The following is a 144,179-nucleotide window of genomic DNA, read 5'->3' as shown; positions in this document are numbered from 1 at the left end:
TCGTACTTGCGCGGTCAGACTTCATTTTTCCGATTCGTACGGTAAATCGTCCGGGGATGTGTCGGACACAATTTCCGACCCGCGGATGTGTGGGGGACTTTTCCAGATGTGATTCGTATGGAGTTATTCCCATGCGAATCGTACTTGGCAGTTTGTACGGTACTTGTGCGACTCGTACGGAAAAAAACACGGATGCGAGTCGTACGGAATTGTTTTTTCCCGGATCGGAATCGGCACCTTTATCTGTAATTTTGTGAGTTCATTGTGTAATGCAATTCTCCATCTGAGAAAATGCAAAATAATTCATGTGATTATCTGACACAGCTAACAAAGTATTATGATTTAATAACGGAAGTGCTTGTTTATCAGGCCCCCAGCCAAATAGTACATAACCTTTGCTATTCACCCGATGGCTGGCAAAATAGCACTTAATTTATGCTATATAGCCAGGAACTGGCTAAATACCAGAAACCTCACTGTTTATCCAGCCGCAGACCAAATAGCAGAGATCATGTACTATTTGACAGGCTGCTAGACAACTACTGTGATGGAGGACATGATGAAAACAAGCATTTGAAATGCAATAGATCTCGCATTTGGGAGAGTTAGAGCTATTGGAGTTGTAAATAACAATGGGCCATATGTATGAAATGCCCATTTGCGATTCTCAAATGGCGTTTTTTTGCGAATCGCTATTTGAAAATCGCAAAACCCATGTATGTAGTATTTGCAATACATTTTGCGAATCCTACATATTCCTTAATTGCGAATCGCAAATTGCGATTTGCAATTAAGGAATACCTCCCCATTCATTCCTATGGGCCTAGAGGCCCATAGGGATGAATGGGAAGACATTCTCAATTTGCGATTCCCAATTAGAGAATCGCAAATTGGGAATGCAATTTCAAGGGTGCCAGGGTGTCAAAAGGACACCCTGTTGCACCCCTGAAATGAGCATGGGTGCAGATGTGGCGCACATACATGCCCTGAGGGCATGTATGTGAGTCACATGGCACTTTGAAAAATGCATAAAAGTGAATTTTTCAAAGAAATCGCAAATTACCACCGACTCCGTGCTTTTTACATTGCATTTAAGGAATCGCAATTTGCGATACCTTAAATGCAATCGCAAAATAGGGAATTGCAAAATTTGCGATTCATTATTTTGCATGGGGTGGTTTGTGTCATACATATGACACTGCTGTTTTGCGATCGCAAATGCCGAAATTCTGCGAATTTCGGCATTTGCGATCGCAAAATTGCCTTCATACATATGGCCCAATGTCTTTACTCATGTGTTTTGTTTTGGAGTGTATTGGATCAGAGGAGCAGAAAGATTGTGTGAGAAAGAGAGTAAGAAGGGGAGAGCAGGCCACAGAAGTATGAAGAGGGAGGACCGGTGTACGCAGAAGACACCCTAAGAAGAGGAGGAGAGCGTGGGTTTGAGGGAAAAAAACCTTGAAAAGGGATGGGAAGGAAACTGTGCTGAGTATGTAAATAACACAATGGTCCAGCACACTAGTTTCAAGTGAGGTTTACAAAAGTAGATGATCTGGTATGACCAACAGTACCCCGAAACTGCTCCCAGGATGCTTGTTTCTGGTCCAGGGAAGACTTGACTTGGCAGTTCAGGCAGGACTGTTCCCATGAGGAACAGGGTCCAGACTGATTTGCATATGGCTGGGTCTAAACTGGGGTGGCGAAGTGAGCTAAAGAACGATGATGGATTCAACCCCGATCTGTGACTGGGAGTGAGTGTCTGAAAAGTTTCAGCGCTCCGTCCATCGCCTCCTTGTGTTTGCTATGTGCACTAGAAGCACAGGCATTGGCACTGGCAGGTTCACTGGTACCCCTGAAATGTGCATTTGTAGCTCTGGGCTGTGCACATAGTGTAAGGTGCTAGTTTGGCACTGGAGAATTCAGCATTCAGAGTAGGAAGGATGTCCTCCTGTCACGCTCTCTGTGGCCCACCATGCCACATTTACTATACTGCATTTAGAGTTGCTATTTCTGTTCCACTGCAAGGCAGTCTCTAGGGTGGTGTGACCGGTGGCACTCCACTGGGTGCTGACTTCGGGCGGGGCACTGCATATTTTGGTTCTAAAAGCACCTGCAGCTATGTTCCTCACCTCCAGCAATTTTCCAGCAACAATAAAAAAATTCAAGATGACTCCAGTGATTATTGTTCTTCCTAGCGAGAGATGGAGTTTTGTCTAGTGGAGGTTTTGACTCATCGTAAGGTAGTGCAGAGGGCTAACATGCCTACTGCTAAGAATGAGTACCAACCGGATCACAAAGTGATGTAAATAGGTCAGTGGATTACTGCTTTTGCAGAGAGAGCCTTTTGTTACTTACAGTTTAAAAGGTAAAATCCTAATGTAGAGCTGTGAGCAATTAATGGTCATCAAAGAGCTGCATGCAAACTGCAAGGCTTAGGTTAGAGCATTTTGATTTTTCCCAAGTCTTTCATTATCCTAATGTTGCAAAAAGGATTCATTTTGGTAGAAACCAGTTGTTTTTATTAAATTCTGTGTTTATGCTTCTCCGGATTGAGCACTCTTAAACTATAATGCCTACCTCAGAGGATGACACCTTGTAGCCCTCTAATTTATGTATTGTTTCCTATACACTGATTTACACATGTATGCATGATTGATTGTCTCTGTGTAATGTGTGTGAAGTAAATTGCTCTGACATCCTCAACTGGTATGAGTGGCATTATAAAATTCATTAAATACATCTGAGAGAGAGTAATTATGGAGAGGTGAGAGGCACTCTTAAAGGGTGGTAGTGAGGGAATCCGTGGCAGAGGTGATCATTGGCAGGCGCCAACAAGCATTGTTGCTCTGGGTGCCACAAGCGCTAAACCTGGCCCTGTTCCACTGCATCTGGTTATTGCTAAATACACAGATGGTAAAGTACTATCCTCTTCCTGGCTGCTTTATTTTTTATGGGCAGTTTTTAGGTCTCGTCTGAGCCAGCACGCATGCGCTGCGAGGCTTATTGTAAGGACTTACTTCTAAGCTTGTGCATGTGGTTTTTTTTTTGCTTACACGCTATTGGCCTTTGCGTGCATCTTTCTAAGAAAGACAGCACGCAATTGGGCAAAGGCGGGTGCTGTCCCACCTTTGCATCCGCCTACGGCCTAGGGCTTGCGACAGCGAGCATCAGCGCTATCTGTTTCCAATTATCGCGCCCGCGTCTCGCATTCGCGTTAATTGGAGACAGATGGCGCTAGCGCTGGCCCTGGCTTTCCCCCCCACCCCCCAGCAGTCGCTTCACTTTTGTGGCTGCTTGTTTTGCTTGTAAGAACGCCAGCCTGCACAAGGGCTCAAGGGAGGGTGCGCTCGGCTGAGGGCGCACAAGTAAGAAAACTTCACTTCAGACTCAAAGACTTTTGGGCGAGATTTCAGATATTACAGTGCCCGAATGAAAGAATCAGGGCATTCATTTCTAAAGACTGCTTTTGTATTGGTAAAGTTATGTGGCAATGGGCTGCTTGGGCATGAGTCACAGTGCGGGATGTGCTTGTGCTCGTGGGAACGACGGCGTAGGTGTGTGCCCCCCAGGGCAATCGGGGATGTGCCACAATTTCGTCTTCTTTTATAACGGTACTATAATATATATAATATCACGTACAAAAAATGTGGGAACTTCGGAAACAGTTTACCTGATCCGAGTGTTTCTCCTGAATTAGTCTCTGCACGGGGAGCTCGAGGGTTATGTCGTACTTTAATATTCGGGACCGCGTAGGGGACAGGGCCCTACCCCTGTCTATCTTGGTATTAGCAAACCGCAAATGGTTAATGCGGTATGTACGAGTGCTTTATATATCGTTCTAGCTATGAATGCACTGTGTACACGCTATTCTGCTTCACTACGCGGGTTCCATTTTGGAAGCAGTGGCCATCTTGTCATTGCCCTCACATAGGCTATAATGGAGTAAATACGGGCCTCACAGTACATGGGCTTCTCCTCTGACTTCTCTGTGACCTGGGCAGCTGGCTCTGCTGCCCCGGGTCAAACTGGTCTCACGAGCTCCCCTTCCTCCGTCCACCTGTGATTAGCATCAGGGCTTGACCCGTCATAAAACCCTTTTCATTCTACACAATCCTCCGGCTAATCTCTTTCACACCTGCTTGTTCCTGCTTTATGACTTGTTTCCCAAAACAGGAGATGCTCATGTTTATTGGGGGGCCTATTGATATCAAATGTGGGATCTGAACCTTACTGTGTAAATCATTGTGGGCTGGCCGAACTGGAATGTGGGATGGTCATCATGACTCTGCCTTTTCTTTGTAATGTACACTTGTATATTGCCGTATCATAAAACCTAGGAATGTATGCTTGAGGCAGGGAAAACTGTATTTAAGATGAAGTCCGCTCCTATGATTTTCAGCAGTCTCCTGAGAACATACACGCTGTTGTACTTCTAGGATACCTCTAATTGGTCTGCAGCCAATAAATGAATCTTTGACTTCACCCAGAAGACTCTGTGTTTCTGTAGGTCTGGAACAGGGTGAACCCAGAAGTCATAGGGTGTGTGCCCCTGCACCGCTGGGACTAAAATACCCAGTACTTCAGTTTGGCGCCCAACTCGGGACGATTTCAGCGGTACCAGTCCAAGCCAGAGGTTCGTGAGGAGCTTCGTGTGGAAATTCTGGAGGAAGGCCGCCACTTCATCGACCCCTGCATGTCGACGTGGTCCGAAAGTCTTTTCTGCGAGGTTCTCCGCATCCCGACGGCTACGAAGGACTGCTGCCCTGATTAATCGACCTGTTTTGGACCCTTGACGAGTTTGAGAGAGCGAAACAATCAAGAGAGTCTTCTGGTGACGTCATCGATCGGTAATATTCAGTTAAGTATAAGTGGAGCGTCTCCCATTTGTTTTGGTATCCCTCGGGATCGTTTGATTTGGTAATTTGGAGTTTGCAAACGCCAAAGCCAGAGGACTCGTGTATTCACGAGACTATCGTAATCGATAATCCTTTGACGTTTGGATCTAGACTAGTGAGCGAAGATGCCTGGTTCTGGAATATTTGGTAGATTATTCTGTTTGGGTTGTGGAAAAGATTTCCAGCTAGAGGAATCATGTCCGGTTCCTCCGGTTGGAACTCCAACTTATGAGCTCTATGTCAAACATGGCGTAGGCCCCATTGCATATAACGAAGTGTGGATCCACTACACTAGGAAAGACGGTGTTTTAAAATGGCCCCAAAATGGTAGTTTCGATACCGATATTTTAGATAATTTGGAAATTAAATTGTTTAAGAAGAAAGCCCGGCCGGCGATGTTTGACTCTTTCCGCTTATGGCGAAAGGAAGCCAAACAAAAGGAAATTAAGTTAGCGAAAAAGAATAAAAGAGAGAGAGGTATGACAGTAATGCAAGCAGCTGTACAATTTAAAGACAATTAGGAGGAACAGATGAATGAGCAATTGCACAGACAGCGTAAGTTAGGGATTGACAAATGTTACCCAGCTTTACCACATTCTAAGCAGAATGAGTTAGAAGAAAAGGAGAAAGATCCCCTGATGTCGCATTTGTTGAGTTCGCCACCCCCGTATGCTCAAAATGCCATGGCACCTCCCCAGCTTGTGAATATGCCACCTCCAGTGAATATACTGCAAGCCTTGCCGCTACCGCCAGCTGCTGCGCAGCCGGCTCTTATCCATATAGCGCAGCCCTCTCAAGGGCCGCCAGCTGTGTTCCCGACTGCCCCCGCGCTTCCTGCGATTTTGCCTAATTCAGCAGCTGCCTCTTCTGACACTCTTCCTTGCACCACTCCAGTACCTGTTTCTACATCCTCTTTTCTTCCCTCTGTTTTTCCCCCTGTTTTCGCCTCAGCTTCTCCTTCAGCGCGACAGCGCTTAGCTAATGTGGTTACTACATTAATGTCGCCTCTCTTTGAGTCATCTGGTGCGACTCCTGGTTTACAGCGTAAGCAATTGCGTAGCCAATTGCCTAACCCTGATGAGAAAAGGGTAATAGACAGCATGGCGCGTAGATGGATTGTTTTCCCTTCATTGTATGATGTGGAATCAGTTGTCAACGTTTTCCATCAGTGGGATGCCCCAAAACAGAGATATGTGTTTGAGAAAATGTGCGAAATTCTCTGTGAAGAATTGGAAGATAGTGGTAAAAATCCGAGCCCGCAGGAATTGTGTAGAGTGAGGTTTGATTTTGGAACTGGTATAATTGTGGACCGCGAAGTAGATAAAGCAGTTGCGGTTGTATTGTCCTTCAGGAATGATGATTGTCAACAGTCATTGTTTGAACAAGATGTCCTTGCGGGGAAAAAGGTAAAAGCGCGACAATACCCCATGAGAGAAGTTCCCCCGGTATGGAAGGAAGCAGTTGCAGCTGATGCCAATGCCGGTATCGCCGCTGCGCCAGCGCATTTCCAGCGTGTTTGGGTGCATGTTCCATGGAAACGCTCTGAGGTATTAGCACTTAAGCAGTCCTTACCTGATCCCCGTAAAAACCCAGCAGGTTATTACAAAGAGTTGTCACAGACGGCAGGGTCATGCGTTATGAATCTGGCCGACATAGACATGTTGTTTGGTAATGTTGTTCCACAGCCTCTATGGGGATCAATTCGTAATGCAGATCACGATGCAGAACTAGGGGATACATGGGCTAACATCGTTGCTGCTGATGCTAGACAAACTGGTGGCGCGAAACCAGAACCTTTAATAGCTGAACTGCCTGGTAGGATCATCACGTATATGAAGACAATAATGCCCGCGATGCGCGTAAATTGTGACAAGTTATCTGCATGCAAGCAGAAGAAAGATGAGACAGTGTCAGACTTCTTTACTAGGTTTGAAGAAACATTTATTGACCACAGTGGGCAGGATATGAGTACTGAGGGTGGCCAACGGTTATTTGTGGATAAGTTTGTGCAGAATTTACTTCCTGACCTGTGTAAAAAGTTGAAAGATTCAGAGAGTTCTTGGGCTGTTTCTTCTTCAGCGCAAATACTGGCTACTGCACAGTATTATGAAAATAGAGATAAAGACGAGAAAGATAGAACAGAGAAGAAAACGAAGGAATTAAAGACAAAAGTCCTTTTACAGCAGGCTTACCCACCACGAGGAGGTCAGAACAATTATAGGCAACCCCAAGGTGTCTACCACCAACCCCAACAGTTTCAGAACAATCAGCAAATGAACGGGTATTATCAACCACGTGTCCCTGTAGGTCCCAACCAATGTTCATACTGCAAAGAGGAAGGTCATTATAAATATAGTTGCCCTAAATTAATGCAGCGGAACGGTAATGCGTATGGCGCAAGAGGTAGGGGTGGTCAGCAAGCTCCTAGAGGCAGAGGGTGTGGAAGTGTTCCCCAGAACGCGCGTCCTCTTCCGCCCCAAAGCGCCATTAATAGCTTTGATCAGCAAGCTAACGCGACTAGTAATACGGCCCAGTATTATAATAATGATTATTATGCAGAGGAGGGCGATGCAGAAATTAATGATTATTAGGACAGCCATAGACAGAGAGAGGGAGTTGTTTCAGTGCCAGTGGATCAGAGTGGACCGTATGTTGAGGTGACTACAGCAAATGTAACGGAGCCTTTTCTGCTAGACACTGGTGCTGCAAAGAGTTCAATCATGCATTCAAAACTCCCTGGCGCACCTTTGTCTGGCGATATAAATGTTTCAGTAGGTTTTTCTGGCGCCCCAGTTAGGAACCCGATTTCTAGTCCCATGTCACTTTCTGTTGGACCTTGCGAGCTGAAAGCACCCCTGATTCTGACAACAGGTTGTGGTGAGAATTTACTGGGATTAGATTTGTTGAAAAGATTGCACGCTACACTGTATTGTTCTCCTTCAGGAGTACAACTTACATTAGGCAAGAAAGTGATTTCCCCAATGTACTTGTCTAAAAACACAATGCCGCCTGAATTGTCATCCCTTCCGGATGCCCTTTGGGCTACTGGTCCCAATGATGTGGGCCTCTTGGAGATACCACCATACGTGGTGACTTTAAAGGCTAATGTCAGACTGCCACGTATTCCCCAGTACAAGATCTCTAATGAAGGCCAGAAAGCATTGTTAGACATTGTCAGCGACTTGATTAATAAAGGTGTGATTGAGGAGACAAGAGGCAACGTTTGCAATAGTCCGATTTTACCTGTCTTAAAACGAACGGACCCTTCACAGCCACCTGTTTACAGATTTGTGATCGATCTTAGAGAGGTTAATAAGATTGTTGTGCCACAGTTTCCAGTTGTCCCTGATATAACTGCCTTGTTAACGATGATTCCAGCCTCTGCTGCATGGTTTTCAGTGATCGATTTAAAGAATGCTTTCTTTAGCATCCCAATTGCAGAAGAGAGCAGAGATATTTTTGGCTTTAGTCTGGGAGGCCGAAGCTTCCGCTTCAAACGCGCTCCCCAGGGCTACTGTGAGAGTCCATCAATATACAGTCAAGCTTTGAAAGCGCAGCTTGATGCACTTGTTTTACCTAGTGGCGCTATCCTGATTCAGTACGTGGACGATTTACTAATTGCTGCGGATACTGAAAAGATTTGTAAAGAAGCCACATTATCATTGTTGCGCCATTTATCTGCTTTCCATCACAAAGTGTCTCTCTCTAAGCTGCAATATTGTCGACAAGAAGTGACCTATTTAGGTCATCTCTTATCGAAGGAGGGAAGGAAACTGACCCCAGAAAGAATTCAAGCCATTGCACAGTTGAGTGTGCCGAAAACACAGAGAGAAGTGCGTGCTTTCTTGGGCATCACTTCATACTGTAGGCATTGGATCCCTAGTTTTTCTTTGTTGGCAAAACCTTTAGTAGCCTTAACATGCAAAGACACACCGAATCCTATCCCATGGTCTGAAGAGTGCCAGAAAAGTTTTGTGGAATTGCGTAATGCATTGTGTTCGGCTCCTGTGTTGGGTACCCCTGACTACAGTAAGCCTTTTACATTGTATGTTCACGAGAAAGATGGATGTGCGTTGTCAGTGTTAACACAGCCTTTTGGCGACAGACCGCGCCCATGCGCATATTTTTCATCAACCTTGGACCCTGTAGCGAGGGCATTGCCAAGCTGTCTGAGAGCGACAGCTGCTGCAGCAATGTCTATCCGACAATCTGCTGGTTTGGTAATGGACAATACATTGATTGTTATGGTTCCACACGCAGTAGACACATTATTAAATAGGACCAAGACACAACACTTGACTAGTGCGCGATTATCAGGCTATGAGCTTACACTGTTAGCAAATCACATACACATAAAGAGATGTAATACGCTGAATCCAGCTACATTATTACCAGTTCCAGCAGACTCAGATGAGATTGAGCAACATGACTGTCTGTTCAGAACAGAAGAAGAGACGAAAGGGAGAGTAGATCTAAAAGATACTCCCCTGACTGAGTGTGATGGTACTTTATGGGTGGATGGTTCGTGTTTCAAACTCCCTAATGGTGACACGACTGCTGCATATGCTATCACGAGTTTACACACGGTCGTGGAAACTGCACGAGTGCCACATAATTCGGCCCAAGCAGCAGAATTAATCGCCCTCACGAGAGCATGTGTGTTATCTGAAGGAATGAGAGTAAATATATACACAGATAGCCAGTACGCCTTTGGCGTGGCTCATAATTTTGGGCGTTTGTGGAAAGAGCGTGGGTTCCTGACTTCGCATGGAGCTAAAATTCAGAATGGCAAGTTGGTGAATGATCTCCTTGAGTCACTGACCCTACCGTTGCAAGTTGGGATCATGAAATGCAGTGCGCACAGGAAAGTCACAGATGATGTTGGACGTGGGAATGCGTTTGCTGATGAGACCGCGAAGGAAACAGCACAGAATGTGAAGACTAGAATGTATGTTGCAGACCCCGCAAGATGGGTTGACGATGTTGGGATGTGTGAGAACACAATAGAGAGCGTGAAGTCGCTTCAAGCTGAAGCCACAGAGAAAGAGTTAAGCAAGTGGAGAGAAAGTATGGGTAAGTTGGATGAGAATGGTTGTTGGATTGATCTGACAGAACATAGGCGATGGTTGTTGCCTGACGCATATGTGCTCCCAGTGGTTACTATGGCACATGGAATGGCACACATCAGTACGAAAGGAATTTGTAAGTTGTTGGCTCCAGTATGGCAGAATGCTGGGATTCCCAAGTGTGCAGAGAATGTGGTCAAGAATTGCATGGTATGCTTGAAGTATAACCCTGGTAGAGGAACCCCAACTCCAGCTGGTCACTTTGCACCCCCATCATGTCCATTCGAAGTTTTGCAGCTGGACTTTATTCACATGGAAAGATGCAACAACCTGAAATATGTACTGGTGGTTGTTTGTGCTTTCTCAAAATGGATAGAGGCTTATCCTCTGAAAGATAACACTGCCCTATCCACAGCCAAAGCCCTTGTAAAGGAATTTTTCCCTAGGTTTGGGATGCCAAGAATGGTGTGGTGTGATAATGGAAGTGAGTTTTGTGGGTAAAGTGATGAAGAATGTATGTGAAGGGCTAGGGATAAAGCAGAAGTTCCATGCTGCAAATCACCCCCAATCAGCTGGACTAGTAGAGCGCTACAATGGAGCCTTAAAGCTCAAGCTGGCCAAAATCAAGGCGAGCACCGGTCTTAAATGGCCTGACGAGCGTCCACCAGAATGACCATACACTCACGAGTGGGACTTAGCCCTTACGAGGTCGTCTTTGGCCGCCCAGCCAACGTATGGGGTGTACCGAGGCCTACGAAGTTTAGTGAGATTGAGCATCCAGTACTACTCGATTACTTGTATGATTTGACTGTTAAACTGCGTGTTTTGCACCAACAGGTACATGATACTCTTCCCCAAGCTTCTGAACCTCCCGGACACCCTATCAACCCTGGCTCGTGGGTCCTGGTCCGAAATTTCCAGCGTAAGAGCAACGACGAGCCTCGCTGGATCGGCCCTCACCTTGTACTTCTGTCGACAAGGTCAGCGGTGCGAGTAAAAGGGAAGAAGCACTGGATCCATGGTACCCACTGCAAAGTAGTCCCCTTGCCATATGACCAGTGGGTCCAGGAGGGTATCGCCGACTCTGAGACAGACACTGTGCCTCGTTTTGTACCATTCAGTGACGCACGCCTAAAAGACACAGTTTCAAACCAAGAGAGTGACAATATTCTGCAAGAAGCTGTGCCACCATCAAATCGACTGGACACCACTGAGCCTGAACTTTTGTTTCAAGACCAAACAGCACCTGGCCGTCTCCGCTATAATTTGAGACCAAGACCCATGGACAAATAAAGATTTCCTTACTATTTCCTTTTTGACATTTTTTGCTCTCCCATCTGAAGGACTTTCTTGATTTTTGTTTTTCGAACCACCATCCGGGTTCTGCCGCAGGGTCGCGGTGCCAAGACTTTGGGGTACAGGCCGAAGACGCTAGGTCAACGGTTCTGGTTGGTCTAGGGCGTTTTCCTGGACTGACAGGCGTACTCCTTAGCAGAAGAAACTCATCCGCCGCGAGCGGCCCGATTAGAGGATGGAGTTTTTTAAGATGGAGAGACCCGTTGAGGAAATGAACTTCAAAGCAAGGATGTGTAGAATTGTAAAAACTAAATGTTTTGTATTTTTGTGCCTTTTTACACTGTGTAGTATAATGATGTTTATTGTAGGATTTGTGTTCTTCTCCGCTCAAAAGCCCATTGCACCCACTGAACAGCCTATACCTCTTTCTACTGCCTCCTCTCACTCTTTTCACCCTTTGCCTGAGCACGAACAGACCAGACGATCAGAGTTTGTAAATAACTCGTTTATCCAGCTCTTGCACCAGCACCAACTGGTAGTGAATACGACTAATTGCTGGGTGTGCGGGTTAATGCCACATACCATTAACAAGGGTATTCCTTATTTGGTGCTGCCGTATAGTTACAATGGATCGTCATGGGCATTCCAAACCATGTTTCTCTATGCTCTAGATACGTACTCCCCTCGCCAACCGCGTTCCATTAGACCTATCACCAATAATAAGGCTTTGATGAAAGGAGTTGCTGATATGAGTAGGGATATTGATGCATACTCATCCATTCCCAAAGAAGAGCTGAGACCTTATGTAGGATGGAACGCGACGGGGTATAGTATTAGTCTGGGTGAAAGACACCGAAAAATCTCATCTCCAATCTGGGTCGTACCCCACATGGGTCGGTTCTGCTTACAGGGTAATGGTCAGAATCCTAGAGCTCAGCTGGGAAGAAGTGACTGTACTGAAACGTACACCTTCCCGTCACAGTTTTCCCCTGCATTTTTGGCTGCCAAGGGCACATATTTCATCTGTAATGACCGAGCATATACATGGCTGCCCCCTGATTTCTCGGGCACATGTTATATTGCGAACTTGCTACCGCCTACATTTACTGCTGCCTCTGACTATCACAAGACCAGAGTTGTTAGAGGTGTGATTAGTAAGGAGGATACTGCCGGTCAGGAAGCGGGAGACTTCTTGGGTTTCCTGCCGTTTTGGGGACCTATGGTGAATAGTAGGAACCTGAGACAACTGACACGTGTGGTTGAATCCACTATAAATGTAACGGCTGGTGCCCTTGGTAATCTGACGGCTGAGCTCCAAGCGGATCGCCTTATGACTTTGCAGAACCGCATGGTTCTAGACGTTATTCTCGCAGACCGCGGTGGGGTATGTAAGGTTATTCAATCCAGTTGCTGCATTTTCATACCAGATAACGCTCCAACAGTATATCAAGCCATCTCCAAACTCCATAAAATATCTGAATCCATACACGTGGATAAGGGAGACTGGTCACTGGTGGGGTGGTTCTGGGAATTGATATCTGCCTGGGGTTGGAAAGTTCTGATGGTCATTGGAATGATCTTAGCCATTCTTTTCCTGTTCTGTCTGTGTATACAGTGTGCTCCTACGATATGTGGCCTCTGTGCTACCTTATGTGTAAGGAAACCTGTATCGAGGGACGAGCTAAGTAATAGGATGATGCTACAGCAACATCTCCATGACTTCGTGAACATCGACCTAGACTCGGATTAAGATGAGTATAGTGATTGCCTATGTAAGGGCAAAAGGAGGGTCTGTCGTACTTTAATATTCGGGACCGCGTAGGGGACAGGGCCCTACCCCTGTCTATCTTGGTATTAGCAAACCGCAAATGGTTAATGCGGTATGTACGAGTGCTTTATATATCGTTCTAGCTATGAATGCACTGTGTACACGCTATTCTGCTTCACTACGCGGGTTCCATTTTGGAAGCAGTGGCCATCTTGTCATTGCCCTCACATAGGCTATAATGGAGTAAATACGGGCCTCACAGTACATGGGCTTCTCCTCTGACTTCTCTGTGACCTGGGCAGCTGGCTCTGCTGCCCCGGGTCAAACTGGTCTCACGAGCTCCCCTTCCTCCGTCCACCTGTGATTAGCATCAGGGCTTGACCCGTCATAAAACCCTTTTCATTCTACACAATCCTCCGGCTAATCTCTTTCACACCTGCTTGTTCCTGCTTTATGACTTGTTTCCCAAAACAGGAGATGCTCATGTTTATTGGGGGGCCTATTGATATCAAATGTGGGATCTGAACCTTACTGTGTAAATCATTGTGGGCTGGCCGAACTGGAATGTGGGATGGTCATCATGACTCTGCCTTTTCTTTGTAATGTACACTTGTATATTGCCGTATCATAAAACCTAGGAATGTATGCTTGAGGCAGGGAAAACTGTATTTAAGATGAAGTCCGCTCCTATGATTTTCAGCAGTCTCCTGAGAACATACACGCTGTTGTACTTCTAGGATACCTGTAATTGGTCTGCAGCCAATAAATGAATCTTTGACTTCACCCAGAAGACTCTGTGTTTCTGTAGGTCTGGAACAGGGTGAACCCAGAAGTCATAGGGTGTGTGCCCCTGCACCGCTGGGACTAAAATACCCAGTACTTCAGTTACTGCTTAGATTTGTCTCTTTATCCGTCTTCGGCCAGTGCAGGATTTCTTGCCTTTGATTAGTTGCAGGCAATGCTGTTTAGGACACGGAGGTTATCTTGCACACAGTGTTGTGCACACACAGCAGCCCTGGCGTTAAGTACCTCAGCAGGTGCTGGCATAAAAGAAACCGCTCATTTCAGGCGACCACACGCTAGACTCTTTTATAATGGATTTACATGCTAATTTAGAACTGAAGAAGTTCGAACCCACCGGATGACCTGCCTTTAAACAATGTCCTTTGAAAATGTTGCACGTTTACAAACATGACCCCACCGGGCTCTCCTCCCAACTTGAACTGTGATTTGCTCATTTCGGTGGTTGATTGTTCTTTTTAAAGGGATTCATTGATGTCTGTTAGTTTAGTGCTTAGCTTCTCTCCTGTGGGTGTCAGGAGCAGGCAAATTCTGCAGTTACACCCAGGGTTTGCATTCCTAAACCCTCAGACTTCCTTGGCAACCCCTTCTCCTGGAGACGTTATCAGAAGACTATCGGGGAATACTCGTACCACATTCCACCTTCAACCAGGGCTGCCTCAAAACCAATAGGTACAAAAGGGGGTGGTGATGGATGGAGCATCAGAACCAATCAAACACTCACACCCAGTCAACAGATCTGGGTTTGATCCATCACCGTTCTTTAGCCCACTCTGCCACCCCAGTTCAAAACCAATAGGGGCGTAAGGAATGTCCCTGTGGTGCAGGGGGGAACCATTCAGTGGCTCTCATTCAGCCATGGTCAATGTGTATATGTAGGCTATGAGAGACTCGACCCCTGATTACATTCTGCAGGAGTGGGGGCATTATTTTGTGTTACACGACTGAACACCACTAGTGTAAAAGTGCAGTCACACACCTCACAGCTGAATGCATTCTCAAATATATACATAAACACATCCCGAATTAACGATGGGACTGTTCAAAATAAAAATACAGAAGATGTGATGGAGTCAGTAATGGTTTTATTCTAAGTTAAAAAGACAAAGCTAGTCAGAATTGTCATATACCTATCATTTGCTAAGATTCATTAAATGAATTTGTCAGCTCTGTTAGGTGCCAGAATTTTTCCAAATAGCATTAGAAATAGACTTAAAAATATAACGTTCTCAGTTTATTGACCTATGAAAAACAGTGTTTTTTGCAGAGTTGACTACTGTCTATACCGGCATCATATGGAGGCGGCGTAGTATAGATTGGTGCTGCCTTTCCTCTGCTCAGCATTCGGCTCTCGCTGTTTTCGTGTGGAGGACTTGGAACTGGGTCAAGGTTGTTACCTTAAACATTGAAACCGAATTTATCATTCTCGTTGGATGCTCTGACCCGGAACAAGGAATAGTTCAGGGGTTACTTGTTTGTGGCCTTCGAGGGCATAATAGAGTTAAGCATTCGGATTTCAGGGAATCAGTCGTGATGCTGGTTGTTGATCAGTAGAGGGAGCCAGAGAGCCACAATCACCAGAACGCCAGAACGCCGAGCAAGCAAGCCGCAGAGATACGAGCCACCGGCTCACGGTCTCACGGATATACGGGCACGCGAACTACCATAAAACGCTTGGGTCCCCGCTTGGATACCTGCTGAAAACCCAGCTGAAACCCTCGCTACAAGCGTCCAGCCGCAGTCGTACATCCGTGGTGCGGCGTATTGGGCAGGCAGCGCGTGGAGCGCGAGGAGCAAAGAGGAGCAAAGCGGAGGCGGATTGGAGTAAAGAGGAGTAAAGAGGAGCACGGTCACAGACTCGGTCCCAGGCAGCCCGAGCCCACGAGGCTCCCCGTGTCCAGAGGTTCCGCCTGCAGCCCTGTGCCGCATCAGACACCAAGGAGGGAGGCAAGAAGCGGTGAGGAGGGTGTCCGGGGTTGTGAGTGGGAACGGGAGCGGGGACAGGTACGGGTCGGACTTGGGGGGGCAGGCGGTTAGCCCTAAGCCTGAGCCCCTGAAACCAAGAGGTCCCTGAAGCCATACACTACCTGAACAGGACGCAGAAGGAGCAGTCTGGTCTGGTCTGAACCGGATTGGGAGGAGGCATTGGTAGTGGTGGGGGGAGGATGAAAGTGCGGGGGTGAGGTGTGGTGAGGCGAAGTAGAGGTGGAGCAGTGCAGTGCTTGCAGTACCTCTGACTGGAGAGCTAAGAATACCCTGCAGTGGGGGGAACAGTAGTAACAGTGAAAAACAGCACAGGGGCTAAGACTGACATCGGAATTAGACCATTCTCCAATTCGGAGTAAAGAATTGGGGACATGCGGTCAGGAAAAGTTCGTCAAGCCCCCATCTATAAAAATAAGAAAAGAGCGACAACACAGGATCATATAAAAACGGTTAACAAATCAGGAAATAAGAGTAATAAGAGTAAGCTAAAAGAGGATTTAAACCCACAAGAAAATATTTTGATCCCCATTACAGCTACAGCTACTGAGCCATTTAAACTCAGTTGGAAAAATCTAAAGCACAAATATCAGTTTTTAAAAGACCCGATGGTGGCAATTTACGCAAACTCAGAAGAGGCACTTAGCCTACAAACACCCATAAAACCGACACACTTGATTACATCAAAAAGAGCCGGTGATAAATGTCCAGAAGCAACGTTAAGCCAACCAGAAAAGTGTCAACAAAAAGAAGGAAGGATGCCAGAAGAAAGGGATGAAAGGCCGGTTCAAGAAAAATCAGCCTTAAAGAAATGGCTTCTAAAAGCGACAGCCCAAATACACGTTCTGGCACCCAACCAACCAACTACTCAACGTACAGCCTCTCATGAAAAAAGTAAGGAAGAAAAAACTGCTCAAAGGTATATGTTAGGGAACAAAGCGAAAGCGGAGATCAAGTCACACACCGAGGAACAATCCAAAAGATAAACTGGTCAAGATCTTTTTCAATAACAGAGGAAGACGACCTCATAAAGATGCTAGAATTCAAACCCCAACAAGCTGAGGAAACAGGGGCAATATACCAAGGAATACATAGGGATACAGTCCCGACGGAAAAAAAGGAAAGGGGAGTTGAAAGGGGAGCAGTATCAACCCCCATCAAACACACCCCCAGCCCCACTCTTTGGAAAGAAGTAAACATGGGACGAAGTGGCTCACCACATGGAGTCAAAAAAACACAGTCACCAATCACTATTTCATCAGTAAGTGGGTTCGATTCCATATCAGGGATCTTAATTCCACCAACAAATAAAAAAACAATCACTTGGAGCAATCAGTTACTAAAAAGTCTACAGCAAGCAATCACTGTATTAAATTTTCAATCGGACAAATTGGATGTGCAGGTAGACTTAATGAACCTGATCGCAACTCATATTGCCGGAATCAATAACAAGTTGGATAAAATTTCAGACCAAATAACAAATGGAACAATCAAAGACCAACAAAACAAGTACAAAGTATTGGACCAAAGCTGCGGGTGCGGCAAAATAATAGATAAATTGACATGCTTACCAGAAATTTTGACTGAGATTCTATGCGTCGCACAAGCAAGAAAGCAAATAGAAGAAAAATCGTGCTTAGTAAATACAGGTAAAATTACAATGATTGAAAGAAGTATGAGGCAAAGTATAGAATCTGCAGAAAACTCCACGGAGGACGATGCAAATATAACAAAAGAGCAGGGAAATAGGTACCGTGAAAAAAATACGGCTGCCGCCCCAAGCGTGTTGGAAAATCAAACTAAAAGACAATGCAAACAAGCTCGAAAAGCCAGGAAGAACGTCAATTCAAAAATTAAGCAGGGGAAAAAACAAAATGATGCTATTTTTGCACAAAATACTAACAATAGTGCACAAGAGCAAGCAGTCACAAGTCAAATAACACAGGAAAACACCGAAGAATAAATCATATTAGATAATTTGAGGGACTGCAATATTTCCATTAGTATCTGCCGATAGGAAAGTAATAAAAAGAGGGAATACCGTTGAAAAAGTAAAAATAAAAACGAGCATAGAGGAGGAGACGGAAAACGTGATAAGAAGGGTCAATAACAAACAAACAACTAAAACACAGGCAATAGAAGACATGCCTCAAAAAGGGGCACCTGAAGTAAAAAACGATGATGGCATAAAAACCAAGCACCAGGAATTAATAAACAAACGGATAACAAATGAAGTTAAAATAAACCTGCAAAAAAGGGAAAAAAGTCCTGGACTGTACATAGAAAGAGCCTCAAGTACAGACATCCAGCTATCTATTACCATGGATAAAAATTTCCGAACGTGCAAAACATTAGCAGAGAAAAAACAAATAGAGAAGACCAGGACAGATAAAATGATCAGAACAAATGAAGATAACAGAAGCCAAAGCGATGAGGAAGATAAAATGCAGAAATCAAGCTCAAAAGGACTGCCCACCATTGAGCTCATGACCAACGCAAAGGCGGGGGAAAGGACAAGGGAAAAAAGGGAACAAAATGGAAATCAAGAACTCCACCCAAACCCAGTAGAGACAGGCTGTAAATTAATTTTCAAGCCGGAATATCAAACAAAGAGAAAAAATGTTAACACGGAGACGGATCTGGAATTAAGTAGAACAACCTGGGCGTCGATAGAGACAACGGAACGGATCTTCTCCACTAGGGAGATCTTCGAAACATGGGGAATAATAATATCATATTTATTTATTTATTTATTTATTTATTTTTACAATTTATTAAGCGCAGCGTTTGCCCGTGGGCGTCTTGGCACTATAACTTTCAGTAATAATCAAAAGAAGGAAAATATGACAGATGCAAAACGCATGATTATTGGTTAAACAACCAAGTTTTTAGTGATTTTCTAAACTGAAGAAGGGATTGACTTAATTTGATATGTGGTGGTAGCAGATTCCACATTCTAGCTGCTGATACCACAAAACGTCTATCTCCCCAAGAAACCGTTTTAGTGCGAGGGACAGAGATTTGTAAACTAGTCGCGGATCTTAAAGATCTGATGGGTTGATATAAAGTTAGTTGATCTTGAAAAACTTGTGGGCCTTGCTTGTTTAGTGCTCTAAAAGTGAGACATAAGGTCTTGAATTTGATCCTATTCTTGACAGTAAGCCAATGATAATCCCTGATGGTTTGACTAATGGAAGCAAACTTGGGGGTTTTGGAAAGCAATCTTGCCGCCGCATTCTGGATTGACTGCATTTTCGCCATCACCCAGGTTTGAGCATTTGCAAAAAGGCCATTACAATAGTCTAGAGACGAGAGAACTAAAGTACTCACCACTGTTTTAGCAGCATTGTCAGGTAGGAACGGGATGACCTTTTTGATAATCCTTAATTTCTGAAATGCAGTTGAGGCCATCCGATTTGCATGAGAGGCGAAATTAAGTTTATCATCAAAGACAATACCTAGGTTCCTAACTTTAGATACCGGAGTCAGCAGCGTTCCCATGGATGGAGGCCACCAGACGGATGACCACTCTGGGAACAGTTTCCCAAAGATGATCACCTCGGTCTTCTCAGAGTTTTATTTTAGGCAATTCTCTGCCATCCAATCTCTAACTGCCAACATACCATCCTGGAACCTTGCCGCTACCTCCTCCCCATCGTTCTTGATGGCAAGCACAAGCTGGGTATCATCCGCATAAGAGGTCAAGCTCATCTGGTGTTGTTTAATAGCCCTAGCTAAGTCCGACACATAGATATTAAAAAGTTTCGGACTTAGAGATGAGCCCTGTGGAACCCCACAAGGTAACGTCAGATTTGCAGATTTAAAAGAGCCTAGCGTCACTACCTGTGTTCTGCCAGATAGGAAGGAGGAAATCAAATTCTTGGCTTTTTCTTGAATGCCTAGATTTCCGACACGGTCAATCAAAATAGAATGATTGACCGTGTCGAAGGCCGCCGAGAGGTCCAGCAGTATTAATACTGCTGTCCCACCTTGATCTTTGATGACTCTAATGTCATCTGCGGCTTTAATTAAGGCCGTCTCCGTGCCATGGAACTTGCGGAAACCAAATTGAGTGTTGTCCAGCAATTTATGTTGTTCAATGTATTCTGCCAGCTGGTAGTTAATAGCCTTCTCCAAGACTTTTGCGAGGAAAGGTAGCCCAGCAATTGGTCTGTAATTTTTAAGCTCCTCTTTATCCAGCAAAGGTTTCTTAAGAAGAGGTTTAATTGTCGTGTTTTGTAGGCTGTCTGGATAGATCTCTGTTCTAAATACAGTGTTACAGACTAAGGTAACAGTCTCTATAATTGTTTCCAGGACTGGGAGAAGAATTTTTGGGGGACAAGGATCCAATGCCGATCCCGATTTTATTTGCTGTATGATGGTCCTCATGTATGCAGTATCTATATCTTTGAATTGGTCCAAGGAACAGTTCAACCGACCATGATTAAAAAAATTAATATCTACCTTATCCTTGGAAGCAAACTCTGCATAGATATCATTTACTTTAGTAAAAAAAGAATTTAGCTAAAGAGTCGCAAAAGCTCTGCGAGGATGGGGGGACTAGATCGACTACTTTACCTGCTAACTGCTGTACTACTTCAAACAATTGTTTGCTCGAGTTCTTAGCATTCTCTATTTATTGAGCATAAAACTTTTTTTTTCGCCTCGTTAATCATTTTTTTATAACAGTGTAAAATGTCTTTGTATTTCCTTCTGCTCTCGTTGTCATAGGATCTACGCCAGCAACGTTCCTGAATTCTACATTGCTGCTTTTTTATTCTTAATTCCTCATTAAACCATGGGGCAGAAGGTGTCGTTCTATTTTTTGATATAGATTTTATAGCTACAAGGGTATCAATCGCATTTCTAATCCAGAAGGTGTACTGATTGGCAGCAGTATTAGCTTCTTGGGAAATCTTAGGGCGAGAAATTTCTAGGTGCTCTTTAAAAGCGACATAATCTAGATCCTTCCAAATTTTAAAACACTCTTGATTTCTGGGCATGTGCTTCCTACAAAGTACAGGATTAACGATAATCCTGGCCAAAATGGCATGATGGTCGGACCATGTAAGTGGCAGAATATCATAAACTCTTAGCCCATTGATATTAGAAAAAATAGCATCCAGAATGTGGCCAGCCTCATGTGTAGATGTGGTGATCTCCCGAGAGAGGCCAAAAACTTCCAGGTTTGACAGTAGTGTTTGCGTTTCTATTTCGTCAGTTTTGTCTAAATGGAAATTCCAATCCCCTAGTATCGTACAGGAATCTTCAACAGCTAAGGTTTCCAACAATGAACTAAAATTAGACAGAAAATCATTGCGGGGGCCCAGTGGCCGGTATAGAAGTATGCCTTTAAGATTAAATGTAGGTGTGAGCAAGATATTAAAATGTAGAGCTTCACAGAACAAGGAGGGAATGGGATTGGTTCTTATGGGAAACTCAGACCGGGATATTATGGCTACGCCACCACCTTTCTTTCCCCGCCTGTCCATTCTCTGGATGGAGTAATCCGGTGGGACTGCAATCACTAAATCCGGGTCAGAAGTATCGTCCAACCATGTTTCTGTTATAAATAAAATATCTATACTATTGTCCTGGATTAGGTCCGCTATTTCCTGTCTATGTCTACCAGCTGATCGTGCATTAATTAATGCCACAACAATATTTTTAGTTTCTTTTCCCGCCCCTCCATGTCTTAAATTATTTCTAAATGGTGGGAGGCACTTACATTCTGGACATCTAATGATAGCATCTCCAATCACCAACTCGGGATCGTAGAGGGGACACCCGTTAGTATGTCCGGTTCTGAGCTGGTGCAAGGAGTCTGAAGAATAAGTGATCTGGGTCCCTTGCGAGCTTGAACCAGGGGGTCTGGCTCACGGCCCGAACCCGGCGCGGACGGGCGCAGACGGGCTTGCCTTAGGCGCGCCTTCGGCGCACTGACGGCGCGACCGCTGCGCCCGCCCGCTGCGCGGTCGAGAAGGCATGGATATTTATACTGTGCAGAGGAGGGCGGGGAGCGTCCTAGAGCTGGACCGCAACCAGTTTAATCCCAGTAAGGTGGCGGCTAGCGCCCTTTGACCCCACGGCGTCAGCACCAATCTGCTGAGGCGGGAATGAAGGATCGAGTGCAGGAGCCTTGTCGCAACTCGTATCACGCACCTGAGTATCTGGTCGTTTTTAAAAAAAGGCAAGTTAAAATATATACAATTTTTAAAATAGCTACACCACCAAATTCACTGTTTTCATTCAAATCGACAAGAGGAAAAGCTAGAACCCCCGGCTTCCGCCTCAGGGGAAAGATTACGAAAGTTTGCACGCTAAGAGGTACACGCCCCTTAAGTATCCTAAGAGGGCGGGGAGCGTCCTAGAGCTGGACCGCAACCAGTTTAATCCCAGTAAGGTGGCGGCTAGAGCCCTTTGACCCCACGGCGTCAGCACCAATCTGCTGAGGCGGGAATGAAGGATCGAGTGCAGGAGCCTTGTCGCAACTCGTATCACGCACCTGTGTATCTGGTCGTTTTTAAAAAAAGGCAAGTTAAAATATATACAATTTTTAAAATAGCTACACCACCAAATTCACTGTTTTCATTCAAATCGACAAGAGGAAAAGCTAGAACCCCCGGCTTCCGCCTCAGGGGAAATATTACGAAAGTTTGCACGCTAAGAGGTACACGCCCCTTAAGTATCCTGAGAGGGCGGAGAGCGTCCTAGAGCTGGACCGCAACCAGTTTAATCCCAGTAAGGTGGCGGCTAGCGCCCTTTGACCCCACGGCGTCAGCACCAATCTGCTGAGGCGGGAATGAAGGATCGAGTGCAGGAGCCTTGTCGCAACTCGTATCACGCACCTGAGTATCTGGTCGTTTTTTAAAAAAGGCAAGTTAAAATATATACAATTTTTAAAATAGCTACACCAACAAATTCACTGTTTTCATTCAAATCGACAAGAGGAAAAGCTAGAACCCCCGGCTTCCGCCTCAGGGGAAATATTACGAAAGTTTCTAGGCAACATTAGAGTAGGTGTTTTTTCCTGAAGAAAAATTATATATCGTGGATTGTTTTCATTCGGGATGGTACCCACATCTTCAATCTGATCTCTGAACTGGTTCACTCCAAAAGCCCCTTGGATCACTCAAAGCAGACAGAACCACAACCTTCAGTCTTGTTCCCCCATACATATCCACCGAAAATAAAATATCCATACCCGCTTATAAACGACTAGGTCTCCGGGCAGCATAAAACAAAGGGAAAGTCTTCCACGGTACTAAAAGGAGCTAGAAGTACGTCACCAAATCAAGAGACATGCAGGGGAGTCGGCGTGCAAATTATTTCGGACAGACAAACAGCCATCCAGTCAGAGGGAAATCATGACTGGTCCTGGTTACCCCATAACTTGAATTTACATCGAACCTGATGATAACCTCACAGTAAGGGGGGATCAAAACAATAAGGCAGAAAATCAAAGTGAGAAAAAAACCATGATCTGTTCTTGGAATGTTCATGGTTTTAAAGAAATGCAACAAGACCAAGAAACCATCACCTATTTAAGTAATTTCAAAGTAATACTGCTTCAAGAAACATGGAACACTTCACCAAAGCACTTGGCAGGCTACGAAGAATTCGACATAATGGCGGAAAAAATCTCCAAGTATGGGCATCCAAGAGGGGGGTTGTCCATATATATTGCAACAGAAAATTATTGGAAAACGGAGGAAATGGATTCTGGAGAAAACTGGATCCAAATAATAAAAGTGGAAGAAACTCTTCCTGTACAAGGAGAAGGAGTGGGGGATAAGTTAATATTCCTTAATATTTATATTCATCCTGCAAAGAACAAAAAAGAGAAAAAATTGTCAACTCTAATAAACTTAATAAAAACATTACAAGTCACACATCAATATCACGAGATGATAATATCAGGGGACTTTAATTATAATCTGACAGGAGGAAAGACGAATAAGAATAAGGAAATAAATCAAAATATACGAAACAAGCTGGAAAAACTAGGCATGGTCATCCTAAACGGTTACACGAAGGGAGACCAACTGGCTGGTATCACCTTTTCCTGTGGAAAAAAACAATCAATCATTGATTATACGATAATCAGTAAAGAGCTTTCGCCCCGGGTAGACAACTTCTGCATCACAACACGTCCTGAGAGCGATCATTTCCCTCAGGAGACAGTCCTAGACCTAAGCATCAAGCAAAAGGAGTGTGCAGCATCATTAGTAGTATGGCCTGAAATATACAACTTACGGAAGCTTAAATGGAGAGGAGACATCATGGAAGAGATAATGGATATGGTGAATGAACACATAAAGAATGATGAGGAGTCAGAAGTTCAATCGTTAAGTAACTGGGAGGAACTATGTGAATTACTCCTGGACAAATTTCCAGCAAAAACAGTAAGTAAGGGAAATCACGGGTTTATCAATGATCCATGGTACACAACACAGATGAGAAACAAAAAAAGAAACATCGCCAAAGAGGTAAGACACAACGCGCAAGCAATTAAAATGGGAAAAAAAATAGACAGTGGAAAGATCCAAAAATTGAGAAAAGAATACAAGGCGGAATGCAGAGTGGAAAAAAGAAAATACAGAGACAGAGAAAAGTTATGGGAAGATCTGCTGTGGGTAAGCAAACTACCAAATAGTAAAGAATTCTGGGGTATAATCAACAAATTAATGAAAGGATACGGAAAGCAAAATACCATCGGAATAAGCGAAAACACCTGGCTAGAATACATAGATCAATTGTATAACCCCAAATTTGGATTAGAAAAGGTAGATGCAGTAAGATCACCGAACATAAAGGAAAAAGAACCTTACACCGAGGTAACCAGCACTAATATTGAAATTGGAAAAAATCTGTGTAGCTGGGAAGTGGATGAACAAACTCTGACAACTGTTAAACGCATAAAAACACTGATAAAAAACTTGAAAGCGGAAGGAGCAGCAGGCCCGAATGGGCTACCAAATGCTCTGTTCAAACGAGACCCGGAAGTTTGGGCAAAATATCTAACACCTCTTTTCAACCACGTGTTTTGTGACAACAAGATCCCACAATCCTGGAGTGGTAACCTGTTCCACCCAATTTACAAGAGTGGCATTAGAACAGAACCCGGGAATTACAGGTTGATCGAGGCCAAACTCCATGCTTCATGCATCCTGGAACATTTACAAGAGTGGTCAGAGGAAAACAACATTATTCCAAAATTCCAAACAGGCTTCAGACGGGGAATGGGCACCATTACAAATCTAACAGCCTTGACAATTCTTACGGAAAAAGCTAAAAGGAAAAAGGGAGTATTAGTGGCCTGCTATATAGACCTGAAAGCAGCTTTCGATAGAGTGCCGCGGGATCGCTTGCGGAAGAAACTCAGACCGGGATATTATGGCTACGCCACCACCTTTCTTTCCCCGCCTGTCCATTCTCTGGATGGAGTAATCCGGTGGGACTGCAATCACTAAATCCGGGTCAGAAGTATCGTCCAACCATGTTTCTGTGATAAATAAAATATCTATACTATTGTCCTGGATTAGGTCCGCTATTTCCTGTCTATGTCTACCAGCTGATCGTGCATTAATTAATGCCACAACAATATTTTTAGTTTCTTTTCCCGCCCCTCCATGTCTTAAATTATTTCTAAATGGTGGGAGGCACTTACATTCTGGACATCTAATGATAGCATCTCCAATCACCAACTCGGGATCGTAGAGGGAACACCCGTTAGTATGTCCGGTTCTGAGCTGGTGCAAGGAGTCTGAAGAATAAGTGATCTGGGTCCCTTGCGAGCTTGAACCAGGGGGTCTGGCTCACGGCCCGAACCCGGCGCGGACGGGCGCAGACGGGCTTGCCTTAGGCGCGCCTTCGGCGCGCTGACGGCGCGCCCGCTGCGCCCGCCCGCTGCGCGGACGGGAAGGCATGGATATTTATACTGTGCAGAGGAGGGCGGGGAGCGTCCTAGAGCTGGACCGCAACCAGTTTAATCCCAGTAAGGTGGCGGCTAGCGCCCTTTGACCCCACGGCGTCAGCACCAATCTGCTGAGGCGGGAATGAAGGATCGAGTGCAGGAGCCTTGTCGCAACTCGTATCACGCACCTGAGTATCTGGTCGTTTTTAAAAAAAGGCAAGTTAAAATATATACAATTTTTAAAATCGCTACACCACCAAATTCACTGTTTTCATTCAAATCGACAAGAGGAAAAGCTAGAACCCTCGGCTTCCGCCTCAGGGGAAAGATTACGAAAGTTTGCACGCTAAGAGGTACACGCCCCTTAAGTATCCTAAGAGGGCGGGGAGCGTCCTAGAGCTGGACCGCAACCAGTTTAATCCCAGTAAGGTGGCGGCTAGAGCCCTTTGACCCCACGGCGTCAGCACCAATCTGCTGAGGCGGGAATGAAGGATCGAGTGCAGGAGCCTTGTCGCAACTCGTATCACGCACCTGTGTATCTGGTCGTTTTTAAAAAAAGGCAAGTTAAAATATATACAATTTTTAAAATAGCTACACCACCAAATTCACTGTTTTCATTCAAATCGACAAGAGGAAAAGCTAGAACCCCCGGCTTCCGCCTCAGGGGAAATATTACGAAAGTTTGCACGCTAAGAGGTACACGCCCCTTAAGTATCCTGAGAGGGCGGAGAGCGTCCTAGAGCTGGACCGCAACCAGTTTAATCCCAGTAAGGTGGCGGCTAGCGCCCTTTGACCCCACGGCATCAGCACCAATCTGCTGAGGCGGGAATGAAGGATCGAGTGCAGGAGCCTTGTCGCAACTCGTATCACGCACCTGAGTATCTGGTCGTTTTTTTAAAAAGGCAAGTTAAAATATATACAATTTTTAAAATAGCTACACCAACAAATTCACTGTTTTCATTCAAATCGTCAAGAGGAAAAGCTAGAACCCCCGGCTTCCGCCTCAGGGGAAATATTACGAAAGTTTCTAGGCAACATTAGAGTAGGTGTTTTTTCCTGAAGAAAAATTATATATCGTGGATTGTTTTCATTCGGGATGGTACCCACATCTTCAATCTGATCTCTGAACTGGTTCACTCCAAAAGCCCCTTGGATCACTCAAAGCAGACAGAACCACAACCTTCAGTCTTGTTCCCCCATACATATCCACCGAAAATAAAATATCCATACCCGCTAATAAACGACTAGGTCTCCGGGCAGCATAAAACAAAGGGAAAGTCTTCCACGGTACTAAAAGGAGCTAGAAGTACGTCACCAAATCAAGAGACATGCAGGGGAGTCGGCGTGCAAATTATTTCGGACAGACAAACAGCCATCCAGTCAGAGGGAAATCATGACTGGTCCTGGTTACCCCATAACTTGAATTTACATCGAACCTGATGATAACCTCACAGTAAGGGGGGATCAAAACAATAAGGCAGAAAATCAAAGTGAGAAAAAAACCATGATCTGTTCTTGGAATGTTCATGGTTTTAAAGAAATGCAACAAGACCAAGAAACCATCACCTATTTAAGTAATTTCAAAGTAATACTGCTTCAAGAAACATGGAACACTTCACCAAAGCACTTGGCAGGCTACGAAGAATTCGACATAATGGCGGAAAAAATCTCCAAGTATGGGCATCCAAGAGGGGGGTTGTCCATATATATTGCAACAGAAAATGATTGGAAAACGGAGGAAATGGATTCCGGAGAAAACTGGATCCAAATAATAAAAGTGGAAGAAAATCTTCCTGTACAAGGAGAAGGAGTGGGGGATAAGTTAATATTCCTTAATATTTATATTCATCCTGCAAAGAACAAAAAAGAGAAAAAATTGTCAACTCTAATAAACTTAATAAAAACATTACAAGTCACACATCAATATCACGAGATGATAATATCAGGGGACTTTAATTATAATCTGACAGGAGGAAAGACGAATAAGAATAAGGAAATAAATCAAAATATACGAAACAAGCTGGAAAAACTAGGCATGGTCATCCTAAACGGTTACACGAAGGGAGACCAACCGGCTGGTATCACCTTTTCCTGTGGAAAAAAACAATCAATCATTGATTATACGATAATCAGTAAAGAGCTTTCGCCCCGGGTAGACAACTTCTGCATCACAACACGTCCTGAGAGCGATCATTTCCCTCAGGAGACAGTCCTAGACCTAAGCATCAAGCAAAAGGAGTGTGCAGCATCATTAGTAGTATGGCCTGAAATATACAACTTACGGAAGCTTAAATGGAGAGGAGACATCATGGAAGAGATAATGGATATGGTGAATGAACACATAAAGAATGATGAGGAGTCAGAAGTTCAATCGTTAAGTAACTGGGAGGAACTATGTGAATTACTCCTGGACAAATTTCCAGCAAAAACAGTAAGTAAGGGAAATCACGGGTTTATCAATGATCCATGGTACACAACACAGATGAGAAACAAAAAAAGAAACATCGCCAAAGAGGTAAGAAAAAACGCGCAAGCAATTAAAATGGGAAAAAAAATAGACAGTGGAAAGATCCAAAAATTGAGAAAAGAATACAAGGCGGAATGCAGAGTGGAAAAAAGAAAATACAGAGACAGAGAAAAGTTATGGGAAGATCTGCTGTGGGTAAGCAAACTACCAAATAGTAAAGAATTCTGGGGTATAATCAACAAATTAATGAAAGGATACGGAAAGCAAAATACCATCGGAATAAGCGAAAACACCTGGCTAGAATACATAGATCAATTGTATAACCCCAAATTTGGATTAGAAAAGGTAGATGCAGTAAGATCACCGAACATAAAGGAAAAAGAACCTTACACCGAGGTAACCAGCACTAATATTGAAATTGGGAAAAATCAGTGTAGCTGGGAAGTGGATGAACAAACTCTGACAACTGTTAAACGCATAAAAACACTGATAAAAAACTTGAAAGCGGAAGGAGCAGCAGGCCCGAATGGGCTACCAAATGCTCTGTTCAAACGAGACCCGGAAGTTTGGGCAAAATATCTAACACCTCTTTTCAACCACGTGTTTTGTGACAACAAGATCCCACAATCCTGGAGTGGTAACCTGTTCCACCCAATTTACAAGAGTGGCATTAGAACAGAACCCGGGAATTACAGGTTGATCGCCCTGCTCGACGTAGAGGCCAAACTCCATGCTTCATGCATCCTGGAACATTTACAAGAGTGGTCAGAGGAAAACAACATTATTCCAAAATTCCAAACAGGCTTCAGACGGGGAATGGGCACCATTACAAATCTAACAGCCTTGACAATTCTTACGGAAAAAGCTAAAAGGAAAAAGGGAGTATTAGTGGCCTGCTATATAGACCTGAAAGCAGCTTTCGATAGAGTGCCGCGGGATCGCTTGTGGAAGAAATTGAAAGCATGGGGACTGCCACAGACATTGATAAACGCAATACAATTACTATACAGCTAGCCATGGGCTACTGTAAAACTAGGGGATGGACAAAGAGTTTCTTCAAAAATAAAATAATAAACGGATTAAAACAGGGCTGCGTCCTTTCGCCAGGTTTATTCAATCTATACCTAGCAGATTTGAACAGTCACCTAGAACAAATAAATGGACACCCACCAAATCTGGCAAATGAGCCGGTTCAATACTTACAGTATGCAGATGACATCGTCCTGGTAAGTCAAACTCCGATAGGGCTACAAAGGTCAATAAACAAACTCATAGACTACATGGACGCCCAAGGTTTAGAATTGAACAAATCAAAAACCAAGGTGGTAAGATTAGCAGGACCAAGACAAGGAAACTACAAATGGTATGCAAAGAACTCTCAAATAGAGGAAATAAGAGTTTATAAATACTTGGGCATCAAAATGGCAAGAAATTTGTCAATGGTGGAGCAGAAAAAGGAGATTACAGTAAAAGCACAATCCCTAATATTTGCCTACAAACAACTATGCAAGAACCTGGAAAGCCCTTCATATGGGCATCTTTTAAAAATTATGGCAGCCCAATTGCTACCGACCTTGTCCTACGGTCTGGAAACCTGGTATGGCCAAGAAAGCAACATCTTAAATAAATTACAAACCAAGGCTTATAAAACGGTATTCAATCTCTTTAAAGGTTCCTCGCCAGCACAAATTCGTTTGGAATTCGGACTACAGAACCAAGCATTCCAAAGGAAGGCAACCATGGTAAATCTATGCTGGAAATTCAGAGCAGCAGAATTGGGAACTTTGAACAACTTATGCTGGTTGGAAATAAAACAACAACTTGAGCAAAAAATCCCAAACTCATGGGGGGGACCAATTGAGGATAGCCCTAGAAGAATTAGAGCTCAATGGGCTTTGCAACAGCAAGCTGGGAAAGGCCACATTTAAAAAAGCTTGCAATAACTAAGCAAAAACATTATCTTTTGTGGAGGACAAAAGGGGATTGTTAAAATGCCGCCACGCATGGGTCATAATAAATTCGTATACACAGCTAAGACCACAACCGTACCTAGCAGCTCACTTCCAATTGTCCCTAAAAAGGAGGTTCATGGCATACTGATTTGGAGATCATTGTTCACTGGACTTGGCGCCCTCCTGGAAAAATAAAGACCAAACAAAGGCATGTCGCTTATGTGGTTATCACACTGAATCCCTGTGACATTTACTGTGTGTCTGTGAAACAGTAAAATCAGAAAGAAGGAAGGAGCTGAGAACAGTTTATAATGACTTAAATATCCGTACCTGCAGACAGGCGGCGACAAGTTGGATGGGCGCCACATCAAACATTTTAATATGCAGGGGGATAAAATTTATGATAGCGGTAGAAAGCTTACTCACAAAAGTAGGCAAAGATTGAATGCTGGGTACCACAAAGAAATTAAGTAGGACTTTATGAACTGTAAATGTTCTTTTTTTTCTTTTTTATAAGAAATGTGTTTTATATGCTTTATGGTTTGTGAAAACCAAATAAAGTTACTTTTGACTGACTGACTGATAACGTGAAATTGGGATTCTATTTCCATCCCACCTAAACGGTGATGCCTTTTGTATCTCAGGATCTCTATCCAGGCCCTAACCACCCTGAAGAGAATAACATCGTTTGATGACTTTGAATGTTGGTAACAAGTTTGCGATTGTCCTTAAATAAATTCTTACATAGAACACAACAGAGCTGCATGGCTGGAAATACTTGGTATTTTTCTATCTTTAAGTGGCTTATTATCTCTAAGTTTCTATGGACAGTTGCTTCACAACACATTTGAAATTAAGAATCCTAACCAACTCTGGGGGCGGAGCTAGCCTTGGAGCGCGATGGCCGCTTGTTAAGCGAGCTCCTCGCACACGCCCGACTATCCTTAAACCAATCCTTCCAACACTGACCAAAAGAGCCTGAAACTGATGGAGAAAAAGAGGTGAAGTGAGAGAGCCCATAGAAGAGCTGTGTCCGGCCCCGAAAGGTGTTGAAATAACCCGTAACGGCAGACGAGCGGCCACGTCCCTTGAGCAGAAAACGAAAGTGAAGCCGCGGGCCGCAGCAAGGAGACGAGCCAAGACGTACGGCGCATAGCGCAGCCCGGGGAGGAAAAGAGACCCGCTGCGACCTTGACTCCGGGGCCGCGACCAGCAGAAACGCTGGCGGAATTGTGCGCTGGTGCTGCCTTCGCCCACATTACTTCAGGAGAGTGGCAGGACATCTGTGGAGGCCCCGCTGTGAGCTGGAGACCCGTAAGTGGCGATGCGAGCGGGTTTCACTCGGGCAGTGTTCAGGGGCCCGATCTTTAATAACGCTGTGCGCCCTCGCGGGCAGGATGACACCGGGAGGTGCACCAGCGGCTGCCCGCGGTTACCTGCGAAAAGGATGGAACCCAGTGGGTGGCCCTGCTGCAGAAACATAGCGGGCCGCAGGACAAAGGGCACAGGCCTAACTTTACTGCGCACTTTATTTCTGGCTATTGCCACCTCGGAGCTGCTTAACCAAGGACATTGACTGCATGGAGGCGCAAACGGAACCTACAGGAACGCGTGGCCCTTGGGGTGCGAGATATATCACAGCCACAAAGCTCCACAGTGCCACAGTCAACTGAGATAACAGGGAGGACGCTCTGAACTACCCTCGCTCCACACATCTGCGCTGCAACACACGTGGGACAGCACCCCCCCTCCCGCACCCGTCTGTTGATCGCCGGACTATAAGGGGTGGCACAAGTACGAGGCCAGGACCACACAAACACAGTTTATGGCAGATTAATAATTGGGTGGAGCTGTGATACACGCTTGCAGCGGCAAATAGGTACATGAACAGGACACAGTCCCTGGCACCTCAGGAAAATAGGCAGAAGAACAAGGACTAGTGGAATCCTGTAAACGCCCTCTTGTGGATTGCGTTTCCCGTGTCAATAGCGGAGCCTGAAGATCCATTACATAATATCACTCAGGTTAACATATACAAACTGGATCTGCTCGTCATATAAGGCAGAGTTCAACGCTGCGCCACAGACCGGATTGAGGGTCCCAAATTAAGACGCCTTTCCTTTGGAGTCGCAGTTGTCAACATACACGTGGATTAGATTACGTATTCATTGCATAATGGGTAAAACGGACTGCACCCAACCAAAAATCACCTTCGAACAAGCAAAGAAACATCAGGATCAAGGTACAGATGTACAACCGGCGGCGCAATCGACAACGGGAGCAACAGGCGGGGTGACGAATGATGACATCCAAACCATGTTTACCACAATTCAAACGGCCCTGTCGAATATTGATGGGAAGATTGATTCCTTGACGTATAGAGTTGATAGGATGTCAGTGCGGATTGATAAACACACGGCAAGACTGGACATGGTGGAGCGGAGAATATCTGAAGCTGAAGACAGCCAAGTACAGATGGGCGCGAAACAGATGAGGATGGAGAAGCAATTGGCGGTCAGAACGGCAAAGTCAGAAGACTTGGAAGCTAGGTCCCGAAGGAGCACCGTCCGCTTAATGGGAGTTTCAGAGACGACAAACACGGGCCCAATGGAACATTACGTGGAGCAGCTGCTCATCTCCCTGCTGGGTCGGGAGACGTTTTCAGAGGTATTTATTGTGTAGAGAGCCCACAGATCGTTGGAGCCAAAACCCCCTACTGGCTCCAGACCGAGACCGATTATCATCAAGTTACTAAATTACAGAGACAGAGATGCAGCGCTCCGAAAGGCCAGAGAACTCGGCAAGTTATCACACGAAGGTATGGATATATCCATCTATCCAGACTTCACGTTATCAGTACAGGATGCGTGGAAAAAATTCACCGCGGCAAAACAGAAACTGAGAGACTTCTATATCCCATATGCCATGCTATACCCGGCCAGAATAAAACTCACAGTTGATGGCAAAACTCAGATCTTCGCTGAACCATCGGAAGTAATGAAGTTCGTACAACAGAAGGGTCAGCTGGGAGCGTGGAGGAGGTCACCGAGAGGAGCACATGGGGAGCAGTCTACTACGTGTGATGTGGAGTGAACCCTATTTAACGGACACATGTTGGCTCCAACTGTAAATTGTCTGAGCGCTGTGTGGGACCCATCCCATCGGACAAGGATTGGACAATGTTTGAACATAGGTGACCTACGGACTAATGGACCAGATAAGTTGATTGTAAACATTTATAACTCTTGACCTTTTAAGTTTCTATGCCTTTCATTGTTTCAATGCAGACAGAACTCATTGAACTCCGCTGGAGAGGGCTGTCTCGCAGCCTTGCTTAGAACTGTTGTAAAGTGTTGGAACTTGTAGTATGCATGTTTAGGGCGGATACCCATGTGGTCTAAGCCACAAGAAACGGGTGGGCAACTCTGACCCCCACGTGTGCACCACACAAACTGTTATGTTGTTTTTCTTTCTCGTTTGGGAAATGATAATTGTTAATGTTGGGTATGGCTCCACTAGGAAAGGGACGGTGGAGTGGGTGGGAGTGGGGAAGGCAGGTAAACAGAAAAATCTGACCAGGGGCGATGTAGCAGACAGGCACATGGGAGTAATTTTCACCTATCATAGACACTTACACCAGACTGATGGCGGAGAATCGGCAGATGGCTGATACTTTAAATCAGCACAGACCACTGACACTCCTAACGTGGAATGTTAGGGGACTGCACGAACCCAGGGAAAATTTGCAAGGTACTAGCATACCTGGACAGGCACAAAATAGATGTAGCCTGCTTACAAGAGACACACCTGACGGAATTAAGAGAGAAACAAATAGACCAGGTGGACTACATACAGAATGGCATCGTCCTATTCCTCCTATGCGAGGGGGGTACTTATATGGATAAAATGTAATACACCCTTCACGCTCATTAAATCTATTTAGGATGACCAAGGGCGCTATGTTATAGTACAAGGCTGCTTTGGGGGCACGGTGTTAACAATTGTAAATGTTTATGGTCCGAATACTGATGACCCCTCCTTTTATGCACAAATCTGGACGCAATTACGCGAATTCCAACCCAGCGCTATTCTCTGGGGAAGAGACTTCAACACCTGTCTAGACCCCATATTAGATCGGTCAACTGGGATAGATAGATATGGTAAACACTCTGCCAGAGTCTTAAGGGACGGGATGGGAGATTGGGACATGGTGGATGTATGGAGACACAGAAACCCAGACCGTAAAGAAGGTACGTGCTTCTCCTCAACATATCTCACGTGGTCCAGGCTCGATTATTGGCTGATATCTCGAGACGCATGTACGTGGACAACGGCCATTGAACACGTATCTAAATCTCTTTCAGACCATGCCCCGGTTTTCATCACACTGCAAATCCCAACACATACCCCAAGACAATTCACGTGGAGGTTGAGGCAAACGGCACTACAGGACCAGGTATTTAGGGAAGAGCTACGTCAAGTTATAATAGACTTTTTCGAGCATAACTCAGAATCAGTACAGAGCACAAGAACACTTTGTGAAGCCTTTAAAGTCACCATAAGGGGACACTGTATTAGTAAACACGCAGGGATCTTAAAGGATATACAGGGACAATTAGTAAAAACAGAAGCTGAAATTGCCAGACTGGAACGAGAATTTGAAAACACACATGATACAACACTATTGGCCAATATCAGAACACAGATTGATACATACAATGAATTTGCAGAGGACGAGATAAAATACATCTCACGCAAGTACACCTCCAGAAACTATGGGGAGGGGGGGAGACCTGGCAGAGCGTTGTCATACAAAATTAGGCCCGCCCACACCCGTGACAAAATAATAGAAGCCATTAACTCCCTACCTAACAATAAAGCACCGGGGCTGGATGGCCTTTCGGGCGAATTTTATAAAGAATACCGTGATCTACTGATCCCACATTTTGCCGAAATGCTTGAAGAAGCTTATGAGGAAGGCACACTCCCGACCTCACTAAGTGAGGCGCTCCTGATAGCACTTCCGAAACCGGGTAAGGATCCCACTGAGTGCGAATCATACAGACCCCTATCCCTGATAAACATAGACGCTAAGATCTTAGCGAAAATAATAGCGAACAGAATACAACCTCTTCTCTGCAATCTGGTGTTGCCAGACCAGGCAGGCTTTATGCCAACACGGTCAACCACCCACAACATTCATTCATACCATTTTTGCGCTATACCATCACTTAGACCCGAACACGCCAGCCGCTGCGGCCCTTTTAGATGCTGCCAAGGCATTTGACCCAATAGAATGGGATTTTATGTTCGCCACCCTTCGAAAGATTTGGGTCCCCAGAGCCATTTCTAAAATGGATATCGCTATTGTACGCGGCGCCTACGGCACGGGTCAGAATAAATGGCTACACATCCAATCCCATAGAGATAAAGCATGGCACCAGACAAGGCTGCCCGCTCTCACCAATGCTCTTTGAGCTAATCCTAGAACCACGGGCCTGCAAGATTAGACAGAAACACTCAGACTCGGCCCTGCAATTCGGTCTCCGCCCCATTGGAATAGCGCTGTATGCCGACGACATGGTCCTCTATAATACGTACCCAGACAGGAATCTAAACCCGCTTATTAGGGAATACGTTAGATACGAGCGGTATGCTGGCCTCCATATAAACTAATCAGATGTGATACCCTTAACTGCGGAAACAGGGGAACCCCAATTGGAATATCCTTTAAAATGGCAGACAGAGCCAGTTAAATACTTAGGGGTCTGGATCCATCGTGACCCAGAATTGGTTATTAGAGAGAACTTTGGAAAGGCGCTGGTGAGATTAGAGGAACAGGTAGATGGATAAATGGATAAAAATGCCTCTCTCAATGACGGATAGGATAGCCTTACAGAAAATGATTGTATTACCCAGGTTTCTGTATCTGTTCTGGAATGTACCAATATGGTTGAACGCAGTCTTTTTTGTAAGATTGCATTCTGCTATGCAAAAGCTCACATGGGCAGGCAAACAGGCCAGAACGAGCTGGAAGGTCTTAACCCAACCACATCATTTAGGAGGCTTTGAGGCACCGGATTTCCACCTATATTACCTCTGCGCACAAGCACAGCACGCACACTACTGGACAAAACCCCATGCATATATACCACACATTGCGGTGGAAAAGGATAGCGTCGATCTTCTCCCACTGACTGTGCTCATAGCCGACCCGATAAGGTACACACCAAGGCACAAGATTCACACAGCTCTATGCACCTCAAGGGCGTGACATGCGTTGGCACACAGGGCACCTACGTTACCGGTGTACGCAAGAGCATTGCCCATGGCGAGACACCCTAGACTTACCGTGACGCAAGAAAAGAAAATTAACACCCTACTGACGGAGATAGGACTGACCTCTATGGGGCAACTATACCCCCATAATACATTAATTAAATGGACAGACCCCTCATTTTGTGCTCATCAACTCCCCTGAAGGAATTTGCATACCTACGATTACATACGGCTGCCAGATCTTCATACACCACATTTCCGGATGAACCTACACAATTGAACACATTACAAATATTGTTAACCGCTACCAACCCGAAAAATCTGGTGACACTCTTATATAACGCAGCCCAAGAGGAACAGGCTGAGAAACCTACCGCAGCATTGGGTAGATGGGAAGTGACACTAGGAGATACAATTAATGAACAAGACTGGCACTATAGCTGCACACAACTTACACTTCTTACGTCGAATTGCAACTTGCGTATCATTCATTTCAAATTCCTCCATCAACTATATTATACGCCGGCCAAACTACACAGGCTAGGCCTGAGAGAGACCGACAACTGCCAGAGGTGCAGCGCACTGGGCGCTGACTTTTTACACACCTCATGGCCATGCCCACAACTGCAGACATATTGGGAGGAAGTCACTGCCACACTATCAGAAATGCTGTCAGAGCAGATCCCTAATACTCCCTTGGTATGCATTTTAGGTACTAGGAAACTTAAACATGCTAGACGCAGGAAATTCTTGGCGGTAGCATTGCTGCTTGCAAAAAGGCGTATTGCGATGAAGTGGTGGAAGCAAAAGACCCCCCAGACTTAAGGATTTGATCACAGACATGACCTATTGTAAGACGATGCTAGAGACTTATGCAGAGGGTATTCCACAAGCCTTGCGGCCCAGAGACTTCTGGGACCCGTTTGTTCAATCCTTACAGGCAGCACCGGAACCCGAACCAGGATTTGACCCAAGACGATACTATGCCTGGGATACCACACAGGGAACAGATGCTACGGAACACAGTGAATGCCGGATTGTTGGGCAGTGTAGAGACACATGTAAAGTGAGATAACATCTGCTGATGCAAGAATTACAAACGTAGTAACTGATATGTATATGGTATAGATTGTGACTCCAAATGTTATGTAATACTGAACAGTGAAGATTGACATGTATTGTGGGATATGTGACTACTGGTTGGTTGAAAAATAAAATATAGAAAGAAAAAAAAATGAATCCTAACCAACTCTTGCGTCTTTTGTAGTGAGCAATTCCATGCAGTTGCAGAGGAAAACCTGTTTTAAAGGCCATGGGGCGGGAATGGTCTGCTCTCACATTCCCAGTTTGCCAGCAAAGCATAATTAGAATGATTGGTTTAGAAAGAAAAGATGTGGTCTCGCTTTTGGGACCTTATAAGTATTTAGTTATGCAGGACAATATCCTTAGTGCAACAACATCAACCGTTGCATGGCTAATCACTTATAAGGTCTCAAAGGAGAGACCTATTGGCTATGCCAATGCTTGTTACATCACGCGAACTCTAGCCAAAGGTATTGGAGTGGTTTACATGAGCCCCTCTTACATTACACAAAAGCACATTCAGTTTTTGGTAGTCACTGGAAGATTAAGCAGGGGGGCTGAAGGCAGAGCGGGTGAGATGGTTTTGTGGGATAATGCATCTCCTCCAGAGATCTCCGTTCAAATTGCTGTTCCAATTACAGTCATTTACTGGAATGTACTGTGTATGACCTGTAAAGTCACAGGCCAGGGACCTGAGTAGGGTAGAGACTGCTCAGCAAATAAGGCGCCTGCTGCCAAGATCAAGATGTAAACTGCAGGCCAGAAATGTGAACCCTAATAAAATAGTGTTCAGTAGATGAAAGGGTTTGCTGCAGAGATATACAAATAGACACATTATAAAATGAATTCCAAATAAGTAGCTTCGCGGGTAAAAACACCTTCAGCAATGATCCATGGACAACATCATTTGAGTGAGCAGGATCAGATTCCCTCGCATTCTCGGGTGGATTGATATGTTTTAACCTTGTTGAGAGCTTCCATCAGTTGCAAAAGCCTCGGTTCTTGTGGCAGATAAATAAGTCAGAAAGCGGGAAAGAAAACAAGCATTGGCATAGCCAATAGGTCTCGCCTTTGGGACCTTATACGTTTTTAGCCATGCAGCACATTATCCCCAATCACATGCCCACCCACTCCAACATTACATTGCACACTGGGACCAGTAGGACCAATCTTATAAGAAGGAAAGTGAACACACAAGGCCTACTCTTGTTGTTTACAAATAACAGAACTAGAAGAAGAGCATCATCAGACATGGGTCCACTTAACATCAAAGCAGTCTTCAGAAAGAAAAAAACGGTATAAAACTGTCAACAACCAAAGACGCTATTTGCCCTGTTGGTGCTAGGCTTGTTCCCTTACAATGGTTCCCATCGGAAAAGCAAGTCAACGTTGATGTTCTTTGACTATCCAAAGGTGTTCCATCAGAAGAGGTCTACAGAAATTGTCACCTGCTTCCAACTGGCCACAAAAGCCAAATTAAGGTACTTGTCCCTGACCCATCAACATAAGGTGCCAAGGAAAACAAGAAAAGATATTTACAGGCAGACACTGTCAAGCTCTGGGGCAAGGAAGCCAAACAATATGAGAGATCAACTAAACTGGGAAAGACTGACAAATGAGCTGCACATTGAATTTTAAACAGAAAGGTGTGCCTCTTCTCAACAGTGCTGAAAGGATGAAATGTGTGTTTCTAACCCTTTACAGCAGGGCTAATAAAGTTTATATTCGCCATTCTCATCACATATTTGCAAGAGAATTAAAAAGCCTCGTCCTAGAAGGAAGCTATGTAAACTCTTTTAAGGCATTTTAAACCTGTGCTTGCAAGGCACTTTTTCGCCGTTGTTTGATGCTGGCGCGCATCTTGTTTCTAGATGTGACAGGCATGAAGGTGTCCAATCAGAGAGGAGCAGGGTCATTCTGCAGGTCATCAAAGACTTCCTGCTGGAAAAGAAGCTATTGGACAGAAACAATGGCTCGTATGGCTTGATAACCAAATATGTAATATACAAAGCCCAATGGCAATAACAACAAAGGGTTAACGTGACGTCAGAAAGGAAAGTTGACCACACACATTAGAAACTTGGTAAAAAACTTTGTTCTTTATGTTTACAATGAAAAAGTCTTTGCTAAAAACAATCTCACAATATACATTCCAAACAAAATGACAGTTTCTTTAGACAATTCTGAAAAGTGTCCCAGTGAAAGACAGTGAATAAACCTAAACAACAAAATTTTAACAAAAAAGTGCAACATAAAAGGTTTCAATTATTCATTGTATGGGCGACCAAAAGAAGGGAATTAGTGAGATGAAGTTCATCAACACTTATTTATCATAAGTGTTGGATAGTGGTTCGCCTCTTAAATCTCGTCAACGACGTTTCGAGCCTATTTGCAATAGAGGGTCTCTTCAGGACAATTTGATATAGGGACACCTAGGAATTAAATGAAAATACCGTCAATGTGCGATATTATTTAGAGAAGATATTATATTAAATTGATGTGGTAGGGCCTTTCTACCCGAACGATAATAGCAATGACCCACACGTCAAAAGAGTGTCACCATGCTAGGAGTGAAGCAAAATAACTCACAGAGTACCCGGCCGGGTGCTGTAGATGTAAATTCTATGCACATGGGTTAGGCAGGCGCGCGCCACTGTTACCTGGAGGGGACACTCACTTATGGGTGCCGCCCATGGCAACAGCATGGGGATTATGGTTGTGATCAGAATGAGCCCGGTAGCTGTGGTTCTTTCCCCTAATGCGCGGCCAGCGGTCTATCTCGAAACCCATTGAAGCTGGGCCACGAGGAAATATGTCTCAAAGGAAGGGGCCCCTAGTCCTGCCTAATCCATGGGTAGCTGCAGCTTAGCAAGGGCAATGCGCCGACGTCCTGAGCCCCAGATAAGGGTGCCGAGTAGGGTGCCCAGCTCCCTGAAGAAGGAGCGCGGGGGAACCACTGGGATGTTTGCGAAATAGTATAGTAATCTCAAAACTAATATCATCTTGGCAACTGCAATTTTGCCGATGACAGCCAGGGGGAGATTTTTCCAGAAGTGCACGGAGGATCGGATACCAGCCATAGCCGGACGATAATTCCCCTCATACAGTTCCTGCGGCATGTGGTATAAGCAGATGGCCAGGTACCTCACTGCTTGTGGGCTCCATGATATATATCTACAAGGGGGGAGATCGCTGGCGAGAGGGTAGACTGTTGACTTGGACCAGTTCACTCTGAGTCCTGCCACTGCCTCGAATTCTCACAGCGTGTGAAATATGGGGGTCAGATCTGACGCGACATCGCAGACGTAGATGAGCACGTCTTCAGCGTACAGCAAGACGGCGTGAGCAGTGGCTTTGGGCAGACGCCATGTGGGGACCGGCGGCCTGGGTGGACGCCACGCGAGAGTGATCGTATGGGCGTCATGATCTGAGATAACCCTGCCCAGGTAGTCAGTCTCCTGAATAGTGGGCAGAATGGAAGGGGAGCAGAGAAAGCAGTCTAATCGGACCTTCAGGTCTTGCGGGATTGAGTAGAATGAGTATAGCCGTGTATGAGGGTGTTTAGAGCGCCAGGCATCCGTCAGGGACCAGTGAGCCACTCACGCTGCGAAGCGTTTAGCTTGCCCTGCAATTGGAGAGGCCGGGTGGGGGATATGATTGGTCTAGAGACGTGTTTACACAATTGTAATCTCCTCCCAGGATCCATGGTGCTTGGGTATGTGAGCTTAGCGGGAGGGAGAGCGTGTCCCAGAATTTGCACTAATCTGTATTAGGTGCGTAGATGCTCCCTAAAACTACCGGTTGGCCATCCAGTAGGCCTTGCATAAGGACATAACGTCCTCCGGGATCAATTGTCCGAGGCAATTCTTGGAAGGGGATCCCTGGACGCACCCAGATATGGGTCCCCCGAGCATAGGCCGAATATGTGGTAGCGCAAATAATGCTATGCCATCCTTGCGCAGTGTTGCCAATTCCCCTGTGGTGAGGTGGGTCTCTTGTAACAGCGTGATCTGCGCATGCTGGTGCTTTATGTAGGAGTATATTGAGTATCGCTTGCATGCTGTGTGCATACCTCACACATTAAGCGTGATGATAGTGATGGTACCTGCGTGTGCCATTAGGAATTTGGGAATGTTGAGGAGAGGGGTGCAATGGAGCCCAGCCCCAAGGAGTGACCTGTCTTACCCCTCCCAAGTGCCTACGTTGGCCCGGTATAGCTACAGCCCGCTGATGGTGCAGACATGTTGACACAGTGTAATGTGGTATGGAAACACGGGGAGGATTAACGGGGTAGGGGAACAGCCCCAATGCTGGGGACCTATCGCTACAGGCGATACATCCAAACTGACTCTCATATAAGAAGAGAGCGTGAACATAATGTGGGGGTCCCCATTATAAATAATGGGGTAGCCCAATAATCATCACCGGACCTGGGTATAATGCGGGAATAAAGGATGGTCCATGTCTATCTTCAACTTGAACTCAATTCAAATATACGGAGTATGTGTTGTGACTAAGCTACGACACTGGTATTAAATCCCAAATAGAAACCACTACGATATTGTAATATGTTATGAATACATGAACCATATTATAGAGAACACAATTACAGAAGCGCCAAAGAAACAATTATCATTTGTAATGCATTTATTTCTTAATTAAACTCAAAACATAATTTTATGCATTTAGTGATAGGTTGCATGGGAGAAAAGAAAAGAGGGATTTAGGACGTGCATGTGTGGGGTAGTGAAGGAGAGAATCATGGATTCAGAAGTAGACAGTTCGAATTATTTGTAACAATCAACTGGTAAGGAAGACTAGTGTCAAGAGACCTGTCCGTAATACAAACATATGTTTAAAAAAATGTTTTTAATTCAGTCATGCAAACATGCATATTCATGAAAAGGTTGAACGGGGTAACAGGTACAGGTCTAAGGTGGAGAGCGTCGACGTTTTGACTCGACTAACGCAAGGAGGGAAAGTGGGGACCTCAGCTGCGAGTCTTCATCAGGACGGGGTAGCGCAACCTGGGGGTAGAGAATGGGAAATTAATCCGGCGCTAGGAAACAGAATTAAATTAATTATAAAGGCGTAGTGGAGAAACTAACCAAATCCTGGTGCCAGTCTGGCATCACAGGTCAGACAAGGAACCTAGGAAAACCGCAGTGCGCAGTCATACGGTCATGAAAAGAAACAAGGGGAACGGCCTAAATCGCCAGTCACCTAGGAGCCAGAGCTGGGCTTCCACACCCTTTGAGTGGATGTATACAGTGACATTCAGGTCGTGGGCCCCAAGAATAGCCCTTGTGTGATTCAATCACAAATCCTGCGAAGTAAAACATACGGGCAGGCGAAAAGAATCTCAGTAATAAACAAATTATTACAACATCACTAGAGAGGCATGTAACGGTGCCACTGTATAGCACCATAAACTTAAAACAAAATCGGTGACCCCTTCAGTGGACATGAGATACTGTGAGTAAGATGATCATGCTGAAAGATTATGCCAATAGAAATAATTCCGTTAAGTCTGGGAGCCGCAATGAGAAGTGAAACTTGCTCTAGTAATTCAAAACCACCCAACTGTAACAAATATCCAGGGCGAGAGGTCTAGACTAATTAGCAACCTATGTCGACCCACTGAAATCGTGTGTCTGGGCAAGGGGACTGAGGTTTACCTTGGTTGAAATAATCCGGGCACTCAGGACGTGTGTCTAAATCGAGCAACGGGCAGAGACTGAATGCGAGCACGGCTGCCGGTTTAAGACCGCTTCAGAAAGCGGAAACCGTGATGTGCACGTCAGCCGAACGCAGTGAGACGTGCGTTCAAACGAAGCCCGACAACAGTGAGTGGGGCGCTCATCCGGTGTAGAAAACTACGGGCAGAGGTTAAGGAATGTCTGATGACGTCTCAGAGAGCCATTAATCTCTGTGTGGGCTACTAAAACCGACGCGCATGTTCCGTGGAATTGCTGAGTAACCCTGGGGCTGGGTATAATTTAGCAGATCTCGTGAAAGATATATCATAACACACTAGAGTCCGAACCAAGAAGGAGGGGGGGGTGTTAATTTTCAATATAAACATGTGACAAGTACTATATACAGTGAAACATACAAAACCTATCTATATACATGCTAAGTAATATGCGTTGTCGTACTTTAATATTCGGGACCGCGTAGGGAACAGGGCCCTACCTCTGTCTATCTTGGTATTAGCGAACCGCAAATGGTAAATGCGGCACGTACGAGTGCTTTATATATCGTTCTAGCTATGAATGCACTGCGTACACGTTATTTTGCTTCGCTACGCGGGTTCCATTTTGGAAGCAGTGGCCATCTTGTCATTGCCCTCACATAGGCTATAATGGAGCAAATACGGGCCTCACAGTACATGGGCTTCCTTTCTGACTTCTCTGTGACCTGGGCAGCTGGCTCTGCTGCCCCGGGTCAAACTGGTCTCACGAGCTCCCCTTCCTCTCTCCACCTGTGATTCGTATCAGGGCTTGGCCCGTCATAAAACCATTTTCATCCTACACAAGCCCCTGGCTAATCTCTTTCGCACCTGGCTGTTCCTGCTTTATGACTTGCTTCCCAAAACAGGAGATGCTCATGTTTATTGGGGGGATCTGTAAATCTAATGTGGGATCTGAACCTTGTTGTGTAAATCATCGTGGGCTGGCCGAACTGGAATGTGGGATGGTCATCATGACTCTGCCTTTTCTTTGTAACATATCCTTGTATATTGCCGTTTCATAAAACTCAGGAATGTATGCTTGGGGCCAGAAAAGGCCTATTTAAGATGTAGCCTGTTCCTATGATTTTCAGCAGTCTCCTGAGAACATACACGCTGGTGTACTTCTAGGATACCTGTAATTGGTCTGCAGCCAATAAACGATTCTTTGACTTCACCCAGAAGACTCTGTGTTTCTGTAGGTCCGGAACAGGGTGAAACCCAGAAGTCATAGGGTGTGTGCCCCTGCACCGCTGGGACTGAAATACCCAGTACTTCAGTTTGGCGCCCAACTCGGGACGATTTCAGCGGTACCAGTCCAAGCCAGAGGTTCGTGAGGAGCTTCGTGTGGAAATTCCGGAGGAAGGCCGCCACTTCATCGACCCCTGCATGTCGACGTGGTCCGAAAGTCTTTTCTGCGAGGTTCTCCGCGTCCCGACGGCTACGAAGGACTGCTGCCCTGATTAATCGACCTGTTTTGGACCCTTGACGAGTTTGAGAGAGCGAAACAATCGAGAGAGTCTTCTGGTGACGTCATCGATCAGCAATATTCAGTTAAGTATAAGTGGAGCGTCTCCCATTTGTTTTGGTATCCTTCGGGATCGTTTGGTTTGATTTGGTAATTTGGTGATTTGGTGTTTGCAAACCCCAAAGCCAGAGGACTCGTGTATTCACGAGAATATCGTAATCGATAATCCTCTGACGTTTGGATCTAGACTAGTGAGCGAAGATGCCTGGTTCTGGACTATTTGGTAGATTATTCTGTTTGGGTTGTAGAAAAGGTTTCCAGCTGGAAGAATCATGTCCGGTTCCTCCGGTTGGAACTCCAACTTATGAGCTCTATGTAAAACATGGCGTAGGCCCAATTGCATATAATGAAGTGTGGATCCACTACACCAGGAAAGACGGTGTTTTAAAATGGCCCCAAAATGGTAGTTTTGATACCGATATTTTAGATAATTTGGAAATTAAATTGTTTAAGAAGAAAGCCCGGCCGGCGATGTTTGACTCTTTCCGCTTATGGCGAAAGGAAGCCAAACAGAAGGAAATTAAGCTAGCGAAGAAGAATAAAAGAGAGATGTTAAATGGTAGCGGCAGTTTCAGTCGATAACCTTCCAAGTATTTGCCCGGCGATAATCGCCTCTCATACCACTCGATAATTTACCAATAAAAGAGGCAGGCGCCGGAGACTGGAAGGCAGGAAACAAGGTTTTATTCCGTCGGAGCAGAACACATCAGATCAGACAGCAAGGTATCGTCACGAGGTGCTCTAACCGCATCTCTGAGACCTGGTCTCTTATACACTGGTTTATTGCTTTATTACACATAGTACATTCTTGAGATTCTTTTGAAGTACGGGGGAATATCCCCTGGAGCCCCGGTTCAGATCCGATCCCACACATAGATACAGTAGAAGTTCCCACCCTTCCCGCGGTGGGAGATGGCTATCGCGCAGCAGGGAATTCCGCTAATTCCCGGGGTGTGTGCAACTGGCCGGGTCTCAGGGGGTAGGGGCTTTGATCTACTGTAATCCCTTTGATGTGGGGTGTTTCCCTTACAGTAGGGGCAGTAAACTGCATCCGCAGGGCTAGGTGATGGCCTGGGACCAGTTCAGACAATGGGGCGCAGAGGAAGGGGGTTATCAAAGGAGAGGCATGACCATGTATGGGTTGTCGGTTGGAAGTGGTTCCGTAGCAGGGTCGCGCAGAAGGAGAGGGCTTATGGCCTGTATGAGAGAGCGGGGGTGGCCAGCGCGCGGGGGATGCTCGCAGCGCCAAGGGGACCGCGCTGACGATTGACAATGAGTGGGGAGAGAGTGGGGTGCCTAAAATGGCGGCCGTGCATTCGCTGTGCGTGACGCTGGGGAGAGGCAAGATGGCGCAGGTAATGTTCAGTTTGCAAGCTAAATTTCCACAGTCCTCCCTTTTAACATATCTCGCCAGCTTGCCTGGCCAATATTCACCTTTGTTAGCTTTTCAGTTATAGTATCGTCAATGTTCGTCATACATTTCTTAAAGATACAGAGTCTTTAGGGCAGGCAGGAGTAATCTGACACATTTGTACATTGTCTCATACAGTTTGATAAAGTAGGCGAGGAGGAAGTACATTCAGAGTTGCAGTATAGTCGTGTACATGGCTGGTGTTGTATGAGTGTTACCATAAAAAGTTACATTTTCTTAACTTCCCAGTGAACAGTCGGAAGTGACTGATGCAACATCATGAAAACTCAAATAGGAAGATAGTTAATAAAAAGGTGGTTGGGAGAGGATTTTCAACTTAACATAGGTTCTTCTTTCCAGTGTCCTATTATAAAGAGCCATCACTGGTAAGCTCTTGTTGTTGTTCTTCTTTCGTTGGCACTGTTGAGCACCGGCGGTGGAGCTAAGGTCCAGCTCAAATCTGATGTCTCACGTGGCAGGGTGTGACCACTCACTGTTCTCTGATCACAGTCCTGTTCCTTAACACAGTTCACCACAGGAACTTTTGAGACAGGGTGCCGGCCCTTTGTTCCTCGGTAGTAGGTCAAAGTCATAGTCCAAATGAAAGAGGAAGAGAGAGTGGGGTGGCATGGGATCGGATCAGAAATGCGGACCAAGGAGAGCAGAATCTTATCAGCACTGAGCCCATCAATCGGGCCCGATGGGCTGAGACTTCAGGCACGCTGGTCAGTGAGCAGGGGCCTCGATGTAGCCCTTCGCGCTCATCGTTCTGAATGGTGTCTCGTCTCATACCCTTGTTGCTTCGTCGCTTTCCACTTGGTCGATGTCATAGATGCTTTATGATCCGTAGCCAGACTGTGCGTCACGTCCGACCCCTTTCTTCCGATGGCTGCAGGTTATCCTTGAATAGGTTATAAGAAACGAAAGTCTTAGAGATCTTGGCAGGGAAGACATTTACGTACTTCATTCTCTCTCCCAACCACTGAGTTGTTGCGGAAATGTTCTTATCTGCTACTACATGATTGGTGCCTATTAGCTCTGATGTTAATGTGTGTGTTACTAATCTATTAATTACTGCGGTGGTGCAGGGTTCTGTGGGTGTCCCTGCCCATCGTCTGGCCTTCTAGGTGTCGGTTTCTGCGCCTTATAATACAAGGTTTGGTAATACCCGTAAGTGTGAGGTGCTACTGTCATGTGTTCATGAGTATCCTTTCCATACAGTAGGTGACCCTTTATCGGTTTAAGACAGGGCCATCAGCTGTTTCGTTCGGGATACTCTGAGACGGCTAGTATAGGGCTGGAGTTATCTCTGGGAGAACAGGGTGCTTTAGACATCCTATTTCGGGCTAACTGGTCAGGGGTAATTCTGAGTGGTGGAGATGGTATCCTTTAAGAACAAAAAACCACTGACATATAGTCCCCGTGTTGAGGGTCAGATTGGGAGACATCAGTCGTCTTACCCGTCCTTTCCTTCTCAGCTGATTAGGCTTAACGTTCGCAGAGAGGAGAGGTAGTAACGTGGTAAAGTATGGTCGTTTTTGTTTCTGTCAATTTGTTCGAACACCACCGTGTTCAGGCCAATTATACACTTACCAAAGAGGTGTATGTCGTTAATTTATTTAAGAAGAAAAAGAGTGCAAGAGAGAGTCTTTTGCGAGGGAGGGGGAGGGAGAGAGAGAGAGAGAGAGAGAGAGAGAGAGAGAGAGAGAGAGAGAGAGAGAGAGAGAGACGTGTGCATCAAGTAGGCTATTTTGGCATACATACGACACAAAACGAGAGAGAGAGAGAGAGAGAGATGGGTAAGATAATAGGCCACTTGGTGCACACACAACATGGAGTAGCATGGGTCTGTTCCATGTAAGAAAACACAAGCGGGGAAAATACATAAATTCGGTGATCACGTACACACAAATGTTGGATAGGGTGTGACAGTACATGCATCAAGACGGGGACTCAGGGCTGCGTTGAGCACGGGGACCTTCTCCTTTCCTGTCCTCCATTCCTATGCAATGCTGCGTACCTTTAGTATTTGGTAGTTTATCTTATGGGTTGTCTGACCCTTTATTCTCCTCCCTTTGATCGGTGGACGAGTACTTCAATCATACAATGACGCTTTCTTCAAGTGACCCAAACATGAAATGCATACACATTCATATCGTATAGTCGTAGTACACACGCACAATCACGTCATACAGTTTTCCATGTTCCCAAAGATGATCTGTAATTTTTCGCACTATTTCGCAACATTTGTCTATGTTTTCCCTGATATTGAACTTGGTGCGGTCCATGTCCACTCCACTCTTCAGTCGGAACTTCGTCGTGACCTATAGAGGGGAAATAAGAGGGGAGGGAAGGTGCAGTATTCAAAATACCCCAGCGCGCGCAGACACGAAAGGTTCTACCTACCATGTACCAGGCTAGCCGCAGGGGTGGGTAATACCACGGACCTATTATTCTTTAGTTCGATGCAAAGATGCTCTAGTTCATTCATCTCCTAAATTCGTGTTCCCTGGTCGTGCATGTAGTTCTCAATTGGTCGTGTATTATGGTGCAGGATACCATACCTTTGCGTGCGACATATACCTTAAGTCATAGCTCATTATTGATTTGACAATTCTCGGAAAAAGGGCAGGCGTGATTGGTACAAATTTCGTTAAACAAAAAGATTTTTAGGCAAATTGTGTCTGTATTATCTGTATGCCTTCGCTTAGGAGTAACAATCATTTATTGAAAAGAAAAACCTTCAACAACCTAGATGATTAGTCATGACACTGATTTCGTAATTCCTTTTTAAGAAGCCCTTTATTTAAAACAATGTTAGTATGGAAAGACGGGCCTACGGCCGCCATAGACCGGCCACGGTGTGAGAGGCGTCGAGCAACATGAGCAACACTGGATTAACATGAAAAAAATCGGTTCCCCCCCCCCCCCCCTCTCCCCCACCGCCATGTGTGGAAGCATCGCATACATGTATATATATCTCTTTTTAACACGAAGGTCACGTGACTGGAACGCCACAAGGAGTTGTAGGCCACTCCTACATCAGCGCCATCTTAGGGCGGGGTCGGGCTAGTGCACAGTCTAAGTCTTTCCATGAATTAGCAGTTGAACCAGAATCCCTTTCGGTAGTTCGAGAACTTTCGTTAGCGTCAACTTTGCGTCACTGCAACCTTGTAGCAATGCCACGGTTTGTTCTTAGGGCGGGGCAGCAGGCGGGTTCTTCCGCCGACGCTTTACTGTCTCACTGTATCAAGCGGAGGCAAGGTGGCTGCCGCCCGGGGGCAAAAAAGGGCAATGGTGGTGGTTTTGTCCTTACCGGAAGTCCGCAGGAGTCGAACGTCAAATGACTCCAACCAATTCTGCAAGGCTGAGGGGAGCGTTCTGTCAAGGGTGGGGCCCATGCCCTAGCAAACAAGCTTTCGAGTCCAGAATTGTCTCACGGTGGGCCAGGCCTGGAACCGGAGGGGTCGACCGCCGGAGTTCAAGGGCAGCAGTAGCAGCAGCTCTTCGGTACAGTCACCGGAGAGGAGCCAGCAGCAGTAACAGCAGCAGTTCGGGTGGTGCTGCCACCGGAGTGGCATCAGTTGCAGCGACAACAGCAGTCCGGAGGACATCATCATCGGAGTGGGCCCCTACTTACTTGGCTGCGGGGGCCCACTCCCCGCGTCGGGTGCTAGCGGCAGTCCTGGTGAACCCTGTCCTTGGGTGGTTGCCTGGCGGCCGCGTGCAGGGGTGCCGGCTCAGCCGAACGGCGAATGAAGTGGCAGGGCGCAACCCAGCTGGCCGACGTGTGAAAGGTGTGGTTTGGGGTGCCCTCATCTGCTGGCGAGCCTCCACCTGGGGAGGTGGGGGAGGTCCGTCCGCGTCGCCTCCCCCCGCCAGGGCACCCTCCGTTATTGAAGGAAGAAGTGACTGGGAAGACCCGCACAGCGTGCCAGGGTGAAATTCAGCAGGCCGATGAAAAAGATGGCTAGGTGCAGCTTAGCTGGCCGGTGAGTGAAAGACGGTTGGGGTGCCTGGCAAGCCTCCACCTGGGGAGGTGGGGGAGGTCCGTCCGCGTCGCCTCCCCCCGCCAGGGCACCAGCCCTCCGGCGCTTCGTATAGCCTCCGGCCTATTCGCACAATCGGCCGCCACTGATGTCAAGGGACTCCTGCATGGCTTTTATAGCCCAAAATCAACTAAAAAGGACCGCCCAAAACAGGCCAATGTTGCAACTTCGAGGAAGGAGAGGCGAGGACGGTGTCACGTGGACGAAAATGTTTTTGGGATGCAGGTCGCAGCAGACTGTCATGTAAATAGTTGTTTAAAACATGTTCTAACCTGTTCATTTTTGCCGGAATGTTGTTATACTTATAATTTATTAAAAATGTTTGACCATACTATCTTGCTGGAGTGTTGTACGTATCAGCGATCTGGTTAGCGTATTCGGCGTTGCTCGATTGCACGTGATCCTAATCAAGTGTGGTGGCGTTGATGGTGGGTATCAACAAACTTCCGGTTGTGTCTATTGGGGTCCCTATTTTTGTTCAGTTCCAAAAGGACCGGGCACTGGGATTTCCAGTGTCCGAACCCTCTACAGAACGCACATTGGTTCCCATCTAAGTCTCTCCGTCCGTTGTAGGGTGTAGGTGTATGGTCTCTAGGGGGTAGCTTTCTAGGGGCGGTTGGTTGGTAGTTCTCCTTCGGGGGTTCCCTTCCTATTGTCACCCCTTGCAATTGTGCTATCATCACCCTCTCCTTTAATTCCTTTTTCTTCTTCTCTGACGCCCTATCGTTCTCGTTTTTCTGGTTTTCGTAGTATTGGGCCATCTGGAGAATTGCTGCGGGTTTGGAGGCTGCCCAACTACTCTCGCTGGTCTGTAGTTTCTGGGAAACTTCTGGCGACAGACCCTTTACATAATTCTGGACAAAGAGGTGGTGTCCGGTTGCGGTGGTCATGTCTTGGCCACTGTAGTCGGAAAACACAGTCTCGAATCGGGAGAAGTATTCAGACACGTCTTCCTGGGGTTTCTGGCGGCAAGCCGTCACTATCGACCAGTCTACCTTTCTTTCAGGGATTAGAGTCTTCAGCTTTTGTACAATCTTATCTGGGAGCTCTAGGATGGCTTTCGGGGGTTTCTGTCCTGGTTCTCGCTGTTTATCTATGGTATCGAGTTGTACCCAGGTATATCCGAACGGCTCAGCGTGGTCAACTTTCCGGATTTGTTTCCACACATCAGCCGGCAGACATAGCCCAAAGAACAAGTCGATATCTGCTAGCGTCATTATCGTTGAGCCTAAGGCTGTACCTAATTCAGTGTAGAAGGCAGTCGGGTTCTTTCTCAAGTCGGGTAGGGTCTTTCTAAAGGTCAAAATATCTTGCCGGTCCCACGGCTGGTAGACCCAGTTATATACAACCCTTCCCTTCGCATCTTGGTGGTTGATGTCGTCGTGTGTTCCCTGACCCCGTGGGGGGACCCAGTAGGGGGCAGCTTCTTTAATGGGCATCATGGCATCGGCCCTTCCTCCCTGGGGTTTAGTTGCTATGGGGGTTTCTGTTTTGGTTGTTTGTCCATGTTCTTTAAGGTGTCGGTAGACCTCGAGTGTACGAGTGAAGAGGTTCGCTACATCGCCCTCTCTTTCTTCTCCGATGTCTACCTTTCTATATAGGGCCGCTAAGCCTTCGGGACCTTTATCGTGGTACCTATCCTCATATGCATTCAGGGCGTGATAACAGAGCCGTACGACAAAGTGTCGTCTGCGGTTGTCGGCATACGATTTATACACATCCGTTATATACTCCTCACTTTCTTTTCGCTCCACCAGCGTCCCTACTATCTTGTCAATTCCTGCTCGTTCATCTTTAGTTAATCGATTCATTCTGGTGGAATCGTTCTTCCTCATCTCATGGTCATCTAGCGTTATAGCCGACGTTGGGTTCAGTACAAGAGGCTCAGCCGGCGCGGAGGCCGTGAGGGCCGAGGCCCCTGTACTGCTTTCGTTCGTGTTCGGGGGTTGTGGGTGTTGCACTACTGGTTGGGAGGGTGCATACGGAGGGGGCATGTAAATGGTCGGGGGACCTAACAGTAATTCGTCATTCGTTTGCTGTTTGGAGGACAACACAGGGTAGAGCAAAGAAGGGGTCCTAACAGCGTACTGGTCTGAGGTTTCGGGCTCCTGTCTTAGTTTAGTTTCCCTTCTCTCCTTTATGTCTTCTTCTAACTTTTTAGCGGCAAGGTGAGCTGCCTTTCGTAATTCCTTTTCTGCTTTTACTTCTTCCCTCTTTTTCCGTTGCGTCGCTTCTTTGCGCCACATGCCAATACTGTCAAGCATAGTAGGCGTTGTCTTATTGCTACGCAGAGCTACTTCTAGCGCTTCTATCTTGCGGTCGTCGAAGGATCCCATCAGTGGCCACTGACTTTCGGGCTCCTTCTTGGTATATTTATGCCACAGCTTGCTATAAGCCACGGCGACTAGTCCATATTTAGTGAACATGTCCTTATTAGGGGTGCCTTCCAGTGGAGCCGGGTGGTTCACCTCTAATAAGCGGTCCGGGCAGAACCAACTACCAATCAGTGGGGAGAAGATAGGCATGACGGGTTTCAACGGGGACAAAAGTCAGCACTACCTATCTTTTCACTGCTTGCAAAGACTAGACAGAATATCTCTATTCCTCGTTATTTGTAAGCAGAGAATACCTCCAAAGAACCAATATCGAACAACTAGTGTTCGGACAATCAATCAATCAATCAATGGGGAGATAAAGATAGGCACGACGGGTTTCAATGGGGACAAAAGTCTGCGTTACCTACCCTTCACTATTTGCAAAGACTAGACAGAATATTCCTATTCTACGTTATTTGCAAACAGAGAATATCTCAAAAAGCACTATTCTTCAAAACAATCAATGTTCGGACAATCAATCAATGGGGAGATAAAGATAGGCACGACGGGTTTCAATGGGGACAAAAGTCTGCGTTACCTACCCTTCACTATCTGCAAAGGGAGAGAGAGAGAGTATTTCTACTCCTCCCCGTTTGTAGACAGCGAATATCTCAAAAAGAACAATCAATGAGCAATACTAGTATTCAAACAATCAATCAATTATTTCGCACTTTTGTCGTGTTTCACGACCTTACCCGGACCGCATGGACAGTTTCTCGTCTTCCGCCTCCAGCGCCCGATCGTCCTCTATTCTCCGTATTTGCCGCGGCACTCCTGATGGTTCCCAGTCAGGACCGTAGATCACTCGAGAGAGGTCTGCTCGGAACCAGTGAAGTTCGGATGATCGGCTGCCAGACGAGGGTCTATTGGGCAGGAGCTCTCCCGATCGTTGCAGTCGTTCACTCTGTCGTCGGGACCTCTCCCACTGGATCCACGTGTCGCTGATGGGCCCCACGTTTGGGACGCCAATTGTTAAATGGTAGCGGCAGTTTCAGTCGATAACCTTCCAAGTATTTGCCCGGCGATAATCGCCTCTCATACCACTCGATAATTTACCAATAAAAGAGGCAGGCGCCGGAGACTGGAAGGCAGGAAACAAGGTTTTATTCCGTCGGAGCAGAACACATCAGATCAGACAGCAAGGTATCGTCACGAGGTGCTCTAACCGCATCTCTGAGACCTGGTCTCTTATACACTGGTTTATTGCTTTATTACACATAGTACATTCTTGAGATTCTTTTGAAGTACGGGGGAATATCCCCTGGAGCCCCGGTTCAGATCCGATCCCACACATAGATACAGTAGAAGTTCCCACCCTTCCCGCGGTGGGAGATGGCTATCGCGCAGCAGGGAATTCCGCTAATTCCCGGGGTGTGTGCAACTGGCCGGGTCTCAGGGGGTAGGGGCTTTGATCTACTGTAATCCCTTTGATGTGGGGTGTTTCCCTTACAGTAGGGGCAGTAAACTGCATCCGCAGGGCTAGGTGATGGCCTGGGACCAGTTCAGACAATGGGGCGCAGAGGAAGGGGGTTATCAAAGGAGAGGCATGACCATGTATGGGTTGTCGGTTGGAAGTGGTTCCGTAGCAGGGTCGCGCAGAAGGAGAGGGCTTATGGCCTGTATGAGAGAGCGGGGGTGGCCAGCGCGCGGGGGATGCTCGCAGCGCCAAGGGGACCGCGCTGACGATTGACAATGAGTGGGGAGAGAGTGGGGTGCCTAAAATGGCGGCCGTGCATTCGCTGTGCGTGACGCTGGGGAGAGGCAAGATGGCGCAGGTAATGTTCAGTTTGCAAGCTAAATTTCCACAGAGAGAGGTATGTCAGTAATGCAAGCAGCTGTACAATTTAAAGACAATGAGGAGGAGCAGATGAGCGAGCAAATGCACAGGCAGCGTAAGTTAGGGATTGACAAATGTTACCCAGCTTTACCACATTCTAAGCAGAATGAGTTAGAAGAAAAGGAAAAAGATCCCCTGATGTCACATTTGTTGAGTTCACCACCTCCGTATGCTCAAAATGCCACAGCACCTCCCCAGCTTGTGAATATGCCACCTCCAGTTGATATAATACAAGCCATGCCGTTACCGCCAGCTGCTGTGCAGCCGGCTCCTATCCATGTAACGCAACCCTCTCAAGGGCTGCCAGTTGTGCTTCCAACTGCCCCCGCACTTCCTGCGACTTTGCCTAATCCAGCAGCTGCCTCCCCTAACACTCTTCCTTGCACCACTCCAGTACCCGTTTCTACATCCTCTTTTCTTCCCTCTGTTTTTCCCCCTGTTTCCGCTTCAGCTTCTCCTTCAGCGCGACAGCGTTTAGCTAATGTGGTTACTACGTTAATGTCGCCTCTCTTTGAGTCATCTGGTGCGACTCCTGGTTTACGGCGTAAGCAATTGCGTAGTCAGTTGCCTAACCCTGATGAGAAAAGGGTAATAGATAGCATGGCGCGTAGATGGATTGTTTTCCCTTCATTGTATGATGTGGAATCAGTTGTCAATGTCTTCCATCAGTGGGATGCCCCAAAACAGAGATATGTGTTTGAGAAAATGTGCGAATTTCTCTGTGAGGAATTGGAGGATAGTGGTAAAAATCCGAGCCCGCAGGAATTGTGTAGAGTGAGGTTTGATTTCGGAACTGGTGTAATTGTGGACCGCGATATAGATAAAGCAATTGCGGTCGTATTTTCCTTTAGGAATGATGATTGTCATCAGTCATTGTTTGAGCAAGATGTCCTTGCGGGGAAAAAGGTAAAAGCGCGACAATATCCCATGAGAGAAGTTCCCCCGGTATGGAAGGAAGCAGTTGCAGCTGTCGGCAATAACCCCGCTGTGCCAGCGCATTTCCAACGTGTTTGGGTGCATGTTCCATGGAAGCGCTCTGAGGTGTTAGCACTTAAACAGACATTGCCTGATCCCCGTAAAAACCCAGCAGGTTATTATAAAGAGTTGTCACAGACGGCAGGGTCATGCGTTATGAACCTGGCCGATATAGACATGTTGTTTGGTAATGTTGTTCCACAGCCTCTATGGGGGTCAATTCGTAATGCAGATCACGATGCAGAACTAGGGGATACATGGGCTAACATTATTGCTGCTGATGCAAGACAAACTGGTGGCGCGAAACCTGAGCCTTTAGTAGCTGAATTGCCTGGTAGAATAATCACGTATATGAAGACACTAATGCCTGCGATGCGCGTAAATTGGGACAAGTTATCTGCATGTAAGCAGAAGAAAGATGAGACAGTGTCAGACTTCTTTACTAGGTTTGAGGAAACGTTTATTGACCACAGTGGGCAGGATATGAGTACTGAGGGTGGCCAACGGCTGTTTGTGGATAAGTTTGTGCAGAATTTACTTCCTGACCTGTGTAAAAAGTTGAAAGACTCAGAGAGTTCTTGGGCTGTTTCTTCTTCAGCGCAAATACTGGCTACTGCACAGTATTATGAAAACAGAGACAAAGACGAGAAAGATAGGACAGAAAAGAAAACGAAGGAATTAAAGACAAAGGTCCTTTTACAGCAGGCCTATCCACCACGTGGAGGTCAGAATAATTATAGGCAACCCCAAGGTGTTTATCACCAACCCCAACAGTTTCAGACTAATCAGCAAATGAATGGGTATTATCAACCACGTGTCCCTGTAGGTCCCAACCAATGTTCATACTGCAAAGAGGAAGGTCATTTTAAATATAGTTGCCCTAAATTAATGCAACGGAACGGTAATGCGTATGGCGCCAGAGGTAGAGGTGGTCAGCAAGCTCCTAGAGGCAGAGGGCGTGGAAGTGTTCCCCAAAACGCGCGTCCTCTTCCGCCCCAAAGCGCCATTAATAGTTTTGATCAGCAAGCTAACGCGACTAGTAATACGGCCCAGTATTACAATAATGATTATTATGTGGAGGATGGCGATGCAGAAAATAATGATTACTAGGACAGCCATAGACAGAGAGAGGGAGTTGTTTCAGTGCCAGTGGATCAGAGTGGACCGTATGTTGATGTGACTACAGCAAATGTAACGGAGCCTTTCCTGCTAGACACTGGTGCTGCAAAGAGTTCAATAATGCATTCCAAACTCCCTGGCGCACCTTTGTCTGGCGATATAAATGTTTCAGTAGGTTTTTCTGGCGCCCCAGTTAGGAACCCGATTTCTAGTCCCATGTCACTTTCTGTTGGACCTTGCGAACTGAAAGCACCCCTGATCCTAACAACAGGTTGTGGTGAGAATTTGCTGGGATTAGATTTGTTGAAAAGATTGCACGCTACACTGTATTGTTCTCCTTCAGGAGTACAACTTACATTAGGCAAAAAAGTGATTTCCCCTATGTACTTGTCTAAAAATACAATGCCACCTGAATTGTCATCCCTTCCGGATGCCCTTTGGGCTACTGGTCCCAATGATGTGGGCCTCTTGGAGATACCGCCATACGTGGTGACTTTAAAGGCTAATGTCAGACTGCCACGTATTCCCCAGTACAAAATCTCTAATGAAGGCCAAAAAGCATTGTTAGACATTGTCAGCGACTTGATTAATAAGGGTGTGATTGAAGAGACAAGAGGCAACATTTGCAATAGTCCGATTTTACCTGTCTTAAAACGAACGGACCCTTCACAGCCACCTGTTTACAGATTTGTGATTGATCTTAGAGAGGTTAATAAGATTGTTGTGCCACAGTTTCCGGTTGTCCCTGATATAACTGCCTTGTTAACGATGATTCCAGCTTCTGCTGCATGGTTCTCAGTGATAGATTTAAAGAATGCTTTCTTTAGCATCCCAATTGCAGAAGAGAGCAGAGACATTTTTGGTTTTAGTCTGGGAGGCCGAAGCTTCCGCTTCAAACGCGCTCCCCAGGGCTACTGCGAGAGTCCATCCATATACAGTCAAGCTTTGAAAGCGCAGCTTGATGCACTTGTTTTACCTAATGGAGCTATCCTGATTCAGTACGTGGATGATTTACTAATCGCCGCGGATACTGAGAAGATCTGTAAAGAAGCCACATTGTCATTGTTGCGCCATTTATCCGCTTACCATCACAAAGTGTCTCTCTCTAAGCTGCAATATTGTCGACAAGAAGTGACCTACTTAGGTCATCTCTTATCGAAGGAGGGAAGGAGACTGACCCCAGAAAGAATTCAAGCCATCGCACAGTTGAGTGTGCCAAGAACACAGAGAGAAGTGCGTGCTTTCTTGGGCATTACTTCATACTGTAGGCATTGGATCCCAAGTTTTTCTTTGTTGGCAAAACCTTTATTAGCATTAACATGCAAAGACACACCGAATCCTATCCCATGGTCTGAAGAGTGCCAGAAACGTTTTGTGGAATTGCGCAATGCGTTGTGTTCAGCACCTGTGTTGGGCACTCCTGACTATAGCAAGCCTTTTACATTGTATGTTCACGAGAAAGATGGATGTGCGTTGTCAGTGTTAACACAGCCTTTTGGCGATAGACCGCGCCCATGCGCATATTTTTCATCCACCTTGGACCCTGTAGCGAGGGCATTGCCAAGCTGTCTGAGAGCGACAGCTGCTGCAGCAATGTCTATCCGACAATCTGCTGGTCTGGTAATGGACAACACATTGATCGTTATGGTTCCACATGCTGTAGACACATTATTAAATAGGACCAAGACACAACACTTGACTAGTGCGCGATTATCAGGGTATGAACTCACACTGTTAGCGAATCATATACACATAAAAAGATGCAATACGCTGAATCCAGCCACGTTATTGCCGATTCCAGCAGACTCAGATGAGATTGAGCAGCATGACTGCCTGTTCAGAACGGAAGAAGAAACGAAAGGGAGAGTGGATCTGAAAGATACTCCCCTGACTGAGTGTGATGGTACTTTATGGGTGGATGGTTCATGCTTCAAACTCCCTAATGGTGACACGACTGCTGCATATGCTATCACGACTTTACACACGGTCGTGGAAACTGCACGAGTGCCACATAATTCGGCCCAAGCAGCAGAATTAATTGCCCTCACGAGAGCATGCGTGTTGTCTGAAGGAATGAGAGTGAATATATACACAGATAGCCAGGACGCCTTTGGCGTGGCTCATAATTTCGGGCGACTGTGGAAAGAGCGTGGGTTCCTGACGTCACATGGAGCTAAAATCCAGAATGGCAAGTTGGTGAATGATCTCCTTGAGTCACTGACCCTACCGTTGCAAGTTGCGATCATGAAATGCAGTGCGCACAGGAAAGTCACAGATGATGTTGGACGTGGGAATGCGTTTGCTGATGAGACCGCGAAAGAGACAGCACAGAATGTGAAGACTAGAATGTATGTTGCAGGCCCCGCAAGGTGGGTTAATGATGTGGGAATGTGCGAGAACACAATAGAGAGTGTGAAGTCGCTTCAGGCTGAAGCTACAGAAGAAGAGTTAAGCAAGTGGAGAGAGAGTATGGGTAAGTTGGATGAGAATGGTTGTTGGATTGATCTGACAGAACATAAGCGATGGTTGTTGCCTGATGCATATGTGCTTCCAGTGGTTACTATGGCACATGGAATGGCACATATCAGTACGAAAGGTATCTGTAAGTTGTTGGCCCCAGTATGGCAGAATGCTGGGATTCCCAAGTGTGCAGAGAATGTGGTCAAGAATTGTATGGTATGCTTGAAGTACAACCCTGGTAGGGGAACCCCAACTCCGGCCGGTCACTTTGCACCCCCATCATGTCCATTCGAAGTTTTGCAGCTGGACTTTATTCACATGGACAGATGCAACAACCTAAAATATGTACTGGTGGTTGTTTGTGCTTTCTCCAAATGGGTAGAGGCTTATCCTCTGAAAGATAACACTGCCCTATCCACAGCCAAAGCCCTTGTGAAGGAATTTTTCCCCAGGTTTGGAATGCCGAGAATGGTATGGTGTGATAATGGAAGTGAGTTTGTGGGTAAAGTGATGAAGAATGTATGTGAAGGTTTAGGCATAAGGCAGAAATTCCACGCTGCAAATCACCCCCAATCAGCTGGACTAGTTGAACGCTACAATGGAGCCTTAAAGCTCAAGCTGGCCAAAATCCAGGCGAGCACCGGTCTTAAATGGCCTGACGCTCTGCCTTTAGCACTCCTGTCCACCAGAATGACGATACACTCACGAGTGGGACTTAGTCCTTATGAAGTAGTCTTTGGCCGCCCGGCCAACGTATGGGGTGTGCCAAGGCCTACGAAGTTCAGTGAAATAGAGCATCCAGTACTGCTCGATTACCTGTATGATTTGACTGTTAAACTGCGTGTTTTGCACCAACAGGTACATGATACTCTTCCCCAAGCTTCTGAACCTCCTGGACACCCTATCAACCCTGGCTCGTGGGTCCTGGTCCGGAATTTCCAGCGTAAGGGCAACGACGAACCTCGCTGGATCGGCCCTCATCTTGTGCTTCTGTCAACGAGATCAGCGGTGCGAGTAAAAGGGAGGAAGCACTGGATTCATGGTGCCCACTGCAAAATAGTCCCTTTGCCTCTGCCATATGACCAGTGGGTCAAAGAGGGTATCGCCGACACTGAGACAGACACTGTGCTTCGTTTTGTACCATTCAGTGACGCACGCCTAAAAGACACAGCTTCAGTCCAAGAGAGTGACAATATTCTGCAGGAAGCTGTGCCGCCATCGAATCGACTGGACACCACTGAGCCTGAACTTTTGTTTCAAGACCAAACGGCACCTGGCCGTCTCCGTTATAATTTGAGACCAAGGCCCATGGACAAATAAAGATTTTTCCTTACTCTTTCCTTTTTGACATTTTTTTGCTCTCCCATCTGAAGGACTTTCTTGATTTTTGTTTTTCGAACCACCATCCGGGTTCTGCCGCAGGGTCGCGGTGCCAAGACTTTGGGGTACAGGCCGAAGACGTTAGGTCAACGGTTCTGGTTGGTCTAGGGCGTTTCCCCGGACTGACAGGCGTACTCCTTAGCAGAAGAAACTCATCCGCCGCGAGCGGCCCGAGTAGAGGATGGAGTTGTTTAAGATGGAGAGACCGATTGAGGAAATGAACTTTCAAACAAGGATGTGTAGAATTGTGAAAAGTAAATGTTTTGTCTTTTTGTGCCTTTTTGCACTGTGTAGTATAATGATGTTTATTGTAGGATGTGTGTTTTTCTCTGCTCAAAAGCCCATTGCACCCACTGAACAGCCTATACCCCTTTCTACTGCCTCCTCTCACTCTTTTCACCCTTTGCCTGAACACGAACAGACCAGACGATCAGAGTTCGTAAATAACTCGTTCATCCAGCTCTTGCACCAGCACCAACTAGTAGTGAACACGACCAATTGCTGGGTGTGTGGGTTAATGCCACATACCATTAACAAGGGTATTCCCTACCTGGTGCTGCCATATAGTTACAATGGATCGTCATGGGCATTCCAGACCATGTTTCTCTATGCTCTAGATACGTACTCCCCTCGCCAACCGCGTTCCATCAGACCTGGTACAAATAATAAAGCCTTAGTGAGAGGAATTGCCGATATGAGTAGGGATATTGATGCATACTCATCCATTCCCAAAGAAGAGCTGAGACCTTATGTAGGATGGAACGCGACGGGGTATAGTATTAGTCTGGGTGAAAGACAGCGAAAAATCTCATCTCCAATCTGGGTCGTACCCCACATGGGTCGGTTCTGCTTACAGGGTAATGGTCAGAATCCTAGAGCTCAACTGGGAAGAAGTGACTGTACTGAAACGTACACTTTTCCGTCACAGTTTTCCCCTGCGTTTTTGACTGCCAAGGGTACATATTTCATCTGTAATGATCGAGCATATACATGGTTGCCCCCTGATTTCTCGGGCACATGTTATATTGCGAATCTGCTACCGCCTACATTTACTGCTGCCTCCGACTATCACAAGACCAGAGTTGTGAGAGGCGTGATTAGTAAGGAGGACACTGCCGGTCAGGAAGCAGGAGATTTCTTCTTGGGTTTCCTGCCGTTTTGGGGACCTATGGTCAATAGTAGGAACCTGAGACAGCTGACTCGTGTGGTTGAATCCACCATCAATGTAACGGCTGGTGCCCTTGGTAATCTGACAGCTGAGCTCCAAGCGGATCGCCTTATGACTTTGCAGAACCGCATGGTCCTAGACGTTATTCTTGCAGACCGCGGTGGGGTATGCAGGGTTATCCAATCCAGTTGCTGCATTTTCATACCAGATAATGCTCCAACAGTGTATCAAGCCATCTCCAAACTCCATAAAATATCTGAATCCATACACGTGGATAAGGGAGATTGGTCACTGGTGGGGTGGTTCTGGGAATTGATATCTGCCTGGGGTTGGAAAGTTCTAATGGTCATTGGAATGATCTTAGCCATTCTTTTCCTGTTCTGTCTATGCATACAGTGTGCTCCTGCGATATGTGGCCTCTGTGCTACCTTATGTGTAAGGAAACCTGTATCGAGGGACGAGCTAAGTAATAGGATGATGCTACAGCAACATCTCCATGACTTTGTGAACATTGACCTAGACTCGGATTAAGATGAGTATAGTGATTGCCTATGTAAGGGCAAAAGGAGGGTCTGTCGTACTTTAATATTCGGGACCGCGTAGGGAACAGGGCCCTACCTCTGTCTATCTTGGTATTAGCGAACCGCAAATGGTAAATGCGGCACGTACGAGTGCTTTATATATCGTTCTAGCTATGAATGCACTGCGTACACGTTATTTTGCTTCGCTACGCGGGTTCCATTTTGGAAGCAGTGGCCATCTTGTCATTGCCCTCACATAGGCTATAATGGAGCAAATACGGGCCTCACAGTACATGGGCTTCCTTTCTGACTTCTCTGTGACCTGGGCAGCTGGCTCTGCTGCCCCGGGTCAAACTGGTCTCACGAGCTCCCCTTCCTCTCTCCACCTGTGATTCGTATCAGGGCTTGGCCCGTCATAAAACCCTTTTCATCCTACACAAGCCCCTGGCTAATCTCTTTCGCACCTGGCTGTTCCTGCTTTCTGACTTGCTTCCCAAAACAGGAGATGCTCATGTTTATTGGGGGGATCTGTAAATCTAATGTGGGATCTGAACCTTGTTGTGTAAATCATCGTGGGCTGGCCGAACTGGAATGTGGGATGGTCATCATGACTCTGCCTTTTCTTTGTAACATATCCTTGTATATTGCCGTTTCATAAAACTCAGGAATGTATGCTTGGGGCCAGAAAAGGCCTATTTAAGATGTAGCCTGTTCCTATGATTTTCAGCAGTCTCCTGAGAACATACACGCTGGTGTACTTCTAGGATACCTGTAATTGGTCTGCAGCCAATAAACGATTCTTTGACTTCACCCAGAAGACTCTGTGTTTCTGTAGGTCCGGAACAGGGTGAAACCCAGAAGTCATAGGGTGTGTGCCCCTGCACCGCTGGGACTGAAATACCCAGTACTTCAGCGTGAAAAGTTCTATGTACAAGATTAAAATGTCCAAGTGCCTGCCTATTTACATTCTAGGTTACATAAGTATTCAGCATGCCTCGGTAAGTGGCCATGGAGGACACAGAAGGTCAGACTATCTAATCATATAACAGTGACTAATTAGTGCCTTACGTCTCAGCTGATAAGTAGGGTGGCTGCTTGTCGGGCTATCTCCTCATACTCGTTTAGCCCTCTAAGTATCGTGTCAAATGTATGTATCTATTTACATTCACGGTAGTTAAGCATGTATGAGAGACTACCCCCTCTGGGGTTATTGTGGACTTTTTCAATGACCCACCATTTTAGACTTTCAGCAGTATGTCCAAATGTAGAGAAGTGTTCCACTAGAGGGGCACCCTGTACCCCGCATCTTATTCTGCTGCAGTGTTGTAGGATCCTGCATTTTATTTTCTGTGTAGTTTGGCCAATGTATAGAAATTCACAGGGGCACTGGATAGTGTATATCACCCCTGAAGAGTTACAATTAGTGTGTTCTTTTATAGTATAGGCATAGTCAATCAATCAATCAATCAAATTCTTTATTTCGGCCAACTAGGCCATAAAAGATACAAAGAACAGTATCAACATAATGCATCCACATTAGTGTAAAAACCATTAGTAAAATACATAAAACCAATATAAAAAAAAATTCAGATTGCAGAGAAGCGTTAAAATTAATTGCCACAATAGTCAGTCTTTAAGATATTTAGACCTTATCTGCCACATAGCCGTTAAAAATTTAGCAACTGCAAAGACTATGTTGGGAGAAGTGCTTGTTTTCAGTATTCTGAGCGAATACAAATAGCTCCTTGAGCCCAAGTTTCTACATAAAGGAACTAACCAGTATTTCCTAGGTCTATTGTATGCAGGGCAGAAAAACAGGATATGGGATTCTTCCTCATCGTAAATACAACAACCTGGACAAATTGTGTCAGCCCTTTTTGTCCACTTATGGGTAAAAGTTTTGATAGGCAGGGTCCCTAGCCTCCATTGGATGAACAATTTTCTAGCTATAATAGGGAAAATAATGTCCATGAACCCTTCAAACTGATATGAATCCTTGAAATCCAAAAATCGATCAGTCAGAGTGCCTTTGTTGGGTGCAGAGACCAGGGAAGCAAAACATTTCTCTCTATATATACCCACAAGACGTTTGCGTGAAACCCCGCGGCAGCCTTGTTCAGGGAAATCCCATAATTCGGGGAGACCCAGTCGGTAAAGTTCTTTCTTTATAGAGGCCAGCCACGGGATTTTATCGCGGAGATTTAAATTCATAACATAAGCGAGCTCTTGCCTATAGTGTGCGAGCTCGGCGGTGGACCAGAGCCTATGCCAGAATCTCAGTGGCATTAGTTCCAAGTCTTCTCTTATAGAGGGCAGACCCATATCTAATCTGAGAGGGAAAAGAGGTGTGCCACACGGAAGGGCCAAAAGGCACCTTAAGAAATTATTTTCTACTTTAACAATTCCTGCACCTGCTTTGTACCCCCAAAGTTCTCCTCCGTAAGATGCAGCAGCTTTTGCTTGTGTTTTGTACATCTCAACTGCCGGACTAATAGGTTTATAGGTAGAGGAATTTGCCACTTTCAAAATTCCCCCCGACAGTTGAGAGAGCCTGAGCCGGCTTCTGACAACCTGAGGTTCCCAAGATAAGTTCTCATGAAGAGTCACCCCAAGATACTGAAAGGTATTCACCCTCTCCAATCTTTCTGAGCTCAGAGAAGGACTAGGTCTGGTTTTGGGTGATGGATTAAATATCATGAACTTGGTCTTCCCTGTATTGATTTCTAAACCATGTTGCTTACAGAAAAGGCCAAATCCGTCTAGAATCCGTTGGATCCCCATCGGCGATTTGGACAGCAGGAGGGTATCATCCGCAAACATAATAGCGGGTACCCTCCTGCTTGCCAAACATGGGGCATCATTATCGTTAATGGTGTCAAGATGTGCTATGACATTGTTAACATAGAGGCAGAACAGGGTTGGCGCAAGGACACAACCCTGCCTGACCCCTCTAAGAACCGGGAATTTTGATGACAGTGTTCCCGACCTCCCATACCTGACCTGTGCGTAATTATTCTCATGAAGCCTGATTATGGCATTTAGCAAGTGGATCGGAACGCCTAACTCCTTTAACGTCTCCCATAATTTCTTCCTGGGGACCAGGTCAAAGGCTGACCTCAGGTCCACGAACACCATGTACAGCCTTCCCCTCTCGATAGTCACAGTTTTCCAATAAAGGAGAACGAGACGGAAGATCTGGTCCATGGTGGACGTGTTTTTCCTGAAGCCAGCCTGAAGGGGACTAAGGATTTTGTTTTCCTCCATCCACTCCGAGAGGTGGTTCAGGAGATGGCGAGAGTAAATTTTTGGGGGGACATCTATGAGACTTATTGGCCTGTAATTGGCTGGGAGAAGAGGAGAGCCCTTTTTAAAGATAGGAACTATCTCGGCCCCCAGCCAAGTACGGGGAATCTCCATCCCACCCAGAATAGAATTAAAAAGAATGAGAAAATAAGGGCCCCATATATCTGGACGGAGACGAAAAAGATCGCCAGGCAACCTATCGAGACCTGGTGCCTTCCCCCTCGCCAAACCCTCAATTGCACTGACCACCTCAACAAGAGTGAATTCCAAATCAGATACTGGATCATGGACAGTAGTAGAGGCCACGTCCCCATCACTAGCATATTGAGATGGTTCTTGGTGGAGTTGGCCGAAGTGGGCCTCCCATACAGATGCTGCAATGTTTGGCTCCATTGCAGCTTTAGGTTCTGCCGAACCAGTGTTTACCAAGGACCAGAATTTTCTCGGGTCCTTCATTTCAAGTGCTGATGTGAGGTCCTGCCATCTGTTCCAGTCCCATTCCGATCGTGCCAATGCCATGGCTTCCCTATACCTTCGTCTGAGCTCAGGAAGTTTGGCCTTATCTGAACCTGTTTTAACCGTATTTATTAGTTCAGTCTTAATCTTTTTGCAGGATGAATTATACCAGGTTGCGGTACGTGTTTTATTTTTCCTCAGTGGTGCCAGTGGATAAAAAACCTCACCCAGTGCACCCACTAAATCTTCATGAATTAAAGCCAGCTTCTCATTAAAATGTAAGTTTTTTGGCTGCATAATTAGCGTATCCAATTCTTGTAATTTAGGAAGTGCTAGCTTATAAATATTACTTATGGACTCCTCTGAGCTCACCAATTTCCCCCACTTAACCCTGCGTCTATTTGAGCTAAGTACCAGGTTCCCAGCATCATGTCTGGACTCAACAGGGAATGATCGAGCAGCAGCCACAGGATGCACCATATCCATTATAAGTGCATTGTGGTCACTGTCCGATCTAGCTATTACTCTAAAGTCCAGGATCTTTGGCCATAGACTAATATCTACAAAAATATAGTCCAGCCTAGATTCGTGATTCTTCCTATTAAAGGTGCATGCAGAGGGAGTATCAGAAGTAGTTCGTCCATTACATGCCCTTAAAGAGAAGTTTAATGTTAGGGACATAATTTGCACAGCCAAAGAGGACCAGGATTTAACTTGAGGAGATTGACATGGGGGGACACCCCAAAGGTCATCTTCCGCCGTAAGTGCACTTCCTTGAGGCCTTCCAGAGGCTCAAAGTGGCAATTAAAATCACCACCCATCACTATCTTGTAATCATTGGGGAGACGACCCAAAAAGCATGCAAGATCATCTAGTAGTGGGGATTCCATAGTGATACTAATAGGGCGGGAATACACATTAAGAACTGCTAAGTTTGGACCATTAGGCCACTTGAGTAGGACACACTGTATGTCCAGCGAGAGAGTCGATAGACTCTCCGCATTGCACCCAATGTGACTAGCTACCCAAATCGCCAATCCTCCAGATGGCCTCCCTCTACCCGAGGAAATTGCATTTATTTCAAACACTGCGTAACCCGCTCTAGACAAAGGTTCCCTAGCCCAAGTCTCTTGGAAGAGGCAGATATCACTATTGCTTATTAAGGAGTCCCAGTCACACGTGTCTATTTTATTAGTAATGCCTGCAACATTCCAAGAAAGAACCTTTAGAACATCATCGGGCACTTCTAAACCGTGTCCACCAGTTTCCTCCGGTATAACATCTATCATTGGAGCTAGTGGCACATGAAACGATGTTTCAAGAATCGATGGAACAATAGTGCCAGCTTTAGGAGTGGGTGAGGCGATCAAACTTAGATTGTTATCGATAAGACCCTGTATGCTCTTAGGTGAATAGAGTACTTGACCCTGGGAGTTAAGTATCGGATTCTCCCATCGTGATACACTAGATTCTCGAGAGGCGGTGTCTTTTTTGCCATTTGCGGGCCCCTGTACCTGATAGAGTCAATCTACCTGATCAAGAGAACTATATCTATTGGAATGTATATAGTTGGCATAGTTGGTGAAAACATTGCAACTGGGCCTGAGTCTGAGTCTAGGTCCATTAGCAACAGGACCAACCCGGGACCAACCGTCATCATTGTTTATATTTGGATTACTAATGTTAGGATAAAAGTATGACAGATGGACCACTTCAATGGATGTCATTCCTGTGTTCCCAGACCAATTACAAATGTAAGGCACAATGTTGGGGCTCCTAAAATTTACAATTATACAATCCCCAGCAATATTCTTGTCAGTATAGCCAATCCATGGAACCCTTCTTACCAGAAGGATTTCACCGTCAAGACTAGATGGTAATGGCCTGTGGGTATTTAACCAACTGGTAACCTTATTGTGTAGGGAATCATAAGATTCCACCAGATTTCCACGTAGCATGGGAACCCCCTTCAAGACAACAGAGTATACAGCTGCCTCGGGGGGGAGATTTACCACTTTACGCCAGTTTTGAGGGCTGACTTGCCTAGCTGGGGGGTGAGTTGCATCATTTGTTACTTTCTCCTGGGCAGATATATGTGCCGGCCCAGCCAAACTCGGCCTACTAGTGATTACTATCAAAGGTTGTTGTTGGCTGCACGATGTTACAGGAGCAGATTTTAGCAGGGGAACTGTATTAATATTATCTGTTTCAGTAGCTAAGGGTAATGGAGAAAACAAGGTGACAGGGATTGTGGCCAAATTGGAGGAACCGGCAGAATTCCCAGCTGCTCCATGCATGCCCACTCTTTGACCTGATGCTAAACCCAAAAGTCCCTTGCGTAGATCCATTAGACAAATTTCCATGTTAGCCAGACGATCTTCCAGGGGAATAAGTAATTCCCTCAGTAGGGTACGGAGGGCTGGAAGACTAACCTCCTCCCCCCCTACTGAATTATGCTGACTAGGAAAAGTTTTACCCGGAGTTTGATGGTGCAGTACACTAGTTCTACGTGATGAATTTAACCCTTTACTAGCTGGTTCCTTTTGGGTTCCCCTGGGCCTGGAATTAGGTTTGGGAGCTTTGAGTTTTTTGCCCCCCATCGAGTAAGCCCTTTTTTGATTTTTCGAGATGGCTCCCTCCTTCTCACCCCGAAGGGGTTGCTTCAACTCCCCATTAATACATACATTCTGGTTAGGAGCAGCCCCTTCGGCAATAGTCTGAGGTATAGGGGCCTTACAGGACGGAAGAGGCAACAAGCTAAGCTCTACATTTCCTAAGTTATCACAGTCAGTGGAAGAAGTAACAGAACAGTTAGTTACAGGTAGGACCGATATACCAACCATGCCATTTTCCCCCCCTGATACTAGAGGTGTACAATCTAAAGACTTTACGGGAGTTGTAGCATGGGCAATAAGACCCAGTGAAGATCTCCTCACCCAGTCAATTTCTTGAGAAATACGCCTTTCGAGAATGGAGATCTCATCGACAAGAAGGGAGCCAGCTTTGGCAAAGTACGTATCCAGAGTGCCTGTAGTCCTCCCGGTCGCCAAGGCACTCTTACTCCTTGTTTCTCTAGTTGACATGATTTCACACAGCTCCGGATATAACAAGGACAACAGGCAGTCCAAGAGGGCCCAGGCCCTTGCTCGCCCTTGCTCGAATGGCCTCAAACGGCCCGCTCTTTGCCCGGTCTTCGCCCCGTGCTGCAACCCGCGCGCATCCCGCTAGCGCGTAGGGAGGGAGTGAGTTGAAATAGGGAATTGGAGAAGAGGAGGAGCTGGTGGGAAGAGGCCCCAGGTGCAGCGGTGATTGCCGAGCTGAGCACTCTGGCCCTCGCAGTCCCGCCAGCAAAGAGAGCGCATACACCAAAGTCCCGCAATGCAGGCTAGGTCCCAATGTCCTTAGACAGGGGGATTAGGGTAGCAGATTTCTCCCAGCAACAGAATCCTTGTGGCAGCAGCGACGAACGGCACCCGCGAAGCGGGGGGCGTGATTTTTGAAGGTGAGTGATGCGGGTTGTAGGAGGAGCTGGCGGGAAGAGGCCCCAGGTGCAGCGGTGATTGCTGCGCTGAGCACTCTGGCCCTCGCAGTCCCGCCAGCAAAGAGAGCGCATACACCAAAGTCCCGCAATGCAGGCTAGGTCCCAATGTCCTTAGGCAGGGGGATTAGGGTAGCAGATTTCTCCCAGCAACAGAATCCTTGTGGCAACAGCGACGAACGGCTCCCGCGAAGCGGGGGCCGTGAGTTTTGAAGGTGAGTGATGCGGGTTGTAGGAGGAGCTGGCGGGAAGAGGCCCCAGGTGCAGCGGTGATTGCCGTGCTGAGCACTCTGGCCCTCGCAGTCCCGCCAGCAAAGAGAGCGCATACACCAAAGTCCCACAATGCAGGCTAGGTCCCAATGTCCTTAGGCAGGGGGATTAGGGTAGCAGATTTCTCCCAGCAACAGAATCCTTGTGGCAACAGCGACGAACGGCTCCCGCGAAGCGGGGGCTGTGAGTTTTGAAGGTGAGTGATGCAGGTTGTAGGAGGAGCTGGCGGGAAGAGGCCCCAGGTGCAGCGGTGATTGCCGCGCTGAGCACTCTGGCCCTCGCAGTCCCGCCAGCAAAGAGAGCGCATACACCAAAGTCCCGCAATGCAGGCTAGGTCCCAATGTCCTTAGGCAGGGGGATTAGGGTAGCAGATTTCTCCCAGCAACAGAATCCTTGTGGCAACAGCGACGAACGGCTCCCGCGAAGCGGGGGCCGTGAGTTTTGAAGGTGAGTGATGCGGGTTGTAGGAGGAGCTGGCGGGAAGAGGCCCCAGGTGCAGCGGTGATTGCCGCGCTGAGCACTCTGGCCCTCGCAGTCCCGCCAGCAAAGAGAGCACATACACCAAAGTCCCGCAATGCAGGCTAGGTCCCAATGTCCTTAGGCAGGGGGATTAGGGTAGCAGATTTCTCCCAGCAACAGAATCCTTGTGGCAACAGCGACGAACGGCTCCCGCGAAGCGGGGGCCGTGAGTTTTGAAGGTGAGTGATGCGGGTTGCAGGAGGAGCTGGCGGGAAGAGGCCCCAGGTGCAGCGGTGATTGCCCGGTGCAGCGGTGATTTGTTTGTTGCAACGCTTTTCGCCCTAAGTGGGATGGGTATTCCCAGACGTGGGACCCGTGCTCACTACGCCACTGGAGTCAAGCTATCCTGGCTGATGACGGCTGATAGCCAGAAACCGGTCCTAGGATGCTTGATTCCGGTCCAGGGAAGACATGGCTTGGCAGTTCGGGCTGGACTGTTCCCATGAGGCACAGGGTCAAGACTGATTTGCATATGGCCATGTCTGAACTGGGGTGGCGTAGTGGGCAAAAGAACGATGGATTTAACCCAGATCTCTTGACTGGGGGAGAATGTCTGCATTGTCGGCATTCCGTCCATCATTTGTTTGTTGTAACGCTTTTCGCCCTAAGTGGGATGGGTATTCCCAGACGTGGGACCCGTGCTCACTACGCCACTGGAGTCAAGCTATCCTGGCTGATGACGGCTGATAGCCAGAAACCGGTCCTAGGATGCTTGATTCCGGTCCAGGGAAGACATGGCTTGGCAGTTCGGGCTGGACTGTTCCCATGAGGCACAGGGTCAAGACTGATTTGCATATGGCCATGTCTGAACTGGGGTGGCGTAGTGGGCAAAAGAACGATGGATTTAACCCAGATCTCTTGACTGGGGGAGAATGTCTGCATTGTCGGCATTCCGTCCATCATTTGTTTGTTGTAACGCTTTTCGCCCTAAGTGGGATGGGTATTCCCAGACGTGGGACCCGTGCTCACTACGCCACTGGAGTCAAGCTATCCTGGCTGATGACGGCTGATAGCCAGAAACCGGTCCTAGGATGCTTGATTCCGGTCCAGGGAAGACATGGCTTGGCAGTTCGGGCTGGACTGTTCCCACGAGGCACAGGGTCAAGACTGATTTGCATATGGCCATGTCTGAACTGGGGTGGCGTAGTGGGCAAAAGAACGATGGATTTAACCCAGATCTCTTGACTGGGGGAGAATGTCTGCATTGTCGGCATTCCGTCCATCATTTGTTTGTTGTAACGCTTTTCGCCCTAAGTGGGATGGGTATTCCCAGACGTGGGACCCGTGCTCACTACGCCACTGGAGTCAAGCTATCCTGGCTGATGACGGCTGATAGCCAGAAACCGGTCCTAGGATGCTTGATTCCGGTCCAGGGAAGACATGGCTTGGCAGTTCGGGCTGGACTGTTCCCATGAGGCACAGGGTCAAGACTGATTTGCATATGGCCATGTCTGAACTGGGGTGGCGTAGTGGGCAAAAGAACGATGGATTTAACCCAGATCTCTTGACTGGGGGAGAATGTCTGCATTGTCGGCATTCCGTCCATCATTTGTTTGTTGTAACGCTTTTCGCCCTAAGTGGGATGGGTATTCCCAGACGTGGGACCCGTGCTCACTACGCCACTGGAGTCAAGCTATCCTGGCTGATGACGGCTGATAGCCAGAAACCGGTCCTAGGATGCTTGATTCCGGTCCAGGGAAGACATGGCTTGGCAGTTCGGGCTGGACTGTTCCCATGAGGCACAGGGTCAAGACTGATTTGCATATGGCCATGTCTGAACTGGGGTGGCGTAGTGGGCAAAAGAACGATGGATTTAACCCAGATCTCTTGACTGGGGGAGAATGTCTGCATTGTCGGCATTCCGTCCATCATTTGTTTGTTGTAACGCTTTTCGCGCTGAGCACTCTGGCCCTCGCAGTCCCGCCAGCAAAGAGAGCGCATACACCAAAGTCCCGCAATGCAGGCTAGGTCCCAATGTCCTTAGGCAGGGGGATTAGGGTAGCAGATTTCTCCCAGCAACAGAATCCTTGTGGCAACAGCGACGAACGGCCTAGTCATTATGTTGAAAATCTTTGATTTCCTTGGTAAGGGGGCACGCTTTACAATTCCCACATTTGAATTGTCCTTTAATAGGGGAGATATTCCATAGTGGAGATTGTACAGTAGCTTTTTTAGATGGAAGTAGCGATTTGACTAGGGCATTCCTTAGGCTTTTGCCCTTGCGGAAAGCATGCATGGGAGGTTCCTGTATGTTCAGATCATCTGCAACCAAGTGCCAATGTTTATTAATCGTTCTCCTGATGTCATTGCTTTTGGTGCAAAAGGTTGTGACGCATGTCAGTCTCTCTGGTGTAATGGAAACTATGTTCTTGGGTTCTAAAAGATACTCCCTTTGATTATACCATGCTCTTTTATGAGCTTTTTTGAGTAGCCTGCTGGGGTAGCCCCTCTCTATGAGCCGGTTCAACAGATTCAAAAAAATAGTCCTCCCTCTTAGTACAATTGCGTCTAATCCTTAGGAACTGTCCATAGGGCAAATTGTCCCTGAGACTGCGCGGGTGGTGGCTTGAATATCTCAGTAGTGTATTCCGTTCACTAGCTTTCCTGTACAATGTGGTGTAAAGTTTACCATGTTCTGCTTTGATGGTAATATCTAAAAAATGTATTTTCTCTGTGTTGTGTTCCAGAGAGAATTGTATGTCAGTAGATCTGATGTTAAGCCAAAGATAAAATGTTTTGAGTTGTGTCTCAGACCCTCTCCAGATCATGAGCACGTCATCAATATATCTGCGCCAGAGTTTAATGTTCTCCACGTGTGGATTGGTAGGGCTAAGTATAAAGGTTTGCTCGTATGAATCCATGTAGATGTTAGCTAAGTTAGGAGCAAAGCTTGCACCTATCTCTACACCTTTTGTCTGATAATAGTGTTAGCCCTGGAATACAAAAAAGATTTTGGTCATTGCTATTTCCAGGAGTGTCAGGATAAACTCGGTAGGAACTTGGGTAGGTCTGGGCCTTTTGTCTAGGACTGTCCTGATGACATCAAGGGCTGCCAACTGGGGGATACTCGTATATAACGAGGTTATATCCATAGTCAAATGGAAGTTCATCCACCAAATTAATAGTTTCTGTAGTGTCCCTGAGATAAGTGGTTGTATTGATAGCAATGGGTTTCAGAAAATGGTCAATAAATTTACACAAAGGTTCCAAAAGTGACCCACAGCCTGAAATGATGGGTCTTCCCGGGGGTTTTTCCATGCGTTTGTGAATTTTAGGGAGAGTGTATATGGTGGGCATGCGCGGTTGTTTGTTGTTCAAATAGTCATGTTCATGTTTGCTTAGATAACCCTCATTGAGGCCCTTGGTGGTAGCGTCTTGTATGAGTTTGGCAATCTTGTGGCTGGGGTCGGATGGAAGTTTGGAAGTTTAGTGTAGTTTTCACTGACACCCAACTGGTTGAGGATTTCCTGTTTGTAGTCTGAGGTGTTCATGAATATGCATGTTTGCATGACGGAATTAAAAACATTTTTTTAATCATATGTTTGTATTATGGACAGGTCTCTTGACACTGGTCTTCCTTACCAGTTGATTGTTACAAATAATTTGAACTGTCTACTTCTGAATCCATGATTCTCTCCTTCACTACCCCACACATGCACGTCCTAAATCCCTCTTTTCTTTTCTTCCATGCTAAATACATAAAATTATGTTTTGAGTTTAATTAAGAAATAAATGCATTACAAATGATAATTGTTTCTTTGGCGCTTCTGTAATTGTGTTCTCTATAATATGGTACATGTATTCATAACATATTACAATATCGTAGTGGTCTCTATTTGGGATTTAATACCAGTGTTGTGGCTTAGTCACAACACATACTCAGTATATTTGAATTGAGTTCAAGTTGAAGATAGACACGTGCTGCAGCATGGAATTTCTCAAATCCTCCCTTCTTCACAGACCGAATATCTCACTAACACATTCACTCTATGCATTCACTGGTGGGGCCCATAACACCAACACTCACACTTCATTGGTCTGCTCTTACGGGAGAGATGAGTGTTCCAATTGCTGACATGAAAGGAATACCTTATAACCTAAAGGAAAATAACTTATGTTCACTAACACCCTTATTGCTAAACATCTTAAACTTAAACATCAAGATACTCCTTCCACGTAGTAGACATATCAAACTAGTTGTTTTTGATGTTAGGTGATTTAATCCACCTAAACATTCTAAATTCTTAATCTGTTCCTTTCAATAAATGACCCAACACATTTGCTTGTTAATCAATAATATTGTTTATCTAATTAATGTAAGAATTTAGTAAATCATTATTCAAACCACAGAACACCATATTTACCTAATCTGGCTATTAGTCTTCCTCTAAGTCAATCAAGTCGTCATGCAGCACGCTACAGTCCCAAAGATTGGGTCGAGACCATAAGCGTGTACGCATCAATCAATGCCCATCAGTTTGATAGTCCTCAGTTCATCAGGAAATTGGGTAGCAATTTAGTCTGTCAAAGATTCAGGGAAACAGCTGTCCTGCAGTGTCACCGTCCTCTCCGTCAGCATAACGTCAGGCAAACGGAAAGAGTCGCAACGCAACTCCTACAACTCACTATTCTACCATTTTTATAATGATATTAATGTCAAAATGTAACAAAAGTCAGTTTTAGGCACTTCTGATTGGTTGGTTAAGATCGTCCGTTTCGGTTTCCCAAGGTCTATGATGTCACACCGTCAGACATGATCCATCCAGTTTGTCAAAATTGTCCATTGTTAAAGCTCTTGGCAAAAGTCCAGTCGCGACCTTACTTGGGTACAGGCTGTGTAGGTCATCTTGAGGCCACTTGTTCAGGAGCCTGGACATGTGCACATGGTCTGAAACCTCGTGGAATGGTAGCTGTCTCGTCATGTTCATTGGTCGGCCATTTTGTCATAGGCCCAATCGGTCAACTTAAGCGAAACAAACACAAAAAGTAATTAAAACATGGAAATAACTAATAAAATGTTTAACCCTCACTAATTCCAATATGTGTATGTAATTATCTAGCACAATTGCGACATTTAAAGCGTTTATATTCACCCAATGATGTCATCTGGTGCCACTTACAATTACGTCACAAAAGCAACATGAATCATGCAATATTCTATTTTTCTAGCATTAGTATGCGTACGTATATTAGTTTACAAATTATTTTAGCCATACAAATGCAAATCCCACGTGTAATTCATACATTAGTAAGGTTGGTTAAATACTACTCAAAACACATTAATATTATTCTATTTAATAGATTATTCTAATTAGAATGAACATGCAGAAATGGGGGATATACAATATTTTGTACTACCCGCTCCATCAATCCCCCCTTTGGTGATTATATCACCACACCAGAAACATTTTGCATTGCTTTTATGGAGTTTCAAAGTGATTTCTTATTTTTATTCATAATTCTGTTTCCCCTGTCTCTTCTCTTTTCGCTGTCTTAAACATATTCTCCTTAACTTCCTCTAATTCTATTTCTTCAAATTCTCTCTCTTGTTTCTTACCTTTTCTCCTTAAATTTTCTCTTTTTAACTTTTTCTGACTTTTATTCTTTTTACAACAGATACACCCTAATCTTATTATTAATACTATGAAAATCACACAGGTTAATGGAAATAGGATTTTACCTAAAAAGGTACTACCTAAGTTTACTAAGAAACTTTTAATAGCAGATATTTTCTTTCCAATCTTTTCCCAAACACCTTCAACCTCCAGTGGTGCAATTTCGTCACGCAGTTCAGTTATATTTTTAATATAAATTTTCAAATCTATACTTTCGTCTAGAATGTAAGTACAACAATGTTGAACTTTCAGCATTCCACAGACTCCACCCTCTTTTGCCAATAATATATCAAGGGCAAGTCGATTTTGCATTACCATGGCACGCATGGCAACCATTTCAGTATTTACCAATAAAAATCCTCCAGCGGTGCTTGTTGACAAGCGATCCACTACTGTTGTCTTCTAATTTTGTTTGCATTCAGAGATATTCCCACTGCTGGTATCAATGCTCCAAAGATGTCACCCACAATTTCTGACCAAGATTCTCTCTTACTACGTACTAAATAATTACCTAAACTATGTACACCATCTTCTCCTCTATCCATATGAAAAACCTTTGGGAAAACCAGGCCTACATAACATATGCCATACCAATGGTCTGGCAAACGATAATATGCCCTGTTCCCGCAAATAAAATATAATACAGGAAAAACTAGATCTTTTCCAGCTTTAAATCCCCATCCTCCCATGATTCGGTATGTATCATGGCACTCACTATTACCTACAAAATAATTATCATATACAGTTTGATTCCTTCTAATACACAATTTCCCTTTCTGAGGCCAATCTAAAGCCATAGTTGGACTAGCTTCACCTTTCAAGTGTTTTTCCATTTCTACATCCCAAACTGTCTTCTCCACTTTTCCTTCAGATGCCTTTCTTTGCATTTTCAGTCTCCTTTCTTCAACCATATCTAAAAATGTCTTTTCCTCTTTCTTTAAACTGCAAGTCAAATTGTTCTTAAATATATATTCTAATGTTAGTTCTTGAGTTTCTAAGAAAAATTCACCTAATACCTTTGCAGGTTTTACCTTGTTTAGCTTGTTAATTGATGGTACTTGTGAAAATATGTTATCTACATCTGAAAAATAATACTCTAATTTCCCTGTTTGGTAAAATAAACTAGCTATTACATTACATGTTATGCCATAAGTTACTGGAAGGTGGTGATAAGTCACTCCCTCCGATACAGAGGCAGGTAACTGCATACAAACGTAGCAGTCCCTTACATCCATTGTCTTTACATATTCATACAATAATTTTGAAAACACATTGTTAGAAAAATCGGTTATGAACCTGTCTTTATGTAAATAGTTTTTATCTATTCTAGTCGGAACTACCTTTTGAATCTTTTCTATATTAGTTTTGTTTTCACTATGTCCTTCTATTGTATCTACAGTAAACTTAAATGAGATCAGGAGAGCAAGTATGCTCCACAGAAGCATTAGTAATCCTGTACAACAACAACACATTTTACACCATCTTCTCAAAAATATACATCTACCCTTTCTAGAATCTGTGTTTGCCATCTTTGTTAAAATGGACAGTGTCTTTTGACTTAGCCTCTTCCACTTCACAACTAGTTTGTCTAACCCAAGGCTCTAAGCACCTACTTGGGTCTACCAGTTTTTTATCTTTTCCTGTATTTTATTGTCTTTCCATTAGCAGCTTCCTTGTCTCATTCAGTTTGGCATCTGATCATCTTTCACCTTTCCCTCGTGATCCGAATACAGAATGTCCTGAACATCCATTTCTTCTCCAATATCGGACAAGATAACTCAGGATTTCCGATTCTTCGTCCTCTTCAACCACTTCTGGCACAATCACCTCTGGATTTCCTTGGCTATCCGCCTCTTCTTTTACTTCAGGCAGGGCCACATACGTTTATTCTGGTGATTTATACTTCTGGTTAGGTTTCCTCGTTCTTTTGCTTTCTTTATTTACAACTATTTCTTCGTCTTTTGGTTTCTCTTGACTCGTTACTTCATTCACTTATTCAGCTCTTGGTGAATTTACTCGTGTCAGTCGATATCTCAGTCTTTTTATTTTATTCGGCCAAACGTCGTCTTTTGCTGCTCTTTTCAATTTACTTCCTTTATCATTCTTTTCAGTTCTCCAACCTCTCTTTCTTAGAACTCGACCTTCAGGTACTCCATCTTCGCTTTCCTCTGACTCTGTTTTAACCTGCTTTTTACTCTCAACAGCTTCTTTTTCCACCACTTCTTTTGTTTTCCCTACTTCTGTCCCTCCTGGTATCTCCGGCACACAATCTTCCTGCTGACTACTTGTCCCTACTTCTGACTGGATGTTGGATTTCCCTACACCTCCTCGGGGGTCTTCCGCAGTAATCTTTCCCTCTCTCTCTGTATCTGGCACCTGTCCATCTAAATGTGTTATTTCAGGTGGAATCTCTCTCAATCTTTCATCTGGAACTTCTCTTTCAGTAATTTCTTTTATTGTCTCTTCACTGTCTTTTTCTTTGTCCTTTCCTTGTCTTTTCCTAGAACATTGAGTTCCTTGTTCAGTCTCTGAGTCTGAGCTGGTATCAGAAATCTGTAATCTTCTTCTCAAGAAAATACTTCTGGGGACAAATGTTAGACTTGGTTCTGATTCCCCCCATTCAGGGTTTTCTTTTGTTTTTGGCTCTCCATCATCCGATTCAGTACTGGATTCTGATTCATCAAAATACTCCTTTTCTGTGCTATCCACTGGATTTGGAATTCTCAATGTATAACTTGCATGAATCTAGTTTTTCAGTCCAGCACACTTCACAGCTGTTGTTGTGGTCAAGATGACTTGTCGTGGTTTTCCCCACCTTGGAACCAAACAGTTACTTCTTCTGTGTACTTTTATTCTCACCCAGTCCCGTGGGCTCAGATCATGGGCTTGCTTCTTTTCAAGAGTGGTGGCATCCGCTCCAACCTGATGAAACACAGAATGAACTGCGTCAGCCAGGCTTTTACAGTATTCCAACACCATGTCATCAGTTATAGTCATCAGCTTGTTGACTGGTATGAACACATGTCGCATCGCCCATCCCATGATAATTTCCGGGGGCTAAACCCTGTAGTTCTGTCTGGAATTGATCTAATAGTCATGAGTACCAGAGGCAAGACATCAGGCCATTTCATGCCTGTGGCTAAACACATTTTCCCTATCCTGTTTTTGATAGTACCATTCATCTGTTCCACCACACATGAAGCTTCTGGGTGGTAGGCACAATGTAGTTTTTGTCGTACATTCAATGCTTCACAAATCAATTTTATGATCTCATTATGGAAATGTCCTCTTCGGTCTGATTCAATTGATACTGGGAATCCGAATCTAGGGATAAATTCCCTCAAAAGTAATTTTGCCACTGTCATTCCATCATTTCTTCTTGTTGGGAATGCCTCTACCCATCTAGAAAACAGGCAGACCATAACTAGAACATACCTCAACCTGTTACAGGGAGTCATCTCAATGAAATCCACTTGCATTCTGGTAAAAGGCCCTCCTTCTCGACCTATTGTTCCTAGGCTCACTACTGTCTTTCTTCCAGGATTGTATTGCTGACATATTAGGCATCTCTGACAAAGACTTTCTGCTACAAGTCTGAATTTTGCATTGTACCAGGTCTGCTTAAATGACCTGATCATGGCATCTCTCCCTATGTGTCCCTGACCATGATACATCCATGCCATGGCAGACAACATGCTATCAGGCATAACTGGTCTTCCATCCCGATAGACCCACAAATGATCCTTCTCTCTTGGTGCACATCCTGCTTTTACCCACTGCTTCATTTCCTCATCTCCTGCTTCTTCCTGTAATTGTCTCACTTCTTCCCAGGTACTCACAATGTTATTAAACATCAAAGAATAAGAAATCACCTCCTTCTCCTTGGCCCTGTTAATGGAATTCTGATTACGTGCACAGTATTGAGCCATGTCGTTGGCATATTTATTGCCAGTGGCAATGTAATCACCACTTTGACTGTGGGCAGCCCACTTCACAACAGCCAATTGCCTAGGCAGCTGTATCGCCTCAAGCAATTTTCCAACCACTTCAGCATTCTTAATGGGAGTTCCACTCGATGTCAAAAATCCCCTCTGCAGCCATATTTGACCGAAGTCATGTACAATTCTGAAGCCATACTGGCTGTCAGTTATCACAGTCACTCTCATACTTTTCCCAATCTTGCATGCTCTAGTCAAAGCAACAAGTTCAGCTACTTGGGCCGATTTTACTCCTTTCAGGTAGGATGCTTCCATCACTGCTGCAACCGTGCATACCGCATATGCTGCACTCAACACTCCATCATCTGTTCTCAAACAAGACCCATCAACAAACATGACGTAATCACTTTCTGGTAAAGGTACATCTTTTATGTCAGGTCGTGGTTTTGTACAGAAATCGAGTACATCCAGACAGTCGTGATCTGCTTAATCTCTGACCTCTACATTCTCAGCATCAGGCAGCAATGTTGAAGGATTCACATTCAAGCATTTCACAAGACTCACATTCGTTGCACCTAATATGACTTTCTCATACTTAGTCAGCCGACTATGTGTCATATACTGAGTGTGACTCCTTGTCAAAAGGATTGCCACATCATGAGGTACAAACACTTTCACAGGATATCCCATTACAATTCCTCCACTCTGTTCCAAACTCCGAGAGGTAGCAGCCACTGCTTTCAAACAGCCAGGTAGGGCAACAGCTACTGGGTCCAGCATCGATTAAAAATATGCAATTGGTCTCCTCAGTTTTCCATGCTTCTGTATTAGAACAGAGAGTGCACATCCATTCCTCTCACTGCAATACAACTCAAACTCTTTCTCATAGTCAGGCATACCTAATGCAGGTGCTTCACACAACCCATCTCTCAATCGTTTAAAAGCGGCCATTTCTCCTTTGTTCAAATCAATAGGATCTCTCACATCACTTCTTGTCAATCGTACCAAAGGTTTTGCAATCAACGAAAAATTGCTGATCCACTGACGACAGTATCCAACCATTCCAAGAAACATTCTCATTTCTCTTTGGGTCATGAGTGCTCTCATTCCTTTTATGATCCTGATTCTGTCTATTGTTATCTTTCTCAGTCCTTTTTCAATATTGTGGCCTAAATATTGTACTTCTTTCTTGCAAAATTGTAATTTTGATGGTGACACTTTAAGTCCTCCATCTGCCAAATAATTCAGCAAGGCTATAGTGTCTATCTCACAAGCTTCACGGGTTTTCAACGCCACAAGAAGGTCGTCGATATATTGAACTAACACTGAATTTTCTGGCATTTCTAGACTTTCCAAAGACTTCTTTAATAGCTGATTAAATATTGAGGGGCTTGCTGTATACCCCTGTGGAATTCGGCACCAAGCCAAAATACGTTCGCCAAAACGAAACGCAAATATTTGCTGGCTGTCATGGTGCAATGGGATGGAAAAGAAAGCATGGCATAGATCAATCACTGTATACCATTCTGCATCATGCGGAATCTGATGCAAAATCACAGATGGATTTGGTACAATAGGACAGCAAGATACAACAATTTTGTTTATCTTTCTCAGATCTTGTACTATCCTGAACTTTCCATTAGGCTTTTTCAGTCCCATAATCTGTGAATTACATGGACTACTCATTATTTCTCTCAGAATGCCTTGTTTTATCATTTTCTCAATCACAGGAGTAACTCCTTCAATTATTTCAGGTGTTAATTTATATTGAGGGACATTTGGATAACATACTCCTTCTTTTACAGTTATCTTTACTGGATCTACATTCCTCATCAATCCTACATCTTCTCCTGTGAAGTCCCAAACTTCTGCTTTTACTGATTGTTTCAATTCTTTTGGTAGTGTGCCAGGGTTGAATACAGCATAGATTTCAGTAACCTCTTTTTCCCTGTTTACCATTGTCATTTTATATAACACATCTTCATCAGGGGTCTCAAAGGCTATCCCATCAGGGGTACAGAATATAGTGCAATTCATCTTACACAGCAAATCTCTACTGTAGTGGAGGCAGCGTTTTAGATACATACATTGCTATGTTAGCATAAGCGCCTTAGATGTTAGAAACGCCATCTTGCCACTTTTGCTGCTTTTGCGCACGACACTGCAGGTACATGTTATTATTTGAAGACTGCCTGCTTGCCTTTTCTTCACATGGGAACTGTCTGTTGTTCACATCCCTAGACTTGCACTGCGACCTTGGTCTGAACATTGTGTGCAGAGACAGTCTGAGCTACCAAACAATGTATGTTTTTGAGTTCAGGTTGATCGGCACTCTCAAGCCATAACACACACACAGCGGTACAAAAGGGGGTGGTGATGGACGGAGCATCAGAACCAATCAAACACTCACACCCAGTCAACAGATCTGGGTTTGATCCATCACCATTCTTTAGCCCACTCTGCCACCCCAGTTCAGACATGGCCATATGCAAATCAGTCTGACCCTGTGCCTCATGGGAACAGTCCAGCCCGAACTGCCAAGCCATGTCTTCCCTGGACCGGAAACAAGCTTCCAAGGACCGGTTTCTGGCATTTCAGCCGTCTTCAGCCAGGCTTGCTTGAATCCAGTGGCAAAGTGAGCAAGGGACTCACGTCTGAGCATACCCTGCCAACTTATGGCGAACAAAGCGGTACAACAGGGGGTGGTGATGGACGGAGCATCAGAACCAATCAAACACTCACACCCAGTCAACAGATCTGGGTTTGATCCATCACCATTCTTTAGCCCACTCTGCCACCCCAGTTCAGACATGGCCATATGCAAATCAGTCTGACCCTGTGCCTCATGGGAACAGTCCAGCCCGAACTGCCAAGCCATGTCTTCCCTGGACCGGAAACAAGCTTCCAAGGACCGGTTTCTGGCATTTCAGCCGTCTTCAGCCAGGCTTGCTTGAATCCAGTGGCAAAGTGAGCAAGGGACTCACGTCTGAGCATACCCTGCCAACTTATGGCGAACAAAGCGGTACAAAAGGGGGTGGTGATGGACGGAGCATCAGAACCAATCAAACACTCACACCCAGTCAACAGATCTGGGTTTGATCCATCACCATTCTTTAGCCCACTCTGCCACCCCAGTTCAGACATGGCCATATGCAAATCAGTCTGACCCTGTGCCTCATGGGAACAGTCCAGCCCGAACTGCCAACGCTTTTCGCCCTAAGTGGGATGGGTATTCCCAGACGTGGGACCCGTGCTCACTACGCCACTGGAGTCAAGCTATCCTGGCTGATGACGGCTGATAGCCAGAAACCGGTCCTAGGATGCTTGATTCCGGTCCAGGGAAGACATGGCTTGGCAGTTCGGGCTGGACTGTTCCCATGAGGCACAGGGTCAAGACTGATTTGCATATGGCCATGTCTGAACTGGGGTGGCGTAGTGGGCAAAAGAACGATGGATTTAACCCAGATCTCTTGACTGGGGGAGAATGTCTGCATTGTCAGCATTCCGTCCATCATTTGTTTGTTGTAATAATAACACACACACAGCTGCAAATATCTGAGAATCAAGAGCCTTTAATATAGCAGTTTGCATGCATTACACACACATTCTGGAGTAGAACATTTCCAGGCGCCGAGCAAAGCTGATCCTGTGATGTGATTCACCCAAGTTGATCTTTACGGTATGGGGTTCCCCGTTCAAACCTAGAGACCTTCTATTAGTATAATAATACTAGCTCACTGGCGAAGGGAGGGTGGTTGTATTCCACTGTCATTTGTAATATGATTTCTCCCTTCATTTTCTATGGTATTGTAACAATGCTGATGGTTTTAATTTTAATCATTTGTCTGCTTATGTTAGCCAAAGTACTGCATCTTAGGACACGTAGTTTATAAAATAAACATTTTAAAATTTACAGTGTCTCTGACTACTCTTGTTGTGGACTGATATGAGAATAATAACGAATAGGTATTTCTGATTCCCACCATTCCTGAGAGTACTCTAAGTTGCTTGTTCTGGGTTGTCTATACATTGGGAGCTCCGAGAGAATACGGATAACGAATGGGACACTGATGCTAGTCGGATTGGGGTTCTGGGTACTAAGGTGAGTTTTTGGTACACCGCAATTCACTGAGGTCCTGGTTTCCTGCGCATAGTTCTGTGCATGAGCAGAATCCCTGCAACATGACGCACCTAATGTTTGGTCTTTTGATTTGAAATGCCTTAGTAGTGCTTATATTAGTCCACGACACCCTCACTCTTGTTTCCGGATAGCGGGAGTGACGGTCTTAGCCTACCTATTTGTACAATAGGTTCCCTCAAGCTTGTTAATTAAAAAGGTTTTAATATTTCTGAACCCTTGTGCTACTGTAAAATCCATTGTTGTTCTTCTCTGTGTCCTTATGGCGGTCGATATTGCAGCACATAGCCGAACACCTCTGCGGTGTCATTTGATGCAGTTTGGGGTGCCGGACGATGGGATGGCCGTTATTTGTGTGGTGAGTGCCGATGCGTCCTATCCTTACGAGTTGTTTTACTCTTGGGTGACTATACCGGCGGTAAATTCGGACGATGATACGTTTCACTCCTATACTCCCACGCGGCTCCCAGCAAACTATACGCCATATAGGACACAAGAAATACCTATTTCTGCTTGGCAGCATCGTATTTGGTTTAATGGCTCCCTTCCCCATGCGGTTACACCGGTTAGAATGGGCCCTTTGTCAATTCCAGGGGCCTCTTGGCCGGTGTTGGCCGGATTTACTCCTCATCCTCGGTATTTGAATGTTGCGGTGGATGAGTTGCCTGTCCTCCATACAGCCCTGATTTCTGTCTATAGGGCTTTAGTGCAATACATCTCGTGCAACGTGCAGGTGGAGGCACCTGCTGTTGCGGGTCAGCCAGCTGGCCAGGCCGGGGTTGTTATTAGTCCCGTCATGGTTAATTCGGTAATGGGCAAGCGCCCCCAGAATAAGGATGATTTGCCTTATTGACTTGCTGAGAAATTTGACCAGCTGGAAGCAGTATTTCCGCACTCTACTCCTGTGGAGAAACACAGGATCCTCACCATCAGTTTGCAGAAGGACTTGGTCCCTGAGGTGTCCGACTGTGACAACTGGGGTTAAGGTTTTTGCAGCGGTCTACTCGAAGTGCTTCGGCACCCCGTCTATGGCTGTGCTTCCCTCCGTCATCAAACGTATTCAAGATCAACACGGTCCGGAGGCAGCAGTCGAGTTGGGAATGCGGCTTGTCGGTGTGTTCGACGTAGTTGCCACTCTTGTCCTTGGTAATCTCAAGGGAGATGCGGTGCAATTTCAAGTGGCTAATGGCTTAGCCGTCGTCGATGAGCTCGATAAGCCCCGAGAGTTGCCTAAAATTATTGCGGAAGCATATAGAACTATTGGCCGCAGTAGTTTAGGGATTAAGCCAACTATTGTCATTCCAGACTTAGTACAGCAGACTAAGGTGAGTTCGTCTGTCAAAGACGATCGTCCAACTTTTCCTAAACAAAATTGGCGAACAAAGAAACAGGGAAAGCAGCAACAGAAACAGGGGTCTCGTCCTGCGTTTCCAGTACAGGCGACTGGTGAACGCACATACGATTTGCGCGATCGCACTAATATTAGGTCACCTGATAGATTTCAGGTTACTGAACAACTTTCTCCTCGTTCTTCACAGGAAACATCGGTCTCACAGTCCGGTGGCGGAGAATGTGGCAAAGGTCGGGGTGCCCAACAAGGACATGAGCAACCCCGTCACTCTGACGGTAAAGTCAAGCAGGACGAGTTTGCACGTCAACGTCCCCCGTTTCAGCAGAAGAAGGTTGCTGCGCTAACAGCAAGGTATGCCATAGATAGTGAGAACGCAGCTTTGGAACCTGACACGGGCACTGACGCTGCTCGACAGCGCAGCGGAGGTTACAGTAGTGCGGCAAGCACTGCGTCCATATCTGGAGGCGACAGCAACTGACACGTTTATTACTGTAGAAACTGCTGACACTAGAGTGGCTCCCCCTGATAGAGTATATGACATAGTCCTTTTAATTGAAGGTGACATACAACGTACAATACAAGGGATTTTTTGGGATAATCTGACCTCTTCCTATGATATTCTCTTAGCGGAGGCAGACTGCTCCCCCGGCTTTCATTTTGGATGCTCCTAGAGGGGAGGAGGTAATTCTCCCGTCCTTTGCGCACACAGTGCCAAAGGAGCACGCTGAAAGGTTCGCCGAAGAGTGGGTTCAGGGGCTTGCTCCGGCGTTGTACCGTACTCAGGTTGGGTGGGATAAATTGTCTCCAAGCCATGAGATTCCTTTACGGTCCATGCCCCAGCCGCAGCCCCAATATCCCATGCGCCGCGAAGCTAGATCTCACGTCGCGGAAATCCTTGAGCAATTGGAATATCAGGGTGTTATTGAAACATGTGTGTCACCAATGAATAATCCTTTATTCACTGTAACGAAGCCTGATGGGTTGTACCGCCTAGTTTTGGATTACCGGCATTTGAACTCTCATTGTCGGACGTGTGCTGTACAGAATACCCACAGTTCTGCCCTCGTTGATAGTCTCGTGAGAAAAAGGTTTAAAACCACACTTGACATATCCAATGGCTTTTACAGCCATAACCTGTCCTCTATTAGTAGTCAGTGGACAGCGTTTACCTCTGGCGGCAAACAAAAGCAGTTTAAGAGATTGGCCATGGGCTATAAAAACAGCCCTGGCGTCTTTGCCGCACGTGTACTCTCTCTGTTAGAGAGCATTGACCCTGATGCGTACTCGTATGTTGATGATATCTATCTCACAGACGACGAGTTGTGGCCGCATCTGTGTCGCGTTGATCACATCATTGTTATGTTTGCAGACTTCGGTTACAAATTCAACTTTGCGAAGTCTCACATTGCAGAGTATACAGTGTTGTTTTTGGACTATGAGCTCAACAATGAGGGTCGAGGGTTAGCTCCTCACTTTCTGGAGAAGTGCGCATGCTTGCGTGCTCCTACAACACTGAAAACATTACAGTCTTTGCTTGGCTTTCTGAATTTCGGTCGTACGTACATTCCCGGTTATGCCCAGCGTATTAATCCCTTGCGTGCGCACGACGTCTCCCAGCCGTCGTGCATTACGGTGGGCGTGTGCGCACGACGGCCGGGAGACGTCGTGTTCCTGAACGCCGTTTATTTCTCCTGCACAGTGGGAGAAATAAACCCGCACGCAAGGATTTAAGCCGTTATATGCCTTGGTACAACCTACTTTTTCCAAAGCGAGCTGGCTGCCAGAGCATTCAGCTATTTTGCAATCTTTGCAAGCTGATCTTCTTGCTTCGAAATACTTACTGACACGTGTGCCGGGCGCAGTGGGTTTCACGTACTTAACGTTCAATGAGGGCGACGCAGTCCCCATTGCCTACAAATCACACCTGTACACTTTGGCTGAACTGCGCTTTTCCACAGTCGAAAACGTTTTGACTGCAGTGCAGATGGCGATTCTTAAAGAACGAGCGCTATCGCAAGGAAAATGCATGTTGGTGGTCACACCATATCCTGCTCAGTGACAAAGGCCAGTGTACCTAATTCTAAAGCTTTGCATCCACGTTGGATACAATGGGCCACTTCTTTGACATCGCCAGATGTCACCTATATCTTTGATGCCTCATTACAGACTCAGGAGTACTTGCAGTATGAATTCGTTCATCCAGCAATTCTGTCTTTGCGTCCGCTTGAAGATTACCATTGTGTCATTTATACTAACGGTTCGGCGCAACCGGCGACGGTATCGAAGCATGCCTATTCAGCAGCCTGCGCGATTGTGGCGGGTACTTTCGTGAATCGAGAATTCAAGTCTGATGTCGTGCATACGCAGTCATTGGGTGATTGTACCGCACAGTTGGCAGAGCTCCGTGCTCTGGTGCTTGCACTGGAGTTTGCTGTTCCTCGGGTTACTACTCTTATAGTGAGTGACTCGTTTTACTGTGTTCAGTCTTTTAACGACAATCTATTCTTTTGGTCTCAAAATGAATATCGTGATTCCAAGGGTAGCACAATTAAGCATAAAATGCTTTGGGTTCGAGTGGTAGAACTTAAACAACATCTGCCTCTCGTGAATGTAATTCACGCTCTTGGTCACCAGCGAGTTGGTGTCCACGCTGTCGGCAACAGCTTGGCTGATGAGGCAGCGAAAACAGCAGTGGCGACATGTCTAGTAGCAGCAGTTACAAGATCCAAAAGTAAGATCGATGATGACATCTTGGCAGCTATTGCTGCTACAGAGAAGGGAAGTAATTACCCGAGAGGTTTCCCTTCTCGGTACTCTTATCATTTAAGTCCTGATAAAGTCCCATATGTGAGAATTAACGACGTTGGAGACAGATTGATTCCCAACGCGGACTGCAGACCTTCCTTGATAACAGCGGCTCACGAGGGTATGGCCTCTGCCCATGCCGGCGTGTCAGCTACTGTTACTCAGTTACAACAGCGTTACTGGTTGTGCGGATTGTATAAACAAACTCGCACTTATGTTCTTGATTGTGACATTTGCCAGCAGATTAAACCTTTGACTGCTGCGCCCCCACCACAAACTCAGTTGTACATATCTAATAAACCACTTGGGTGTGTTTATTTAGATCACTGCGGTCCTTTCTCCTCCGATACTGCGTATAAGTACATCTTAGTTGCAGTGGATTCGTGCACACATTTTCTTTGGGTATGGCCTCAAAGGAGTGCTGATGCTCGTACTGTCATAAGGGATTTGCGTGTCTTTGTGGGAATTTTTGCGTGTGGTACCTTTCATTCTGACCAAGGCCCTGCGTTCGCCTCTAAAGCGTACAAAGAAGCCATGAAATCTTTGGGGGTCCAAGTCAAATTTTCGTCTCCATACCGACCTGAGGGTAATAGTGTAGTGGAGCGAATGAACCGTGACTTTGAGCAATCCTTGACAGCCAGGGTTTTAGGCACTGGCCGGAACTGATTTGCCCATCTGTATAACGTTCAACGTGCACTTAATAATCTCCCTAGAAGGTCTCTGGGTGGGCGGACCCCATACATGATGCTCTTTGGCATAAAAATGTTTGTCCCGGACCTTGATGGTCTAGACATGGCCGCGTCAGCCGCACGCTTTGACGTAGATGACCACTGTGCTGTATTGCAGAATCTACAAGAGACCGGAGACAGTCTCGCAAAAGAACACTTGCCCTCCACATCTGATGCTGCGCTTCAGATTCCAGTAGTCGGCTGGCTACCTCGAGTTGGAGACCTGGTCCGTGAGAAGGTGGAGAACAAGAAGGAGTTCGGCCCCTCTTATCGTGCACCGGTTTCAGTGCTTGGCGTGCAGGGTACAAGAACAGTCATTTTACCTCCACTTCCTGGTCGCAAGGATAACAGGTACATCTCCATTGACAATGTCAAACTACAGCGAGTGGCCGATTATTCTTAGTATGACTCCAGCGGTTTCTTGCCCTACGATGCTGAGAAATTCTGTTTTGGCTCCGGCTTCTACCACCATGCCTGATATTGCCATTGAGATGCATACGGTTGCTGATCCTTTGTTGCTTCCGTCGGCTGGTGGTTCACCTGAAGATACTGAGTATGCTTATCCCACAGAAGTGTCATTGCCTGTCTTACAATCAACCGCAGTAACCCAGTCACGTTTCTCCTTTGATACTAACTCTATGACTACCCCGTCAAAATTCTCTATTTTTGCTGTTTGGTTTAAAAGACATTTTTTAATTCCCCCTTGTACTTACATTTGGCTAGGTGCTCATATGTATTTTTTTGTTTATGTCCATTGGATTTGTGGTGGTATTTTTTCGTCTTGTAAATGGACACTACCTAAAGGAAAGATCTACAATTAGTCTGATTGATGGAACTTTGGCCCCCCACTCCTCATCACACATCATGAAGAGGGACCAGACTTTTGTGAATATTACTGCCTGGCCTGTGTTGGATGGGATTGTGTGGGACGCTGTTACATTTCAAATTCATGGACCCACTGAGGTTATTAATGTTCCGAATGTTCTTCATGTTTCTATGGGTGATGTGAAACAAAACATCCGTTCTGATGATTGGGACGTTCAGGCCATAGAAGCATTATTTTCTGATTTGAAATATTATGCCGCTTTTGATGCTGAAGATTTGTATTTAGACACTGCTAATTATGGGGAACTGTTTTGCTATCAACATTTTGGCAATCATTTCCTACATAAAGCCAATACGTTTCGAAATTTTGTAAATTATACACAATGGGAACATTGTCCGATGCCAATGCAAGGCAGCTCCAACACATTGGTGAACAAATTTGCTTATTTCACTGATTTCAGTGTTTCAAACCCTGCCGCCTTTTATTTTAAAGTGGCAGCAGAAGCTTCATCAAAGGTTAGGCTGACACACACTAAATTATTGTATTCCAAATCGTTTATGGATGATTTGGCTATCAATGGATATGATCTGTGGAAAGCTACTATTGATCTTAAATCTGTTTGGGGTTCTAAACCGTGGCAGGTACAAGGAACTGAAGCTTTGCATCGTGCCTGCCTCATCCCAAACCACATATTATTTTTGAATTCGACTATTTTTCAGACCACCTGCTTTGGATTGGCTACCTCTAAAAAACTGAATTCCCCCTCTATTCCAGATCTAGGTGCTTATCCAAATTGGGATAATCATACAGATCTTTCCCTTGATGGGTTGCAGTCATACATTACTAATACATCCTTCAATGTTTCCAAATTACATTCTGAAGGATGGTTGACTTGGCAGACAAGCTCAGATTCCTGTCAACATCGTTTTCTGGGTCTGCAACCTGGGTATACGCAGGTTCGCGTAGACCCTCGCTTTGAATCTTCCCATTCTGTTACTACCTACTCTGTGGGGAAGTTATGCCAATCTTGGCTGCAACATTCCACCTTGGCTTCTGTTAAACTTCATTTATCTAAATTAAATGACAAAATAGATTTGAATGATTTTGTTAAGGGTCCTGTAAGTGGAAGGTCCAAAAGATGGGTGTATGCTGTTTATAACGAAGTTTGGAAATTATCGCAAATTGAAGCCGCTTCCAGATTGAGGGCCATTGATCAGGCCAATTTGGAAAAAGTTCTGGCTGTTATCGATAATAGCATTAACACCCTTTCTTCCAGAATTTACACATTAGATAATATTGTTTCATCTGTTGTTGATATTGTGCAGGATGACGTGTCTGTTTTGTATCATGGTAAAAATCAATTACGTTCTATCATGCAGTTCGCAAGGACTTTGCAAACATTAAAGGCTGGGAAAGTCCCCTGGGACTACATGAATACTTCATCTTTATTCCTACCCTTTAATCTCACTGCGAAACAACAATTCATGTCCATGAAAGATGCAACATACTCATTACTGCGTATTGAAAAGTTAGAACCTTTGCCTTTCTCTGTGGCCGAATTGAACTCTGCTGTGTGGCTTATCCACGGGTTAATCACATTGCCATTTCCTTTGTTTAAATTCTGTTTGTGCATAAAACATTATGCCCTAGGCAGATATGAACCGTTGGGTACTGCTTTCCTGCATGAGGTTTGGTCACTCCCATTTATATACAGGTTCATGAGAGAAGGGAAAGAAGTTTATTTGAAGGGTGAGGAATGCTCTTCCACACCTGATCACTCTGTTGTCTGTAGGCACATCCAATTGCATGGCGCGTGCAATGTGCAAGCGCTTAATTTAGCATGCGTCCTGAAAGGGATTCCAGTGCCAGCTATTACACCCTCTTTCACGTTGTTAGCTAACGGTAGTTATTTGCTTTTAAATAACGAGGCTTGCTGCGGGATGCTAGTGGGAATTCCCTACATTGTGACTGTATCACAGAGAGTAGTCTGCTGTAAAAATGTCCTTTTCCCACCCCCGCATGGGCGGCTGGATGTATCCATCTGGCCTTCCATTCCAACCTTGAAAGCAGAGTTCAACAAGATGAGCAGAATAAGGGCTCTATTGTCTCAAAAAGAAGTCGCTCTGACTTTGTCCCGTGAAACGTTTGTCCTTCACGTAGCAAACACCCGCACCGAGGTGCATGCGCTTTTAAATACTGATCTCCCACTACATTTCGGTGCCCTCATTCAAACTACATTTAATGCCTCGTCAACAACTGGCTTGGTAAATTTTTTCAAAGTTGTGGGCTCCGGCCTCGTGACCTCCTTCCAAACTATTTTTGGTGTGATACCGGCATTTTTTCATTCTATCTTTTCCAGCGTCTTTGGCGGGCTCCCGTCGATTCTCGCCCTCACGGCTGGTGTGCTGTTGTTGATCTGCTTACTGCACAATGGCTGCACAATTTGTGTCACACGACAGCCTGTCCCGGCTGCTCCATTTTCGTAACCGGATGCTTGAATATTATGGAACATTACCACTGGCAACCCTGAGTATAGCCTATGGATTGTCCTTCCGGTTTTCCTACTTTACATACGTGCAACCTATTTTTCATTGCCTAGATTGTCCTTTCGAAAGGGCTCTGGATTTGTGCTTGTCAAACTCGGTGTCTCCTGCCACGGATTATGATCGACTGATGAGTCCCTTAGTGGCACATGAGTTGGACTGTTCTGGTGTCAGGATTATGGCCTGTGGAGCGGCACATGGAGTCCTAGGGAATTGGGACATCGGTACGGCAGCGTATGACTTCTTGGCAAGAAGTTATCTTGAAGAACACGCCAGTTGTCCTCTGATTGTGCTAGAGGCCCCAGTGGCCGAGGAACATGTATGTTCATTTGCCTTGTTAGACTGGATGGCGGACACTTTTGCAGAACGTTCCAATGACTTTCTCTTGGAAGCTGTCGCTACTTACTGTTCTTACACGTTAATGGATTAACTTGGATGTCGTCCGACTTCCCTTGTACGACCCACACATTTTTGGACTCGCTGAGCCTTTGCAAAATGTTACGACTTTGGGGCCGATTCCGATTCCGTCCACAAAATGAACCGACCGACACGGACCCGGACCGAATACCGACCGACACGGACCAGCGCCGTACGACCCGTGCAGTACGATGCAACGCGAGTGAATTACAACGGACACATACGGCATACAAGCCATACGACCGAGCCGGAGGGAAAATAGTGATCCGGACGGAAAACCGACGCGATTTTCACCGACCGACACGAACCCGGAATCAACCCGACCGACCCGTACCCACGATGTACGATTAGCGCAGTACGATGCAATGCGTCTAAAACCAGACCGACTCGCACGGAGACCAAGCCGCACGACCGACACGCACAGACAACCCGGCACACAAGCAATAGAGACCGCCGCGAACGATGCCTACCAAACACAGAAGACAGGCAGTGTGAACGAGGCGGAGAAGCCCGCACGAGACAACAGCAGCGTCCGTTTCCGTCACATGAACGTCTCCGACATGCCTACAAAACACAAAGGAAAAAGCACAAAAAAAGGACCAAACTAGCAATGACTAAGCCAATAAATACCCAACACAAATTAATTTGACAAAGACACACCCACAACTGCAACTATATAAAGGACTACAATCACTACCATCATCCCTTGCAAACAGGTGACACAGCCAGCAGCAAAAACCAGTACACAGCAACCACAGACACACTCACAACTCACCCATCACACAACTCACACACCATCAGCACCTCATACAAAAGCATAAACACATACACACAGCAAAACCAACACCAAACCAACATCACTTGCACCCTCACACACACATCCCTCACCACCACCACCCATCACCATGCCCCCAAAGAAGAATCCAAAGTTCACAGATAGTGAGTTAGAAGTGCTGGTAGACGATATCATCAGAGTAGAGCCACATTTGTTTGGTACATTGGTTCAAAGGACCCCCATCTCACAGAAAACAAAGATGTGGGCGAGGATTGTGGACAAGGTGAACGCACAAGCACCAACGTTGCGCACAAATGACGACATCCAGAACAGGTGGTATGACATGCGCAGGAGGGTCAAGAAACTCATCGAGAAACATCACGCCTTGAGTCAGCGCACCGGCGGTGGCCCTCCTGCCAAACCAGTCTACTTCAGGACCTGGGAGGAGAAGGTGCGGGACATCCTACCACCAGAGAGCGTCCATGGCCTAACAGACATCCCAGAGACTGGTGAGTACACAAACAACAAACCCAAGATTGTTTGTCAAGGGGACAGTGAAACCATGCACCCCAAGAAAACCTACACTAACCAATAGATAATCAACCCAAGATGTGTATGCCAGTCACACAAACACAATACCTGCCATCTCAGAGTGACTGGGGACTTTGTCATGACATGCACCAACCTACACACAAATACAGCAAGCCACTGGCACTAAGCCAAATACATCCAGCAAGACAGTTTGCCACCACAAACACACCACCTAACAGTGCAGCTGACTGTCAGGAAGGAATAGTGGGGATGCAGGTGAAGTGAGTATAGCCAAAAGCATGATCTGGCCTGTAGCCACAGATAATGCTCCCCCTCCTCATTGGCCCATCAAGACCTCTCTGAAACATGCCCACATCACAGGGAGTGGAAAATGACTGACAAGATGGCTGACACTGGCTCCTGCTAGGGGTTGTGTGCAAATCAGAAGCAGGACACCACTGACTGACATCCTGAAAGACAACTTGCACACCCTACAATGGAAGCACGTGTCATGATAGGAAGGAGGACTGACAGCCCTGACCATACTAATCAGCATGGGGAGACTCCCCTCAACACAAACTCCACACAACTCACCGGGTACAATGCTTTGACACACACCTCATTGAAATATCAGCAAAAGATCCCCTGTACTGGCTGCTGCTGTGTGAAGCACAGGGGCTCACTTGGGACTTGTAGCCAAACAAACACCAGGATTTCACAGTCAGCCATCTTGCCATTGCTGTCACACCCCCTCAGAGGGAAGCAGAGTCAAGAGGGAGGAAGCATGGGCATGCTGGGTAGGGGGGTGTAGCCAAGAGTATGATGGAACTCGCAGTCACACACAACCTACACCCACCCACATGGCCCAGCAAGATCAACCTGAACCATACTCGCCTCACAGGGAGTGGGAAGGGACCAACAAGATGTCTGACACTGGGCTCTGTTGTGGGGAGCACAAGGCCATGCTGGGACTGCTAGCCAAACAAACACCAGGATTCCACAGTCAGCCATCTTGCCATTGCTGTCACGCCCCCTCACAGGGAAGCAGAGTCAAGAGGGAGGAAGCATGGGCATGCTGGGTAGGGGGGTGTAGCCAAGAGTATGATGGGACTCGCAGTCACACACAACCTACACCCACCTACATTGCCCAGCAAGATCAACCTGAACCATACTCGCCTCACAGGGAGTGGGAAGGGACCGACAAGATGTCTGACACTGGGCTCTGTTGTGGGGAGCACAAGGCCATGCTGGGACTGCTAGCCAAACAAACACCAAGATTCCACAGTCAGCCATCTTGCCATTGCTGTCACGCCCCCTCACAGGGAAGCAGAGTCAAGAGGGAGGAAGCATGGGCATGCTGGGCAGGGGGGTGAAGCCAAGAGTATGATGGGACTCGCAGTCACACACAACCTACACCCACCCACATGGCCCAGCAAGATCAACCTGAACCATACTTGCCTCACAGGGAGTGGGAAGGGACCGACAAGATGTCTGACACTGGGCTCTGTTGTGGGGAGCACAAGGCCATGCTGGCAAATGCCAACAACAAGATCAAACTCTGTCCGTGACAAGCTGGGAAAAAGCAGTGTACAGGCAGGCATCTGTTATAAAAGTAGAAAATGTCATGTTTGTGAACCAACGATGCATGTAGAAACATAAATCACATTGTGTGTCTCTTCCAAACACAGGTCGTGCTGGGCACCCACTGACAAATGACGAGGATACCCAGTCCCAGACTCTGGTGGACACTGAGCTCTCTGGTCTGACTCTCTCACTGTCCTCTTCGGAAGACGACGACCAACCTGGCCCCTCCGGTGTGAGCCATCATGCAGCACCAGCAACATCTGCCCCCCCTGTACCCACGCCTCCACCATCTGGACACCGACAGGGCACCCCCGCCAACACGGACAGACCAAGGACAATCAACACCCACAGCACAGAGACACAGGACCCCCCGGAAGCTACAGCCAACACCACCAGCAACACCACCCAAGGGGTCCCAGGGTCACCTGTGTGTACCGCCGCTGGTCCTGCCTGTGTGGAGAGGGGTGCTGGGAGGGGTGGGAGGCACAGGGCACGCCTTGCAGAGGGGTCTGGACTGCATGATGACCCCCAACTGGCACGCATCATAGATGCGTACCAGGATAGCACTGGAGGATTTGGCGAGGTAGTGGGGATCCTCAAGGACATGCAACAGGAGCAGGTCGCCCACCATGCCTGCATGGAGGCAAAGTGGGATGACCTTGCTGCGGTGCATTGGGACATACTACAATGCCTCCGCCAGATCAACACCAACCTGTCCACACCCCCCTGTGTGCCTACAACATCTGCCGCAACACCATCTGCCAGCGCCACAGGGAGGTAGGAGGACTCTGGCGGAGAGTCCCCTGCACCGCAGAGGCCTGCAGATGATGATCCCCCCCCCCCCCGGAAGAAGAGGGGTCGTCCGAAGAAGGACATGTGAGAGGCAGATGTCTCAGCACTTCCCCAAGGGCCTCTAAACCTGTTCTGGACAATGTTCTTTGTGTGCAACCCGTTCACCTTGTCCAATCGCACACAACTCGCCCACATGACATGGAGGGTTCATGTTGGCCCAATGTATCAGATGACTGTGGACTTTACTCTGGACATTTCATCTACCAGCACGTCCAACTCAAAAGTGAACTTTGGATTCCCAAACCACTGCACAGCACCCATCATCCTGTGCACCTCACTCACACATGTTTGTAAATAAACTCACCAGTACACCATACTTGCCTCTGTTGTGATTCAAACTTGTCATGTTCAGGGCGAAGTTGATCTGCTACACAACACAGTGCATGCCAAATACTGCAACAGTGTGACCAACGTAAGGTCAGTCATGGGGATGTGACACATGTGAGGGAGACACACCACTATGGCAACACAAAACATACTCACCATGGCCATTTGACTCATCACACACAATGATGTTGACCTGAAACACATTGGCATGCACAGACACAACACCAAGCACAGTCAGTGGTAACAAGTCCACAGGTGAGGTAAGCAGATATCACTCAGATGTGGGAAGACAGACAACGCACATAACAAAGCGTAGCACATGTTCATTACACACCAGCAACACGTTTATTCCACAATAGTTGCACGGTAATTCTACGCAACAGTGGACACACGCTCACAATGTTTTGGAGAATGGAAGTCCAGGGATGTGTGGTACATCAGTTGATGGGAATTCTCAACTTCCACACTGGTGTTGGCTTCTGGGTGTTGGGGGTCAGTGTTGACCACACAACAGGCAAAGGACCCTGGGAAGGCAGACAAGATACAGTCAAAAGCACAGACGAACAGGAGAGAAATGCAATACACATGCACAAAACATGTTGCAAAACACCTACACAAACACTAGTTAGCAGTACTATCCTATTGTGGAGCACACACCACCTGAATGGACACATCACAGCATGCATCCAGTCAAGTGGCACACAGACACACTCATACAGCAACAGAGCTGGCTCAACACATTCCTGGAAACTCACTTTCAGGTGAAGAAGTTGTCGATGAGCTGGGAGCGGACGTCACCATCATCTTCATCATCACTGGCATCCTGGACCAGGCCGGGATCCTCCACAGGTGCCGGACGTTGGTCGTCGTCATCCTCATCCAGGATGAGAGGCACCTCCTTCCGCACCGCCATGTTGTGTAGCATGCAGCAGGCCAGTATTATTTTGCACACCTTTGCAGGCTCATATGGGAGGGCCCCTCCGGTCTTGTCCAGGCAGCAAAAGCGGCTTTTCAGGAGGCCGCATGTCCGCTCATTTACCCTCCTGCTCCGACCATGTGCCTCATTGTAGCGCAGCTCGGCTGGTGTCACAGGGTTCCTGGGGGTGTCAGCAACCACGGCATGTTGGGGTATCCAGAGTCACCTACACACACAAAAATGAACAAGTAGATGAGTTTGGTAGGAGTGTGGAATACAACAATGACAAACACACATAATGAGAAACAGTCAGTACACACCGACAAGCCAGGCACGCTGAGCTGGCATCTGTGACATCAGCGTTGCAATGTGACTACTCCTCATTATGTAGGCATCGTGTGCCGAACCAGGGAACCGTGCACACACATGTGTGATCAACACGTCAGCAAGACAGACCACCAGAGCATTGATCGAATGGTAGTGCTTCCTGTTGCGATATGCTTGCTCATGTGCCTGTGGTGGTATCAGGGCAACATGTGTCCCGTCAATGGATCCAATGACGTTTGGCATCCTCCCCAGTGTATAAAAGGCATCCTTAATTTCCCGGAGTTCATCTTGGCTAGGGAACTTGATATACAGGTTGAGGAATTGCAACATCCCCTCCAAGACATCGCGTAGCACCCGACTAAACATTGTTTGCGACATACCACCAGCAGTAGCCACAGTGTACTGGAAGATACCAGTAGCAAAGAAGTGCAGGGCTGCCATCACCTTCACCTCTGGGGTCAGTGCTGTAGGGTATGTCCGGCCAGGTAGCAGATGTGGCGCCAACTGCTCCGCCAACTCCTCAATCAGTGGCCTGGTGAAGCGGTACCGTCTGATGCTGTGGCGTTTCTGCATGGTTGCAAGGTCTGGGAACGGACGATGCACAGCTGGTGCCCTGCAGTACAGAGATGCACAAAGGAAGATTGTCAGTACATCCCCCATGTGGCCATGACCACGATCACTCTCACATGCTAGTTCATGACATTACACAATGTACTGAGGTGTGTGCTGTTGGTCATGGACACATATGTCACCTACAAGACCACCACCTCACATCTCAATTCCACATGTCCACATGAGTCCCATGTAGTGCAATGGCCTAATCATCTGGCTGTGTCACCCAACCTATGTGCTGCTGCAACGTTCAAAAAACCCACCCCAGTGACTAATGAGGACTCATGTCTCCCAGGCATCACAGATCTTTGCCATGCAGAAACCCAGGCTCCCTGTATTGCCACATCAACACAGCAATGGACATGGCGTAGCACGTACACACCACAAGTCACACAGGCAAGGCAAGCGTAAGTCCCACAGGTAGTGGCCACTGTTGTTCATGCCCGCCCTACATGTACGTCTCTTAGACACACACCCGATCAAGGTTGATGCATATACCACATGGATGTAGAGACTGTCACCCATTGGTAACATGTGATCAGACACATCTGAGACACAACATGCACACAGACTGTGGGTGCACATCAGTATTGGGGCTACAGGTCTCACTGTGACGTACATGCCATCACCACCAGGACTCAGGGTGTATGTGACTTGCCCCAAACATATCCAACCGGACACTGTGGCCTTCACTCATGCCAATTACTGTCCACTTGCACATCACAGTGCAAATGTGCACAACACACAAAGGACTCTCCCCCCATGTACAAGATAACAGCCTGGGAGTGGCTGCACAAAGTGCCAGACAAAAAAACTACTGTGGCCCCCTCAAACACCCAGGGAATGCAGCCTCACATGCCATGGGACACTGTGTGGCCAATGCTATAGTGTGGCAGGTGTGTGCAGGTGTCCATGGCCAGTATATGTATGTTGCATCCGACTAATAGTCACACTAATGCGGTCCGACGTCGGTGACAATGCGTATGCATTGCACTGGTCATGTTCGAGCCGTGCGTACGCATTGTCATTGAATGCAATGCGGTCCGACGCTGGTGACAATGCGTACGCATTGCACAGGTCATGTCCGAGCCGTGCGTACGCTTTGTCATTGAATGCAATGAGGTCCGACGCGGGTGACAATGCGTAAGCATTGCACGGGTCATGTCCGAGCCGTGCGTAGGCCTTGTCATTGAATGCAATAAGGTCAGACGCGGGTGACAATGCGTACGCATTGCACGGGTCATGTCCGAGCCGTGCGTACGCATTGTCATTGAATGCAATGAGGTCCGACGCAGGTGACAATGCGTACGCATTGCACGGGTCATGTCCGAGCCGTGCGTAGGCCCTGTCATTGAATGCAATGAGGTCCGACGCGGGTGACAATGCCTACGCATTGCACTGGTCATGTTCGAGCCGTGCGTACGCATTGTCAGTGAATCGTATGGAGACGGGTGCATGTGTACATTCAAAATACGCGTTGTACAATCAGTTGAACGAGCCGGGCGCACTAATTGGCTCAGGACTGTCATGGAGACGGATGTGGATTCAAAACTTGTGCGAATTGTGTACTGGAAATTCAGTTGGATGCCTACAACAATATTGCAATTTCAAGTGTTCCATGAAGGTGAAGATTTGAACGATGCGGAAGGCGTGTACAAGTCGTACTTTTAAATGGATTGGCCAGATTCATAGAATGCAACCGTGTTGGACCTATCACTTTGGACACATGGCACAGAGTCTGCCTCTGCAGCACAGATATAAGGCTGGCTGTACCCCAGGGAGCTCACTTGCCTGCACTACATGCTACCGGACCACATCCCTGCTACCACTGCTGCTGTCTATGCATCCTCTGGCTCCTGCTATGGCACGTACACTGGAGAGGGCCCCAGCATTCACTGAGGAGGAGAACAAGGCCCTGCTGGACGGGCTCCTTCCAGAGGACAGAAAATCTATGGGACACCAGGGGAGCAGGTGAGTGTGGTGTCCACTGCCTTCCTAATTAAGCATGTTGTCTGACTAGCAGTACTAGCAGTGTGTACAGCAGTGGCAAGCATTATCACTGACTACTTTCATCCCCCAAAGTGTGTAGGGACATGTATTGAATATTTTTCCTGATGCTAAAGTGCATTTTTGCCAGCTTAGACTATCTATGCATTGTTAACATGTCAGACATGCAAGTGAGTTTTCATTCCCCATGGTTGCACTATCTGTGTAATTATTTTCCCTTTGTGATGATGACATGAATATCTATTTGTGTGCTGCACAAATGTTATGTTATGTTATGTTATTTATATTTATAAAGCGCACAGATGCCACAGCCAAGCGGCGTCCCGGCGCAATAAAAGAACGAGCAACATAACACCAAGCACATAGTAACCAACCACGACCATTAAGCCAAAGGAAACAAAAATGTTTTCACAGCCTTTCTGAAAGGCAGCAAGTCAGAAATAGAACGAATACTAACAGGCAGTGTGTTCCAAAGGCTGGCTGCCAAATCACCAAATGAGCGGCCGCCCATTCTGGCTTTTTTAAATTGGGGAACCTTAGCCAGAAATTGACCCGTTGATCGTAATGCTCTAGCAGGGATGTAATAAGAAATGGTCTGAGCTAAAATAGGAGGAGAGGCAAACTTCAAAATTTTGAAAACCAGGCACAATGCTTTAAACTTTATCCTCTGCCTAACGGGCAACCAATGAAGATCAGAAATGGAGCGCCTATCTGAACAAAACTTAGGCAGACCAACCAACATTCTGGCAGCCGCATTTTGCACACGTTGAAGGCGTGTAAGCTCTGCTTGGTTGGTGCCCAATAAAAGTGCACTGGCATAATCTAATCTAGAAAGAATCATAGCCTGGACTATGAGTTGCCTAGTAGAGGCATCAAAAAATTTAAAAATGGGCCTAAGACTCTGAAGGACACCAAAACAGGTACCCGCAACTTTTTTTGTATGAGGGGTAAATGATAAATTGGCATCAAGCCAAACCCCAAGATTCTTCACCTGGGTCACCGAGATAGGGGCTTGGCCAAGCTCTGATGGCCACCAATCGTCTCCCCAAAGGTGAGCTTCTTTGCCCAATACCAAGACTTCAGTTTTAGTAGCATTAAGTTGGAGACGGTTATCCGTCATCCAGCTTGCCACCTCCTTAAGGGCTCTCTGAAAATTAGAGGCATCCAACGCAGTATTCCCATTTAGTGCGACCGCTAATTGGGTGTCATCAGCGTATGACACCATAGTTAGGCCCCATTTATTGGCAACCCCCATCAGTGGTCGCACATACAGGTTGAACAGGGTCGGACTAAGTGCCGAACCCTGCGGAACTCCTTGGGAGATGTGGCGAGGAGTAGACTCATAGGGAGGTGTGAACACTTTAAAAGTACGCTCAGCCAAGAACGAACGAAACCAGTCTAAAGCAGTACCCTCCACTCCGGCTTCTCTTAATCTCTGAAGCAAAATCGGGTGGGAAACAGTGTCGAAAGCCGCACTAAGATCCAAAAGGATCAGTGCCGCCGTCTGTCCAGAGTCTAACATCCTCCGTAGGTGCTCAACCATAGCCAACAGAGCTGTCTCTGTGCTATGGCCTGCTCTAAAGCCGTTCTGGGAAGGGTGAAGAATGCCTGTTTTTAGAAGATGACCAGATAGAATATTATTAGCATGAGCCTCAGCAATCTTAGAAATCCATGGAAGTAAAGAAATGGGCCGGTAATGTTCTGGTTTTGTTGGGTCTAAAGTAGACTTTTTCAGTATCGGCATAACCATAGCTTGCTTCCATTTTATGGGTGCCGTCCCAGAAATAAAAGATAGCCTGATGAGATTGTGAAGAAGCGGAAGACAGATCTCAGCAGATTCCCTAAATTTTGCAGGTCTCAAAGGGTCCACCGGAGAACCCGATTTAACTTTCACAACTAAGGAATCAAACTCTTCCTGGGATGGCACAGGAAGCACTAACAATGGACTAGAGATTGCATGCATAGATTCTACATTGTTAGTGGATGTAGTAGAAGAGGGAAAAGATCTGTAAATCGCATCCACTTTTTCCACAAAAAAAGATGCTAGCTCTTCACAGTGAGCCAGAGAGCTATTCCCCAACACTGCAGTTTTCATGTTTGTTAAATCTTTAAAAACCTTAAAGATTAATGTGGTTGGGTTAGCACAGTTCTTAAATTCTGAGGAGTAGAAAGAAGCCCGTGCTTTACAAATAGCTCGATGATATAGCTTAATGCTGGCCTGATATCCCTGTTTAAGAATGGGGTCGTATGCCTTACGCCAGGCTCTTTCTGCCCTTTTACAGGCGACCTTAAGGAGCCTAAGGGATTCATCATACCATGGGCTAGAATGGCCAGGCCTGGTCTTACTCCAACCTGCTGGGATTAAAGCGTCTAAAGCGTGGGTCAACCATTTACAAAAGTGGTCATACCCGGAGGTAACATCAGTAGGATGTTCTGGTAGATGTTGTATCAAAAGCTGGTGAAAATCCTCCAGATTCAAATTCCTCCAAGGGCGTTTAAAGACGGCGGGTGTAGTACTTTTAAAGGGAGAGACGTTCGAAGTGATCCGGATTTCAATCAAGTAGTGGTCTGTTCAGATTATCGGCTTAGGCGGCAGTGCCTTCGCATTATCCAGATTCGTCAGGAAGGGGTCCAAAATGTGACCCCCTACATGAGTCTGACAGCTAATTTGCTGATATAGTCGTAACGCCTCAAGATCTGCGAGAAAACTGCTCACCGCAGAGGATTGAGGAGCATCCATGTGGAGGTTAAGATCACCTATTATGCTGAAATTTGCTGATCTAAGGGCTAAAGAAGAGACCACCTCTGGAAGGGCCGTTCGAAAGGCAACATCAGGGCCAGGGGGTCTGTAAATAACCAGACCAGAAAAGGTGAATTGAGGGGTCATCGAGATTGCGAAGTGAGCACTTTCGCAACCCGCTATATCTACAGCATTCCATGAACAAGGATAACATGTCCTAACCACGACCGCAATCCCGCCACCTCTCGAATTATGGTGTAGGGTGTGCATAGTATAATCCGTAGGTAAGGCAAGATTTATCGCCGCCGTAGCGTTGTCATGTAACCAAGATTCCGTTAAAAAAAATATATCCGGTCTTTCATCTGTAAGTAAAGTAAAAACATCTAAATAATGACAGACCAACGATCTCACATTTAGATGAAATATTTTAAAAGTAGTTTGCCGGCGAGAGACCGCAGAACGGTCTACAACATTAATAGCACTTGGTGGGGGCTGTAAGGCCTTAATAGGCAAAGACAATGGGAGCTCAAACCTACACCCGGCGCACTGCACAGGGCCGGAGAGAGGGTCAAGGGCCCCATGCACACATCCACTCACCCTGTTCCTGAAACTACATAGATAGTTCGCTGCAAGCATGGTCAGCCTCCTGAGTGGCCTGCCCTTACCCTGCTGTAGCGCTGAAGAGCGCAGACGGGCAGGACTCTGGCGCGACTCAGGCGCAGGGAAGGCGCCCACTACTGCGCGTCACCGCTGCGCGTTCAAATGGCTGGGTTAAATGCACCGTCCGCGCATAGGCTCACGCCTGCTCCCCCAATATGGCGCCCGACAATGGCCCAGCAATTCCCCAAGCCAAGATGGCGTCCATAAATCCCCCACGCTTCCCCCCGAGGACAGGACCCGACAAACAGCGGTGCACAAACAATTTAGAATGCAGGTAAGAGGACCGCGACTCTGATAAAATCAGGGGTACAAAAATTATAAAGAAAACAAATATTAAAACAGGAGATTCTAAAATTGCGAAATAGCGCTGCGTTACACTGTGCGCTGGTGTCTAAGGCAGGTAGTAGCTCTGTTACCTTGTCTGGGGCATGTGTGTTAATGTACTTTTCACTTTGTCCTCCTCACAGGTTGATGCCCACCAGAAGCAGGAGACATGGCTGACCATCGCCCGGGCTGTTCGCATCCGCAACTGCCAGAAGAGGTGGCAGGACCTTTGTGGCTGGACCCGGAGGATAGCTAGAGTCCATCTGAAGCTGTCACCTCCACGCAGGAGGGGCGGACACCGGACCCTGACTCCCCACATGCTCCGGATACTGGCGGTGGTCTTCCCAGACCTGGATAGGCAGCTGAAGGCCAGATAGCAGCAGGAAGGGGGTAAGTCCATGCCTGATCTGTGTACTATGTCTGACATGCACATAGCAGTCTTTTGTCCGGGTCACACTTCCACATTACGTAGGTCTTGTAGTGCCCAAATCAGGTCCCTCATCTGTGTGATGCACCCTCCTCATCTGTTCCACAAGTGTGGCCCCTACAGTCTTTGGATTGTGTCACTAGGGCACTGTGTACCTACAGTCAGCTATGTATCAGGTACCAGTCAGCGGATCAATTGTTTACACAATGCCTGAGATCTGACATGTGAACTGTGTGTGCCCTTGAGATGTGTACCAATTGCTGGTCTGACTCGCAACTTGTTTCTGGGGTATTCAATATAAAATCATGCAGCACGGTACTCCAATTTTTGGGCATCAGGAGTAGGTATGGCAAGGATGACACAATTGCTTAGCCACCTGACTACTGTCTGGGGCAAAACACTATTTTATTTAGTCCTGCCCAGTCCTGCCCCCTCAAGGCCATTCAGAAACACTCTGTAATCCCACTCCTGTGTGTGAAATTGCAGGTTGTGCTTCGTGACATGTGCCCTCAGGTGTGTGCCTCTTTGTCATTAGGGTGTGGCTTGTTGCTATGTACAACCGGGGTGTCCATGATTCCGAGGGTCAGCATGACATCTGCAATGTGACTGTGGGAGACAAGACCTGTGTGACATAAAGGTGTGTGAGCATCTGACAGCGCACAATGGTGTATGCAACTCTGTCCCTCATGCAGCTGGGTTATATGCATGGCAGACTGTGATGTGTTAATGTCCATTGAGTCGTGTTTGCTGAGACTCATATGTCTGATTTTCATGATGTGGGGTCTTCTGGGTCCTGGATATGTTGTTTGCATGGGATGGGCAAGTGCGCCAGTCATCTGCAGAGTCAGATTTGCCCCTGAGCTAGGATTGTGAGTCAGTGCATATTGTTGTTGTCTGGATGCCCTGCCCCTGTGACAGGAGACAGTGTTGACTGACTTACAGGCCATCCCAGTGCCATGGCATTGAACTTGCTATGAGTGAGCCTGCATTGTGTTCAAGTGTGCACCATGCACCCCATTGTGGCCTTGCCCATCAGGACATGAGTACATCATAGTGTGTGTTGCTGGCATGCATTCCAAGCATGTGAAATGAGTCTCTGCCCATCCCTTCATCCGGACACCTGTGCTGAGTCAGTAGCAAGAGATGTGCTGTGGGTCTAGTGACATACTCCTACATGTTCACTTGCATGTACAACTAATGTGTGGGTGGTGCATGTTGGCACATTGGGGTATTAGCATCCAACATGCAACAGACATATATGTGCAAATAAAGGAGGGATATGTGTGCCATGGTTGATGTTGGAAATGACAATTGTCTTATTCTAAACAGTGTTGGCACTTTGAGCTGTGTTCAGCTGATGATGCCAGGGCTTGGCCTGTGATGTGATGTACGCACTGTGGTGTGTGCAGTCGGTGCAGGTGACGGATGTTGTTCTGTTACTTCCTATTCCTATCCAGATACATCCACGGCCACAGGAGGGGCCAGCTCCACGGATCAGGAGGAGCCACAGAGCCTTCCAGGGACAGAAGGAGAGGAGTCAGGTGGACCCAGTGGCACGGAGGGCGATTACAGCCACACAGAGGAGCCATCAGCACCATCCCCCCAGCTGAAGGGCACAGCAGCTCTGAGGATGACTCCCCTGTGGAGGCGGGTGTCAGCAGCCACTAAACCCCAGCTAGTGAGGCAGTCTCCGCCACCACCACCACCACCACCACCCCCTCCCATCGGCTCCCATCCCAGAGGTCCCTGTGGGCTCCCGTGTTCGTGAGCATGTCTCCTTTGTGCCAGGCACCGCACCCCCTGCCCCTGTGTCCCCTGCTGCCCTGAGTGAGGAGTCTGTGGACTTACTTAGACAGATGCATGTGGGGCAGATGTCAATGCTGAAGGTCCTCCATGCACACACAGGTCTGTTGACACAACTGGTGTCATTCATGGAGGACATTTCCTCGGGCATGTCTGCTCTACAGAGGGCCAACCAGTCCGTGGCCTCCTCCCTGACGGCAGCAGTGTCTCTCCTCCAACAGTCCCACACCCCTCCTACCCCTGCAGCACCCACAATTCCTAGCCCACTACCTGTCCAAAGCCCCGAAACCCCCAAACCAAGGTCTAGACGTGCACACAAGCAAGCGCAGGGGACTGATTCCACACTCACAGGGGCTGGTTTGCTGACACACACACAGTCATCCACAACCACTCCACAGTCCTCTGAGACCTCTCCCTCCTAGCCCCCCTCCCTTGCCTCACCTGCAAACCCATCCCCCCCGAAGCTCTTCCTCTGTGACCTTGGCCTCTTCCCCACCAACCCAGCAGATCCTGATTACAAGGGGAAGAGGAAGTCCCCACACACAGAAGGGAGTGCCCCTCACACCCAGACACCCTCCCCCAGGCACACTCAGACCAAGATGCCCACCCGCAAGTCCCCCCGGCGCAAGAAGAGCAAGACCCCCTCACCAGCACGCAGCTCCAAGGCAAAGTCTCCATCCTCCATCCCCCAGGCTACCACTCCAGAGGTTCCCCTGCCACTCCCTGCCCCGGGTTCCCCCACACACAGATACACCATCCCCAAAATGCTAAGGCCATCCCCCCATAGCACTTGCTCCTCCACACCTGGTCAGACAGTTGCTGCCACTGATGTGGGGACCGTGTCACCACCCCCTGCCCTGCAGACCTCACCTGTCCCCCATTGCGCTCCCGTGGATGTAGGCACTGCTTTGGAGTCCACACCCACCCCGTCTGACTTGGGCACTGCAGTGGTGAGCCAATCCACTCCATCTGACCTGCCCACTGGAGTTGTGCCGGCACCCACCCCATCTGACTTGTGCCCCTCAGTTGTGACGGCACCCACCACTTCAGTCATCTCCACTGCATTTGCAAGTGTCTCGCCTGCATCCCCCACCTCTTCACTGCCTCCTTCTGCTGCGCCCTGATCCTGTCCCTGCGGTGCCTGGCCTGCCCCCATGTATGCCGCTCCGAGGGGATGGCCCCGGTCCGTAGCAGTGCAGGCAAGCAAGGTGTGACAGTTGTCACTCTAGTTCACTCCTTGGCAATTTGACATGGACTGGCCATTGGCCTTTTGGTTGCACAGACGTTTCAGATTTCATATACTGAATTTGTGACTATAGTTCACTCCTTGCCCTTTGGACATGGACTGGCCATTGGCCTTTTGTTCGAACAGACGTTTCACTTTTCATATGCTTAATAAAGCTTTTTACTTTGTCCCTGTGAACTTGATTTAGCTGTACATCATGTTGAGGTTGTTTTAGATTCCCTTGCACCTGTAATGCTTGGTTTACAATGTTGCATACTGATGTGTTGATGTGAGGTACTCCCTGTGGTCCATGAGATATGTTTCCTATTCTGGTGGGTATCCATGTCATCCTTTGCAGCTACCTGGGTGTGTCTGGATCAACCATTTGTGTACATCTCTCTGTGAGCATTTAATTGAAATGGTCACATCTGTGGCTTGCACCCCTGCACATATGATGTGCTTCCCATTGTCCAAATTGTCACTTCCACATACTTGGTGCTCACATCTACTGGCCATACAGGTGTGGGCATCATTGGTATAGGAGCAACTGGGTCCTCTGTGCAACTTGCTGTACATATGTATTGAGTATGTGCAGATGACTTAAGGGAGACTCACGTACCCAGGCTGTTGTGTCCAGAGCCTTCATTGTGCGGTAACTGATGGCTGACTGATCAGTGTTCTGCAGACATGAGTGGGACTTGCGGTGAATATGTTTGGCACCGCTGGGCTCCCACAGGAGTTGTGTCCCCTCAAGTTAGTGTGTTGTCCAGTGACATGGCCTGGGCCCATGGTGTGTATTGTATGTGCATGTGTGTGTGTCCACATCCCTGCTCATACACAGACAGTGTTCCCTTGATATGTTCGTGTTGTTGATGCTTGCTGAGTGGTACTGGGTTAATGCCACTACTTTTCCAATGGGCTACCAGATGTGTGGGTGCATGACTCACTCGTGTTAATTGGTGTATCATCATTGTGATTTGTCAGTTCTGAGTGTTGATGATGTTGTCAGACACAGATGGGACACAGTGAGGGTTCCTCAAGGCACTTTTTTGTTCGCAATATCATGTAGTTGTCCCTTGGTGGTAGTTTTCAGTGATTGAGACATTTGTATGTGTGTGTGACTGCTCCCACTTGTCGGGTTCACGGCAGCGATTCTGGCAGGTGTCAGCATGGGTGCCTTGTGTTCCTCCTTGGCATCTGCATAGTCCTGGGACAGTGGCAGGGATTGTGAAGGTCACATGAGCTTTGAGGTCATGGCCATGTACCGCATACTGTGCAGTGTGTCTGTCATTCCCCAGGGTTGTAAACAGTCCTTGTGTGATGTGTGTGTGCACCTTAGTTCCTCCCAACATTCCTGTGTTTGTCATGTGGGCATGTGCAATGTCACCTGTCCATGTGGGCTTCACAGATACACATTGTTGCAGTTCAGGTGTGGTGTTGGTGGACTGATGTGAATGTTTGCATGGATGGTCCCTTAGCTCCCGTTTGTGTTTGTGTATGTGTGATGTACGTTTGTGGCACAGGACACATGTCTGGTTTTCCCAGTTTGTACGACATCTGCCTTTGTCATAACAGTGGAGGTGTCATGCATGCTTGTGTCACACCAATGTCTTGTCCCTGGGGATTGTGCTGTTGTGTGTCAGTCTCTTGCTGTGTTAGTTGGTGTTCATTCCAGCTAGTGTCACATGTGTCTGTTGTGCTCCCTCTCATCTCCCAACGCCTGATTGCCCACTGAGGGTGTCCCAATGATGGTTTACTTTTGTATGGCACTGTGTCCACATCTGTGTCACTGTGGTTCAGCCCCTCGCATGTGTTGTGTAGTTGCTTGGTGATGGTCACTTCTGCTGTTGTGTCATTGTATGCTGTGTGCATTGTCAGCCCCCATGTGTGATGCTTGTCTGCACATGGCTGAGAGTGCTATGTTTTCACAGCACTGTTTGCCTCACCACATCTCTGTGTGTATGGGACACAACCACTATTTTCCCCCAGAAGTGTTTGATGTGTTGGGAGCAGGGATCATACATGCTGTTAGTTATTTGCAGCTTTGACCATGATGACACTTACATTTTGGTCACTGTGTTGAGGGGGGTTTGGTCCCCATCATCACAATGCTCCACATCTGCTGCATTTTGTGAGCCCCCACTTGACTTCTGTTCTACACAGTGATGGGGGTTCTTTTTACATTGCCACGGTGTTATGGTGATGCTTGCCTTGTGTATGTCACACTCATGTGCTGGTCACACATGTGCTGTTACTTACATTGTATGCTCGTAGCCATATTCACTGTTGTGGGCATTTCTCACAGACTACACACTGTTGTCATGATGTCGTGGGGGATGTATTTTGCGGACATACCTGATGTTTGCATATGCTGGATGTGTTGCGCATAACCCATCCTATGGCTGGAGATGGCAGGGGTGATGGGCAACAGGTCCCCTATGAGTGGGGGTGGCAGGGGTGATGGGAAACATTAGCCCTGTGAGTGGGGGTAGCAGGGGTGATGGGCAACAGGTCCCCTGTGAGTGGGTGTGACAGGGGTGATGGGCAACAGGTCCCCTATGGCTGGGGGTGGCAGGGGTGATGGGCAACAGGTCCCCTATGAGTTTGGGTGGCAGGGGTGATGGGGAACATAAGCCCTGTGAGTGGGGGTGGCAGGGGTGATGGGCCAGAGGTCCCCTGTGAGTGGGGGTAGCAGGGGTGATGGGCAACAGGTCCCCTATGAGTGGGGGTGGCAGGGGTGATGGGCAACAGGTCCCCTATGAGTGGGGGTGGCAGGGGTGATGGGAAACATAAGCCCTGTGAGTGGGGGTAGCAGGGGTGATGGGCAACATAAGCCCTGTGAGTGGGGGTGGCAGGGGTGATGGGAAACATAAGCCCTGTGAGTGGGGGTGGCAGGGGTGATGGGCAACATAAGCCCTGTGAGTGGGGGGGCAGGGGTGATGGGCAACAGATCCCCTGTGAGTGGGGGTGGCAGAGGCGATGGGCAACATAAGCCCTGGGAGTGGGGGTGGCAGGGGTGATGGGAAACATAAGCCCTGTGAGTGGGGGTGGTAGGGGTGATGGGAAACATAAGCCCTGTGAGTGGGGGGGTCAGGGGTGATGGGAAACATAAGCCCTGTGAGTGGGGGTGGCATGGGTGATGGGCAACATAAGCCCTGTGATTAGGGGTGGCAGGGGTGATGGGCAACATGTCCCCTGTGAGTGGGGGTGGCAGGGGTGAATGGCAACATAAGCCCTGTGAGTGGGGGTGGCAGGGGTGATGGGCAACAGGTCCCTTGTGAGTGGGGGTGGCAGGGGTGATGGGAAACATAAGCCCTGTGAGTGGGGGTGGCAGGGGTGATGGGAAACATAAGCCCTGTGAGTGGGGGTATCAGGGGTGATGGGCAACATAAGCCCTGTGAGTGGGGGGGGGCAGGGGTGATGGGCAACATAAGCCCTGTGAGTGGGGGTGGGAGGGGTGATGGGCAACAGGTCCCCTGTGAGTGGGGGTGGCAGGGGTGATGGGAAACAGGTCCCCTATGAGTGGGGGTGGCAGGGGTGATGGGCAACAGGTCCCCTATGAGTGGGGGTGGCAGGGGTGATGGGAAACATAATCCCTGTGAGTGAGGGTGGCAGGGGTGATGGGAAACATAAGCCCTGGGAGTGGGGGTGACAGGGGTGATGGGAAACATAAGCCCTGTGAGTGTGGGTGGCAGGGGCGAAGGGAAACATAAGCCCTGTGAGTGGGGGTGGCAGGGGTGATGGGCAACATAAGCCCTGTGAGTGGGGGTGCAGGGGTGATGGGAAACATATGCCCTGTGAGTTGGGGTGGCAGGGGTGATGGGCAACAGGTCCCCTATTGGTGGGGGTGTTAATGGTGCTGGCCATGCAACCCCTATGGTGGGCTGTTGTTAGTGGCCAGTATATGTATCCCCTGTGTATGTGCGCCATTTTGCGGGTACGTGTCGTTTGTTTATGTGGTAGGTGTCTGACTTACCGTCTGCGCCGTCGGCGTCGGTCCCTGATCCGGTCATAGATGTAGAGTACTGGTATGACCTGCGCAATGGGATTCATGATGTGTTCGTTTCGTACACGCTGCTTGTTGCTCCATCTCGTACCCACTGCAAGCTGTTCCGTCTTGTAGCCGTGTATTGAGTTGTGGCGCGAATCGTAGCTGATATGCTTGTTTTCCGGATGCTGTGACGTCCCGTGCGTGACGACCCGTCCGGCGCGTAGGAAGTACGCATCGTACTTGTCATGCCGGAAACTGCTATGGATACTGCTTCCGGGCTACACGGTTCCTCTTTGGGAGTTACGGCTCAGACGGAGAATGGATCTTGATTCACAGCCTACGTGTCGGTCCTGTTTTTGGCAGTTATGCGCATCGTACTTCCTATACAGGACGGACCGGCTCCGGGTACGTGTCGGTCACAGGGTAAGGCTACGGACAGCTGTCCTACCGGCCATCGGAATCGGCCCCTTTTTGTCTCATTTTTTTCCCCTTCATTTTGTTTTTTTTAACGGTTTTTATTCGAACATTCACTCCCCTTTATTTGGATTTCCAATACATGCACTTGGTTCCGCTCTTTCGAACTTGAACTCTGCGTTCCTTGATTGTATCCCTAACAGTTTGTGGTCCGACCAAGGGGGGGTGTAGTGGAGGCAGCGTTTTAGATACATACATTGCTATGTTAGCATAAGCGCCTTAGATGTTAGAAACGCCATCTTGCCACTTTTGCTGCTTTTGAACACGACACTGCAGGTACATGTTATTATTTGAAAACTGCCTGCTTGCCTTTTCTTCGCATGGGAACTGTCTGTTGTTCACATCCCTAGACCTGCACTGCGACCTTGGTCTGAACATTGTGTGCAGAGACAGTCTGAGCCACCAAACAATGTATGTTTTTGAGTTCAGGTTGATCGGCCCACTCTCTGCCATAACACGCACACAGCTGCAAATATCTGAGAATCAAGAGCCTTTAATATAGCAGTTTGCATGCATTACACACACATTCTGGAGAAGAACTTTTCCAGGCGCAGAGCAAAGCTGATCCTGTGATGTGATTCACCCAAGCTGATCTTTACGGTATGGGGTTCCCCATTCAAACCTAGAGACCTTCTTTTAGTATAATAATACTAGCTCACTAGCGAAGGGAGGGTGGTTGTATTCCACTGTCATTTGTAATATGATTTCTCCCTTCATTTTCTATCGTATTGTAACAATGCTGATGGTTTTAATTTTAATCATTTGTCTGCTTATGTTAGCCAAAGTACTGCATCTTAGGACACATAGGCCCACATGCATCAAAGCAAAAACCGGTCGCAAACAGGCAGATTCTCAGAATCTGCCCCTTTGCGACCGGTATTTTTGCATTTGGGATGCATCATCCCAAATGCAAAAATCGCAATTTAAGTAATCTCTAAATTGCGATTACTTAAATTGCGATTGCATTTAAGGAATCTCAAATTGAGATTCCTTAAATGCAATGCATTAAAGTAAAAACATTAAAAATATCAGCGATTTCGCTAATAGGGGGAGCAAATTACCATGAAGTTGAACTTCATGGTAATTTGCAAAAACTTTGAAAAATGCACTAAAGTGCATTTTTCAAAGTTCCATTTTACACACACACATACCTTTGTGGCATGTGTGTGTGCAAGATGTACTCATATGCAGATTTCAGGGGTGCAACAGGGTGTCCTTTTGACACCCTGGCACCCTTGAAATTGCATGAGCAATTTGCGATTCTCTAATTGAGAATCGCAAATTGAGAATGTCTTCCCATTCATTCCTATGGGCCTCTAGGCCCATAGTTCACAGGACTGGTATCGCACACAACAAGCGGTGCATTTCGGAAAATTTCCCTATGCTACCTTTCAGTGGCTCTGTAAAATAAGTCTTAATCTGTCTGTTGGATACACCAACTACTTGGATCGTTTCATCCGAGAGAGGAAGGTTCTTAACATCAGCTGACCTGACAGTTGATCGAGTAGCACCAGCATCAACTAGGAAAGTAATACTTTCATTATTTATCTTCCCATCTACAAATGGGCCTGTCTGGTCTACTTCTAGAGTTGCGCCAAGTACGCACTCTTCTTCCTCCCCTCGGCACCGTCAATAACCCTCTTCTGAATCACTCTCATCGCGTTGTAGCCAACACTGCGAAACGGCGCTAGCGCGCGGCAGCTTATATACCTGTTCTTCGTTGTAGAATCCTGTTTCATTACTATATTTCTGGGAGTTTTTGCTCTGTGGAAAAGGCGGTTTTGGCACCTGATTCTGTTGGGTTACAACCTGCTGCTGTCGCTGCAGTTGACCACTCACCTCATTCTGCACCTGTGGATTCAATGATGCATTTTCATTGTTAGTACTTGGGGGAAATTTACACTCGGATTTCCAGTGCACTATTCTACCGCAATTATGACATGGGAATTTCTTTTTAGCTTCTTCTATATTAAAATTTCCCTTACCTTTCCCAGGGATTAACTTTTGTCTCGGTCCTGAATTATTCGCTTGTTCCGCTAATTGAGCTTCCTGCCTCTCTGCTACCTTTACTTGTGCTCACATAGCCTTCTCTTTTAATTTTCGCTGTTTTGCTTCAATCTCTTCACTAAAATATTTTGCATGTGTCAATACTTCATCAATTTTCTTATTTTGCCAATCTACAGTATGTTGTTTTATCATTTCACTAATCTCTGGGTGTAGACCATATACAAATCTGTATACAAAATGACTTAAATCCTTTTCACTCAAATTTTCATCACCACTGAACTGTATAAAAGCTAAAATCAGTCTTTCGTAATATGCATGTACTGACTCTTTGCTTTCCTGATGTGTTCTGTCTATTTTCACCCAATCTGTCCTTTAGGGGGTACTTTGTTTTTCAGAAAGGCAATAACCTGTTCATATTTCTTCATTACCTCGAGGTCTGGAGCCCCTGTTTTTGGATCCCTAGGGTATTCTTGTGTTTGCCAATTTATCATCAGTTTGCACTCTGTCCATAAATCTGCTGATACTATTATGTCAAATAAGCTATTCAGATCAATCCATAATACTTTAGACAACTTCACAAATCTGTCCACCTGCCTATACCACTCGACAGGCTTTTCGCATAGTCGAGGGAAATCATTTGTAAATGACAAAATATCCTGCCTTGTCCATGGAACATGTACATATCCTCCTCCTGGAATTTCTCTCATGGGACATTCTGTTACTACTTTTTCCTTTTCTCTTACAGGGAATGCTGCAAACGTTTTATCTGGGGCATCATCTCGTTTTCGGTACCACCTGCTTCTCCATTTATCCACATCTCCCCATTTTCTCAACAAAATGATTATTCCTTAATCTGACTTATCCGTCCTGTGGTGTTCAAATTTTCAATATCTTTTTCAGTGAAATCTATTCGATATGGTTTTTGTAAAGCCTTTACCTTTTCAATATCTATACCCATTTCATTTGCTACTTCTTCTAGTCTTTCGTGCAGATTTTTCGCTCTCCATATTATACTTTTGCACAAAAATAGTAATTCCTCATCCTGATAAGTTTTTAATTTCTCTGTGGGGATAGTTCCTAATATTAACTCTTCCAGTACCATTCGTAATTTGGCCACATCTATCGATTGGGATTCTTTGTCTTTTCTCTGCAAGCTTCTCAACCATTGACTTAATTCTTCCGTAGATGGACCTACTGGTGTCTCTACATTACTTTGTTCTGAATACTTTGGTGTTTCTAATATTGACTCCACTGTCATTGTATGTCTTTCTGCTAAATTTTGCCCTATAAATGGGTTACTTGAAACATTCGGTTCGATCATACTCATTGTCTGTCTCCATCGATTTTCATTTTGGTTCTGCTTTGGCTTCTCAGCCAGTTTATTGCTATTATAAGGAACTGTTAAACAATGTTCGCTATCTTTCTGTTTATCAAAAATAGGCATCACAGGGCCTATCGACACTGGAACTGTCACAGCTTCTAGATTTTTAGTCAATTTCCTTATCTTTTCAGTTAATTCTAAAGTCGGTTTCGCGAATTCTGCTGAATTTTCACCATTTACCTTACCATCTGATTTTCTCTCTGCCTCTCTAATGGAATTACTTTTCTCTAAATCTTGGGACACTGGTTCTGACCTAATGATTCATAAAGTCTCTCTCATTGGGGCACTTGGTGTCAATATTTATGGTTCTGATTGATACGGTGGTGGATTTTTATAAAACATGTCATCAAGAACATCATCCTCCGACTCATTCACTCCGTACCCTCTTGATTCAACATTATGGTGCCGATTACGATCCTGTAAAAACCGGGTACGAACCGTCGGACGGAGCATATTCTCCGTCCGACGCATACCCGGTCTTAAAAATATACAAACATGGAATTACGATTCGCACGGAAATACCATTTCCGTACGAATCGTACAAAACCCCGACCGACGAAAATAAACATACAAATGTGATCCGGGAAAGCGCCGACGTGACGTCGGGACGCACGCAGCCTGCCATTCACGAACCAGGAATTACGAATCGCACCGACGTCATCCCGCACGGTGAATATTTTCCGGCAGCCAAAAACTGCCTGGAAATCAGGACGACGCGAACAAGGAGTACCTGCACGCGACGGACAGACATGGACCCGAACCTACGTGTCATCCCGGCCCTCATAGCAGTCGACCTCCTCTACAGGTTAGGACGCAGACGCCGCAGAAGGTCAGAACAACAAAGGGAGGGGGGAAAGGTGGGGGGGGCAGGAGCAGGGGCAGGCCACAAAACCCCCACCAAAGTCACACAGCACACATGCCCTGGACATACCTGACCCCCAGGCCCTGGTCACTACGAGGGGGTGGGGGCGTGTCCAGCAAAGCCAGCGTCCGCCACAACGGAAGTGCTTGACGACGCGAACCGGCAACACAACAATACAGGTACGTCCCGTACCCACGCCTTAAGAGCGTGGGTACGAGTCGTACCACGCCCACACCTCCGTCATCCCAACAATGGCGGGACGGCTGTACCCACGTGGCAAAGGCCTGGGTACGGCCCGCACAAGCATCACATAGCGTGGGGATGGATATGTACGGACCGTACCCCCACCCCCGTATGCATGGAGCGTACCCCCAACCCCAACAGTGTAAGTATGACCCGTACCCTCACCCGCGTACGTATGGAGCGTACCCCCCACCACAATAGTGTAAGTATGACCCGTACCCACACCCGCGGACGTATGGAGCGTACCCCCAACCCCAACAGTGTAAGTACGACCAGTACCCTCACCCGCGGACGTATGGAGCGTACCCCCACCCCAACAGTGTAAGTATGACCCGTACCCTCACCCGCGTACGTATGGAGCGTACCCCCACCCCAACAGTGTAAGTACGACCCGTACCCTCACCCACGTACATATGGAGCGTACCCCCCAACCCAACAGTGTAAGTACGACCCGTAACCACACCCGCGGACGTATGGAGCGTACCCCCAACTCCAACAGTGTAAGTACGACCCGTACCCTCACCCGTGGACGTATGAAGCGTACCCCCAACCCCAACAGTGTAAGTACGACCCGTACCCTCACCCGCGTACGTATGGAGCGTACCCCCACCCCAACAGTGTAAGTACGACCCGTACCCTCACCCGCGTACGTATGGAGCGTACCCCCACCCCAACAGTGTAAGTACGACCCGTACCCTCACCCGCGTACGTATGGAGCGTACCCCCCACCCCAACAGTGTAAGTACGACCCGTACCCACACCCGCGGACGTATGGAGCGTACCCCCACCCCAACAGTGTAAGTAAGACCCGTACCCTCACCCGCGTACGTATGGATCGTACCCCCCACCCCAACAGTGTAAGTACGACCCGTACCCTCACCCGCGTACGTATGGAGCGTACCCCCACCCAAACCGTGTATGTACAGACCCTACCCCCACCTCGTATGCATGGAGCGAACCCACACCCGTGTATGTTCCAAGCGTACATATCCTGAAATAGGAGGGGTGTGTGCAGAGTCCTCCCAGCAGTGCCCAGAGACAGGAGGGGTGGGTGTAGAGTCCTCCCAGCAGTGCCCAGACACAGGAGGGGTGTGTGCAGAGTCCTCCCAGCAGTGCCCAGACATAAGAGGGGTGGGTGCCTAACACTCACAGCAGTGCCCAGACACAGGAGGGGTCTGTGCAGAGTCCTCCCAGCAGTGCCCAGACACAGGAGGGGTGGGTGCAGAGTCCTCCCAGCAGTGCCCAGTCACAAGAGTGGTGTGTGCAGAGTCCTCCCAGCAGTGCCCAGACACAGGAGGGGTGGGTGCCTATCACTCCCAGCAGTGCCCAGAGACAGGAGGGGTGTGTGCAGAGTCCTCCCAGCAGTGCCCAGACATAAGAGGGGTGGGTGCCTAACACTCACAGCAGTGCCCAGACACAGGAGGGGTGTGTGCAGAGTCCTCCCAGCAGTGCCCAGACACAGGAGGGGTGTGTGCAGAGTCCTCCCAGCAGTGCCCAGACGCAGGAGTGGTGTGTGCAGAGTCCTCCCAGCAGTGCCCAGACACAGGAGGGGTGGGTGCAGAGTCCTCCCAGCAGTGCCCAGACATAAGAGGGGTGGGTGCCTAACACTCACAGCAGTGCCCAGTCACAAGAGTGGTGGGTGCAGAGTCCTCCCAGCAGTGCCCAGACACAGGAGGGGTGTGTGCAGAGTCCTCCCAGCAGTGCCCAGACGCAGGAGGGGTGTGTGCAGAGTCCTCCCAGCAGTGCCCAGACACAGGAGGGGTGGGTGCAGAGTCCTCCCAGCAGTGCCCAGACATAAGAGGGGTGGGTGCCTAACACTCACAGCAGTGCCCAGTCACAAGAGTGGTGGGTGCAGAGTCCTCCCAGCAGTGCCCAGACACATGAGGGGTGTGTGCAGAGTCCTCCCAGCAGTGCCCAGACACAGGAGGGGTGGGTGCAGAGTCCTCCCAGCAGTGCCCAGACACAGGAGGGGTGGGTGCAGAGTCCTCCCAGCAGTGCCCAGACATAAGAGGGGTGGGTGCCTAACACTCACAGCAGTGCCCAGTCACAAGAGTGGTGGGTGCAGAGTCCTCCCAGCAGTGCCCAGACACAGGAGGGGTGTGTGCAGAGTCCTCCCAGCAGTGCCCAGACACAGGAGGGGTGGGTGCAGAGTCCTCCCAGCAGTGCCCAGACATAAGAGGGGTGGGTGCCTAACACTCACAGCAGTGCCCAGACACAGGAGGGGTGTGTGCAGAGTCCTCCCAGCAGTGCCCAGACACAGGAGGGGTGTGTGCCTATCACTCCCAGCAGTGCCCAGTCACAAGAGTGGTGGGTGCAGAGTCCTCCCAGCAGTGCCCAGACACAGGAGGGGTGTGTGCCTATCACTACCAGCAGTGCCCAGACACAGGAGGGGTGTGTGCCTATCACTCCCAGCAGTGCCCAGACACAGGAGGGGTGGGTGCCTAACACTCACAGCAGTACCCCAGCAAAGAAAAGGGTGGAGTACCCACAGATCCCACGCCCAAAAATGTCAGTCAGGTGCACAAAGATCCTGCAGTACATGTACCACATGTGTGCGAGGCTGGAAGTATACATATGCATAGCGCCTAAAAGAATACATGTACACATGAAGTCATGGCAACAGTCTACATACACAAGTACAGTGACCACCAAGGACGCCACGAATGATGCAGGTGGAGACATCGCTCAGCATGCATGGGCCAAGTCTAACGAGTCCGTCACACACCCAGCCAATGTAGACACAGCTCAGCACCACATATTGGAAAGACCCTGCAGGGAAGAAGTCAGGTTACACAGAGGAAGGAACACACCTTGGGACGATGTCACCATGCAGTAACTGCTTACATGAACAAAGTTATGTAGCCAACAGCTTGTGATGGCACACAGATACCAGGATCCACCCTATGACCAGCACAAGACGACAATTCCCACACACCCAACACATAATCACCACCCAAAATAATGGGGCAGGTCGACCAACAGCAATACCAGACAGACAGTAGTGTACGAAGGAAAAATAAATTGCTTTAATCAGCATCCAAAAATATGTTTGTCCCTTGACAGTTCAAAAGGTAAAATGCCCATAGGGCAATCCAAAGTTCCAATCCAGGTGGGGGACACAGTAGCTTGCCTGCACAGTCAGACTCCTTCGTCTTCCAGAGCGGGGAGGGCATCATGTGGGGGGGAAGGACCAGGCACCACAGGGACATGAGGGTGAAGGGTAGGCGTCGTGGGTGCAGGGATGGAGGACTCCACCACAGGGGGTGGGGCAGGGCCAAAGGCGGAGGCCAGGATGGTGCTGCACACCTTAGCAAGGTCCTCCAGCGACTTCCCTGCACCCGAAGGAACCACAGGCCCCAAGGAGGGGGGGGTCGGAGGGATGGGTTGCAGCGCCACTGGGGGAGGGTGTGGACAGGGGGGGGACTCAACCACCCTGACCGGGGACTCCCTTGACCGCTTGCGGGGTGGTGTCACAGTGGGGCTCAGGGACAGAGCGGCCATGAAGGAGTCTTTGCCGGATATGTGGCCAGGAGAGCTGAGGGGAGGGGATTTGGAGGGAGTGGATTTGGTGGAATGCGGACTCCCACTCTGGCTGCATGACTTACGTTTGCCCCCCGACCCAGTGGGTGTGCCTGCTTCACCCTGTGTGTGCGTGCCAGGAGGTGTGCGTATGACCTTCCCTAATGGTGTGGTGCCTGTGTCTGTTGTGGTGGGTGCATGCTGACGTCTGGGTGTACGTGGGACAGGCATGGGAGTGGGAAGTGTGGATGGGTCAGGGGTAGGGGGTTGGACGTAGCGCTGCAGGAGACCCACTGCTGCAGTCAGTGTCGAGTCAATGGACCTCAGCAAGTTGCGTTGGTCAGCCTGCGATGAAAAAATGCCCTCCAAGTATGCCTCCATGTTGTTCAGCACTTGGCTGTGGCCATGGAGGACATTAAGCATCGCAGCCTGACCAACCTGCAACTGCCGCTGGATGTCCACAGACTCAGCATTGGCGGCAGCAGTGGAGACAGGGGCAGGGGGTGCGGTGCCTGGCAGGAAGGAGACATGTGGTGACCGGGCACGCTGGGAAGGGACACGAGCCAGCGGGAGGCGGCTGATGGCAATGGAGGGGGCGGGGTGAGATGTTGTGCCGCTGTCAGCTGCTGGTGCAGCCTCCGCCCACTCGGAGAGATCATCCTCGGACCCGTCAGCTTCATATTCTGTCGTGCCAGTGGACAGGTCCTCGGCCTCACTCTCCTCCGCCTCAGTTCCACTCAATGTGCCAGCCACGATGTCAACGCTGGCACTGGTGCTCGGTCCCTCCGCTCCGTCTGTGCTCATGTCTCCCTCCGTGTCCCCCGACGATGCTGTGGGCAAGGTGAAGAGACAGCAATTAATCACACACCTGTATACATATGTCACATGAGTCCAATCTACATAGGTTACAGTGCATAGCCTGAAAAGAAAGATCAGTAACATCTACAAAACAAGGTACAGATGTAGGGCATGCAACACACAGTTGGTTGACCCACCATGCCACTGAAAATCCATGGAGAGCATGACACAATAGCAAATGACATGAAATGGAGTTTGACATAGGAGCCAGGCCATGGGGACAATCCAGCACTGCATCTGCACCACACAGCGTTGCCGAAAATAGGGATGAGCAGGGACCATATCCATGAACTTGAGGCACATGCTGCATAGGTAATACTGAAAACATGCCCAACATGAGTGGCTCACTGCACCTTGAGTGTATGTCCAGACAAACATCACACACTGGCCAGACCTAGCAAGGAGATTTCAGGTTTTGACATGTAGGCTTTGCCCGCACCAACCACCCCCTACATGAGACATTTTGTTGAGACACAGGTGGCACTTACATCTCTTAGTCTGGGTGAAATACACAGGGGCTGCATAAATGCAAGATTGGACGCCAAATACCCAAGGTGCGCCTGTCCAAATAATCATGTACAAATGGTCATCATCAGATGATTGTAACAAGACACACAGGCACTGGCCACCATGAGTATGAACAAGGAAAATCAGGTCAGGCTGTACAGTGGACACTTGTACTACATTTTACGTCAATATACATGGTGCCAGGGGACAATGGCACAGAGCACAACCTATGCTGTAGATACTGAGAGTGTCCACGTTTTGTGATGACACACATGACACCTAGGAAAATATGCCCCAGGGGACAGTAGTGGCCACACAACTCCATAGTCCTGAATGGGAATGACTGCAACACACGCCACCATCCCTGCACTATGCGTATCGCACACTCATGCACATCATGTCACAGGCCACAACATAGGACATGCGTGCTGTAAGGCATGACACTTGAGAGACTAACTCCCATGTCTGGACTCAGCATCAGTGCCAACTGACATGGAACCCACATGTACTGAACTGGACAGGGCACAGGCAAGGTCCCAAAACCTGTTACACACCACCCCCACACATGATGCTACAGGCATAGTTCACGTGGAGAAAGCGCCAGCCTACATTACCTTGTGAAGGAGTGACTACACACAGACCAGGGAACACATTGCAAGGAGGGGAAGGGAGGCAGGAGAGCACCGCTATACTGTGGGTAACTGGATCTGCACAGCACCTTTAAACCCTGGCAGTGTATCCATGCAACTGTGCACTTACAAATGCTGGTGACACACAACAAACACACATGTACCTACCCCCTTCCTGCTGCTGCTTCTCCTGTAAGCGCCTGTCCAAGTCTGGAAATACCACCGCCAGCACACGCTTGTGGATGCGGGTCAGACGGCGGCGCCCGCGGTTCTTATGGGTCTCAGGTGAGTCCCCCAGCAGGACCCGTGCGATCCTCCGCGTCCAGCACCGGATATCCTGCCAGCGTTTCCTCACCTGGGCCAGGCGCCGCTTGCGACCGTCCGTCCTCCTCACGGCACTGACGGCGTTCATCCATATCTGCTTCTTGGCAGAGGCGTCTACCTGTGAGGAAGAACAAGTGACACTACATCAATACACCTGGCACATGTCACAGAGAGACATATTAGAACAAATTTGCTGTTTACAACAAGGCATAGTATGCATCCAACGCATTGCACCTTTGTCATAGGGACATGATCCTCTGGGGAAGGGCAAAAGCAGTACGTGCCATTGAAAGTACACAGGTGGAATGAGGGCAACGACACAATCAATGATCCAGGCTCACACTGTGCATCACAAGCTACACCAGGATAATGTGCAGCACCTCTAAGCAGTCACATGCCACAGGCCACTGACGCTACCCCAGCAGAGTACACAGACACACAGAGGCACAGGACATTCACCTGCCATTGCCAAATGCAGCGACAAACCTCACTCTGCACATGTGCCACTAGATGGGGGGGGGGCTCACAGGTGTGGGGCTGGCTCTGCACATCAGACACACAGCACTGCTCCCTGCTCACATCACATGGGCAGGGTATATCCATGCCACAATCCACATATGCACCCATCCACATGACAGGGGACTTACACACACACTGATGTCCAGGGTACGAACACATCATGTGGACACTCTCAGCACAGGTACACAGAACTAACACACATCTGTGGGTACAGTCACCTGTCACACTGGGCTGACCACATAATAAAATGAAGACTGTAGAGGCTACATTCCCAGGAGGACAAGACAGGCAGAATGTGGCATGCACCATGCAGTGATTGTCACAGTAAACACAATGCAAGTGAGGACGGCAGACATGCACCACAGCATGCACTGGCTGGGAGACATCAGGCATTCTCCCCCCTGGGATCCCCCCTACAGTACATAGCATGTGTGCCACACCTGGACACAATGCCAGAAGTCACAGTCACAAACAAGGGACACAGTCTGTGCTAGTAGACTCTGCACTCACCTGATACCCTGGTCGCCCATACAGCAGGGGGTACTGTGGGAGGATCACATCCAGCAAAGCCAGGTTCTCCTCCAGGGTGAAAGGCTGTGACCTCTCCACAGACCTTGACATGGTTCCAGGGAATCAGAAGCAGCAGCTGGGTCGTCGAATCCAAAGATGTGCAGGCAAGTGCTCCCTCATGGGACCTGGCTGCCTTATATCTGCCTTGCTGGCCTGTTTCATGCACAGGAGTACAGAGTGATTGGTCACTCACATTTGCATCCTATGTTTCCTCCAATCCCTTCAAACCTAGCACAGTCAGTGGGTTCTTATTGTGTTTTTTTCTTGAGCATGATGTCAACTCCAGAACCACATTGCAACAAAGTAGATTCATTCAAACTGACTACTGCTGTGCACCTGCTGAAAAAAATTCAAACTTTAAACTTGGTCTCCATGACAACCAGCATGCATGTAGGCCTTTATACTTGTCCCTCATGTGTCCCCTATGTAATTTGTAGTTTCACACACAGGTACGGTGCGTACCGGGGCCCTAGGGCACCACAAATGCATAGCAACGGCCCGTACAGGCGTGTGTACGGTCCGTCTCACTATGGGTGTTCTCGCGTATGCGTACTTATAGTGATAGTGAGCGTACGCTCGCGTGTACGGTCCGTACCACTATGAGTACGCATACGCGAGAACACCCATAGTGATAGTGAGAGTACAGGCGTGTGCACGGTCCGTACCACTATGAGTAGGCATACTCGAGAACACCCATAGTGATAGTGAGCGTACAGGCGTGTGTACGGTCCGTATCACTATGAGTAGGCATACGCGAGAACACCCATAGTGATAGTGAGCGTACAGGCGTGTGTACGGTCCGTATCACTATGGGTGTTCTCGCGAATGCGTACTCATAGTGGTACGGACCGTACACACGCCTGTACGCTCACTATCACTATGGGTGTTCTCGCGTATGCGTACTCATAGTGGTACGGACCGTACACACGCCTGTACGCTCACTTTCACTATGGGTGTTCACGCGTATGTGTACCCATAGTGGTACGGACCGTACACACGCCTGTACGCTCACTTTCACTATGGGTGTTCTCGCGTATCTGTACCCATAGTGACACGGACCGTACACGCGTGCGTACGCTCACTATCACTATGGGTACACATACGGCAGCACTCCCATAGTGATAGGGAACGTACACAGGCCCTCTGAGCGAATGTACAGTGCCTTTCACACATCACAGTAGTGACAGGCAGCACACCGGAAGGAATAGGGCTGACATACTTGTCCATGGATGGACATCAAGGCATTGTCTGGGCAGTACTACATGTGTGGGGCACAGGTGTGAAAGGCTGTGATGTGGCACATTACTCCTGAGTCGAGAAGGCACCAGATGTATGATGAGATGTGTACAGATGTTATGTGTGACGGTGCAATGTGTGCCAGGCATGCCCTTAACTCCTTTGACATGTGTGCATGTGGTACTGCACACTTGGGATGAGCGTCACTGGCATGGCGCAGTCAACAACACACGCAAGTGTCCCCTGATGCCCGCTACAGGGGTTACCACACCAGACATGTCACTACCCACGGTGCACGATGTGACTATGTCATGTATGTGTGGGGTGTCCCCATTAGCTTGATGTTGGTGCTCCCTCAAAAGCATCAGCTGTTCACTTACACTGGGACACAGCTAATCCCATGCCATGGCATGTGGAGGTTTACAATCTCTGTGTGTAGCTGGGTCTTGGTAGGAGTGTCACCTGGCAGCCATACGTGTCCAGGGCATGTGGCACATACCTGACTCCGTATGTCGCATATGTGTATTGACAGATTAACATGTGCTCAGCACCAAAAAATTGTTGTTGTAGTGCAGTCACTCTTCCTTGTCACTTCCAAATTACTGCAGAGCGCCGCCTCTTCCCCAAGCAATTCCGGACTTGGCTGACATGCGGGAGAATGACTGTATCCGGTGCTACCGCTTCCCCCAACCGTTGATTGAGGAGTTGACGGCGAGGCTGGCACCACACCTGCAACCGCTGCACAGGTATCCTACGGCACTGACACCCAAGCTGAAGGTAATGGCAGCCCTACATTTTCATGTGGCACATACCTGACTCCGTATGTCGCATATGTGTATTGACAGATTAACATGTGCTCAGCACCAAAAAATTGTTGTTGTAGTGCAGTCACTCTTCCTTGTCACTTCCAAATTACTGCAGAGCGCCGCCTCTTCCCCGAGCAATTCCGGACTTGGCTGACATGCGGGAGAATGACTGTATCCGGTGCTACCGCTTCCCCCAACCGTTGATTGAGGAGTTGACGGCGAGGCTGGCACCACACCTGCAACCGCTGCACAGGTATCCTACGGCACTGACACCCAAGCTGAAGGTAATGGCAGCCCTACATTTTCTTGCCACGGGTACCTTTCAAAATACCATAGCTCATGTTGGTGGCATGTCCCAGAGCATGTTGTGCCGTGTGCTGCATGATTTCTTAGAGGCCATGTTGCTTCATCTGGATGAGTTCATCCATTTCCCAACCCCTGAAATGTTGACTGGGGTCAAGCGTGGATTCTATGCCCTGGGAGGGATGCCCCATGTCATTGGGTCCATAGATGGGACACATGTGGCTTTGGTACCACCACAGGCACAGGAGGTAGCGTACAGGAATCGCAAGCACTACCACTCCATCAATGCCCTTGTGGTGTGTCTGTCCAACATGGTGATTTCACATGTCTGTGCTCGTTTTCCAGGATCAGCACACGATGCCTACATCATGAGGCGTAGCAGGGTGCCTGAGATGATGACGCAGCTGCGCAACGAACGAGCATGTGTTGTTGGTGGGTACACTCTGTCTGTCCTGTATTTTGCGTAGACTTTCAGCACGACCGCTTCTCCTGTCCTACTTATGTGCATGTGCTTTCCATGTAGGGGACGCTGGCTATCCCAACATGCCATGGCTGATCACACCTCTCCGCAACCCCATCACGCCGGCCCAGCTCCGCTACAACACCACCCATGGCCGGACAAGGCGAGTGATAGAGAGGACATTTGGCCTCCTGAAGAGCCGATTCAGATGCCTCCACAAGACCGGCGGCGCCCTCCCATATGCCCCGGCGAAGGTCTGCAAAATCTTCATGGTGTGCTGCATGCTGCACAACATGGCAGTTGAGAAAGCTGTGCCACTCATCCTGGATCAAGATGATCAGGACCATCCACCCGTGGAGGACCAAGGTCTTGGCAATGGGGCTAGTGATGTGGAGGATGTGGTTCCGCAAGAGGACATCCGGAGTCGGCTCATACGCGACTTCTTTGCTTAGTGGTGAGTACCAGTGTCTGTGTGTGCACACATTGGTCCCCGTGTGGCATGTGTTGCCATGTGTGTGTCCATCTGCATGTATGGCACGTGAGTCAGAGGTGTGTGTGGATGTGTCACTGGAGTGATGGTGCCAGTGATGAGTGTATTTCCCCAGTCATAATTGTGACCTAGCATGTTGTCATCCTTACATGTGTCGAGTACATGCACATGCAAGTGGCTGTGCTTTTTGTGGCTGACTTCTTGTGTGTCTCTCATCCCCAGGTACTTGCGCATGCCGTCTGCTGGTTGCATTGTTGTGGCACTGCTATTCCTCATGGACACGTCATCGTGTGCTGACTCAGCGGTACACGCACGGACAAGTTTGGAAGTCTCCTTAGGGTAAGGGATGCATCAGGGGTGTATTGGGTGTGGCAGTTGTTTACGATGTGTGCACACTGCCCCTGTCGATGTTTGGTTCCTCTGCAGACATGTCGCATCACCATGGGACACATGACATGCAGCTGGGTACACCTGAATAGATGGTCAGACTTGTTGACAGTCATCAGTGATGGGATTGTGGATTGTGATGATGGCATCAATGTGTGTTACACTGCCCTCGGACACAAACGGTTTGCATTGGCTTGACATGGTGTGGGACTTCCACATCAGCGGATCAATGGTGTATGGCAGCCTCTCCGTGAGCAGCAGGGGGTGTTTAGCTGTTAGCCGATACTTGTGTGCCAGTTCAATGGCTATCACGCATTTGTGCTGCAGAAGGGGGTTCCAGTGTTGGACCCACATGTTACTCCACATGACCCGTTCATGTGTACTCCGAGTTGCCTCTGCAATCCCGAATACATGACTAATAAAGGTGTCCGTATGCCTCCAAGGTGCCTCTTCTCAGTCAATGCTGGTGTGTTGCCACGGTGCATCCGGCATGTCTGGCATGGTTTTCCGTGATAGTGGCTATGTGTCTATGTGTAGAGTAGCAAGATGCAAGCTGTTTGTGTGGGATTAGACTGTGTATTGTGCATGATGTCCATGACTGTGTGGGTATTGTGACATGTGCCATCCCCATGCATCCAACATTGGCCAGGCCACCATCCTCTGCATCCACCTGACTCAAGCTTGCAGGACATGGTTCTGCCACCTGTCCACACATACCTGGGTGCCCCACAGGACACTCCACATGATCCCTGACCTCTGCGCATGGCTGTCGCTGTACTCAATATGTCTGTCGGCACGGTTGTGCGGCCACCCCCTCAGCTGGTTGGGCCCATCACGGGTGTGTATGGTGCTCCATGTCTATCTTGCCTAATACAATGTGACCCATGTGTGTCCTGTGCCAGACTCAGGCCCCAGGGTGTGGATGGTTGAAGTCAAATGAGAACTCAGGCATGGTTAGACTTTACAAGACACATGTAAGGTAATAATGCAATATGTAGGCATCTTCTCTTTATGGTGTAACTTTTTATTTTGGTTGGGGTACGGGGGGGGGTATGACATGAGGGGCTTTCCGGGTGTGTGGAATCCAAAGTTCACTAGGGGAGATGGTTTCCTTGCCATTTGCAATCCTCAGAGTCTATGCCACAGTCTTTGTCAACATTGGTCAGACAGTGACCAGCAAGTCCATGTGGCAGAGAATGTCTTTTGCTGCTGTGCTGCTGTTGGTCCAGTGGGCCAGGTGCCAGGCCAGGTGTCCTGGGAGATGGTGCTGTTGCGCTGACCCTCACGGTCTTTTCCGTGGACGACCCACCCTCCTGCGGGGACCCTCAGAAGCAGGCCGTGACAATGTTTGGGATGCTCCGTCGGATGTCTCCTCCTCCTCCTCCTGATCCCTCCCTGTGGGTGGTGATGTTCTACGCCTGATGGCACAGGGAGGGTTGCCCATGTTGTCGGCTATCCGACGGAGTGTACTGTGAATTCCCCTGAACACCGTCACGAGCTCAGCCTGTCTGTCCTCCATCCGCCCTTGGTGTCGCAGTAGACAGGCATGTTGCTCCGCATGTTGCTGAGCCTGCTGGGTCTTGATCTCCTCGAGGATGGACACAACCTGGGCCATGCGTGTATGTGTCCAGGATGTTTCTGACATGGGAATATACCGGTTCCGCAGCCAACAGGTCAGGCTCGCGCCTCCGCCATCCTCCACTCCCACCACCCCTGCCCACTTGCACCTGGCCTGCCCTTGTGGGCACATCGGGTCTCCGGGACCCCTGAGGGGTGGCATTGGCGTTGTCGCCTGCCTCCTCCTGGGTGCCCGGTACACCGTGTCCCTCCTGGCCAGCCTGGCTGCATTGTGGTGGTGGGGCAGGGATCCTGGGTGTCTCCTGGGATGTGGCAGGAGTGGGGGTGGTGGTTGGCCCAGTTGTACCTGACGCAGGTGCTGCAGGTGGTTGGACACCAGAGGGGCCAGGTTGGTCGGGGTCGGGTTCGTCCACAGAGTGGTGAGAGTCGTCGCTGCCGGTGGGTCCGTCATCCCGCCGAGCCGGGTCCTGTGAGTCTTCCCCCCCGGGGGTGATCCACGACGTTGACCTGTGTGTGAGAGAGACAATGTTAATTTTGTTCCATGCAACATCCATGTTTCATTCGTTTCTAAGTTGGCACATTTCCTCTGGGAATTTGGATATTTCTTGCATTCCACTCACAGTGCACTTGTGCATGGGTATGTCCCTTGGCCACAGCTTTTGCGACTTTACCTATGTGTGGCACAGTCTTACTTGCTGCGTCAATTGTGACTGCAGTCAGCAGTGGAATGAGCAGGTGTGGCAAGCCATGCATTGGCGCCTTCCGTGTTGCACTGTACGTGGGCACATGGAGTTGTTCCACACACTTATATAATGCAGGTAGCTGGCGTTGTGCTCGTGCACAGGTTGACACATGGCCCAGTGTTTTGCCATGGAGAAGAGGGGGGATTCAGGCACTGGCCACCCTTGTCTACATGCACGCAGTCCACCTGCTGACGAGCAGACATTCCCACACCCCCCACGGCTGAATTGGTCTCCCTGTGTGTCCCTTTCTCACTCCCTCTCTGTCCCCCTCTCCCTCCCTCTGTGTGTCAGCCTCCTCCCTCTGTCCGTCTCCCTGTGTCTCCCTCCCTCTCTCTCCCCCTCTCCCTCCCTCTGTGTGTCACCCTCTGTCACCTCAGCCCAGCTTCCTAGGCACACACGTTTAGCAGATCTTTGACTGGCCCTTGGCTTGTTGATGTGAGTTTGTTTCTGATCAGGAGGCACCCATTGGGTGTAGTGTCTGCGCTGCTGCTGTGTTGGTGTGTGCTGCCACTCTTTCACAGTGTTGGCTGTTCATTAGCTGCTGTCATGTGCACAAACGTGCCGTCACCCCCATGTGTTAATGCAAGGTGTCCGCCATTTGCTGGCAAGTCTTTCCTGTGTGGGGACACACTGTTTGTCTGGCTGTGACCTAGGCCATATGGGCAGGGGGCATTGTTGTCTGCTTCTGAGTTGCACTATGTGATTTTTGTGGCCCACACTCCCGCCATCCGGCTTACCGTGTCTTGTGTTGGTGTTTTCTGTGGCCTGTGACTTTGCATTGTCCAGCTGGGTGCATGGGGCATGGTGGCACCAGTGGCATGTGCGTGTTCATGGAGTGTGGTTGAGTCATGCGATAGCTTGGGGTGGTTGCGTGCCTGTTTGTGAGTTTGGTTGTGGATGACGTTCCCCCATGTGAGGTGAGTTGTTTGTGTACTCACCCGGGTCTCGGAGTCCGTCTAATCCGTCCACTGACACCACCGGCAGTATGGCCATCACCATCTCCTCCCAGGGATGGTATTGTACGGGTCTGCGGGGCGGCCCTCCTCCAGTGACGTTGGCCTGGTTGTGGTCGTCGGTCATTTTGGCTCAGACCCTCCTCCGCAGATCGTACCACCTGGCTTGGCATTCATGCCTGGTCCTTCTAGTGGCCGCAACAGCATTCACAGCATCAACAATCCTCTGCCACATGGCTGTTTTTTCGGTCATGCAGGTCTGTCTGACCAATGTTCCAATGTTCCAAAGAGGTGTGGCTCGACGCACGGGATGGATCGTAATTCCGCGGTCAGACTTCACTTTTCACATTTGTACGGTAAATCGTCCGGGGACGTGTCGGACACATTTTCCGACCCGAGGACGTGTGGGGAATGATTCCCAATGCGATTCGTATGGACTTTTTCCCATGCGAATCGTGATTGCCAGTTTGTACGGCACTTGTACGATTCGTACGGTAAAAAGACCGGATACGAGTCGTACGGGGAATTTTTTTACCGGATCGTGATCGGCACCTATGTCTTTTCACTGTGCATTTTCTACCTCCAATTTCTTCAGCAGTTCTTACAGGAAATAGACCTTCAGTCATACTCGCATTCCGCCACCTTCTCATTCTATCAACATGATTCTCATGTCCATAGGATCTACCAAACATGTACCTATATATTCCGCCACTCCTCTGTCTCTCTCAATCATGCATCTCATCTTCCCATTCAGTCAATGCTTCAAATTGTGTTGGTCTAGGTCTCAGTTCTAGATTCATCATTTTCTCTCTCAAATTTCTTAAAACTGCTAAATTAAATGAACCATGCTGTGGAAATGCCAAGACTCCATCATTCTTGGTATAATTTACCCAATTGTCTAACCAAATACAAGCATGATATCCGTATTTTGCAACCATAAAGGATGCGGGGGTTTTCGGTGGAGGAAGTAATTGTCCTTCCCTAGTCACCATCGGTTTGTCCTTTTTAAACCACTTTTTAATTCTCCCAAACCAGGACTTTTTCTCCTTTTCTGGTGGATCGTAATACATCTTTTCTGTCTTCCGTGTAGCTCTAGTCTCTCCTTACAACTGTACCACTATTCTGACCAATCCTAGCGTGACTCACACTAACGCACCAATCCGGAGCGTTAACGTCACCCTGTATTTCTCCACTCCTAGCGCGGCGTACACTAACGCACCAATCAGGAGCGTCTATGTCTCTAGCTGACTAGCCAATCCCAGCGCGGTCTTTCTGACGTCAGCAGCCGCTGCCGCAGCACCTGCTCCTGTTTATCCCTCCTTTACAAATTTTCTCTGTAAGTTTTTACGTTCTCCAAATTCACAAATCTGTTAGTAACGACATAAAAACTCCACCATTGTCCGCTTCGCTAACCAAAGAACAGTCAATGACCTTTCTCACAAGAATTCCGTCTTTCCCGAGAGCAGCGCTTACCTCTGCCCTACTACAGAATTGTTACTTCCATTGATAAAGTAGCACATCCCTCTACCTTACCCTTCTAGCAAGCATTAGCTAACTGTTTCTCCAGAATTAAAACACCTAGTTGGAGACCCAATGCTCCTGAGAAATAAAACCAGAGTTTCACAATTAACCTGAATGCCTTTCATTCACGCACTTTCACACGGGAAAGATGTAGTACATTCACACAGAATTCTGTCTTTCCCGAGAACAGCGAACAGTCCTACTACAGAATTATGACACTCGTTAACAAAGTAGCACTTCCCTCTACTTTGTCCTTCTAACAAGCTTAGAGAACACCTGCTACCTTTTCAGTGATAAGCGTTATCAGAGTACCTTCTGGCCTCCTGGTACCTAAGACCAAGATTTCACAGGTAACCATCGCTATCATACACACTTTTCTCATAAAGAAAATATCTCTAATGGCAACACATGGCGATGCTACCGAATCGAACCCAGACAATGCGTCGTGCAACTCCAATCGTTACACGCTTCCCCCGTGTACCTACAGGGTAACAACAATTCCGTCTTTCCCGAGAGCAGCGCTTACCTCTGCTCTACTACGGAACCGTTACAAACTTCCGACTTCCTAAATCCCAGAAGCCGTGCAAACAACATGAAACTCGACGCGACTCAGCATAGAGTGTTAATACATAAACCAATACCAATCAATAATCAATAAGCAATAAGCAATGTACAAGCAATAATCACCTAAACCAAAACAATAAAAACCATCATCCTGCTACCAGAAAAACTGCTGCAGCGTGGAATTTCTCAAATCCTCCCTTCTTCACAGACCGAATATCTCACTAACACATTCACTCTATGCATTCACTGGTGGGGCCCATAACACCAACACTCACACTTCATTGGTCTGCTCTTACGGGAGAGATGAGTGTTCCAAACGCTGACATGAAAGGAATACCTTATAACCTAAAGGAAAATAACATTTTTCACTAATACCCTTATTACTAAACATCTTAAACTTAAACATCAAGATACTCCTTCCACATAGTCGACAGATCAAATTAGTTGTTTTTGATGTTAGGTGATTTAATCCATCTAAACATTCTAAATTCTTAATCTGTTCCTTTCAATAAATGACTCAACACATTTGCTTGTTAATCAATAATATTGTTTCTCTAATTAATGTAAGAATTTAGTAAATCATTATTCAAACCACAGAACACCATATTTACCTAATCTGGCTATTAGTCGTCCTCTAAGTCAATCAAGTCATCATGCAGCACGCTACAGTCCCAAAGATTGGGTCGAGACCATAAGCGTGTACACATCAATCAATGCCCATCAGTTCGACAGTCCTCAGGAAATTGGGTAGCAATTTAGTCTGTCAAAGATTCAGGGAAACAGCTGTCCTGCTGTGTCACCGTCCTCTCCGTCAGCATAACGTCAGGCAAAAGGAAAGGTTCGCAACACAACTCCTACAACTCACTATTCTACCATTTTTATAATGAAATTAATGTCAAAATGTAACGAAAGTCAGTTTTAGGCACTTCTGATTGGTTGGTTAAGATCGTCCTTTTCGGTTTCCCAAAGTCTATGATGTCACACCGTCAGACATGATCCATCCAGTTTGTCAAAATTGTCCATTGTTAAAGCTCTTGGCAAAAGTCCAGTCGCGACCTTACTTGGGTACAGGCTGTGTAGGTCATCTTGAGGCCACTTGTTCAGGAGCCTGGACATGTGCACATGGTCTGAAACCTCGTGGAATGGTAGCTGTCTCGTCATGTTCATTGGTCGGCCATTTTGTCATAGGCCCAATCGGTCAACTTAAGCGAAACAAACACAAAAAGTAATTAAAACATGGAAATAACTAATAAAATGTTTAACCCTCACTAATTCCCATATGTGTATGTAATTATCTAGCATAATTGCGACATTTAAAGCGTTTATATTCACCTAATGATGTCATCTGGTGCAACTTACAATTATGTCACAAAAGCAACATGAATCATGCAATATTCAATTTTTCTAGCATTAGTATGCGTACGTATATTAGTTTACAAATTATTTTAGCCATGCAAATGCAAATCCCACGTGTAATTCATTAGTAAGGTTGGTTAAATACTACTTAAAACACATTAATATTATTACAATTAATAGATTATTCTAATTAGTATGAACAAGCAGAAATGAGGGGTATACAAAATGTTGTACTACCCGCTCCATCACACGGACCATCCTTCATAATGTGGGGGTGACGCCACATGCCTGCGAGGTCGAGGTTGTTCTCTGTAAGGCCATTAGTATGATCATTGCGCGCCAGCTACCCTGTAGTAAAGATGTGTGAATGCTGTGCTGGTGGTGCATGAATACTCATACCATGAGTTGTACCATAGTTCTGCAGGCCTGAAATCCCTGCTTACATGGTCTACTGAAGTCCAGTTCAAATCAAAGTATCGGCAGTCTGTGGTGTGACCAGGGGCGGAGTCACCGAGTCCATTCTAGATTGCGTATACTCGCTGTTGCCTTCGCCATCAGATGAGAAGAGGTGTGGACCACGGTCTATGTTCGTTGCAGGGGAGGAGGGTCGGAATTCCGCCGCAGCCTGCAGGGCTTTGCAACGTTCATGTATGATTTGTTCCAGGTCGGGCGATCCCAAGGAGCGGGACAGCGCCGCTGTGTCCCCTGTTCTGTTTCGCTGCCGTGAGCGATGTCTTCTGGAGCGCGGTGTTTTCGGGTGCCGATCGTGTGTGGCTTTTGCGTTAGGGCAGTGTGTGCAATGTTGATTCGCCCAATCATGGGCCTCTTCGGCGACCGTGAAAAATATGGTGGAAACTTCGTAAATAATTTTGAGACGCTTCGGGAACAGCAAGGAATATTGTATGTTCTCTGCCTGAAGGCGTAGCTTCACCTCCGGGAATGACGATCTCTGACATTGTACGGCCTGGGTGTAGTCCGGCAATAACATGATCTGTTTGCTCTCAACGTGGATGGGGCAAGTCTGCCGGGCTACTCTGAGTACCGCATCACGATCACGAAGGTGCAGGAATTTGGCTAACATTGGTCGGGGCGCCAGGCGGGGGCCTGCGTGCTGGGACCCGATGGGCTCTTTCAATGGAGAAGAATGCAGTATGGTCCGTACTTGGAGTGAAGGACTTAGTCCACGTTTCCATATACTGCACAGGGCTGGCGCCTTCAATGCCCTCTGGGAGCCCCAGCATGCGGATGTTGCAGCGCCTCGAGCAGCCATCTAGGTCATCTATGCACTCCTCCATGGTGGTCATACGGCCCAGGAGGGTTTGTATTGTCTCTTGATGGGTGTTGATAGAGTACTGCACAGTGGCCAGCACTTTCTCCCCATCTGACACTTTATCAGCCAGTTTGTGGTGGTCATCCCAGAGTAGGCTGATGTCGGTTGCCAGGGTACCCAGCCGTTCTTCCATGGACACCCTGGAATGTTCGATGGCCGCCAGTACTTTGTCCAGTTTGTCCAATAGGGATTGATCTGATGAGGCTGTAGCTTCTTTAGATGATGATGATCCAGCACTCGTGGGGTTGTCTAGTGCTTTCCCCGGCACTGCCGTGCTCGTTGTGGCCGTCTGTTTCCCCATTATGCTGAGTGTGGGAATGCGCGGTACTCAGGGCGTCTTTCGTTCTATTAGCGATTGTATCTGAACCACCAATTGATGTGTCGTTCTGCCGATGGCCCAGGCGGTCTCCCAGGGTTGCCGCCATCTGTGACAGGGAGATGCATTGGAGGGGGGATGAGGAAGTGCCGCCAGCAGGGTGCAGCGAAGGCCTACTCAAACCACTTCAGCGACGATCTGCCAGTCCACGGCCCAACCTTCCTCCTAGAGGGAAGCGGTGCTTGTGGAGAGGAGGGAGCAGCGGCCAGGAGCTGAGCACACTGGTGACCTGCAAGCCGCACCCAACCTAGTTGGGCGCTTCCGCTAATGGCGGCCATGCTCACTGCGCTTGCACTTACCTCCCACTATGGTGTCCACCGCGCAACAACTGCAGCTTCTATGGGCTCCCGCTGAGGGCCTCCAGGGGGAGTTTCCCTGGTCTGTGCTGGAGGAGCAGAGCTTGTGGCCAAGAGCTGCACAGGTTCCGGAACTCAGTGCGCAGGTATGGACCGTGGCCAGAAACTGCACCGGGCGATGAGCCTGTCTCTGACCGGTGAAATGCAAACCTGAGTGCACTCTTGTCTCTGTGTCTCCAGGAGTCTGAGAGGGAGAGGGGGAATAGTAGGCCTGTAATGGTCCAACTGCGACACTCTATGAGTGTATATTGCCCGGTTATTCCAGGCTTTTGCTGACTTCAGACCATTTTCCCTCAGTTGATCACCTTCCGCAAGGCTGAGTCCAAGGGCCCTCACGCACGCTCAGACAGCAACACGCCCCGGGGCTCCAGAGGCCGCCATTGTAGAGTTTGCTGCCATTTTAGAGTCCGGCGCCATCCGGTGAGTTCGCCAGTGATGGGTTGTCCTTCGGTCAGCCAGACCTCTGTATCTCAGGTGGTGTCTGCCCATGCAAATCTCGGTCTCGACCCCCCTTCACCATGCAGCAGCCAAGTGGGGAGAATCTGGTCAGGCAGCTTGGCTCAGCGCGATCTTCCTCCACCCATGTACGGCGCTGATAAATGCTGCTCCACGCCTTTACATACCAGAGCACATCTCACAGCATCAGAGCACCAGTACCAGGGCCAGCGACCGCTCTCGTGGTGTCTCTGCTCTGCGTGGCCCCAAAATCCTGGCGGGGGGGCCTGGGCGTTGGGCCCCTGTAGCGCTCCATTGTAATCAATCTCCACCCCGCTGTTGGCAGCCCCCAGTGTGTACACCGCGTCGTCTGGGTCAGACTCCCTTCGTGGAACAGGACTCTTGGGCCCCGCTCGCTCTCCGGCAGGTTTCAATAGCTGCCATCTTAGGGTCAGGTGTGAACCACAATATCTGTTGTGCCCGTGTGGTCACTCGTTCGCGGAGGTGCCTTAATGTTACTACACTGAGCTCTTCACCGCAGCATGGGTCCTCTGTCCCCCGATTGGCACCTCCATGACCAGGTTCAGGCGTGATACCTCACTCTCAGACTCTGAGCTGTAGGGAAAGGTCCAGATGGCGCGCTCCACTCGGCGTGGCCCCTGCCTGCACGCCGCTATCGGGTAAGTTGCTGGACATCAGGGAACATTCCGCACGTTCCGAAGGCCAATGTTAGGGCTGACGACCAGTCCTACATCTCAATTGTGTGGTGGCGAGCTCCAGGCAACCGCGGCCACCATTTTGTGTGCAGGATCGCCACCGCCGTAATCCCTGATTCTGTGAGGATCACTGGGCAGAATAACGGAGAAGGTGTCCAGCCAGGGTGAAGTTACCTCAACATGAGACACCTGCCAGCTCGATTACACAGCTTCTTCAGCGCAGTGTGATAGGCGAGATTCGTGCCTAGGTACGGAGCCTCAACTCGGCACGTCCGCCATCATGGCTTGCTTAGCCACGCCCTATGTTTTCTTCACTGATGAGAATATTTTGCGTTTTTCTAAATGATCAAGTTTCTCCTTTTGATCATTTTTGAGGGCTGGGCTCATATTAGGCTTTTTAGTTTTATGGAAGGCCTTGTGCTCATTTTGAACTTCTTTTTAATTGTGATTGCGCTTTCTTAGTATTTTATAACTGGCAACAGCATTAGCAGAAATGCAGCACATTTAAGGAGTACAGAGAGATAGGTGGTAACTAGGCTGAAGGAAGTGGCCCAATTGGGGTCACTCGGGGCACCAATGACCACCTCTCAGCCTTCCACTAAAATGAAGTGTCGGTCAGACAGTAGAGCATACAAACCAATAATAGTTTATTCAGAGTACACTCAGAGGGGAGCCCAATCTGCCCAGTCGCTTAGGAATGCTGCTGAGAGACTGACATCAGCAAGCATAATGATACATTATGTACATTTCAGAGTCAATGAGAACACACCCACCATGGAATTTTCCAGAGAGATGCAGCTAGACAGTAAATTACAAAGGAGTAAGTTTCAGTTCTGAGGCCGTGCACACATTATCTACTATTCAAGATCACTCTGCCTGTGCCCGCCGCTAGACAAGTGGGAGAAGGCTTACATCTAAAGGAAAGGTATACGCTAATAAGAACAGTGCATTCATCAGTGTGGCAGAACTCAGCTCCGAAGAAACATAACCGAGAGAAGACCGTTTCTCGGAAATGCCAGTAAATTAGTTTCAATCATGATACAAAATGGCACCTGTACACAAAATGGCGCAGCAAATGCTAATTTACGTAAAACAATGCGGGAGCATAATTTTTATTCCTACAGACCCTCCTTTTAGTATAAACTAAGCAATTGTATATAATAACAAAAGACATATAATTAAATAAATCATGAATAAATTGGTTTAGGAGCTTTCCATATTCAGTGAGGGAAACAGTAAGGAGGGAAAAAGTCTCAAAAATACCCTAATCTATCTGCATAAGTTTGTTCACTTCTTTCTGAATCATAATTGTTGCATTGGTATCATCGATCGATATTCTCTTAGGGGCGAGAAGGGTGGTGCAATAAAAGCAACATAAGGGTAGGCACTGCACCAGAACACAGCAAGCAATAAGAATCAAAATGAAATAGAACACCCTTTCAATGATCCAACCCCATACACCACAGAGGGACCAACCCCAATTTCCGCTCAACATTCCTTTAACATTTTCCAAGATGTCTAAAATGTGTTGGGTAATATTTTTTTCTATATTAGTGATCCCGACTACACACTGGTCTCCTACTACAGCGCACACACCACCGCTCTTAGCTAGGATGAAATCAACAGAATATCTAGTTTGCTTGAAATATATCCGCATACTTTCCAATTGGGTGGTGATGTCATGCAGAGCCACTACTGTGGGATTAGACAGTATCTGCAGCTTCCACCAAAAATATTCCCTAGCTTTTTCACCCCTGGCCATAGCGGTACCACCGAAGGTTATAATGGAGGAAAGAATATACCCAAAGGTGATACCATTGCTATAGTTATTGACTTCCAGGTCTGTCACTCCATCACAAAATTATTTTGTCAATGTCCTTTTAAACCATCTTATATTTGGCTTACTATACTTACAGGGCAAACCGAGAGGGAGCACCATCCCTAGAGCAACATCCTCTGCACCGTTATAAACATTCGAATAAAGTACCAGTAGACAGAAAATAAAACCCTGGGTGCGGATAAAGTGGACCTGGATAGTTTACAGGAACATATCTGGTGTTCATTCCAACAGTGCTCAGATCCTTCTTTTTCACTAAAGACATTGTATTTTTTAACAATATTATTCCGTAAAAAAATTACATACAGGAATGCGTCAGGACTGTTTACTATCAGACAACATGCGGGATAATAACCAGCTTTTCGAGTGACCGTTAAATCTTGGTAATGCCAGCCTACTGAGGTGATGTTCTGCTCTTTCATATACAAATTATTACAGTACATATTAGTGTCACAACCTGGATATCCCTTCCCTCACGGCTTCCTATGGTACAAACAAGGACTGGAATACCCCATCCCAAACTCATCCTTTACCTCTATGAATTGGGCTGGGCGGATATATGTATAATTAACCAGTGACAATGGGTAAGCAGTCCATAAACTTGTAAGGGATTCAGTGGGATAACAAGCTGTACCTTCACCAAAAAATCTTTTATATGTATCTAGGAAAACATTACTCGGGGCTGTCTTTTTCGTACGAACTTGAGAAACAACTTTGTGTTTAGTACATAACGTTGCATTCTGATTACATTCCAAGACCCAAAACACCCCACCCAAAATCAACTACAGTAGTAACAAAAGAATAGCACATAGTAATTTTTGCTTCTCTTCGTCAGCAACCATTCTGCCAATGGGGCGCATAGCAAATGATAAAGCAAGGGGGCAAATTGCCAGCAAGAGGAGTATACAAGTTCCAAGTGTCTGTCAGCGCCTCATTGGTACAGGCTCCTATTGTCCATCAAACGTTGGCTCTCTTGAGCACCGGCGGTGGAGCTTGTTTTGTCCTAAGCTCGGGTTCCCACGTCAACCAGGATAATGTACCCACAAGGGAATACATTCGATCTATCCTGTCCAATGTTCAAACAGTGCACAAATCTCACATCACCCTAAACTAACTCCGTTGGTACACCCTAACTTACACAGTCCACCCCTGACTAATCTGACTTCTCCTTTGGTGCACTATTCCTCAGCAGAGGACGCAGATTGTACCTGGTGACTCCAGGCACAGAGGGATCAATGAAAAGGGGCTCTCTGATAGCTTGTATCTCCTGTGAAACTGCTGCATTCAGCACTTCATATTCTCCTCATCCATTTTGGTCCAGGTCAGCCTGGCGTCACTAAAGGTGACAAACTGAGGCACCGTCTCTCACTCAGAGTCACCTACTCCATCCTTTATTCAGTGGACATAAGGCAAAGGCAGGGGCACTCTCTTGCAATAAGTGCCATGCACCCAGTTCTTTCGGCCAGCAAACTTGATAGCTGTGCGTGTAGTCAAGAGGACCTGTTCTGGTCCCTTCTAGTGCATCTCCAAACTCTTCTTCCTCTGAAAATTCGAATGAGAACAAAATCTCCAGGCTGAATGACATGTCCGGACCCCTCTGGCATAGCTGGCATGGCTTCCCTGACCTATTGGTGAATAGAACGCACATTTCCAGTTAACTGGCAAAGGTAGTCAATCAACAACGGGTATTCAATGTCTGAAAACCGCCGAGGTCGCGGGACTCCCCAGACATTTGCCCTACGTACAAACACGACCTCGTACAGTGACAATCCTGTCCTAGAATGCGCTGTTGTTCTCGTTGACAAAAGAGCCAATGGTTAAGCATCTGGACACTGTAACCCTGTTGTCTCTTGAATCTTTGCCAATTTCAGTTTGAGAGTACCATTGTACTTCTCATCAAAACCTGCTGACTGTGGGTGGTTGGCAGCGTGAAACTTCTGCTTTATATGCAATCCATCACAAATCAACTGAATCACCGGAGCATTAAAATGACTTCCGTTATCACTCCAAATCAAACGGGGCAAGCCAAAATGAGGAAGGAACTCCTTCAGGAGTACCTTTGAAGTCATAGCGGCTTTATTAACTTTAGTGGGATAAGCCTTAACCCATTTACTGAATGCACACAGACACCAGAACATACTTCAATTTGTTGCACCTTTCCAGTTCGATATAGTCAATTTCAAGGACTTTGAAAGGGAAAGTGGGTGTTGCAAAATTACCAGGGGGTGTAGGAGTACCCTACGCAGGATTATGCATCATGCACACCATGCAGTACTTCACTAAGTGTGCAGCTGTTTTGGAAATATTATCATTCTGCCATACAGGGGCTAACAACTTGCAAATACCCTTAGCACTGATTTGGGCTGGTGCATGAGCCATCGTAACGACAGGGAGAACATATGCATCTGGTAATATCCATCTTTGTTTCCCTGTCTTATCAATCCAACATCCCTCATCGTTCAGTTGTGCTGTACTTTCTTGCCACACTGATTGATTGATTGATTGATAGGAAATTTATAATGCGCTACTTTGCCCGAAGGCGTCAAGGCGCAACTGATGGAAAGCAATCAGCCAAATCCAAGAAGCGGAAAGGAAGGAGCATTAGGGGTAAGCTTCAGAGAAAAGCAAAGTTTTGAGGCCTCTACGAAACAGAATAAGAGATTCCTGATTCCTGAGATCAGGGGGAAGCTCGTTCCAGAGTCTGGGGGCAAGGGCGAAGAAGGCCCTGCCTCCCCACCTTGCTTTCGCAACGCGAGGGACGATTAGCAACTTCTGACTGGCGGATCGCAGGGCCCTACCTGGGGTGTAGTATGACACCAGAGACCTAATGCCCTCAGCCCCGGCGTCATGAAGAGCCCGGTGGGTAATAATCAGGGATTTAAATTTTATCCTGGCATGCACCGGGAGCCAGTGAAGATGTTTCCTGATCGCGGTTCCTGAGGAGCGTCTAGGGGCATTAACAACAAACCTTGCTGCCGCGTTCTGGACCACTTGCAGCCGATGGACCAGTTTGTTGCTCATCCCAAGATAGAGGACGTTACAGTAGTCCAAACGCGAAGATAGGAGGGCAACCGAGACTTGTTTCCGGCCGTCATGGGTAAGGTAATGTGTGAGCTTTCTCAACACCCTTAAAACCCCACAGCAGGTGGAAACGGTCCTATTCACTTGCTTATCAAAGGCAAGTGAGGTGTCAAATAGGACTCCCAGATTACGGGCAACGGGGGATGGCTGGGGGCATAATCCCAGAGTCGATGGCCACCAATCGGCTGACCAAACCTCCTTGTTTCCCCCGAACACAAGGATCTCAGTCTTCTCCCCATTCGGCAGGAAGTTTGACGTCATCCAACCTGCCACGGCCCCCATACAATTCCTAAAGTTTAGGGCCGTAGACCCAACAGATTGTGACAGGGAGACCATGATTTGGGTGTCATCGGCGTACGAGAGTACTTCCAGTCCAAAAGACCTGACAAGCTTAGCGAGTGGGGCCACATAAACGTTGAAAAGAGTAGGGCTCAAAGAGGAGCCCTGAGGGACCCCACACTGCAAAGGCTTGGCATTTAACCCTTTGCTCCCCGTTGTTGAGGAAGGAGGTAAGGAGACTAAGGGCCAAACCCTCCACCCCCATCTCACTGAGACGGGAGGCCAAGATGGTGGGGGACAGGGTGTCAAACGCGGCAGTAAGGTCGAGCAGGATCAGAAGCGTGGTCTGCCCCCCGTCGACCTTAGCGCGGATGTTATTGACCACCACTGTAAGGGCTGACTCAGTACTATGCGCCTTTCTGAAACCATGCTGAGATGGATCAAGCAGGCAGGTTTTATCAAGAAAGGCGCTGAGATGGAAATTAAGACGAGCCTCCAACATCTTTGCCGGGGCAGGAAGAAGGGAAATGGGACGGAAGTTCTTTAAAGTCCCAGGGTCCAAAGTGGCCTTTTTTAAGAGGGGCTTTACAATAGCTGTTTTCCAGGAGGCTGGAAAAGCACCACTGGATATAGCCCTGTTCATAACTGCCAACAGGGGAGGAATTAAAGTTGCCCTACAGTTTTTTAAGACTTTGAGCAGACAGGGGTCAAGAGGAGAGCCTGACTTAAGAGAATCCAAGAGACTCTCAAGGTCCTTGGCCGTGAGAAGGGGGAAGCTGGGGAAGGTTTCAATAGGGAGAGTAGTATTCCCCGAATCAGAAGAGAAAGGCCGAGTAGAATTATCTGCCTGGAGGGCTGTGTAAATGTTTAAAATTTTGGTGTGGAAGAAGAAAGAGATCTGATCACAGAGTTCTTGTGAAGGGACTATTGGATCAGTGTCAATTTAGTTAGGATTTGAGGGCTGGTGTTGCCATTCTTTTTGAGAGGAATGGTGGGGTGCATGCACTGTCTACTTACCTGTTCTATTGTGACATTTGGGTTGAATTTCTGGCACATCTCTCTGGGTGTGTGGTAGAGTGCTCCATCCTGCTCAGGGGTGGGACAAGGGGGCCTGTTGGGAGTTGTAGTGCTGGCCACCCACCCACAGACACCCCTTCCTGTTAAGATGTCTACCTTGAAGAACCGGGTATTTAGAACCCAGCGGCGTCAGGGGCACGCCCAAAGTCTTCGGGTTCACCTGTCTTAGAATACAGAGACACAGGATACTTCTTGGTGGCGTCAGAGATCGAATTTATTGGCTGCAGCCAGTAACAGAAGTCCTAGAAGTCATCACGGTATGAGTTCTCAGGAGACTGCTCAAATTTACAAAGCAAGTCATCCCTTTTTATGCCAGAAACATCACATTACAGACAAACACCCATTATTTTACAAATTGTCCAATCGCATGTAACCACACCAAAAGTATCGCATGACGGTAAAACCCACTTTCAGTTGTCCGGCCCATGATCAATCATTGAACAATCCCAACATTCTTCTTTAGACAAGCCGGACAGACCCATGATAAAGAGACCACAACTCATATCGTAAATGGACCATAAAAGAAGAAACAGAAACAGATAGAAGTAGGATGGGGCATTTTTGTGTGCAATAAAACTTTACGAGATCCCATGCTCTGACCCTTAATCAAGATCAGCTAGCAGGCGGGAACGGGTTTGGCAGGGTCGGCCTTAGGCAACGAGGTCAGTTCACTCAAGTCATGTAGGAGTCAGCACAAACTCGAGCTAAGGTGCGCCTGACCACAGTCATTGGCCTATGTGAGGGCAACCACAAAATGGCTAACATGCGCAAAATGGAACCCAGGGTTCGGGACT

The sequence above is a fragment of the Triturus cristatus genome, chromosome 1_2 (assembly GCF_964204655.1).
Source record: "Triturus cristatus chromosome 1_2, aTriCri1.1, whole genome shotgun sequence".
NCBI lineage: Eukaryota > Metazoa > Chordata > Amphibia > Caudata > Salamandridae > Triturus > Triturus cristatus.
This window is presented reverse-complemented; position numbering follows the sequence as displayed.